Source organism: Pinus tabuliformis, chromosome 1_1, assembly GCF_031772625.1.
Source record: "Pinus tabuliformis cultivar Carrire ecotype Pingquan chromosome 1_1, CPIR1, whole genome shotgun sequence".
NCBI classification, from domain to species: Eukaryota; Viridiplantae; Streptophyta; class Pinopsida; order Pinales; family Pinaceae; genus Pinus; species Pinus tabuliformis.
The window spans coordinates 554,431,597-554,575,775 of record NC_142297.1 but is presented as its reverse complement, the minus strand read 5'-3'; positions in this window follow the sequence as shown (position 1 = coordinate 554,575,775).

Here is a 144,179-nt window from a genome sequence, read left to right as displayed (position 1 = left end):
GTCATGCAAAGGGAGGTTTGTTTTTCTTCAAGGCACAATCTTTATGAGAATGGGTTTTCCTCACCACATAGACATGTTTCACACTCATTTCACACACTCTTACACAAGTGTCACCTTTATCGTCCCAAATTCTATCATCGGAGCCGCACTTGTCTTAAGCTGCCACAAAGGTTGTTGCATTAAGCAAAGTATGTGTTATATGATCTGGATGGTCTATGTTGTATCGCTAAGTTTTCAAGTGTGTGTTCATAGTTAATTTTTATCACTATTCACATCAGTTCCATTGATCCCACACTTAGCAAAATTTCGAAGTTTCCTTATCAACCTAGCCTCATCCAACTTTCCTAAACTGCACACTTAACATTTGTAACCCTCAAGATTTTCCCTTGCATGTTGGAACTGTGTAATGTGCAGAAATCCTAACCTCCCTTAGCACTCAAAACTGCACAGTGGTTCCCTCCAATGTCCTTCCCTCAGTTGGAACCCATTGTCTCCAAAAAATGTGCAGATTTGTCCCTTGACTACCTAGTTTGCCTTGCATCCAGAAATTGCATAGATGTGTCCTCCCATGGCCTAATCCCATAGTAGTGCCTTGCATCGAGATAAAACTGTGTAAATGAGTCCTCCCAAGGCCTTATCCCACAACAATCACTACCCTCTGAAACTACACAATTTTGTCCCTCAAGTGCCACAAAGAAAGATGACATGATAGATGACTCTAAAGGAGCTGAGGAGAAAAATAAGGAGATCAATAAATCCAAGGTATGATAGAATATTGGGACCTCATGAAGACTTGATGTGATGCATAAGCCTTTGGAGGCTAGGTATGGAAAACGAAGCACATCTTTTGAAATACACCTCTTACTATAGCTTACAAGTTTTCTTATCATTTTCGTATCATTCTGTCCTCAATGACATGCATCGTTGCAAGAACTGAAATTCATTTCATGTGTTTCCTCTACGTTTCTTTCTCCATTTCACTTTTTTATTACATAGCTTATAAGATTTCTAGCATTACCACTTGTTTATTTACATTATGGAGGTTTTGACCAACATGATCTTATGACTAACCAGGCATGATCCGAAGCATCCTAAGTGGGATGAAAGATGTTTGATGAGATGTATATAGTCAATACACTCCTCTGCATTAATCCTTGCTTTGTATCTTGCATGTACCCTCACTGCTTGTCAGATTTGGCTACCTGTTGCCAGTAGTCTCTTAGATCTTTCCTGACAAAGCAGGGGAAAGAATTTCCTTCAACATGATTTCTTTAAAGCTCTTCATAGAAAGTATAGAGTGAAGAGAAGGAGATGTGGAATCTCACTATCAAACTCTCGAAAATACTTTTCATATTCGAATCTATCTAAACGATTAAGCTACCACTCAACAACATTGTCAATCATGGAAGACTGAAGAAAGATCACATCTCTAGATATTATAAACTTCTTATTCACATCATCATAGAGATGGTATTCTTTGGAGGTATGAGTACCCAAAGAAGATACATTTGTGAATCCTTGCACTGAGTTGTTTTTACATATTACTTAGGTATGAAGGCATAACATGAGGAACCAAAAACCCTGAGATGCCTCACCGAAGGAATGTGGCCATACCACATTTCATCGGGAGTATTGTTTCTAATAGAAAGAGATCGACACCTATTATGTATATACACAACACATAGAACCACAACAGCCCAAAACCTTCTGAACTTAACATGTGAACTATGCCAAGTTCATAGTGAAAGTAATACATTCCAATGAACTATGTGTTGAAAAATGCAGCAAGAAATTCTCAATTTGATTTTTCCTTGATTAAATTGAAAAAAATCGACTTTCCACATCAACAAACAACTTGGATGGTGTTAACTTGCATGACATGCCTTGTGTCACCTAGTTTACTCAGTAAATTCGAGTTGGAGGAGTTAGAGTTTAGTTCTGCATATGTGATTGCCAATTTGTAGCAATAAAGTCAATTATCTTAGGTTGTTGTCAGTTAAACTAGTTCTAACTTTTGGAGGAACTAGTGGAAGGTCATTTAAGCAGTGGGACTTTAGTCAAACTCAGTGATCATCCAGTTAACTAATCAATCAACCCAAAATAGTTGGGGCATTCAGAGAAGTTGAGTTCCCTAAGATCAGTGGAGATTCCAAGGAAATTTTAATTTCTTGTAGCTCACACAGTTGCAAGAACTTACTATAACCCTAGTGGAGGAGGTATCTTGCGTAGGAGCTTCTTGTGAAATTCGAGAGGGAATGATTGTTGGTAGCATTAATAGCCTACCAGAAATTTGTTTTGCACCACACTTGAATGTTTTGGGCAGGGTTTGTGAGGGTGGATAATTTTTTTTTAATATTTTTTTGTCATGCACATCCTCACTAAGTATCTTGGGAGGTCTGTAATAGCTCCTTGCATGCATGTCCTCAATAAGTATGCTTTACGATGTCTGTACTAGTTCCTTGCAATTTTTTTTTTGTCAAGTCTTAACTATTTATGATCTTAGGTGCTCACAATAGTCTGGCAGTTTATGGCACTCTCCAAATCACCATTCCTAAAAGGATCCAACAAAACGACTTGAGAGGAAGTTGAGAAGGGCACACTCTTATTGGAACTAGCCTATAGAACTAGTGGAATTGGTTGGTCCCAATGGTTTTAGAGTTGTACTAGTCTAGTTTGGTGGTTCAGATTAGCTAAGGTTGGTCTTGTATTGAATTGAACTTAAAACACCAAAGTGACTAGTTCTCTACTAAACTGACCAATTTTGAAGAATGTAGTGCAACATAGTTAATGACCACCAAATATTAAGTTTTCAATAAAAAATACTTAAAAGGAAAAAAAATATCTTAACCCCAGGTCCCTACTAAAGCTAACCCTAGTAATTCATGGTAATATTTAATTTTTAAAGTTAACGTAAAAGTTGACATTCTCCTTATCTTTCATTTTTGAGAAGGAAAGATAAGGATAATGTCAACTTACTTAATTTTTAATATTAAAATTAACTATTTAGGGTTGTTTCTGAGTGGTTCCAACTTCATTCAATTTTGAGAAAGTTAAATTTTAGATCCCATTCAAAACTTAGTGGTGACTGTTTGAACAACTTCTTTGTAATGAGTCCTACACATTAACTTCAAATTTTTCATGTGCATTTATTGCATAATCATATTCCTCGTGAGATGTTGCAGCTGTTGATCTTTAATCCATTGCAATCACTTGACCTAGCTTAGGGAACCATCATCTACCCCTCCCAAGTTGCTCCTCAACAATGAAATTTTCTTTGGAAGTAGGCATTCATTTTATCGATTGGATCATTTTTTCCACTGTGACAGTCCAACAACACCCCTACCAGCATATGATTTACAATCCATCTCATCTTTACTACTACCTTATAAAAACTCATAAATCTTGCATCTCCAATCTAAAAGAGGAAGAACCAGAAAGGGCCTTCTTGGCACTCTTCTCAACCCACAATATGTTTAGCTTCTCTCTTGTGCTTACGCTCTATTCTTCTTGCAACTTCAAAATGGTGAATCATAAACATAGTTTTCATGATGTGAATTTAGGGAGGCATAAGTCACTCTTGATTTGAATCAAATTACCCCCGTAGCGTTCCCTTTACCTTTACATGCAAGAACATATTTTCCTTGTGGATGATTGTTAAGATTCCCATCCCTGTTTTGCCTCACTCTCCTACCCTCATGAGCCTGATAAGTAGAATTTAACCAATCTCACTATATCTCAGGTAAAAAACCCATCCAACTGGGTAGATTGAGTTGAGACCCTTTTAGAAACTAAATCTATCCCTCCACAATGATATGTCCCTCTCCAACAACATCATCATGTTGTCTTCGAGATCTATCATTACCATGATAACCATAAATTTCCTAGTCCTGCACTTACATCTTTGGTAACATCATCATTCATATCACTTATACTTTGTTGTATTGTTGCTGGTGTTATTATTTCCTTTAATGGAAATATCTCCCTAGTAGGCACAAGTAACCAAATGCAAGTTCTTATTGAACTCTTGTGTTAACATACTTAATTTTCATTTTGACCTATTCAGTTTCAAATTCTAGTGTGGTTGGTTTAGTGGTTGACTACTAGCATTCACCAAGTGGTTATTGATGATCATAGTTAGTTTAGAGTGAACATTGGACTTTGCTTTGAAAACCAAGCCCCAAGAATATGCAATTATCATGGAACATTTCAGAGCTCATACTTTTCTACAAAGGAATACAATATTTTCATTCATCAAGAAAAGTTATACGAGAAAGAACCAAGTGGTTATGCTTTTCAACATTTTCCCCTACATTTCATATCTATCATTTTCTTATTGAATGGGAAAGTTGGGTTTCTGGGATTTTCATATTAAATTTCTACGTTGGTGGTGTTCATCTCGCATTTTGGTCTCCTTCTAAAATCTTGTTTGGTATGTGCAAAAAGAGCATTGGTGCAACTTTTAGTGCTATAATTTTTAAAGATATGCAAATTTTGTATTGATTTAACACATGCAATGTTCAATATCTACATGATACCTTCTCTTGACATTCCATTCATAAATTTGAAATTTGTAACATGTATAAATTTTACTAATTGATTATTATATTGATTATTACAAAATTGAAGACAGTGGAAGAATAATATATAATGTAGGTTTATGTGAATGCAAAATGTTAAGACAAAGGAATAATTATATAATGATAGGTGGACCATAGGGGTTGGGTTCCTTACCATTGATGTATTCTATATAAGGAGGGAGAAGAAGGAGAAGATGTCATCACTTTTTCTTGTGTAATTGAGGAAAAGGCTAAGAAGAGACAACATAGTAATGGATTGATGGCTCATGCATGACCTGTTTTTGAAATATCTAGAGCAATAAGGTCTATGGCCAGGTGAAGAGTAGAACTCCAAATATTTTTTGCAATAATCCATCTTGAGTGAATAGAATGTCATATCTACATAGACCTTTGAGAGAGTACTCTATTATAGGTGACGATAGAGTACAACATTTCCTTATTGGAAGTAATTAAACTTTTATCATGGTATAGTTTAATTATAAATTTTTAAAATACTAGATGTTTACAACAATTTTATAAAGGGTTATGGGCTTCTTAATATTTTTGCTGGAATTTTAAATATTGAGATAGAAATTTGTAACGAGAATATAATGAACTCAATTCCTTGTGAATGCTATAAGCATCTACTATGTGTATTTTTTTCAAATTGAATAAGAATATGATCAACTTTGTTTTTGCTAATGAAAAAACACACAAACATATTCTATTATATAAGATTTATTGTTATTGTTAACAAAATTATTATCAACCATGGTTTGTTTAGAAAATAACATGTATTAAACTATATAATGAATTATTAAATTGATAAATATTTAATATGGGTTGACTTTTAGTGATGTTTATATGGATCATCTTATGATGTTGTGGATTATTTAGAAGTAACGTCACCAGTAAGTCAAGTTTTCATGTCTCCTTCTCATTTTTATATAAAATAAAGTAGAGAATGGATGGGAATATTTAATTCATCATACTAAAAATGGTATCACAAATTATCTTAAGTTTACACATAATATATTGACAATGTATCCATGTGAGAAGTACTAGAGTAGAGGGATTGGATCAACCAAGCCTTTTCAATATATGAAAATATTAGGCTTCAAGAGTTCATGTGTTGTAGTGATGGATGCATTAAAGAGGGACAATCAAATTAACTGAAACTACTAGAATGGGATATTGATGGGTGGAGGTTAAGTTGTACCTATTATGGGAGCCTCATCTTTAGTATCTCCTTCATCTATATGTTCTCCTTAGGTGATGGAATTTTTTCACAAAACTATTTTGAGCGTTAACATTTGTTGATTACATAGTCATCTTGTTTCATTAATATAATTATATTTCTTGATAAAACAAGTAGCAAAAATCCTATTGGTGTGTCAGGATTCAAAGTAATTTTTCCTTCCCCTAATATTATTTTTTAGCTTTAGGAGGTTGAGGATTTTGAGGATGGCATATTATGCTTTTCTAAGCAATGTGAGCAGGCCTCAATGAAATTTACGGTCTCAATCAAGAAACCCAGTGAAAGAGATCGTTGTTTGGTAAAATTTATTGATATTGCTGTCAGGATCTCGGATGGCGCCTCATATCTAACCTAGTCACAGTAAAACAAATTAATCTTTGAAGTTCCAGTTTAATTCTTCACGCTAAGTTTTTACCACAGTCTTAAGGGACCTTGGTAAAACAAGTTTGTTGATGATTAGTCATGACGTTCTGGTGTAATAATACTTATACATACCATAGAGTACATAACTCCATATCAATAATTAACCTTTTGTATCTATGTGGATGATATTTTGGTTATGGATGACACAGTCTCTCTGTGGAAATATGTTTGGATCCATATGACCATGGTGATAATATTTAACAAAATCCTCATGTCTATTCGTCAATTTTATGTGTGACTAGTCGGGACTGAACATGCACACTTATACCTAGGATATAAGATTATGTAATTCTTTCTTGGATGACTTCATTGTCAGCATTGAAGGCAACATTTATACTTGATAGTTGGATTTTTGGATGCATTGCTTGGATGACTTCGTTCTTAGTGTGGAGTCTAGTACTTGTACATGGGACCATGGTTTATGGATGATCCCTTTATCAACACATTTCATGGACTATTTCACTCTTAGGGTTGGGGGCAATTCCCATACACAGGAAGTTGTCTTATGGCGATACATCATAGATATAAAATTTGAGAGAAATATGTTTCAAAGGGGATGAAATGGTGGGATCCCCCCTAGTGATGTAATGGGGTCCATAATGGTTAATAATATTATAAGTATGGTGGTCATTTAATGTAATGTATACAAAGTCTATTATGCTAGTTATTGTTAAATAATTCGTATCGGGTATTTTTCATGCAATAAATGTAATATGGCCTATTCACTAGCACAGGTACCAATAGTGGTTAAAATGTAGGTTTTATAAATGAATAATATTTGAGTCCTCCTTATTGGATTTGTTAACTATAATGATTGTATTTGATCATTAGTTCATTGGGAGGTTTCCCTTGAAGAGGAAAATGAGCAAGAGTTTATCTTTCCATAAAATTATTACCATATTGTTTTAACTTACTTTGATGGTTTTGGATTCAATGAAGTAAAATGAATTTTCATCATATTGTTTGTTATATTCCTTGTTATTCATCTTCAACACTAAGAAACATAATAAAACCACTAGTGTAACTAAAGGAGGTAAAACATGTCCAATGACAATATTTTGATGCATTGCATGTGGTAGTCATGTACCATAGGTGGAACTAACCTAAAACAAGTTTGTTCAAAAGGTTTACATCTAATGCATGTGGGAGAGAGTGAGGGAGGTAAGATGAGTTTGGTGAGAACATATGGTTATGGTGTGTGATGAAGGAAACCTTAATATGGATTTTGTAAGAAGGTCTAGATGTAATGTCTATGGGAGTGGATAAAATACTAGTGGAACTAATGATGGAGATAATATAGGTTTGGAAATATGACGTCTCGGAGAATATGAATAACTCCTAGAACTAATGAAAGAGGTAATATGGGTTTGAGGAGAACATGATCTAGACCAATACTGGAACTAATTATTTGGTGAGAAGTTTTATGAATAACTCTTGGAAATAATGAAAGAGGTAATATGGGTTTGAGGGGATCGTGATCTAGACCAATAGTGGAACTAATGATCTGGTGAGAAGGTTTATGAATAACTCTTGGAATTAATGAAAGAAGTAATATGGGTTTGAGGAGAACTTGATCTAGACCAATAGTGGAACTAATTATTTGGTGAGAATGTTTAGATATAGTGGAGTGAATGAAATTTGAACTAATGAAAGAGGTAATAAGGCTTTGGTGAGAAGGATTTAGTTTTTGATGAAGGAAGTAATACAATTTTGGTAAGAATGTTTAGATCTAGCACTTGTTGAAGCAATTACCATATTTCATGTATGGTTGACTCCAAAGGTATTGATTAACCTCATAGTAATGGTAATGGTGAATGTTATAAAATAGGTAAGATGAATTTAGAGAAGAAGTTGGATCTAATAAATGTGGTAATACTAATGATTGACTTATAAAGATATTGATTAGCTAATAATAATAAGTAAATAAAGGTTTAAAAAATTAATTTTCTCCTCCAAAAAAGAAACCAACACCTCTAAACAAAATTTAAAGATGCTTTTTAAACATAAAATAATGAGAAAAGTCTATTCTCTAGGAAATAAACATTTCTAGCTAGAGCTTAACCATAGTCAAACTAGATACTCGATGGGATATCACTTGCTAGATTAAGGTTTAAAGAAAGAAGCAATATATGACCAAATGATGTATTCGTACCCTTCAAGAAATTGACTGATATTCCAATAGGTTCAATCTTAGGCAAGTCTTTAAGAAATGATAAGACCTCACCTTACTAAACATGAAAAGCAAAGGTTGGAAAAATTAAAGGCAAAGCAGAATGGGGGTATAGAAATTTGGTGCTTTTGTAAAAGAAAGGACCCATGGGCTGACAGACCAAACTCGTGTGATAAAGCATTTTTATGTTATCTAAGTCATTTAGATGCCAAACATTAACCATGTTGTTTAGATAATATTCGGCAAAATCACATAACCAATCTTTTGTCGACGCGTTTCGAACCAACCAGAAGTCTTAATTCCTTAATTAACCATGTTGTTTACAACTCTTATCGATTTCATAATTTTTGCCACAGAAGTGAGGTATTAAACTATTATTGATTTCATAATTTTCGCCATGGAAGTGAGGTATTAAGAAACTTGCACAGTAGAAGATGAATTGGGAATTGCAAAGGATTGATGTTACTTCTATGTCTATTCAAATTAGTTTCTGAAATTGACTACACAAATCGAGATCAAGGTAGTTATAAGACAAGTAAATTTAGTAGAGAGTGTATAACTTATGAATGGTTGTAAGATTCAAACTCATTTGAGATTTTTGTTTGCAGATGTGGGCAATATAGACCTCAAATATGCAAGAGACTAGTTTTTTGAAATTACAAGGCATAAAGTTTTCAAAAAATGATGTTATAATGATCAATAAAAAAATAGGGTTTGATACAAATTCGTTTCCTCTTAGGGTTTGAGAGCCTTTTTAAGCCTGTTCGACATACCCATATGGGGGTTTGATATAGATTCATTTCCACTTAGGGATTGAGAGCCATTAGACAGCTATTGAACCAAATTCGAAGTGGTTCTTTATAGGGTTTCTTTGATGAGAATTCAAGGCAGTAGGCTCAATGGTTATACCCCTTATGAGGATATGAAAGGGCTCTCCAGCCACGATGCGGTTCCCCCTTCCCTGTTGCATCTTGTAGGGAGTTGACTCTTAGTCATAAAATGTACGCTCAGACATATCTTAGCATTTTATTTTATGGTTAATTTAATAAACAGAGCACATAATCATTTATTGGTGGGTGGCGTGAGATATATATTAAGAGACCCTAACTCATAGTAAAAGTGGGACACATGGGCATGGGCTGAGCGAAAAATAGTAGGAAATAGTGGGCTAGGCTCGCTAGAAATGGAAACAGGCTCGCTGAAAATTGAAACAAGCCAGCTGAAACCACTGAATTGTTTTTGGTGTAGAGGCCAAAAATCATTTTGGTGCTAATTTTTTTTAGTTTTTATATGTTGGGGCTTTCATTTTGATTTTCCAAGGGCACTAGAAGATGAGCTAGATGTTTCAAGGAACACAACAAAGGATATATTTTCCAATAGTATTTTCCTGGCAATTTGATGTATTTTCCTTGTATTTTCTAGAGGTATTTTCCTTGCATAGCTAAAGGCATTGGTATTGAGGTTTCCTTTCATTTACTGAGCGTTTTTGTCTTATCGTCCTTTAGATGAATTTTGGTATAACATTTTCTCGGACATGAATATATCCTGATTGCATTTGGAATTAATTTAGTTATTACATGCCAGTAAATATCTATGTTGTTTGCCCACTTTTTTATAAATTTAATTTCATGTGTGTTTCAAGGAATGAAACAGTTAGCTCTGAAGAATGGTATCCCAGAGGCACCAAAGCTGGCATATGTAGTAGCTATTGTGTGTGAATCAATATTAGATGCCTTAATGGCATGTAATGCATAGATTCTTGCCAATTTAATGACATTGAAATTCATTAGTAGATAAATTTCCTTTCTCCTCTACCTGCAAGATCAAGAAATATTAAGAAATTATATGCAAACTCCGAGAGCATAAAGGAAACCACTTAAATTGGTTTCTAGCTAAGGCAGTGAAAGAAAATATGAGTAGCATCCATATAGTTAGGGGATTTATACACTAGTTTTATACCCATTAAATAATTAAAAAATCAATAATTGATTTATACACTAGTTTTATATATTTTATATTATATTTAATACACCTTTTAATATTTCATTGGTCGAGGGGTCAGGTTCTCTTTTCACTATTATACAGGCTGCAGTTGTGATCCATTCATACAGTTATCCCTCTGTAATTTTGCACAAAGCTTTTCCTTTTAATGATTCTTTTTAATATTTTCCTTTTCATGATTCACATATATCTATTCCTTTTTAGGATTCTTTTAACGTATTGAAAAGTGTAATGAATTTAAAAAGAATCCAAATACAAGTTGTTATGTTTCCATTACCATAACATTTTTAGTTAGAAACCTATTCCATTACAATAATTTACTAGGATTGAGTTGAAGTTTAGAGAACTACACTACTGACATGTTACGGATTCCTAATTTTATTCCCCATCAAACTTGGATTAATAATATTAAAATTTCACATGTTTTAAAGTTTAGCTATAGTTTAACCAGTTAAACAAGTTTCCAAAGTGGCCTCCTCCTTCTAAGGGAAAATATTTTAATTATATTCACCGACATGCATGTGAGTCATTCTCATCTCATATTCATGCGACGTTAGTGTGGGAATACCCTTCATAGTTGATGAGCATCTGGGTGGGAAAGTGTTCGATGAGGACCTAAACCTAGAACAATGAAAACATGCAGTCACTCATAGCTTATGCTATAATGGATTGATAAAGCAATCTATTGTTTAGGGTTATGATTGTACAAACTTCATAGTGGAGCATGGAAGAGCATTGTGTCCTGTTGCAGATTTGGTATGTTGAAATGGGTGTATTCAAGGAAAGTAGGCAGACAAATCAATTTCTTCTGGTGAACTTTTTTGGATGTCTCAATATTGCCTTTGTAGTGCTTGAAGAGATTGAAGCAGTAACAGATTTCGATAGTATTATGCTTGCAGCGATCATCTACCTACCCAATCTATTATTGATTATTCACAATCATGAGTGTGGACTGGATGCGTGGAACACTAAAACAAAGATATCATCGTCATGATTTTTCATGAACTACAAGGTTGAGGCCCAAATAAGAAGACAACATGAAATAGATATTTGTAGCTCTCTTGTAACAACAAGGGAAATAAGAGATTACCTGTTGGACAGTAGAGGAGCTAGGTTTGCTGTAGCGCTTTAGTAGTGAAAAGAGAAATAATCATGAGTTGTGGACAATAGAGGAAGAAACTAGTTTACTGCAAATGTGGGTATAACCAGAGATCTAGTCAATATCAGAGAACTTGTTAGATCTTGTTTTCCATGTGGTGACCTTGAGAGGTTGTCTCCACTTGTATGTTTTTACCCATGTATAACTTGCATTTGTATGTGAAAATGATATTGAGGGTTTAGGACCTTAGGTTAATTGGGGATTGTGGAGCCTTCAAAAGTGAGTTCTTTGACCAAACTTGCTTGGCAGTGTGCTTTAAGGGAATAAAAAAAAATCTCCTTACCCATGTAAAAAATGCTCCATGAAGCACACTCCCTAACCAATTGAACTCTAGGACCAAACATTGATTAGGATTGGGATATTGGTCACCCTATGGACACATTCTGGCACATACTGAGATACTGAGATTCCCATTCATGGTGCTCGCTATTTGATTTAATGAATTTGTGAGTTCTCTAAGATGTCAATATGTGGCATTGATCCTATAATCAAACTTTCTAAAATTATGAGAGATTTTGAAAAAGAAATGATTATGGAAGTGAGAGCTTGTCACATAAATTGCAGCTTATATGAACAAAATGTGTAAAGTTTATTCTCAAACGCATGATATACTAGGAGCTGCATACATATGCATGTTAACATGGAATCCAGACATTCATAAAGCTACCAAAGTTAAGATATAATTTAATCTCCATGTTTGGGTGGTGAGTTGATTTGGTTTCTAAATATTAAAAAAAAAGGTTAGTAAATAGAACCCTTACCATTGACAAATTAGAAAGTTGGCCACAGAGGAACCAAACCAAAGGCCTTAATTCATGCTACCATATCAAATTCTGTTTCACTTAAGAGAATTGTTGTCATTCGAACAAAACCCTCATGGTGCGTTGAAAGAGATAGCTTCCATAAGTCTCCAAAACAAGCGCCATAATTAAGTCAAGGGTTTCAAAGGAGAAAACCCTAGCCCCTACTAGGGAAAGCTTGAGTGGCCAAAGGAATAAGGAGAGCCACTCGTAGGAAATCAGTAACGTTTTCTTTTAACAAGAAGTGCAGTTTGATCTATGTTTTTAACAATAATGTAATATGAATATAAATAGGAAGATTAAAACATTTGTTACATACTATAGATTTCTACATAAAAAATATTTTATTTAGACACTTGAAAAGAACAATTATTCAAATATGTGAGACACAGTCGATTTAACTCATTCACCTGCTACAGTTCTTCCACACAATAATGTACTTAACTCTACCAATATTGCAACAGTTTTATCTTATTCAAAATCATAAAATATGCCCATCAAATGGATAACTCATTACATCAAACTCACTACAATTGATCCTCTTTTCCTATAGTAGTGGTAGGTTCCTATTCAACTTTACTTCTAGATTTTGCTTAGAATCTTCCTGTTCTTCAAAGACTTGTTCCTTAATTCTATGTTTCTACTGCTATTTCTACTGCCTTTTCCACCCTTGGAGTTTCCTCTCAGTTCCTCTCCATTCTATCTTTGTTGTAACCTATGTCACATGGTTCGAGTTCAAGTCTGAGTTCGACAATGATTAGCTTCGGTTTGAGTTCAGATTTTTTAATAAGGTTCAGATGAGGTTCGCCATTAGGTTTGTCTATATAGATTATATATATATATATATATATATATATATATATATAATGAATTATAGGATAAAATAGTGAGAAATAGACATCCATAAACATAAAAATGCTATCATTGACATGGAAACTGCAAGGATAATTTAAAATCTTGAGTTGTGACATGAGGTTATGAGTTTTGATCTATGGACTTGGTCAATGGCTATGAGGTTCGATGAGGTTTCGCAAACCTCAAATGTTTTAAGGTTCACCAAAATTCGAAGCATAAGGTTAAAGTTCGACGAACCTTATGTCATAGGTTAGAACAACTACAGGCTGTTATACCCAACAGTTCACCTCAAACTTCAAATTATTTTGTTATAGCAGGCTCCTCTTTGGTCTACCTAGCAATTGTTTTCAGAGCTCCTCTAGCTCTCTTTTCCTTTTTATTTGTATCCTTCTCTTTTCTATTTTCTTCTCTTTTTATTTTCTCTTTCTCACTTTCTCTTTTCATGAGAGCCTTCTCAGAATGAATGAAAGCCTACGAATTCCTCATATCCATGGCCTTTTCTTTTACTTCCTAACCAAATAATGTTCAACAGTGCCCACCTAACATCATAATAAAGTTGATTCCTTCCTTGAGAACCAACCCAACCATCACCATGTAGAGGTTTCAATGGTTGGAATGTAGGCCCTCTCTTATCGAACCACCTATTTAACACTCTAACTCACAAGTACTAAATCAATGGTTGAGCTCGAGAGAGATTTGATAGTTGGGAATTCTGTGGATACTCTTTAAACTATACCTCCTAAAAGCCCACAGTAATACCAACCACTGATATGGGTAGAGATATTTGATAGTTGAGGAAAACAGTGTCCTCCACATTCCCCTCTCCCCCTCCACCATCTCTTCATGTTGTAAAAATGGTGATTGATTAGTCCACTTGTTCACCTCTTTGGAGATGTGCGTAGAAGGGAGATGATCTTCTATCATACTACCTAGGTAATTTTAAAAGCATGACCTTGTGCCAAAACTGCATGCCATCACCAAACCTCATTGTTTCTCCCTCTATGCTCATGCCATCCTAGCATGTACACAACAATAACTAGTGCTCCTTTTTCTTGTCCTTCTGCTCTACACCTTGAACAACTTTGTGTCTTTCACTATACTTATCTTTGTCTTCTTCTGTTGGCTAATCATAGAGCTCTTATTTGTTGAAACATGTCTCATGGAAAAAGGTAGCTACATCTCCAACTCAACTACCATTAGTAATATCATAGAGCAACATAGCTTCACATCCAACTTTACTCAGTATTTTGCTCTTCTCCATCACCTTCACACTTGTTTGTGCCTTCTCTACATCTATCTTCACTTCCCCAAGCAACATCACCAAACCTTGGTACTACAAGAACATCATCATGTCCTCTCCTATTTCCTTTTCTTCTAGGGTTCCAACCTCCAAGGCTGTAAATTTCATCAATGCTGCGGTTTCCTTAACTACTCTTGGCTCTACTTTGTGCATTTTCTCCTATGTTACACTGGGTTCAGGGACTAGACATTTATCCCTTGGTACCTTGGAAAGTGTAGGAACAAGTTCATTATCATACTACACTAGAAGGAACAAAAGGGTAGTGTAGGCCTGCATATAGATTACTAGTAGTCCCAACAAATTTGTACCCAATTGTTTTCTAAGCAACACAATGATATGTAGATGAGTACAAAGCAATAGAATATACAAGAGGATGAATCAACATTTTGTAAGTTTCCAGCATTAAGGACGCATGCATTCATGCACCATGAACATATAGGAAGGGATAATGTTACCCTTAGTAGTTTACATGTTGCTCACATGCATTTTGCATCATGCTTGCATGCAGTTTACATGCATTACACAGACAAATAAAAGAGGGCACATGCAGTTGCACATGTTATCTTCAATCATCTTAAGTACTTTTCTAACTTTTTAGCTTCAGTCTAAGTTCAATTAGGTGCATGCAATCTATTAAATAGGGTGCACGCTTGCATGCCTCATATCATCTTCAGTTGAGGAATTTTTGTGCATGTGTCTAGGTTTATTGTACCTAATCTTATCCTCAAGCTATAAAGGAGAATTTAAAGGTATAGATTTATTCATTGAGTGTTTAGTTCAAAAACTAGTAGTGAATTGCTTTTCTATAGTAGATATTCATTTTCAGAAGTAATGAAAACCTATCATAGGTTTTTCCAATCAGTTTACTATGTTTCCATTAGATATTTATGTGTTTATAGATTCTAGCAATAATTAAAAGGTGTATTTTTAGTACCTTTGAGATTTTAGCTATTTAGTTTCATGTAGGAATTCTCTTAGAGTGCAGAATTTGTTTCCCATGGTTTGGAATAGGTGGCCATGTTTATAATCATATTACACTTTTGAATAGGTGGCTATGTTTATAATCATATTACCTTTTTAGAATTAGAGATGATGCTCGATATTTGATGGTTGTTTCATGGGACGTTGGTGTGGGCATACCTCTCATAGTTCGTGAGCATCTCAGTGGGAAAGTGTTTTATGAGGACCTAATCCTAGAAAAATGAAAACATGTGGTCACTCATAGCTCAGGATATAATGGATTAATAGAGAAATCTATTGTTTACGGTTAGGATTGTGCAAACTTCACAGTGGAGCATGAAAGAGCACTATGTCCTGTTGCAGATTTTGTATGTTGAAATGGGTGCATTCGAGGAAATTTGGCAGACAAGTCAGTTTCTTCTTGTGAACTTGTTTGGATGTCTCAATATTTCATTTGCAGTGCTTGAAGAGACAAAAGCAGTAATAGATTCCAATAGTATTCTACATTCACAATCATGAGAGTGGACTGGATTCCTGGAACAATAAAACGAAGAGATCACAGTCATGATTTCTCATGAACTACAAGGTTGAGGCCCAAATAAGAAGACATCATGAAATAGATCTATGTAGCTCTCTTGTAGCAACAAGGGAAATAAGAGATTACCTGGTGGACAATAGAGAAACTGGGTCTACTACAATTCTTTAGTAGTGAAAAGTGAAATAATCATGAGTTGTGGAAAATAGAGGAAGAAATTGGTTTGCTACAAATGTGGGTATAACCAGAGATCTAATCAATATAAAAGAACTTGTTAGATCTTGTTTTCCATGTCGTGACCTTGAGAGGTTGTCTCCAATGGTATTTTTTTTACCGATGGATAACTTGCATTTGTATCTGAACATGATATTTATGCTTTTGGACCTCAGGTGAATTGGGGATTTGGGAGCCTTAAAAAGTGAGTTCTCTGACCAAACTTGCTTGGCAGTGTGTTGTTGGAATTATGATACAGGTGTTGTCTTTGATGGAAACTCACACAGATGACAGTTCACAATGCAACAGGTTAACAACAAAGGATTACAGATCAGACTCTAGAGATTGAAGAAAGAGAGTGGTTTAAAAAGTACACGCTACTACACTTTATCCAAGCAGCGTATACATGGGGGTTAATAGAAAAAAAGGAGAGTATATGTATACATGCACTTTCACAGAAGGAAAAGTGTGTATGGTATGGAAAATCAAGGTTTTGGTCCATGATATTTGGTCTAAGATATTTGGTCCAAGGTATTTGGTTTGAGGTATTTGGTCTGAGGTATTTGGTTCGAGGTATTGGTCCGAGGTATTTGGTCGAAGGTATTGGTCCTAAGTGGTTTTGGTCTGAGGTATTGAGAAAGGCCTAAAACTATATAAGGAGGAGAAGATCATTAGGCTAGGTAGTGAAAGTAATGAATATATTATGAATAGTGAGATCAAAAGAAAATATGCATGTTATGGGTTTCTAGTGCTTTGCCTGATCTGAACTAAGGATGAACCTTAGTGGTTGATGAGGTATGAGACATTATGATGGATTATGATCATAAGACCTGAAATGAATTATTATTATGTGGTCTGATCATGGATAGTCTAGATCTAGATACTGATGCATGTGTTATTTTGTAAATGTTATGATCTGGGTATGACTGAAGTCTGGAATAGCTGTGAAGTATTTAAGTTAGTATTTGCGGATTTGTATGCTAGTTCACTTTGATAAAAGTGCATATACACGCTAGTTCCGAACATCAAAGTAGCATATACGTTATGAAATATGATGTTTGAAGTTGCAGTCGGTTCTGGTTGTTGATGCAGAGCTCTGGGTTTTGCTTTGTGTTCTGGTGACCATGTTCTAAATGTTCAGATTGATTGATTGTGATTTGCTTCAGTGATGATGGGTTTTCAGTGATTGATTCAGTTGTTGTTGATTTATAGATTGATGATTGAGTTTCAGTGATTGGTTGATGCATATGTATTTGATGGTTGTATTGTAGTGTTGATTGATTCTGAGCTTCAATGTTACTGATGGGTCTAGTATGAAAGTTGGACGAAAGGTGGCCTTCAAAGTGTGGTGTTGTGTTCCAGGAGTATCCAGTCTGAAAATTTATGAAACGTGGTCCCTAGAGTAAGAGAGAAGGTCATAGCCTTTTGTTCGCCAACACCTACGTATTGGTAAACATATCGGCCAATACAAGATCCATGGGCTTGGAGCTCCCTTCCAGTAGTAGTTGGAAAACGAGTGAAGGTAGGAGCCTTCTATAGGTCGGCACCTACATACTAGTAAATTGATTAGCTAGTATAAGATCCAGGGGGTTGGAGATCCTTTCCAGTAGTAGCTAGAAAACGAGTGAAGGTTGGAGCCTTCTCTAGGTCGGCGCCTACGTACTAGTAAATAGATCGGCTAGTATAAAAGCTAGTGGGTTGTAGCTCCCTTTCAGTAGAATCTAGAGAACGAGAGAAGGTTGTAGCATTCTGTAGGTGGGTTCATATGTACTGGTATTAGTATGCACCAATACAAGATTGTAAATAGGTTTTTCTGATATTAAAAGAAGAAAGCAGCAGGTGGTTTTTGTCCTGCATTGGGTTTCCACCTTAAATCTCGGTGTTCATCTATGTGATGCTTTTTCCTATTATTACTACACATGGTTACTATTTATATGGTTAATGAAGTACTGATGCACTGATTAAAGATCAACATATGATGAATTAACTGAATCACAAGTTTGTTGGATATACACTGGTTCCCTTAAATACAGTTGTGTGTACACGCGAGTTACGTTCATTGAAGTAGCGTATTTAAATTTGAGTATGAAATGAAAAAGTCATTCATTTGATAAACAGTGATTCACCCCCCCTCTCAGTATTATTTCCAACAATTGGTATCAGAGCAAGTCCTTTGGCAAAAGCTTGATCGCTTGAAGGAGATCCATAGAAACAATGGGAAAGAAGCTAAAGAAGAAAGTGCCTCAGAAAAAGAAGACATCTCAAAGGAACAATGACAGCAAGAGAGACAATTGGCCATTAGGTGGAAGCAAGTATTCAGATTCAAAATCACGTCAGATTGAAGATGAACAATCAAATGAAGTATGAGGTACAAATTTTTGGTCTTCTAGTGATACTTTTCTTTGTTCATGCAATATTGAAGATATTGGAAGTGATCGTGAAAGAAACATAGAGGCAGAAGTTAAAAGACTTGTAGATAAAATCAGAGATCAACAAGATCTATTTAACAAAAGGGAGTGTGCCATCAAAGAAGAAGTTACCAGTTTAAAATCTCAACTGGAGGAAGGAAACAAAGTAAGGAGGCAGTACAAGGAAAACGAAGATCAATGTCAAAAGTTGCAAGATGAAGTGACATCATTAGGAAATGAAGTAAATGAAAAGAGTACAAAAATCAAGAGACTTAAAGATAGATCCAGTTAGTATGAAATTCTTGAAGCTAAGATTCTCTCTCTAAACGAAGATATTGAAAATAAGCAGAATAAAGGACTACCTCAAGAAGATGAAGAACAATAAAATGAGATTCTCAAATTAAGGCAACAAGTGGAAGAAGAAAGAAAGGCTGAAGAAATATAGAAGAAGAAATATCTAGAAAAGGAAGAGCAATATCAGGTTGAGGTAAATATCTTAAAAGGTAAATTAGAAGAAAAGGATAAACTGTTATGAATTCAAGACAATACTAAGATTTTGGATAATATTCTTAGTAGTCAAAGGTCTCCTATCATCAAAACTCGTGTTGGTTTTCATGAATCTATTGAAGGTGAATCTATCTCACAAGATGAGGCAAGGAACTCTAATGCAAAATCTGAAATGCTCAACAAGGAGATGAGAGGTCAATCCCATCAACAACCAAGGAAAGAAATTCTTCAAAGAAAATGTCTTACTCCTAACTATGGAAGTGATAGTCAGTTATTTCCTTTGATGAATAATGTTTAATGTTTTATATGTCATAATTTTGGACATGTAGCAGTGAGATGTAGAAGTAGAATGGTTCAAGAACGTGACACAGAAAGATCATTAGCTTTCAGGTACTTTAAGGGATATTGTTTTTTTTGCAATATGTTTGGTCACAAAGTCATTGACTGCTATGGAAGGAATATGAAACATGTAAGATGCTATGCATGTAACAAGTTTGGACATATAGAAAAGGAATGTAGGAGAAAATTTTGGGCACCATACCAAAAGGACAAAACATCATCACACTCGAAGATATGGGAGAAGAAGGAAGTACAGTCAGAAAGATGTGGCATAGCACAATGTACAGACATAACAAACTCATGGGAGGCTAAAAGTGTGAAACTTTAGTGTTTTAACTCTCATACGCAATTTTCATGAAGACAAGTTGCATATATACGTAAGTTTGAAGCTACACAATCATGTATATGTTGGTTTGAGGAAAAAGCAGTGGGACAGACTCAGGAAAAGGGGTCTGATATGGTTCAGTCAATTATCTGCTTTGTTTGATGATGGTTACAATTTGCTGATGATATGTGGAAATGTGTTGGTCCTCATAAGCTATTAAAAACTTGATGTATATCTGATTGATGATGATGCCTTGATGATTCTTATTGATATTTGCAATGATCAAATCTGACAATGAACAGTTGGCACAAGTTCAGGGGGAGCACATGCTTCTAATAATGCATTGTTAGCATTATGTTAGAAGATCATGGTACATGAATATGCTTATATTGCTTGATCCACATAGTTGTTTTGATTTAGGTGACTCTTTTGATGATGGACATATACAAGCTTTTCATATTGATGCTGTTGGAAGATGTTGATGGTGTAGTTCATATAAGATCATGACTATCATGGTATTGTTTAGATTGTTGGTCCTTGTTATAAATTTCATGTATATGATTTGATGTAAAGGTCATCAAAATACCTAATTTGTAACCCCACTATTCATGGGAAGGATGATGTAATAATTTCTATTTCAATCATGTATAAAGATTTGGTATATCCCCACTTAGTTGGGTGGATGAGTCAAATTTGGTGTATCCCCACTTGGTTGGGTGACTGATGTATGTATGAGTCATTGGTGATAGGAAGGTCATATTCACATAGTTGAGTTATAGAGTCATGATATTCTACATGTGCTCACGGGGAGCATGGATGGCTTAGTGCATCCTAGCATGTACTCAGTGGGAGGTTAATCAAGGAATTCAGCTTTTACTCAGGGGGAGCATGGACATCAAAATGTATATCAAAGGGCGAGAATATATTGGTTTTCCCTTTTCCCTTGATGTCAAAGGGGGAGAGTATCTTGGTGTTGTGGTTTCCATCAAGTCTAAAGGGGGAGATTGTTGGCATTATGATACAGGTGTTTTCCTTGATGGCAACTCAAACAGATGACATTTGACAGTGCAACATGTTAACAACAAAGGATTATAGATAAGACTTTAGAGATTGAAGAAAGAGAGTGGTTTAATAAGTATACAATGGTTCACCTTGTCCAAGAAACGTATACATGCAGATTAACAAAACAAAAGGAGCACATACCTATACATGCACTTTCACAGAATGAAAAGCACGTATGTATGGAAAATCAAGGTTTTGGTCCAAGGTATCTGGTCTGAGGTATTTGGTCTAAGGTATATGGTCCGAGGTATTGGCCTGAGGTATTTGGTCCAAGATATTGGTCTAAGTGGTTTTGGTCTAAGGTATTGAGAAAGGCCTAAAACTATATAAGGAGGAGAAGATCATTAGGCTAGATAGTGCAAGTAATGAATATCTTATGAAGAGTGAGATTAGAAGAAAATATGCATGTTGTGGGTTTCAGGTGCTTTGCTTGATGTGAACTAAGGATGAGCCTTAGTGGTTGATGAGGGATGAGACCTTATGATGGATTAGGATCATAAGATGTGAAATTAATTATTATTATGTGGTCTGATCATGGATAGTCTAGATATGAATACTGACGTGTGCGTTATTCTGTAAATGTTATGATATGGGTATGACTGAAGTCTATAATAGCTATGAAGTGTTTAAGTTAGTATTTGCAGATCTGTACGTTGGTTCACTTTGATAAAAGTGCATATACACACTGGTTCAACACATCGAAGTAGTGTATACATTATGAAATATGATGTTTGAAGTTCCAGTCAGTTCTGGTTGTTGATGCAGAGTTTTGGGTTCTGCTTTATGTACCGGCGATAGTGTTCTGAATGTTTAGATTGATTGATTTTGATTTGTTTTAGTGATGATGGATTTTCAGTGATTGATTCAAAGATTGATGATTGAGTTTCAGTGATTAGTTAATGCAGATGTATTTGATGGTTGTAGTTCAATGGTGATTGATTCTGAGCTTTAATGTTACTGATGGGTCTAGTATGAAAATTGGATAAAACGTGGCCTTTAGATTGTGGTGTTGTGTTTCAGGATTGTCCAATCTAAAAATTTATGAAATGTGGTCCTTGGAGGAAGAGAGAAGGTCATAGCCTTCTATTGGCCAACGCCTACATATTGGTAAACATATCGCCCAGTAGAAGAGCCAAGGGTTTGGAGCTTCCTTCCAGTAGATCCTAGAAAATGAGTGACGGTAGGAGGCTTCTGTCGGTTGACACCTACGTACTAGTAAGTGGACTAGCTAGTACAAGAGCCAGGGGGTTGGAGCTCCTTTCCAGTAGCAGCTGGAAAATGAGTGAAGGTTAGAGCCTTATGTAGGTCAGCGCCTACATACTAGTAAACAGATCGGCTAGTACAAGAGCTAGGGGGTTATAGCTCCCTTCTAGTAGAAGTTGGAGAATGACAGAAGGTTGTAGCCTTCTGCAGGTGGGTTCCTCCATACTGGTATGATTCTGCACCAGTATAAGATTGTGAACAGGTTTTTCATATATTAAAAGAAGATAGCAGCAAGTGGATTTTTTCCTGCATTAGGTTTCCACCTTAAATCTTGGTCTTCATGTTTGTGATGGTTTGTTCTGTTACTACTGCACATGGTTACTATTTATATGGTTATTGAAGTATTTATGCACTGATTAAAGATCAGTATATGATAAATTCACTGAATTATAAGTTTGTTGGATATACGTTGGTTGCCTTAAATACAGTTGTGTGTACACGTGAGTTATCTTCGTTGAAGTAGCGTATATAAATTTGAATATGAAATGAAAAATTTATTGATTTGATAAATACTAATTCATCCCCCCTCTCAGTATTATTTCCAACATGTGCTTCAAGGTAATAAAATAAAAGCTACTTGCTCATGTCAAAAATGCTCCATGAAGTACACTCCTTAACCAATTGAACTCTAGGACCAAAAAATGATTAGGATTGGATTATTGGTCACCCTATGGACATATTTTACAATATACTAACATACCTAGATTCCCATTCATAGTGATTTCTATTTGATTCAATGCATTTGTGGGTTCTCTAAGTTGTCAATATGTGGTTGTAATCCAATAATAAAACTTGCTAAAGTTGTGAGAGATTTTGAAAAATAAATGATTATGGAAGTGAGAGCTTGTCACATAAATTGCAACTTATATTAACAAAACTTCTCAAGTCTATTCTTGAATGTATGATAAACTGGGAGTTGCATACGTATCCATGTTAACATGGAATCCATACATTCATAAAGCTTCCGATGTTAAAATATAATTTAATCTTCAAGTTTGGCTGGCGAGTTGATTTGGTTTCTAAATATTAAAAAAAAAGGTTAGTAAATAGAACCCTTTCCATTGACCAATTGGAAAGCTAGACACAAAGGAACCAACACCAAAGAGTTTAATTCATTTTGCAATATCAAATTCTGTTGCACTTAAGAGAATTGTTGTAAATTCTATTCATATCTTTTCAATAAACAACGCTAAATTACTTGACTTTTTAGATGTTATGCTTTTTCATGTATTTTTTTTATTGGAGTGGGGTTTAGGGAAACCCAAGTACTATTGAAAGGGACACTTTAGCTACCCCCTTCAAGCCTTTATTGTAGTAGTGAATCAATCCTTGTGAGTGGGTTTAAAAGGTTAAGATCAATCAAAGACTAGTTCACTTTTCTATAAATCCAATCACTGGGTAAATCTTATTTGAACTAGAAAGGTAGTTATTTTTATCTAATTTTAAGGTCATGGCCAAGCTCCACAAGCGATTGGTGTATGATACCCCCTTTTTTTTTGGGACAAGGGACTCACCCCCCTAGTGATTTGAATGTTAAGTCTACTAAGGCATTCATACACTACCCCCTATGGTTTTGAACTTGTGACCTCTTAGGAGCAAACACATACTCTTAACGCCCACTCAAAGTTTATATATTTATGGATTCTTCACGAGAGTCCAAACAAACTAACATCCCTACAATTACATATTTTTGGTATAACTTAAGAAAAAACACATATTAATATAAAGTAGAATAATTTACTTTAGCTATTTGTTTTAATATTAGCCCAAAAATTGAGGCATAGGGGGTTAATCACTTTGGAATAAAGATTAAGGTTAGGTATTTAGCTCAATACAAAGTTATAAAACCCATTAAAAAAACACAAGATTGGGAGAGGATTTTGATTGTCCAAGTGCACGTGGTTCCTCTCTCCTAGTGAGCTTGGTTCGTCTATGCGTGCAAGTGCCCTTGGTTAGTGGGAGTGCAAAGACAGTGGTGCTTTTGGTTCTAGGGAGTGAGAAGCTCTTGCTTTTGGCTCCACCAGGTGTAGATATGCTACATTTGCAAGGAGACTATAAATTCCAAGTAAGTTTGAGTGCATTGTGTCATTGTGACTTTTATTGCGATTTTTTGTGTGCCTAATCTGTATTTTTTTCAGTATTTAATCTGTAAATAATATGTACTTTTTTTTGTCTCCATTAACCTATCGAAAACATACTTTCATCTAGATCTAGCACATGCAGAAACGCTAATTTTAGTGGCAACCATCACAAAAGACTTATTTTCAATGGCATCCATCCCATGTGTCCATCACATAGAGGGGGTCCATGTAGATTACATCATTGTAGCCTAGAAAGGTGCTGCAATATTTAGGCTTCCCAGCTAGACTAAGTAGTAGGTGACAAGCATTTTTATGAGATAGTGGTTTTTTTGTGACTAGCTATGGATATCCTTACGTCTAGCCCTATTGGTTTTTCTCATTATGCGTACCAAGAAAATCGTGTCTCTGCCGTAATTTTTGTGAATCTAGTGAAGGATTTTTCTAGAGGATTCAATTATTTTCGCTGTTCGTTTCAGTATGCATCATAAGGTTGGCTCATCATATTAAATTGGGGATTGTTGTGAGGATTTTCATTTAGTAAAATTTTCAATGATAATAACTCACCATTTCAATCTTTTTTTGTGGAATTATGGTTTTTTAGGGTTGTGGAATGAGTTTTCAGCCATTTTATCAGTAACAAAAGGTAGCCTTTGGGTAAATTTTCACTAAGATATATTAATATTAAGATATAAGCGTGTGGTCATTAAATATATTTAAATTTAATTAAAGGAATAGACTAATGTCTAGTATTAGTCATATATTAGTTTGTATTATTATAAATATCAGTCTATAAAGTATGGAAATATGATAAAGAAAATTATGCATTAAAATAAAATAAAGAATGTATTTATATATATAAGTTTTTGAGAAATATTATAGAGACATGTAAAATATATAATAGTTTATGGAATTATGTGTGGTCATCTCTTTTATGTTTTAAGAAAAAATTCATTAATTTTATTAGGTTATGTTAGAAGTGTTGCTCAAAGGCTAATTGGTATATCCATTTAGCTTGAGTTGGAAATAAGGCCTTACTACCAACTCAATAATTGATAGCATGTTTTTTTCAAAAAATTAGTCTAAACATTAAGAAGACTATTTTAATTCAAAGGTAGTAAAAAATCTAAGATGGTATTTAATGAATGAGAGATAACACCATGTGAATTTAGTAGCTTGTAAAGTTTGAATTGGTCTACATTCATTGCATGCATTTTCCACATACAAAATAGTACAAGGCCCATATTTCAACATATGATGTCCTTGATACTTGAAACTTTGTTCATCTAGGTAAAGAGAGAATTTCTCACTCATCTAAAAAGTTGAATGCCTACAATGAAAATCATGAATCCATTTATATTTAGCTTGAGCCTTGAATAACATAGATTTAAAGTAGACATTGAAAATAGATTTTCATGGGTGTCATAAAATGGGTTGAATGATGGAAAGGTTTCATTTTCTCTTTCCTTGTGATTCTACTCACCTAGTTATCATTTTAGCTACAACTCTTTGATTTGGCATGGGAGGAGCTACTATTTCCTAGCAGTTCATTTTTTGTAGTTGTTAGTTGATTTATTTAACTTGGAAAGAGATTTAATCACCCAAGGGTACATTATATTTCATTTTAGGCCTTCAATCCTTTATTTTCCTCTTACAAAACCATTGAAGAGTTTTCCCCGCTCTTTGTTTCAAGTTTTCTTACTACAAAGGGAGAAAAAAAACTACACCCTCTTTTAGAGACACCATGCTCAAATTTAGTGGCTATGGTGTTGTATCTATATTACCTGAAGCCCCTTCCACTATTTCATTATATGTGAACTATTCATCCACTTTCATGGGAATTATTTTCAAGTTAGTTTAAGTGGATAAGAAGTTGATTATATGAAAAATTCAATGTTATATGGTCTCTATTGAATAAGTACAAGCTCAATTTACTATGTGTAAGCAGTATTTTCTCACTTAGGAGGTAGGATTCTTCATGGATTAGTAAGAAATGGTGATAGAAGGCATATGGTTTATGGAAATTTCAACATATTCATGATGCATTGGTATATTTTAAAAGTATTCAAATTATGAGAATGGAATTCAATATGAAGGGAATTATTAGTTTCATTCGTGTGGATAATTGTTTTGTAAGTATAGGAATTGGAAACATGGTCAATTACATATTTGTGATATAGGATCCTTACCACTATAACCTGTAGGTTCCTACATAAATCTCCTTGATAGACATGGATTAATAAGTGGACTTGAACCTTAAATGTAACAATTTACATAATACTTCTGATCACAAATTGATTTTCCTTTGAAGAATTCTTATGATTGGAAATTAAATGTTTATTATATGATGATTTATTTAACATTGATCTACTTATTGTTTTGATAAATAACTCTAGTGTAATATCCACCAATGTTTCATGTAATTTTCTATATTTTTGGAGGAGAGGTATGCTCCAAAAGCTTTGATTATCTAAAAAAAGGGATTACAAATTAAATTTAATTAGGGTATAACCAATAGGGATAACAGTTGAGCACTTAGACAAGCATATCTTCTCATAGCTTCCTCTAGGATAGGTAATCTTCAGAACTCCCTCAATGGGAAAGCTACTCAATAGTACATCTACATAGAAATTTTACATGCAAATGAATAAACATGCCCTTGTCTATATTAATGATTGTATTTAGATCTAGATGGGTAAATGTGACTGTGCTTTCATTTTGATTGTTTTGATAATTTAAAGTTGGTAATTTTCAAATGGCAATCACTTTCATTTATGTTGTAATTCAAGTGATTTCCAAGTCCTATTTACAGACTTAGTGTAAGGAACTATGACAGATTGGAAAATATTCATAGAATTTGAGAGAAAATAAATGTGTAGGACTTTAGTGATCTAGGGTAATTTTTCTGGTAGAAAATAAATTTCTTCCTCCAATCTACAATTTAATTCAACATAATTGTTGTATTTTTCAGTGAGGAGTACTATTCTTTAGTACTTTTTGCAGAACATGTATCATTAAATAATTTCAATATTTTTATTGACAATATGATAAATCCCAGAAGTATAGTAATCTTAATGGGGTAATGTATCATTTAGTAGTTTCAATTTTTTCATCAATACATCAAACCAGGTACATCGTAATAGCTCAAGTACCATTTCAAAAACTTCTTCTGGCCTGTTTGGAGATCTATGTTGGGCTTGCAACCCAAATCCATGCTTGCAAGGGTGACATTAGCATTTGCGAAGGGCACATCTCCATTACGAGAAATTCTAAAAACATTCTTCTTGGCCTTCACTTTCAGCAATTCTAGGCACATTCTTCTTGGCCTTCAGTTTCTTCATTAACAAATATTCTTTCTATGTTTGACTTATCATAAATCTTCTTTCTATTTTTGAATTATCATATTTGTTTCTTTTATATCTTTTCTGATAATTTCCAAGATATGGCCACAATAACTGAGTTGTCAAACCTTGATTCTATGTCTTATACAGTCCTATTTAGAGAAAAAATCATAATAAAAAACAGAATGGTGTAAGTTTATCAAACTCTGTCAAACCTTGATTGTAAGGTTTATACAGTCTTATGACAACAGTAAATGTTTGTATCCTACTATATGGGGAAAAGCAAGGAGGTAAGGCACCTAGGTCAAGTATGGCATTCAGACAAATGGAAAAATTACTTCAATCACAGAACTGCCTCAATGAAATTACACGCATAAAAGTTTAAACAAACATATTTTAGAATAATTTTATGGTTTTACACGTTGTCATATATTTCAAAATTTATTTATGTAATGATCCTAACTAGTGTTGACAAAATTTTCTTTGCAGATTTCTATTACGTTGTTCTATAAAAAATGGCAGACAAGGTATTTATGTTGCTTTTGGTATTTGTAGTATTTATGTTGTTGATTTAGTTAGAAGTTGGATTTATTTTTAGAAATAAGTCTAAAATGATACTTCAAAAGTTTGGTTGTGACCATTCCAGGCTTGTTGGAACACACTAATAGGCTGGCCTCAAAGTGTTGGACCGATCTTCAATGCTCACTCAACAAATTGGTAAAATTTTGTTCAGGGTTTTCAACATAGATTTCCATTTTTTTCATATCTAATTCCTACAAAAGCACTGAACACTACTTTGAAACAACAAAAAAACAAAATTACGAACAACCAAGTGATCAAAGAGCCAGAAAATACATTGAAAAACTACATATTCATAGATTCACTCCTTAGGTTTATTCATTGGTCATGATCTCTTGAAAAAGAAGTAATATTCAAGTTAAAATTGCAGTCTTATTGCTGAAAAAACATGGTGCATTCAGGGAAATAGAACATCAGCATTTGAATATTCATATGAATGGGAAACAAGACATACTCTAGATACAAATGAATACTTTAATGAAATGATATATTGCAGTTGCAAAATGTACCAAAATAGGAAACTAAATAAGTGAATGCTTTTTGGTATCCATAGATTGGACCATGGAGTTTATATAGAATAGATGCACTATAATCAACAAATTGTTATTCTTATAATAAATAAATATGCACATTATTTAATACATTATTATTTATCATTTCATTTGATTTTTTATTTATGAAAAGTCGTTTCCAGTTCCCAATATTCATGAAGAACCAACAGATGATATTGATAATAATGACTCTCAAGATGAAGGACAAGACACATTTATGGATGAAGCCACTTCGTAGATAAATGAGGCTAGTGTCAATGAATTTATCCAAGACTTCTACACATCTTTTGAAAAAGTTCTTGATTCACCCCTAGCTCAGTTGGCTAGGAAATCTCTTTATGCAAATGTTGAATCTTCTATATTGGTGACACTTATGTTGTTGTTTAACTTGAAGGTTACACATGGATTGACAAAGACATGCTTTACTGATATATTAACGGTGGATTGATATTTCTATAAATTAATGCTCTAGATGTCTTAAAAGTTTTGAATATTGTGTATACTTATAAAAATCATTTGTTGCACTATGCAGACTTTTGGAAAACAAAATACTTCCAAAGGACAATAAGTTACCTCATTCTCATAGAGAAGTATCTTCAATAATGAAAGATATTGGAATGGAGTAAAAAAGATATGATGCATGTCCAAATGACCATATGTTGTACTATGGAGATAATGCAAATTTAAAACAGTGCCCAATGTGTCACACCAATAGGTATCGTCAAGATCAATTATCCAATAAGGTTCCTTATAAAGTACTATGACACATTCCACTAAAGCCAAGGTTTGAGAGAATGTTCAAATGAAAGAAGTTGGAAAAAAATATGTATTATGAAGCATAAGGGAGGAGACAAGATGGTTTCATGCGTATGGTTACGGATAGTAAATATTGGAAAGAGATTGTGGTAAAATGGCCACATTTAAGAAATGAGCGAAGGAATGCAAGAATTTCTTTAGCAATATATGGCGTCAATCCTTTTGGAGACCTTAGAACAACATATTTTTTTTGGCCAGTATTAATTATAAACAACAATCTGTTAGGCCCCTATACTACTAGTGTAACCCCTTATTGTTATTAGTACAACCCACTTATTATATTGATGTACCCATGTAGTGCCCATATTGTTACTCTTGTGCCCCATAAAAGGCCACTATTATTATTATTGTGCCCCTACATTATTATTGTTATGTCAGCTCTAATTGTGTTATGACCGCTTAGACTCCTATATATAGAAAGGAGGTATTTTCATTTGTATCATCAAAGAATTGTTCATTTATGTAATGTAAAGGAGGTTGCCCCCTCAAAGAGGCTAAATTTTAAGGCATTGATCTATCTTTTCTATCTTCTTCTTGAGCTGGTTTCATAACATTTGGTATCAGAGCTTTGGATTCTAGGGTTTCGCTACTCCAAATAGGTCATCGTGGCATTTTCGCTATAAATTCTTTTCTGCGACGTCTCAGAAGCTAAGAAAAAACCCATTTGAGAAGAATTCCCGCCGAATCTTGGGTCCAAATTTCAGATCTTTTTGTGCTAAATTTGCAGAGATATGATCTGAGGAACTTGGTCTTTTTGCAGACTCCTGAATTACATTCCAAACAGGTGACCTGGGGAAAATCGTCATAACTTTCTCTCTGAGCATCAGATTGAAATTTCATAAGAAGGTACAGAAAGATGACGGACTATAGTTTCTTGTATATATTTTTTAGAGCCAAAGGTCGAAACAGTGACATGTGGCACATCATACAAGTTCGCTCTTCTGGAAAGGTCTATAATCAGGTCATCTTGGGAGATTGTGCATAACTCTTTCTTGGAGAATCCAATTTGGATCAAACTAGTGGCATTCGAAAGAGGACACAGAGGGCTACTACAGGTCACAATTTCAGAAATTAAAGATTCAAAAGTACAGAGTTACAGTCGTTTCAAGATCGGGCTCCTAAAATCAAGAAAAATCAAGATGAGAAAGTTTGATGGCAGGGATCTAGTAAATTGGATACTTCAGATGGAGCAATATTTTGATCTACATGGTGTAACACTGTTACAAAAGGTATGTATTGCATCTTCATATTTAGAACCAGATCAATTTTTATGGTATGAAGGGCTTTGTTCTCGTAAACAACTTGTTACGTGGTCAATTTTCACGGAGGAAATGATAGCACATTACGAGGATACAAAGAGCAACACCAAAACAATTGGAAAGAGTAAAAGGGATTTGTGATATAGTGGAAAGCAAAATTATGGAAACCAGGAAGCATACCCCTCACAACTATAAAGATGGAAGTCTTGTTTCTCCTAGCCTTCCACAACCTACAAGGGTTACACCACAACAATTGGAAGAAAAAATATAAAAAGGGCTTTGTTACAATTGTGATAGCAAATGCACTAAAGGTCATAAGTGTGCTGAGAAGAAATTATTTTACATAGAATATGAAGAGGAGGAAGAAAAGGATCAAGAAACATCAAAAGAAGAAGATATACACAAGGACCCCACCCCGAATAAAGAAGAAATTAATCAGATGATATCTTGTAAAGAATTGGCAAGAATTACCACTCCCCAAACTCTCAAGATAGAAGGACATCTCAAGAATAAAAAGGTGCAAGAAGTGAAAGATCACATCGAGAAAGAAGAAATGAATCCAACCATATCTTGTAATTCATTGGTCGAAATTATCACTCCTCAAACTCTAGAGATAGAAGGACATATCAAGAAGAAAAAGGTTCAAGCAGTGAAAGATCACATCGAGCATCAACAACAAGTTCTCCAACTTTTAAAGGATAACGCCACTTTGGTGCAAAATCAAACAAAACAATAGGTAGATCAACATTGTAGTGAAAAATGTTTTGATGTAGGTGATTGGGTATTTTTACTGCTACATCTCAAGCAAGCTATTTATGAGAAGGAAATGTTGGCAATACTACATGCACATAAAAAATGGCGACCTTACCGAATGGGAAGACTCTTCAACGATGAGGATGTGGAAGCATTGTTTTGTGCTATTTCTATTATCCAACCAGATTGGATAAACGAAGCAAGGGATGAATGGAAGAAGGACAAAGAAGTATAGCCACTTATTCAAAAGTTGCAAAAGATCCCAATTCAAACAATATTGCCAGAAATTGAAGAGAAAGGAAAATCATATTGGAACCTAGAGCAGTCACAGAAACAGGAACTTGATAGCTACGAAATCGATCAATTTCAGAGTATCTCATCAAGTGGAAGAACTTACCTGCTGAAGATTCCACATGGGAGGACAAGAATTTTATACAGAAGCATCAAGAACTACTCAAGCGTTGAGGACAATGCTTTTTGAAGGAGAGGGGCTTGTTAGGCCCCTTTACTACTAGTGTAACCCCTTATTGTTATTAGTACAACCCACTTATTATATTGATGTACCCATGTAGTGCCCATATTGTTACTCTTGTGCCCCATAGAAGCCCACTATTGTTATTATTGTGCCCCTACATTATTATTGTTATGTCGGCTCTAATTATGTTATGACCCCTTAGACTCCTATATATAGAAAGGAGATATTTTCATTTGTATCATCGAAGAATTGTTCATTTATGTAATGTAAAGGAGGTTTCCCCCTCGAAGAGGCTGAATTTTAAGGCATTGATCTATCTTTTCTATCTTTTTCTTGAGCTGGTTTCATAACACAATCTTCCCCCTTGGATGGAAATGAAAAAGGAACATGCAATGTTAACTCTTACCATACCAGGTACTAGAAAATATGATTGCAATTCTCTCTTGAAGATTATATAAAAATATTTCAATTCAATTAATCCTAATAAAGAAATATTTGTTTACTTAGGGAAATATCAGGTAAAGGGTATGGATGTATACATGGAGCCCCTCATTGATGAGCTTCGTGAATTATAGGATGGTGTAAATATCTTTGATTTATCAAGAGATATCAATGATAGAAACTTCATATTTCATGTGATTTTTATGTGGACAATTCATGATGCCTCAGGGCTCTCTATTTGTTGTGGTAATATAATATAAATTACATTGATAATGATTGTGTTCATTTTAGCATTTACTGAATATGAATTCCAATCTTATTTTAGGACTACAAACAAAGGGGAAACATGGTTTTCCATCATGTGGGCCAAAATTGTTACATAGGAAGTCAAGGGATCTCAATAAAATTTCTATGATGAGTATCGACAATTCTTACCACAAAATCATTGACTTCAAGTGCGTGATAAACATAAGTTCAATGGAAAGAAGTGAAAATGAGGAAGCCAATAAAGATAAACCCTTCTAGGTGGAAAGTGATGTATGACAAAAAAGAAGTGACAGGTTTTCCCCTAGGAATGAAAAGATTCTCTATTTTCTGCAAATTAGAATATTATGGGAGCTTTCTAATAGCCAACCTATTTGATACTATGCACATCAAGAAAAATGCGGAAGAGTTCTTGTGGAAACATCTAAATGGAAATAACCGTTAAGCACAAATAAAGTTAAGAAAGGACCTTCGAGTTGCCAATATCATGTCGAACATGTGGTTGTACGAAGAGAACTCATATGTTCATTCTCCATGGAAATTTACATCCAATGAGAAAGAAAACATCATTTCCACTATGAAAAGCATAAGATTTCCTTCTGGCTTTGGTGGGACATTAAAAAACTTATTCACAAGAGATGTTTCAGAGTTCTCAGGCCTAAAAACACATGATTGGAACAATTGGATAAAGGTAACGTTGTCACATGTTATATTTGTTGGAAACTTAATTAGAAAATTGTATATCCTAGTGATAATATCAGTTCATGGATATTTGAACATGGTTATTTGTTAATAGTCATGCTAGTATAGTGATAAAATCATTTCATGCATATTTGAACATGGTTACTTGTTAATGACCATGCAATATGTGTTGTATATAGAAATACCAAGTACTTTTGACCACAATGTCACTTTGACTATCTACAAATTATGTAAATATCTGAGGTATTTTTCAATCCATCATGCATACTCTTCCATTACTCTTATCATTTGAAGTGCATCATTGGTTATGCCTTTACAAGAGTTTCTACTTTTCGTTTACAAGAAATAACAATTATTTATTGTAATACATGGTAATACTTGTAGGTGGTTCTCATCTAAAGAGATATATCAAGATGACTTGAAGTATTGGAAGAGGAATGTTTCATTTTTAATGTGTGATATTCAAATTTTCTTCCCTCCAATCTTCTTTAATTCTCAAGAGCACTACCTTGTACACCTAGTAGAAGAGATTGAACAGTGTGGTCCTATTCATATTCGAACAATGTGGCTCATGGAGAGATATATGAAGGTCTTAAAATAATTTGTGAGGCAAAAGGCTTGACCAGAAGGGTCCATAGTTGAGGAGTACATGGTTTTCTAGGAAATGGTTCATTTGAGTGAGTACTTACCTCAATTACATCTTGAAGCTACACAATTATGGAATTATACCCAATCTCAATCATTTGAAGGAGAAAAAATAGAGGGTGAAGGGACTTAAAGTAGGATAAAAGATATAAAAAAATGTTAGGAGTTATTTTTATCTTAAATTATATATTACATGGCTTTAAATAATTATTAATTCATTGAATAAATAATTTTTTCATTGTAGATGCTAAGGAGTGGGAGGCATTACATTTGTATGTTGCATACTATTCTGACTTTATGTTGGAATGGATGGAGGTACCCTAGAAAAAAGAAATTAGAATATGAAAATGCATGGGATGATATATATAATAGACATGGTGAAAACTCTACTCAAGGATTGTCTGCAAGCCATAAAAGAATGTGGCCAGAGATATGCTCGTGGAATTGGCTAAAGACTAATATTGAACACGAGGAAACAAAAGGGAATGATAGAGTAACATGACAACAATTGAATTTCATTAAAGGGTCTATAAATGGGGAGGTCATATGTATTAATATATTGCATATATTTAATAAATTTTTTGTTAGATCTCATATCGTTGAATCTAATTAGTTGATATTTATATGAATTTAGCTAAGATATTACAAATGAATGTCGAATTTTGGTCATCATTTTCACATCATAAAAGTTGATGAACAGGGAAAAACTTATGATTATGGAGTTTTAGCATCATTTGAGGTGGAATGTCGTTCACATGCAAATGATAGACAACCAATCACATGAACACTTCACTACTATGGAGTGTTGGAGGAAATTATAGAGCTTGATTTTATGTCTTTCAAGAAAGTTATTTATAGTGTTGAATGGTACAATATTATCGAAGTGGGAGAAGAAAAAAATAGCTTGCTCCATAATAATGGATTCCATATGATCAAAACATCTAGGTTTGAAGCCACTTCTGAACCTTATGTGTTTCCAAGTGAATGTGACCAAAATTTTCTCATTCCAAATTTAGAACAAGATGGTTGGTCATTTGTGATTGATTATGATCCAAGAGGATGAAGAGTAACATCTCTTCAATATGTAGAGGACCATGATTTACTTGAAGATTCAGAAGTTCCCCCTGAAGACATAGATGGCCAAGATGGAGATGATGAAGAATTGATTGTCAATGATGCATACGACCAAGGCAAAGACCAAGACTAGGTTACTGAAGTGTCTAAAGGACGTGAGCAACCACATGGGCATCAAAGCCACGAAGATGATGAATTCGTTGGTTTTAATTTACCTATAGTTGAAGGTGATGAAGACTATGAAAATCATGGTGTTAATTTAATTGTGGATTTAGGCTCTATTAATGATGGGGTATATATGCCATCAGATGAGGATATTTGATGCGAGGATGACATTTTTTACCACTACGTTTACTTTAAGATAGTTTTAAGGATTCACTACAATATAATTTTTCTTTACAAGTTAATCATTGAGTTTTTAATTGTAATGAACATTAAATAATTTGAATGTTTAATTTTTTACTTGTGAGGATGACATTTTTGATCACTATGTTTACTTTAAGATAGTTGTAAGTATTCACTACAATACAATTTTCTTTACAAGTTAAGTATTGAGTTTTTAATTGTAATGAATGTAAATTAATTTGAATGTTTAAGGTTTTAATTGAAATACATATATATTTGGTGTTACGATTCTATTTTCTTATCAATTTTTTTATCAAGGTTTTCTTATTTTTATGTTATTATGTGTTTTTTTGAGAATGTGCCCATGGGTGTTCCTGATTCTACTATGCGGGATTCAATGATATTAACCACTTTTATGGAAATGTTAACAAATTCAAAAGGGCAAGACGTTCCTATCATGATGCATGAGATAAGATTAAATATTGTCTTTTATAGGTTCAATTATCTTATGTTCCTTATTATATTATGCTAATTTATGTTTGTGGAAATCAGACAATCTCTAAAGTTGTTCCAACCCCTATAACACCTTTTAACACATCTAAGGTAATTCAGATCAATATTTTTGTGCATTCAATTAACTTATTTAACTATATCTATTTATTAATATTTGTGCTTTTTCTAAGTGTGCATTTTTTTGGCATGCAGGATTCATTTATGCCCCTTGATACACCAAATGTTGGCATGCAGGGATCATTAATGCCCCCATATATATCCAATGTTATGCAAAATGTAAGATTCAACCATCTATTTGTGTGAGTTTGATTATGTTATTTGTTGAGAAATCTAGGGCATATATTTAATAAAGTTTCCGCACAACAACTACATGATTTATGAGGTTACCAAGAGCTACATTGTCCTATGATGACTGCTACCATTATCTAGACTTTTACTTCAGCTATGAGCTCCTTCTCCAATTTGTATGCTTTCCATGACACCTTCTTACCAAGATGCATTCAACCATGCAAAAGGTCTTTCATATTTTACTTTTTCCTTACTATTAATATATATTATGAATAGTGTCTAAGGGTTTGTATAGTTCCCTTCTTTCATCATGCCTTTCAATGGATCACCCCATACATTTTTTACTTCTTGTACCTGCAATACTATTTTAGCAAGTAACCCAAGCAATATATTATACCAAAACATGACGTAAAGTTACTTTTCTATGGTTTTATGTAATCAAGAGGTCATTTTAGGGTTTCTTAAATTCAAATCTTAGATCATACTCTTTTCCCTTTATGTCATTCTAGATTTTATCACATGCCCTAGAAATGAAATCATAGGGAACAAATAACTTAATATTCAGTTTCTAAATACTAGGGTTTTCTTAAAATATAAACCCATAAATTCAACCCTACTACATCTTATGATCGACATTTAGAAAGGAAATTATTATACATACATCATGGACACCTATCTGTAGTGCTTATTATTTTGGTTGCCATGATTCTTTGCAACGATACTGTACATGTCATTGATCATTTGCCATCCTCATGACCTTATTTTAATGAGTCTTCAGAGATATTGTCGTTCTATAATGGGACTTGATTCTTCATGCGTTCCATTAAGTTATAGTATTGTTGCTTATGGAAAATTTCGACTTGGTCCTGGAGGGTCATTTGACTCTATTTGACTCAAACAAAAATCTTTTGTGCAATATGTAACATGCCCAAATGGGTCTTTATGAAAATGACTCAATGACCAATCCTAAGAACTCACAATGGGAGCTTTATCTAAAATACAATTCCTTGAGCATGAAATCCATGCCTCAAGCATAACAAAAATAATCTTATTCTTCCTTTTTTTACATAAATTACAGAAAATTGTGATTACATATGTCATTATGAAGACCAAACCTAGTTACATATTTCAACATTATTCATCTATTATTCCATCTTATTATTTATATTTGTGCCTTACTGGATGTTTCTAGGGTGACTCCAACAAGTATACAATATATTGGTATAGAGGGTCATATTATGCCCTCTACACCTAGACCAAAACGCCATAACATGCCCTTTACATCAAATTGGGTTCAGTGAGAATTCTCCCACTAGTACCAGAAATAGTTTCTTTGAGGAGTCTTATAGACTCACAAACGAGAATGTTAAATCTCCTACCATCTATTCATAAAAATGTTCAAATCATACAAGAAATAATTGAAAAAATTAGTTTATTGGAAATGCCATTGTTGGAGAGTGTAGATCCTAACTCAGATCAACAAGTAAAATTATTTTATTTGTTTATAATTTCATTTGTTATGTTTAGGATAATTATTTTAGAAATGAAAAATAGTTTCATATTTTGGTTGGGTTCTTAGCAGTTGCAGAAATTCATTGTAAATGCAGGAAGTGAGTGACAAAGTGACTAATGTACCTATAAGCGCATCTACCTCAACCCCCAAGACTACAACAATATAATCGATGAAAACAAAAGGAATGCAAGAAGTTACAATATTGCTCACTTCCGAAGGAAATGTCTTGAAGGATGAAATGGGGTTGAAATTTTATCACTTTATTTTTCGCCGTGCAAAATAATTATTTGGCAGTACCATCCAAATGGATTGGAGGAAGAAAACCAATGCCAAATAATAAGAACTATTTAAAGATGTTCTAATAACATTTGGTAATCCTAGATTTGATAAGGAACTTAATTTAGAGATTGCAAGTAAATACGTTCACTCAAGAAGGTCCAATTTAAGGTCAAAGTTGACAAAAAACTTGATGTATCCACGTCCATCTTGGATCACTAACCAAGTAACCTGGAATGAACTTATGAAAGATGCCATGTTTAAGAGGAAAGTCCACAAAAATCCAAACTATAGACCATTGGCACAAGGAGGAGCTAAGAGATTCCTCCGAGATACAACAAAAGCAACCCAAGCTAGGGTGTCAAAAATTGGATCTCACAAATTAGGCTCTGGTAGATATAATAGTATTCGCGGTGGCATGGTAAGTGATATTTCCATCTATTATTTTTTCTACTTTAGGAAAAATAACCATGGTCACATTGAGTTAATTGTATCTTATTAGTTATTTTTACCTTATAAATATGATTATCTTTATTAATGTAGGTTCACGAGTTTCAAAATCAAGATTTAGAGGAAGACTTAAAATATGCTTTATTACATGGTTCCCAAAGTCTTCGACAACACATGATAGATCGAGGAGAAAAATTAATTACTGGTTATGAACCTGAGGTTAGTTATTTATAATATTTTTTGAATAATGCAATAAATCAATTGGAGGTATAATGTTATTCTAATAAGTTAAAGTGTGTTGTGTATAGGAATCAGGTGAAACATCTGGAAGTGAGCATGGGGAGGAGATACAAGCACATGATGATTCGTTTGTTGCACACAATCATTCAATTTTCATTCCTGAACCTTGGCAGGAAACCATTGTTGAATTTCAACAAATGGGAGACATAAATAATGAGGTGTGTGTTGAATGTGATGAGGTTTTCACACCCACAATAAATGTAGCGCCTCACAAAAAGAGGAAAAAAACGATTGATATCTGTTAAATTTTAATAACTTGAATGTGCATCGCTCTAGCTTCTCAGGAGTGCACTAGGTTGTGAGGGTCCAAACATAAACTAATTCTATGTGCAACAAAACAAATTTTCAAGATACTTTGTATTTGAACTTTGTGGAACAAAACAAATTTTGAAGGTACTTTGTTTTTTGAAGGTACTTTGTTTTCCTACAACACTATTTTTATGTGAGTGTCACAAAAAAACAATGCCTTGACTTTACATGATGAATTGAATATATTGTGACTTTGGGTTAGCAATAGTTTCCTTCAATGGCACTCCTACAACAATCTTCTGGACTATATGACTTTGTACACTTATGGTAGTTCATAATTGAAGATTTTTTTTGTCGAGAATTATGTTTTAGATCATACCTATTTTGAATTTAGTTCTTGTTGTTGTGTTTTTGTTTCCAAGAGCAATCACAACCATCATGTTAGGTAGCGATTCTAATTAAATTCTTTATGTTTCTGTTTCCAAGGGATAGCCCAACTATCATGTTAGGGAGGGATTCATTTTTTTTATTATTTCCTTTTTTTACTACTTCTACAACCTTCATTAGCAATATTACTTATTAAAGTGATTTTTGAGTTTCACTGCTACAAGAAAAAAAGCCACAAGCATGCCCTTTTTTCTGAAACCTTTGCATAAGTGGCATTCATGGGGTCAATCGGTACAACTCATCGAGACCTTATATTTTCAGGTAATGCACTATTTGTTATTGTTTTTCTTTCTTCATTGTAATTATTTCTTGGTTGTTTTCAGTAGCATTCATTCACTTACATGCTTTATATATCCTTGGCTATAATTTGTATCTCCTTCTCTGGCTACTAGGGTTTTCTCTGGTTTTTTTTTTTCATTTTAGAGTTCAATGGATCCACTGAGCTTCTATCCCTTTGGGAAATTTTTTTCATTCTTGATATCCTTTGGTTCATACAGAGAATGTTACCATCATGGGATCCTCTAAGAAATCACCTCGATTTATGGAGGGTAAAATATGAAGCACTTCAGGTAATTTTGATGTATTCTCTATTTTTTTAGGCTCTAGCAATTTATAGGATATCCATCTCATAAACAACTATGTAGAAACATGTCCATATGGTTCTCTATCCCTTCACATTCAAATTTCTCAACTTCCATTAGGCTTCAATTAGAACCCAACACCCAATCTAACAATTATGCCACAATTATTATACTAAGCCTTTAAAATTAATTTATGACAATAACATTCTAAGTGGTCATGACAATGCCTTAATCATAATTCTAGTAACAATTTAGCTTCAAAATGATGCATGTCAACTTTTATTTTGTCCAAATATCTAAACACTTAAATTTATATGATTAGAAGATGAAGAGATCAAGATGGGAGGCCTCGAAACACAGAGCGTAGGAAATTGGAGTGTACATGGTAAACATTTGTGGTGAACATTGGTAAGGAAGAAAGTTGTTTAAGGTGTGTTCTTCCATGTCCAGGTACTTTTCAGTAGCATCACACGTAAGTCATTTCTCCCACGTTACATTGTGTTGTTCCACATCATACATTACAAAATAAAAATGTTCCGCATTATATTTACTGTGAGTTATCATTTCTTAAAAACTATATGAGAAGAAACATTATAGCTCATTATCAAAATTTTAGTGGGTTTAAGTAGTTGCAAGGTGTCTTCATTGTGGGTTATATATTTGTTTAACTTAAAAATTTTTGTACACTCACCAATGGCAATCATTCCACACAGAGGGTTTTATCATTATACAGAATGGAGCATTGTTAGTATTAGTTGTCACGTTTAGCCGAATTAATCTTGTTCAAGCCAGTTGCGTATGTGGTTACTCTGTTTCTTTGTTTCTTATTTTGTTACAACATATTTTGTCATGTACGCTAGATTTAATTTTAGAGTAGAAAACAAGCCCTCTCTTCATTGCAAAAGCATCAAAATCATTTTGATAACAAATCCAAGTGTTAAAAGAGAAACAAGCCCCAAGGAGGTATTTTGTTGTCTTTCAATTTTATTTATCTTATTTCTTTTGTAATTTTTGTTTTCAGTCAACAAGGCATGGTTAGACTCTGGAGTATTGTAAACATTTCCCTTGTTGTTGGCTCTAATCGTATGTTGCCAAATCACACATCATTTTTGGGTAGCGCATAGATCCATCTCATAGACAACTATGTAGAAACAAGTCCATATATTTCTCTATCCCTTAACACTCAAATTTCTCAACTTCCATTAGGCTTCAATTAGAACCCAAAACCCAATGCTATAATTATGTCAAAATTATTATACTAAGCCTTTAAAATTAATTTATGACAATAACATTCCAAGTGGTCATGACAATGCCTTAATCATCATTCTAGTAACAATTTAGCTTCAAAATGGTGTCTGTCAACTTTTCTTTTTTCCAAATATGTGAACACTTAAATTTATATGATTGGTAGATGAGGAGATGAGAGGCCTCCATACGCCGAAGCATAGGAAATTGGAGGAGTGGACATGCTGAACATTTGTTGTGAAGATTGGTAAGGAAGAAAGTTTTTTAAGGTGTGTTCTTCCACTTCGAAGTACTCTTCAACAACATCGTAGGTAAGTCATTTCTCCCATGTTACATTGTGTTGTTCCACGTCATACGTTACAAAAGAAAAATGTTCTGGATTATATTTATTGTGAGTTATCATTTCTTAAAAACTATATGAGAACAAAAGTCATATCTCATTATCAAAATTTTGGTGGGTTTAAGTAGTTGCAAGGTGTATACATTGTGGCTTATAGATTTTCTTTACTTAAAAATTTTCGTACACTTACCAATGGTAATTGTTCTACACACAGCGTTTTATCACTATACAAAAGGGAAGCATCATCAGAATTAGTTTTCATGCTCGGCCAATTTAATCCTATTAATGTCAGTTGTGTCTGTGGTTACTCTGTTTCTTTGTTTCTTATTCTGTAGCAATATATTATGTCATGTACAATAGATATATTTTTAGAGTAGAAAATAAGCCCTCTCTTCTTTGAAAAAGTGTCAAAATCATTTGGATAAAACATCCAAGTGTTAAAAGAGTCTTCTTAAAAGAGAAACAAGCCCCAAAGAGGTATTTTATTGTCTTTTAATTTTATTTATCTTCTTTCTTTTGGGCTTTTCATTTTTAGACAACAAGGCATGGTTAGTCTCTGGAGTATCGTAAAAATTTCCCTTGTTGTTGGGTCTAATCCATCTTTTTCTATATCACACATCATGTTTTAGTAATACATAGATCCATCACATAGACAACTATGTAGAAACAAGTCCATATATTTCTTTGTCACTTAACATTCAAATTTCTCAACTTCCATTAGGATTCAATTAGAACCCAACACCCAATCCTATAATTATGTCACAATTATTATACTAAGCCTTTAAAATTAATTTATGAAAATAACATTCAAAGTGGTCATGGAAATGCCTTAATTATCATTCTAGTAACAACTTAGCTTCAAAATGAAGCCTGTCAACTTTTATTTTGTCCAAATCTATGAACACTTAAATTTATATGATTGTCAGATGAAGAGATGGGAGGCCTCCAAACACTAGAGCATAGGAAATTGGAGGAGTGGACATGGTGAAAATTTGTGGTGAAGATTGGTAAGGAAGAAATTTGTTTAGTGTGTGTTCTGCCATGTCCAAGTACTCTTCATCAACATCGCAGGTAAGTCGTTTCTCCCATGTTACATTGTGATGTTCCACATCCTACGTTACAAAAGAAAAATGTTTTGGATTATATTTATTGTGAGTTATCATTTCTTAAAAACTACATGAGAAGACACATTATAGCTCATCATCAAAATTTTAGTGGTTTTATGTAGTTGCAAGATGTCTACATTGTGGCTTATAGATTTTCTTAACTTATAATATTTTGTACACTCACGAGTGGTAATCGTTATGCACATAGGGTTTTATAATTATAAAAAATGGGAGCATCTTTAGCATTAGTTGTCATGTTCAGCCGATTTAATCCTGTTCAGGTTAGTTGTGTCTGTGGTTACTCTGTTTGTTTGTTTCTTATTTGTTGCAACATATTCTATCATGTACGATAGATTTAATTTTAGAGTAGAAAACAAGCCCTCTCTTCTTTGAAAAAGCGTAAATTTCTCTTGGATAACAAATCCATGTGTTAAAGGAGTCTTCTTAAGAGAGAAACAAGCCCCAAGGAGGTATTTTATTGTCTTTTAATTTTATTTATCTTCTTTCTTTTGGACTTTCCATTTTTAGTCAATAAGGCATGGTTAGTCTCTGGATTATTGTAAAAATTTCACTTTTTGTTGGCTCTAATTTGTTTGTTGCCAAATCACACATCATTTTTTGGTAGTGCATAGATCCATCTCATAGACAACTATGTAGAAACAAGTCCATATATTTATTTTTCCCTTAACATTCAAATTTCTCAACTTCCATTAGGCTTCAATTAGAACAAAACACCCAATCCTATAATTATGTCACAGTTATTATACTAAGCCTTTAAAATTAATTTATGACAATAACATTATAAGTGGTCATGACAATGCATTAATCATCATTCTAGTAACAATTTAGCTTCAAAATGATGCCTGTCAACTTTTCTTTTGTCTAAATCTATGAACACTTAAATTTAATTAATGATCATAACATCCTAAGAAGTAATGAAAAATGTCTCATTCATCATTCTAGTAAGAATCTAGCTTCGAAATGGTGGATGTCAACTTTTTCTGGTCCATTTTTTTGGAAACCTTTCTATGTGATTTTCATGACCATGTAAATGAAATAATTTATGGCTTATATATCCATTTTATCCTCCAAAATCAGATATCCCATGGTTTGCAATTCTGCACACCAATGAGAACTTGTAATCAAGTACATTAATAGGTGTGAACATATATGAGGGTCTTATCGACTTTATTCTAGTTTCTTTTTCTTCATATTTTCTTTCATTTCTTGGAACAATGTTATAAATATAGCGGTACAATCAGACACAGTTGAGTTTTCATATCATGCATATTTGATATGTTTGAATAGGAAAACCTATTGTTATAAAATACCAGAAGATGATAATGTTGAAACTGGTGCACCTGTAGTCGGTAGATGGATTATCCTTCTGCCTCCTGTATTGACATATTAGCAGAAATATTACAATTATACAATGTTAAGTGACGTGGTTTACGCCCTACATGCTATGTTATGGAGAAGGAGGTGAGGCATGTGGCACTCATGGGAGGGCCCACATGGTCCATGGATTTCTTTTTATTTTTATTTTTCTGAAGCACTTTATTGAATTTTTGGACCTTAACTTTCAGCTAATTCTTATTGTTGTAGAGTTGGTTGGGTATCGCTCACGATCTGGAACATCTTTACATCAATCACCAAGGGCTTCATGAAAGGAATGAAATAAATCCTGGTGTAGGTACAAAGCCAACAAGTGCTCATGAAAGGAGAAAGGAAATATTTTTATGGTACTGGTTATGCTTTTTTATCTTTCCTTTGCAACTATTACTTATATACCTAAAGATGTGCTTGCTTTAACTGCTTATAGCTGGTGATTACTTAGAGAAAGTACCATAAGTATAATTGATGTATGATGTTATAACTAGTAGATAAGGGTTACATCATCTATGAACAAGTAAGAATCATTGATCATACTCGATGTATGCAGTGTGTTTTTATTAATCTGGCCCTGGTGGAACCCTTTGGTTTGACCCTCATTGAGGTAGCTTGACCAACATTTGTTTTTTATTATGATCTCTAAGATAAAACATTTTCAAGACAACAATGCTATTTAGAAGCAAATATAAGAGTCATAGAAGCAACCTTTCATATATCACGTGCTTAAATGAAAAATAAATGATATTCTTTTAAATCTAGAAGATACATATGTATCAAGTTTTAATATTATGACCATTTTGTTTAGTTCTGGAGTTTTTTGAGTAGAAGCATTCAATATATATATTAGCTCTCAGGATACATTACATAGTTGACATGCATAGGTGCCACCATTAACCAACACTTTATATTATAATGTAACATTCAATTGTAAGTAACAGTAATGGGAAAGTAAATCAACGACTGATCTAAAACTAAATTTGATTTTGTAGTAGGATACGGGTCTTGTATGGTGTATAGGCTAGTAGAGGAGTGGACAACAAGTAATGGATAGCTCAAAAATGTCAATATTGGGAGGTTAATTGGCATGCCCCTTTCTCCCTTTCCTCTAATTTGTTTCCTCATCCCACTAGAAGGATTCCATTTTGAATTTCTATTTTATGCCAATGCTATTTATTTCGTAAATTTGATTGTGTCATAGCTAGTGGATGAAATGTTATAACTTATAAGCTAACCCCATCTTTAATTTTTTTGTTTTTTGAACATGTGTTGTAATGGACAACCTTCCTTGATTTTGTAAATTGACTCATTGGTTGTTTTTATAGAATCCTTATTATGCTCCAATCATCTACTTTGAAATATATGTGATAATTTTACTTTGGAAGAAATTTTAGCAGAGTGCTAACTGATTTTCATGCTTTCTTGAAACATATATATAATGACCTTTTCCCAATTTTTCTATTCGTTGCAAGTTCACTTAATGTGAACTTCATAGTCTCTCTTGCATAATGGTATTTAGGATGTCACATCAAACAATTGAATGTTTTAATTTGATAAACAACAATTAAACATTCAACATATGTTTCTCTAGTAAAAAGTCTAAGACTATGTTTATTTTTTGGTTATTATTTTATTTTTAATATTTTTGTTGTTTGTATAAAATAATTATATTACCGTGACCTATATGGCTAAAAATATTTACATTACACACAGCTTTTGAGGTTCTGGAGGGTCGCCTCATTCTTAAATTTCAACATCCTTCTTTCTGAAGGTTTGACTTTGAAGCCCATAATATCTAGAGTACTTCTGATATGCCAAATATTTGAATGTTCAAAACAAAAAGTTGCTTCTGTAGGGCTACAACTTTGAAAACCGTGCTTGAGCTCAGAACTAATTTAACATTAAGCCCAAATGAAACTAAATCATTTGACTTGTAATGTTGAATTTTAGGTTGAAATGAGTTACTCTGACTTTGACATGGTTAATCCGCAAAATTAACACTCCTCTCAAGTCCCTGGGCTAGGCCCAATGGAAAATACACACACTAACGCACTCTGTTTGTAGTCTTAACTTTACATTTTCCGCGCCATGTGTTCCATGGCTAACCAAACACCCAAGAATAATATGGAATCAAGCACTCATGGGGTTAGAAGGAGAAGCATTTGGATCCTTTTTTAGATGATGGATTGGGACCCTTTCATTAAGGATAATTCAGTTGTGGTTGCAAGCACTATTGAATCCCCAGGAATAAGCTCCAACTCAATCTTTGTATGTGATCTCCAGCCAAGCTAGGCTAGCCAAACCACCTCCTAGTTAACTTTGTTGGCTTCAGTTTATTTTTCCCTTAACTTGTTAGTAATGTCGTTTCTAAAGTATAGGGATGCTTTGCAAAAGTTCTTAGGTTATAGCAGATACACTTGGACTTTCCTAGATAGCATAGTGTTGGGCTTTAAAAATTTTCTGAGGCATGGTTTCCTCTATGACATGCCCCTGATAACCATGAATGTAACCATTTTTCTAAGATATTAATACAAGAGTATACTAGATTCCAAAATAAACCCCATAAAACTGGAACCCTAATCTCAGCTCCATTAGATACATTTGTGAGATTTGGGTTTAGGAAGAATCCCTAGTAGACACTTGATCCATTAATAGTGCAGCCAAAAGTGGGACATTTGTTGTGCAGTAATGATAAGGAATGATTCCAAACAAGGCTTCATCAAAACACTTCAGAACTTGAACATTTAGTCTTGAAGCATGCAAAGATCAAAGATTATATAGTTTTATTAATGATATGGTGATGATAGAGTCTATTTTTATGTGATAGATTTGTTCATCCTACATAGGTTAGGTTCTTCAGGGAAACTACTTCTCAGGAGAAGAAAGCATCTATTTGTGATTGCATTAGATGCCCTTGTTAGTAGACAAGCTATTATCATGCAAGGGATTATGAATGCAATTTGTTCTACTGGACACTTTTCATCTCCTAGATTCATTTTATCTACTTCGTTCAAATATATTTTCATATCTTACTAGGGTTCCCACATTGCATAATTACAGAGAACAAGAATGCATTCGTTACTCTTGTATTCAAAACATTTTCTTAAAGCACAACTCATTTTAAAATATCCATGTTCAGAACTTATTTTTAGGACATTCAGGAGCTAGTGTTAAGAATCTATTTTTCTTTTATAACAATGGGTATTTGGTTAGCTGGTGAAGTCAATGGAGTGTCAATTTTCCCACCACACTCCCATTCTTGGCACATGGCATGAGTTTCAAAGGGATGAGAACTGTTGCAAGTCCAAGGCTATGTTGTCAGAACATATATCCCTCAGACCTGACACCTAGGAAGAAGGAATTCTGCTCTTTGGGGGGTAGCCCCTTAGGATATGACTCTAAAAGCAACTCCAATGAAAGGAAACAAATTTTCCATACACAAGGATTTCTTAATAAGCCACAACACAGAGCAGTCTACTAGTGCTCAAAGCATTATTCAATACCAATTTTTAATTGAATTTTATTTGAAGGCACTAATGGGGCCCAATAAACCCTTACTCTTATCTTACATATTTCTCCAATGCACAATGAAAGAACAAGCATCTAACGAATCGATCTCATATAACTTATTTCTCAAGATGTTTTAAGCATTACAATCATATTGAAAATATTTATAATAAATTCCAAAATAATTGACTACTGGAGCAAAGAAAACCAACCTATCTCATCCCGAAGAGAAGAAAAATACTTTTCTTTATCCTTTTGCATTTGTTTTCTCTTCCTTCCATTGAAGGCATTTATAGCTACTTCACATGTAATCTTATCAGAGCTAGAAGATTCTTCATGAGTAGTACTAACTTCTGCATCATGAGACTCATTGCCTAATGTTCCAAGTCCCGGTGTAGAAGACCTTGACAATCCCCCAAAAGAATTCCCATCCCGTGCTTATTGTACATTCAGTGGATCATAAGCAGCTACAGTCCATGAAACTTTCAAGGATACTAGAGCATATATATCATCATTGAGTTCTTTATTGATACCAATCAAATATACATGTGAGTTTTGTCAATTATGATATCATCACTTAGGATGTTTTATTACAGCAAGTGGGGTAGTGGTTGGAGTTTTGGATAATAAGTTGGGTAAATGCATTCTAAGTTTAAAGGTTGCATTGCAAGTTTAAAGGCTACACTAGATAAGTGTTTAGACTAATCCTAGGTGATACATGAATTTATTTAATCTAACACCAGTGAAAAGGCATGAATTTCTTTAATCTCACACCATTGAAATCCTTGTGAGGAAATTATTAGCCTCTGCCTTGATGGATTGTGTCCATTTTTATTGATCACTTCAAAACACATTTTGGCTTGCATAATAATTGCCTCAATATATTGATATACACACAATTATGAAATTATAACTACAATGGCAGAACCCTTGTGTTTAATGCTTACCAACTATGGACTATGCTTCATCTCTTTAGGAACACAAAAGTATGAATTTATACCATTGGATGTAGCCTTTCCGGTTGACAGAAACATAAACTAATTGCATTGAAAATTTAAGAAACTAACTATAATTGTCTCTTTAGGAACACAAAAGTATGAATTTCTAGAATTTTTGCCATTGGATGTAGCCTCTCTGACTGACAAAAACAGAAACTAACTGCATTGAAACTGTAAGAAACTAAATGCATTAAAACTGTAAAAAACTAAGTATAACTATAACTTACCAACCCACTCAACCACCCGCTCCCTGCCTAAGGGAAGCACTAGCTGCTATGCATCCCATCTTGTTATATTATTTTTTAGCATAGAATTATTATGTATTAAAAAATAGTAGAAAATTTCTCTTCCTTTGGTTCTCTTATTAATCTTCACATAAATACACAACTCATTGTTTATTTATCAGATTCAGATCAACCTAGAATTTGCTATGCTCATATCCTAATTTCAATTTTTTCGCATGTACTATATATAAGGTTAAATAGGATTCATTATGAACAGATATGACACTTACCCAACATATATCTCAAAAATATTATTTCCATGATAGCCTAGAAATGGCTCTACTCTTGCATTTGCGGGTGCTTCAAGGAATCCGGCAAGGCAAGGCAAGTGAAAATGAAGAAATGCTAAGAGTGTACACATTTCTATTTCAGGTACGCATTACATTTATTTTATTTTATTTCAGTAAGCAGCTCTCTTCGAAATGGTATAAAACTTGCCTTACAGGAACTTATTATTTTATTCTTAACGGGAAGAAGGATGGGTGGTTTGGTGTGCCTCCAGGAAACGATTAAATGCCCTCAATTAGATTCATGGGATATGGAGCTTCCTCAGGAACTAGATCACAACCAATTTGGGTACCAATTGTAGCAATTCTCGGGCTGCAAACAGGAGATGGAGCCAACTCGAATTGTGAAAGCCAATATTGAAGAAGATAACTTTGTAGGTCACTAATAGATTGAGAATTGGCCTATATCATGTTACCAATACCTGTGTCAATTTTCCATATCTTATAAACCCTTCATGAATACAAGATTTCCAATCAATTGTAGATTCAAATGCATATACCTTATTACAATTGTTTGTTACCAAGAAAGACAATTCCAATTTATTAGGTCCCTATACTACTGGTGCAACCCCTATTGTTAGTAGTGCAACCCCCTTATTATATTGTTGTGCCCATGTAGTCCCCATATTGTTATTACTGTCCCCATAGAAGCCCACTATTGTTATTGTTGTGCCCTTTTATTATTGTTATGTCGGCTTTCATTATATTATGACCCCTTAGACTCCTATATACAAAAAGGAGGTCTTGTCATTTGTAACATCAAAGAATTGTTCATTTGTGTAACGTAAAGGAGGTTTCCCCCTCGAAGAGGTTAAATTCTAAGGTGTTTATATTTCTTTTCTATCGTTTTGTGAGATGGTTTCATAACATTTAGTATCAGAGGTTTGTATTCTAGGGTTTCGTTGCTCCAAACAGGTCATCCTTGAATTTTCGCTATAATGTTTTCGCTACGAAGTTTTAGAAGCTAAAAAAGAAAAAATCATTTGAGAAGAAATTGGTTTGAACCTCGGGTCCAAATTTCATATCTTGTCTCGCTATATTTTCGGAGATATGATCCAAGGAAGTTAGTATTTTTGCAAGCTCAATAATTTCATCTCAAATAGGTCATCATAAAATTTTCGCTATAATTTTGTTTCTACGAAGGGTCAAAATCTGAAATTAAAACCCATTTGAGCCGAAGTCTTGGTGAAGCTCAAGTCTGAATTCCAGATCTTGTGTCACTATATTTTCGGAGATATAATCTAAAGAATTTAGGGTTTTTGCAGAATCCTGAATTAAATTCTAAATAGGTGACCTTGGGAAAATTGTCATAACTTTCTCTCTCAGCATCAGATTGAAATTTCGTCAGAAATTACAGAAATAGGATAAATGGTATATTTCTGTGTATATTGTTTTGATATGAAGGTCGAAAAAGTGACACGTGGCATGTCATACAAGTTCTCTCTACCAAAAAATTATATAATTAGGTCATCTTAGGATATTGGGAATAACTCTTCCTTGGAGAATCCAATTTTGATCAGAGTCTTGGCATTGAAAACAGGCAGCAGAGGACTACCATAGGAAGTAATTTTAGATCATAAAGAGCCGTAATTATAGAGATATGGCAGATTCAATATCAAGTTCTTACAAAGTGAAAAAGAGAGGAAGAAATGAAGCATGATATATCAAAATTACGAGACCAAGTGTGACAAACTTCACTCTCACAAAAAGTAACAGAAGCTAAGATGGATGGTTTAAAGAAAGATGTGGAAGATAAACTAGATGGTTTAAAGAAGTACATGGAAGATAAGATGAATGTCATGGAAGCTAAGATGAATGGTTTGGAAGCTAAGATGGAAGGCAAAATGGACGAGTTGAAGACAGATTTGACAAAGTTGCTACAAGAAATGTTTACAAATGGAGAAAAGGTAGTAAAGGAAACTCATGATGAGAAAAAAATAAATCTTAATCATGATTTCATAGACTCTAATGTTGGATTGAAGACCCACCATGTTCCAAAGATCGATATGAGGAAGTTTAATGGCAATATTCCCAGAATATGGATACTACAGATGCATCAATTTTTCGATCTCCATAATGTGCAAAACACACAAAAGGTACGTATTGCAACTTTATATTTGGAAGCAAATCAGTTTGTATGGTATCGATTGCTTTGCTCTCATAAAAAAATTGTTACTTGGGAAATTTTTATGGAAGAAATGATAGCACATTATGACGATATAAAAAGCAACACCTTTTTTAGCTAATTGATAAATCTCAAACAAAAGCGTTCAATGATGGAGCACATTGAGGACTTCCAAAAATTGAACATAAGGGTAAAAGATATTCCAGAGGAACACAAGATTGATGTGTTCATAGGGACTTTAAGGGATAGCATCCAACATGAGGTTCACCTTTGGGAACCTAATTCATTGCAGAAGGCATTCAGGTTGGCAAGAAAAATGGAAAGAAAAATTATGGCAACAAGGAAGCCTACCACTCACAACTATGGAATTGTTGTTGTCCCTAGCCTTCCACAACCTACAAGGTTGACACCATGACAATTGGAAGAAAAAAGAGAAAAAGGGATTTGTTACAGTTGTGATAGAAAATACACTAAATATCATAAGTCTGCTGAGAAGAAATTAATTTACATAGATTGTGAAGAGGAGGATGAAAAGCAACAAGAAAGATCAAAAGAAGAGGATATACACCAGGAACAAACCCTAGATAAAGAACAAATGAATCCAACCATATCTTGTAACACATTGGCCAGAATTACCACTCATTAAACTATCAATAAAGAAGGACATATCAAGAAGAAAAAGGTAATAGTGTTGATTGATTCAGGCAGCAACTATAATTTTATTCATTGTAAGATAGTCGAGGAATTGAATTGCTTCCTATACCCAGCACCAGAGTGTCAAGTGATGGTTGCAAGTAGAGGAACCATAAATTGCTCTGGAAAGTGCCATAATATCAAGCTATCCATGGGAGAATATGTATTGAATAGCCTAATGCTTTCCATTCCATTCGATGGTGTTGATGTTGTATTAGGAGTCCAATGGATAAAATCCTTGGGTACAATAGCTTTTCATTTTCAAGAAAGTTTCATGAAATTTTCTTCTGAAGGAAAGGAAGTTGAATTAAGGGGTATCACAGGGAAACCAAGAAAGATAATCAGCTCTAATGGAATGAAAAAGCTTCTAAAAAAAGAACAAAGAGGCATAATTGCAAAATTATGTTCGCCAAAGGTTCCCACATCGAAATCATCTATTTCTCTAGATATCCAAAAAGTCTTGGAAAATCATTCCAAGGTATTTGAGACTCCAAATGGCCTCCCACCTATTCGTGATCATGATCATGCTATTCATTTGATTCGAGGAAGTGTTCCTCCAAAAATAAGGCCTTACAGATATCTATATGCCCAAAGGAGTCAAATTGAACGTATGGTTGCAAAAATGCTAGAGGTTGTTATAATTATCCAACCAAATTTGATAAATGAAGCTAGGGATGAATGGAAGAATGACGAAGTAGGGTGGGAACTCATTCAAAAGTTGCGGAAGATCCTAGTTTAAACAATATTTCTAGAACATGACAAGGAAGGAAAAATCATATTGGAACCTGAAGCAATCACAAAACTAAGAAATCAACAACTACAAAATCGATCAATTTCAGAGTATATTATCAAGCGGAAGAACTTACCCACTAAAGACTCCACATGGATGGATGGTAACTTTATACAGAATAATCCAGAGCTACTCAAGCATTGAGGACAACACTTTTTGAAGGAGAGGGGCATGTTAGGTCTCTATACTACTAGTGTAACCCCAACTGTTATTAGTGCAATCCCCTTATTATATTGTTGTGCCCATGTAGTCCCCATATTGTTATTATTGTGCTCCATAGAAGCCCACTATTGTTATTGTTGTTCCCCTATATTATTATTGTTATGTCGGCTCTGATTGTATTATAACCCCTTAGACTCCTATATATAGAACGAAGGTCTTGTCATTTGTATCATCCAAGAATTATTCATTTGTGTAATGTAAAGGAGGTTTCCCCCTCAAAGAGGCTGAATTCTAAGGCTTTTATATTTCTTTCCTATCTTTTTGTGAGCTAGTTTCATAACACAATTATACAAGGGCCTTGAAATTGTGGATTTAACAACTAGATATGAATTTAATTTCCACCATTTAATGCAATTCAAGCTTTGAATTTATACGTTAGATAATAAACCCTATTGTGGGATGGAGAAATCTAGAACATTTTTCTTTTGCCTCATAATATGTCTTAAAATGAAGTTCCAACTGAGGATCCTGCATGTTCAAATGACACGAATGTTTTTTCAGCAAATATAAGTGTGTTGCCCTATTATTTTCACTGTTGCTTTGGAGAATTATTTTTTCATTTAGATTTAAAATGACTTTGTTGTTATCTTTAAAAATAATGGATTTATTTATTTATTATTCTGTTCATATCGATAAACAACAGAGATTTAAGGTAATTAAAATCACTATTCAGGAACTTTGAATGTTGAAACTACATTAAAAGAACATTTAAAATGATTTAGTTTATTTATTTTTATATATATTTTTATATTGTCTCTAGAGAGACAATAGTTTGAATTATTGACATATAGTCTCTATAGAGACAATATGTATTTAATCTCTGCTATTGTCTCTCAAAGACAAAAATGTAATTGTCTCTAAAGAGACAAAAATGAAGCTATCTCTACAAAGAAAAATGAAATTGTCTCTAGAGAGACAAATGAAACTGTCTCTTAAGAGACAATAATTCCCGTGTTTATAGAGACAATAATAATATGTGTTCTATATTGTCTTTATAGAGACAATTTTTTAAGAAAATAATTTTGAGACACCCGCTTAACGAGAATATTTAAGACAATACACAAGTTTCTTTTTGTCTTAAGTTAAGGAAATTTACTCAAGTATTGTCTTAAATATTGCCTTAAAACCCCCCTACATGTAGTAGTGGATGTGGCTAATCACAATGGTCCTGTAGTTAGAGGGAATGCTTTTGTCCCCAGTTTGAAGATAGCCATAATAAGGCTTTGCATCCCTGTAGTTAGAGGGAATGCTTTTGTCCCCATTTTGAAGATAGCCATAGTAAGGCTTTGCGTCCAAAGCTTAGGTATGTCATGCTTTATAGCCAAATTCAGAAGCTTGTGGAGATGAGGAATGAGGACAGATTTTCCCATTTTAAAGATCTCATCTTTGTAACCTTCAATATCTCTGGCATTCTCATTAGCAAGCTTATTAATCCCAAACTCAACACCTTCTAGAGAAAAATATCATCCTTAATAGGAGTATTTAAGATGGTGCCCATCGTGTCTGGAGAGTAATACAACTGCTTAAGATAGTTATCCTAATTTTATAGGGGGATAGAATGATTATCTTTACTTTTACAAACAAGCACATTTCGCCAAAACCTTATGGGCGCGACTTTAGAAAGGTGGATAAGATTCTCTTGTCTCTTACTAATATATGACCCCTTCTTCCTCTTAATGAGAGCTTTGTATATACTAATATTCTAGAGCTTAATGCACCCATTAGGGGTGTCTTTGATTGCTTTCTTGGAAATTTTACAGTCTTTGTCATACCAAGGATTGGATGTTCTATTATTATTATTATTATACGAAATATTATTAGACAATTTACTAATGGTGGTGAAAAGGGTAGTAGTAAAATGGTAGTAGATTTTATCAATGTTTCTATTATAAGTTAGAGAGTCTAAATTCCTTTCCAAATATTTTAAGAAAAGGTCGACATTACTTCTATAGAAGTGAATGTGACTTTTTATTTCATTGTTCTCCTACATGTGGGTGGTATGAATAACAAGATTGAGGGATAAAGACAAAAGTCTATGGTCAAACTCAGGCTTGTACCTATTAAGAAGATCAAAGTTTGTAATATGGTTGAGGACATGGATGTTAGAGATCACATAATCCACAACACTACTACCCAACCCATGGAAATAGGTAATCTAACTGGAGAGGCACCATTTATTAATACCATTACAAATGATTGGGTCTTAGGAACTACAATGTTTAAAGACATCGGTGCCGAATAAGTTCTCGATTATGTCTCCAGATTTTCTCTTGAATGTATTAGCTAAGTGACCATCCTCATCAAGCCATAAGTGGTCACGGTTAGAGTTGTTACTTAACATACTAGCTTGGTTAGTAGTAGTATGAGCATTAAATTCCCCATGAAAAAGGATATTTTCATCATTTCTTAGGTTGTATATGTCATTTTATAAGGTATTGAAATGATAATTTTATCCAAGTTGTTTTTCTTATAGGATGTAGAGATGATAAGGGCAAAATAATAGATTGCAAGGAAGATCCTATTAGCTGCAGAGTCAGAGATCTCAAGCCAAATGTATTGACTGAAGGGGTTTGTTTAATGAAGTTGGATGTGAGAGGAAACAATTTTCCTAATATAACAAGCTATATTTCCAAAACCTCTCCTAGAGGATATCTTATTCTAGGCAGACTAAAGAGTGAACCCATCAAGGTGAGGTATCCTAGAATCATCATGCTCCCAAGTTTCAACTAAAAGAATAAGATCAATATCACTCACGATCCAACTTAACATGGGACCCTTACACCATAGATAGCCACGGCAATTCCAGAAGAGGATCCAAGTGATCCCATTCCCTATTTATCATTCATGTTTGGGACTCTATCTCTAATAATGGATTTTCTATTCCTAATGATTGCCCATTTCCCCTCTTTTCTTTCCTCTTTGACCTTTTTTACTTCTTTCCTAAGTTCAACTTGGTCTTCTCGAATGAGGTCTTCATTTATAAAGACTCTCATTCCTTTTAGGCTTGGGGATTTCATAAGTATATTTAATTTATGGTCATTAGTAAAAGATAATAATCTTAATAACCATACTTATTCTAAAAAGATTATAATAATATTTAATTGATTATAATAATCATTATAATAATATTTAAACTAATAATTTATTAATTATTATGGATTATAATGATCTTCAAATTATTAATTTATTATTTATAATTAATAATATAATAATTGATGATTTAATAAAAATTATTCATTTTTATATTATTAATTATAAACATTGAATTTATTATTGGATTATGGTTGGCCATGATTTATTTTCATATTGAGACAACATTTGTCACAATGCGACATTGGAAAATGGTTGACCATGGTTGATTTTCATATTGGAACATGGTTGACCATGATTTATTTTAATGTCGAGACAATATTTGTCAAAATGTGATCTTGGACCATGTTTGACCATGGTTAGTATTCATATTGAGACAATCTTTATCACAATGTGACATTGGGCCATGGTTAACGAGGATTAATATATTCCACAACCACAACCACATTAGTAAATGTAGATTACTTATAAACCCAAGCGATTAATTCTAAACCTCCAAGGTATTATAAACCCAAGAGAATAATATTAAACCCAACAGATTAATATTATAAACCCAAGCTATATAAACCCTCACATAAATATTATTAAGTCATGGGAATAATAAACCCAAGGGACAGATATTATAAACCTAAGGTGTATAAACCCTAAAATAAGCATGGTTGACCATGGTTGACCATGATTGATTTTCTTATTGACACAATCTTTGTCACAACCTAACACTAGAATATGGTTAGCCATGATTGGTTTTTATATTGAGACACAGTTTGTCACAATGCAACATTAGACGCTGGTTCAACATGGATGACCATGGTTGTCACAATGTGATGTTGGACCAAGAGACAATCTTTGTCACAATGTGACCATGGTTATTGACTATGGTTGACCAGGGTTGATTTCCATATTGAGAAAATCTTTGTCACAATGCGACGTTCGAACATGGTTGACCATGGTTGATTTTCATATACAACATTGGACCATGGTTGACCATAGATGAGCATGGTTGTCACAATGTGACGTTGGACCAAGAGACAATATTTTTCACAATGTGACCATGGTTATTGAGCATGGTTGATTTTCATATTGAGACAATCTTTGTCACGATGCGGAGTTGGAACATGATTGACCATGGTTGAGCATGATTAATTATAAACCCAATGTATATAAACCCTAAAATAAACATGGTTCATTGTGGTTGACCATAGTTGACTTTCATATTGACACAAACTTTGACACAATGTGACATTGGACTATAGTTGGTCATGATTTATTTTCATATTGAGACAACATTTGTCATGATCCATCGTTGGAAAATGGTTGACCATGGTTGATTTTCATATTGGAACATGGTTGACCATGATTGATATACACCACAACCACAACCACATATACCTCACAACCACATTAATAAATGTAGATTAATTATAAACCTAAGGGATTAATTCTAAAACGCCAAGGTATTATAAACCTAAGAAAATAATATTAGACCCAAGGGATTAATATTATAAACCCATGGGAATAATAAACCCAAGGGATTAAAACACAAAATGCAAGTGACTATAAACAAAATGGAATCATATTAACCCAAGGGATGAATATTATAAACCATAGGCATGTAAACCCTAAAATAAACATGGTTGACCATTGTTGACCACAGGTGATTTTCATATTGACAAAATCTTTGTCTCAATATGGCATTGAAATATGGTTGGGCATGATTGATTTTCATATTAATACAACATTTTTCACAATGCAATGTTGGACCATGGTTGAACATGGATGAGCATGGTTCTCACAATGTGGCATTGGACTAAGAGATAGTCTTTGTCACAATGTGACCATGGTTATTGACTATGGTTGACCATGGTTGATTAGGGTTGAATTCCACATTGAGACAATATTTTTCACATTGTGGCATTCAAACAAGGTTGACCATTGTTGATTTTCATATTGAGATAATAATTGTCACAATACAACATTGGTTGATTTTCATATTGAGACAATCATTGTCACAATGTGACTTTGGTTGATTTTCATATTAATCCAAGGGGTAAATATTATAAACCCATGGCATATAAACCCTAAAATAAACATGGTTGACCATGACTGACCACTGTTTATTTTCATATTGAGACAAGATTTGTCACAATGCGACATTGGACTATGGTTGGCCATAATTGATTTTCATATTGAGACAACATTTTTCACAATGCGAAGTTGGATAATGATTGATTTTTATATCGGAATAGGGTTGACCATGGTTGAGCATGATTTATTTTAATGTGGAGATAATCTTTGTCAAAATGTGATGTTGGACCATGGTTGACCATGGTTAATATTCATGTTCAGACAATCTTTGTCACAATGAGACATTGGACCACGGTTGACCATGATTGATATATGCCACAACCACAACCACATATACCTCACAACCACATTAGTAAATGTAGATTAATTATAAACCTAAGGGATGAATTTTAAAACCCTATGGTATTATAAACAAAAGAAAATAACCCAAGGGAAGAATATTAAGCCAAGGGATAAATATTATAAACCAAGGTTATATAAACCCTCAAATAAACATGGTTGACCATTGTTGATTTTCATATTGAAACAATAATTTTCACAATGTGACATTGGAATATGGTTGGCCATGATTGATATTCATATTGAGACAACATTTATCACAATGAGACATTGGACCATGGTTGACCATGGATGAGCATGGTTGTCACAGTGTGACATTCGAGCAAGAGAAAATATTTGTCACAATGTGACCACAGTTATTGACTATGGTTGACCATGATTGACCATGGTTGATTTCCATATTGAAACACTCTTTGTCACAATGCGATGTTCAAACATGTTTGACCATGGTTGATTTTCATATTGAGACAATCATTGTCACAATGCGACATTGGTTGATTTTTATATTGAGAAAATCATTGTCACAATGTGATGTTAGACCATGGTGGACTATGATTATAAAACCAATGGATACATATTAACCATAAATATTAATATTATAAACCCTATGAATAATATTATACCCTAGAAATGTCTCGGTGATGCAGCTCAATTGGTAATTTGAGATATGTGAAATCATCGAAACTCAAGAGACCTAGGTTAAAATCCCCCCTTTTGTGACTCGAGCTATGGGGAGGAGTACATATCATAACCCCCATATGTATACTGGTAGTTACGTGTCAGGCGGGCTTTTCGGTTACTCTGGGTAAAAAAATAATATTATTATGCCCTAGAAATATTAATCCTTAGATAAATAAACCCAAGTGATTAATATTATAAACCCAAGGCATTAATACTAAAAACCCAAGGGATTATAAACTCAATGGAATAATATTAAACCCAAGGGATAAATATTATAAACCCAAGGTATCCCTAATATAAATATTATAAACAATAAAATAAACATGGTTTACATTGCTTTACGATCATTGATTTTCATATTGAGCCAATCTTTGTCACAATGCAATGTTGGAATATGATTGACCATAGTTTATTTTCATATTGAGACAGTATTTGGCACAATGTGACATTGGACCATTGTTGACCATGGTTGACCATGATTTTAAATCCAAATGATTTATATTAAACCCTATGAATATTATTATACCCTATAAATATGAACTCTTATATTAATAAACCCAATGGATTGATATTATAAACCCAAGGGATTGATATTATAAACCTAAGTGAATAATAAACCTGAGGGATCAATTCTAAAACCCTAAGGTATTATAAACCCAAGGGAATAATATTAAATACAAGAGATTAATATTATAAACGCAAGTTATATAAACCCAAAATTAAATATTATTTATATTTGATAACATAACTAACCCAACAACATTTACTAATGTAGTTGATAAGCTTTACTTTCCATTTTTATATATACCAAAATATATATATATATATATATATATATATAAATCTAGTGAATTTATATGAATCATATTAGAAAATATGATTGTGTTAATAAGTACATATTATCCACCTAATTATAATAGAAGTAAGATATGGTCCAACTGTACGGATGGTCATAATAAAAGTACATGTCGTTTTTAAAATGCTCTTTAAAATGCATAAAATTATTTTGTAGCAATTTTCTTTTAAATAATCTTTGAACCTTATTTGTTATATTTTGTTGAACAAATTTTCGAAAGTATAACTCGAATTACCCCAATTTATAAGAAATAAAATATTTATGTGGAACAAATAATAAAAATCAAAATATCTATGACTTCATAGCAAGGGCTTCCTAGTCCATACACTAAAAAGTCAAAGATATTACCCAATAAAGAATTGCATCTTTGACCAGAAATACTGATAAATCCTAAAACGTTTTGCAGCTACGTGCATTATTCAAAAGATTGAATTGTCATCCATCTTCACTTCTGTAATTAAATTCTATTGGAATTATATTGCATTAGGTTTAATTATTAACACTTCCATTATGTATCACAGAATATAATCTCTCAACACAAATACTCAAATTTCCTTTTAATATTATATACATTTATGTTTGCCGTTACACATATTGGAATTCCATAAATATGTACGTATATAACGGTAAAATTAATATTCTACTTACCACATGGCTTCACGATATTGATACAATGTAGAGTTTAGTAGTGTTGGGAGATTTGTTGAAGAACTTGGGTTTGACTTTTAGTTATATACTTTCAAGAGATGCGATCTTTGATGGACCATGGCTAAATGCCAGAAAATGTAAATTTATAGTAAAATAATGAGTCAAACAAAATCAATTTGCCATCTTCGTTAAAAGAAGTTTGGAAATGGAATGTAGGGTAACCGTTTTTTTTTAAATCAAACCTTCTGGTAATCAATTTTGGTCTAAACAACAATGGCACATTATCTATTGAGTGTTCGTTTGTTCAGACCAAGCAAGAAGGAAAGGGAGGGAAGGAGGTCCAGAGATCTAACAACGCGTCCAATGCCGTGTTCGTTAGGTTGTCAAATCTGCACGGTTGCAGCGAATAGATCCCTTACCTTTAGTCAGTCTGCGCCAAAATGATGAAGAAAGACGAGGTCCTTTCCAAATCGAGGTAGGCAGGTGCTATGGATCCTCTGACTGCCAATCGGGTTGCCTTTTTCTATATGTTATTTGAAGCTCAAACGAGTTACAAATTTTGACCTGCCACTATAATCACAACCGAGGTCTCATGGAACATTCTCGACATCAACATGTCATATGAGGGGAGATACGTGTGTAGAAGTTACTTGGAAAGTGGCTTGATTGCCACCCTCGATCCTTAGGATTTTGGATCGGATGACAGATCGAATTGTAATTAAATTAAGTCTAGCGTTGATAATTCATCCATATAGAAAGTTTTTGATTATTGATTGCTTTGGGACATTAATGAGGATTGAATATTTGCGATCCTTTGAAATGGAGCAAAATTCGTATCTAAACATCTTTCCACTGAAACATGAAAATTATATTCTAATGTCACTGTAATAATATTCAAAAATTCTAACTGATTCTGGTTATATATGTGTTTGCGACCTGAAAGAAACATCAATTATTTCTGGCAGGTTGGAGGAACAATGCAAGAAATATTAAAACCTGCAGAATTGCATATGACGAAGAAAATACTGTGGTTTCTCTCCACACCTCTGGGAATGTTCTTACTTTCACGCAAGCTGGCACTGGGGAGAGAGTTTCCGTTTGTGAAGATATTTGGAGATTTGTGTTTACGCGCATGCGAGCAGGTCCTTCAAAGCTGGTCTACAAATTCCCTTTCCTTCTTCCGGGAGATTTCAAAAGCCTTCAAGCTCAGCGTTGCGTGGAACCATTTCACCAGGGTAACATCCCAGATTCTTTATATATGGCATATCTGGACAAATTATCCAAGGCCTTCTAGGATTTTTCATTTCTTTGTTCACGGGAGCAACCCTTATCCCGATTGCAGATTCTCATCACTTACTTACGGGGTTGTTTGGGCCCAGTTCTCAGTCTCCGTTTATAGAAACGGACGTTAACCTTACTCACCGAATTATGGTCGGAAAATTTTCACAAGACTGCAAAAGTTTTCTGACCATAAACAACCCATGTTAACGTCCGTTGCTGTTGTGACGATGTCGAGGAACCAAAATCACCATGTCGTGAATGATCTAGCCAACCTGATGAAGCCTTCTGACGACACGTAGCGATCAAGTGTCTAGTCACATGACAATCCCAACATCTAAAATGCAGCTCTTAATAATCTATGTTATGTGTGAAAGAAAAAGGGCCAACTCTGCCACCAAACCTCCAATGAAATCAACCTCCACCAACATCCATCCAGACCATCCATTTATCCATTTCTCTTAAATTTTCTTCCAAAAATAAAAATTATCAATATAATTGCAATGGCGATAATCACAGGCATGGTCTAAAGTTCCAATAGCAGATTTAATAATTTTTTCAAGACAATTTTCTGATGAAATGTTAGAAATGTAACTAGTTTTAGTTCTCATAATTGTTGTTGTACTCATTTCAGTATATATCTTATGTAATAAACAAAATAAGAAAAGAAAAACTTATTATTGTAAAATCATAAGTTTTATGTTCTTTGTTGATTGTCTTCTACTTAAAAGCATATTGTTCAAGCTTCTAAGGTTTGTTAGATCATAGGATTTATTGTCATGAGTCAAGAGGGTCAACATCATGTTTAAAAGACCCTTCCTCACAAAATATATCTTGTAAAAGTATTTATTTTGAGTTCAAAATGTCTTGGAAACTTCCAAAGTACAAGCTGGCTCTTGAAGCTTCAAGTCGATCTAAAGGAGGGAATTCAACCCCTTGGAAAAGCTATATAAAGGAGCATATTCGATCTCATTTGGCATATTCCAAGAAAAAGTTCGATCTAAGGAAAGAAGAAGCAAGGAAGGAGCAACAAAGATTTAGAAGGCAAGAGGAATCCAAGAAGTCAAAGAAAAATTTGGTTTTGGGCTCTACCTCTCTCACATGTGCAAAGTTCTAGGGTTTGTGCAGCTACAAAGAAGGATGAAACTCCAAACCCAAAATGCAAGAGAGCGAAGTGAAAAATCAAGGTGCTTGAAGAGAGAATTATATATCTTCAGCTCGTTGACCATGAGGCGATCTATCCTCCTCAAAGGACTCTTAAAGAAGCTCGATTAGGGTTTCTATCACAAGCTATAAGGCTGAAATTGCACGACGATATTGCAAGACAAAATTGCATGGCAGAAGTTGTGGTCAAAGTTGCAGTTAGAAGTTAGTTCTCTTGGAAGAGATGACTTGATACTTGGAGGAGGACATGGCCTAAGGTTTGGGTCTTTTTTGTCTCATTTGAAGCAAATTCTATAAAAAGATAAGAGTTTTTAAGTTTTCCCCTCAGATACGGTTTGCCATGGCTTGGAGCTTAACTTTTGTGTCCACTATCTTTATTATTTTTCCCTTAGTATTTATTGGATAAAAAATATATAATAAAGAAACACAACAAAAATAATATAATTCAGAAGAAATTATTAAAATTAAGGAAAACTGAAATTAATAAATGCCACTTTGCATTTTCCAACAGGGAGAACCTCCTTCAACAAGTTAAAACCTACATGTTAGCTTTGGAGGCCCAAAAAACTCTGACCCCTAACCCAAGGTGTGGTCAAGGTCAACTCTGCATCCTCGAAGCTAAGGAAGTGGAAGCATATCCATCTGTTGAAGAAAAAGGTTAATTTCCAATCGATATTTCGAAATGGATGTCCAACATTTATCGAGCGAGATCTTTGAACGCTCCCTTGAAACCTTCAGGTATTACCAATGCTCAACTAGTGCTTTAATCTCTCCACACTATCCCAATATATATCTACACCAGGGGTCAAAGATTGTACCTTATCACTTGCACTAATAGATTTCTTCTTCTCAACTCCCACAGCGTAATTGGTGACCAACAATTCCGCTAGCACCACACGAGTCATTTCCCTTGAAACTCGCCCCTCCTCTCCCCTCTTTGAGCCTTCTAAATCCCAAACATCCTTGAAAATTTGGTGACGTGATGATCTCTTTTTTTATTCCTCTGCCTCCACAATAATCTCAATTGAAAGCCTCTAAACCAACAAAAAATACATTACGCATAGCCATCCATTGTGGAATTTCGACAATAATCATTGGTCCAAATGACCCATGAAAGCTTACCACCAAAGCACACCAGAAAGTCGAAAGTCGAGTGAGTAGACACCCCCAAAGGCCATATCCAAGAAACCCGTAAATCATTGGTCCAAATGACCCACCAAAACTTACCACCAAAGCATGTTGACAATTTGGAGCAATTATCTCCAAGTTGGTTCTCTGTAATTCAAGTTCCTAATTTGTCTCTACCACTAGCTATACGGACAGATGAGAATCATTAGAATCCCTGAAAATATGTGATTATATCTCAGTAGTTATAGCTTTCCTTATACTAGTCAATTATGGTCCTAAACTATAGGATCTAAATTTTATACAACGGCTATTTATTCCAAATGAGTATCAGTGAAAAAATATCGAAGGCTTTCACAAAGAATTCTTGTTTTTGACTTGGTATGAGAGCGAGGTTCTTCACCTCATAGCCTGAATTCTCATATACCCCTTGCATCATGACTAACGATCAACTCGAATCATCTTCTATACCAGTTATTCATGTTCAATCAGAAAACCCCAGTTTCACCACCAATATCATCCTTACCGAAGTTAATTATGATGTCTGGTCCCAAATCATGGAAATGCATATCGCAGGGCTTGAGAAGCTTGATACCTCATGGGTAAAACACCTATTCCACAGGTTACTGATGCTTTCTATGCAAAGTTGTATGCTAAAAATCAAAAGGTCAAAGGATGGTTGTTGACTTCTATGTCACCAGAGATGATGAAGCACTATCATAGACTGTCTGCTGCACGTGAAATCTGGACTACTCTTGCTAAAGCTTTCTATGATGGGTCAGATGAATCGCAACTCTTTGAACTAAGACAACGGGCATTCTCCACCAAATAGGTTGGTCATTCTCTTTCCACCTATTATGGTGATCTAGTAGAAATCTTCCAAGAACTAGATCATCGTGATAGGATTGTCATGAAGGATCCTGAAGATGTTGTCGCCTATAAAAAATCAGTTGAGAGACTGTGGGTGCATATCTTCTTGAATGGACTCGATGCAAACTTTGAACAAATTCAAGGTGAGATTCTCAGAAAGGATCCTGCACTCGATCTTGAAGCAACTTATGCATATGTTTGCCGTGATGCCGTTCGCCGAGCTGCACTTCATGGTGAACCTGAACACTCTGAATCCGCTGCTATGGTGGCTCATCAAGGCAAGCCTTACCAATCGCAAACACATTCGAAACCAGATTGCACTTTTGGTCTGCCAAATCACACAACTGACCAAAATCGGTCATCTAGATCACAAAATTTTAGCTATGAAATCGGGGCTGCAAAATAAGAATGTGTATGTACTCACTGTGGAGAAATCGGGCATACAAAGTCACGTTACTATGAATTAATTGGATATCCAGAATGGTGGGATCCTGCCAAGGCACCTCGCAAGCGAAATTCAAAGTCAAATCATCATGCTTCTGTTGCTGTGGCTGAGCCCTCCACCAACACTAGTACTACTGAGGAAGCCTCTTCTTTCATTGCTACTTCTGGGAATGTTGGTAAGTCTCTTCATACCTCAGTCCCTGTTAGTCATAGTGAAAGGATAATTGATTCAGGTGCCACAACTCACATGACCTTTGATACTAAACATATTCAATCCATGAAATCCTCAGACCACCATATAGTGTGCACATCCAATGGTACTCCCTCTCCCGTGGTTGGAGAAGTTTCAATTTCTCCTACACAAAATTTGAATTCGAAGTCTGTTCTAGTTGTTCCTTCTCTTAATCATAACTTATTGTCTGTTTCTCAAATAACCCTCACTTTGAACTGTATCATGATATTTTGGCCTAACCTTTATGTTTTTAAGGACATTCGGACCCGAAAGACAATTGGTTATCGTACTAGGAGAGGAAAGCTCTACCATCTTGATCTACTACCAGCAAGTTGCAACCAATTGGCTCAAGTTTTCTTAGCTAATAAGAATGACACACATCAGAATGCAGAAGTTTGCTTGTGGCACAGGCGTTTAGGTCATGTATCTTTTGGATATTTACAGAAATTATTTCCAAAGCTCTTTTCTCAATTAAATGTTTCAAATTTTAAGTGTGACATTTGTGAACTGACTAAAAGTCATTGTGTCCCATTTCCCATTAGTATGCATAAAAGTCCTGCAACTTTTATGGTTATTCACTCTGATGTCTGGGGACCTGCAAATACTTCTTATTTGAGTGGGGCACGTTGGTTTGTTTCTTTTATTGATGATCATACTCGCATGACTTGGGTTTGTTTAATGAAATCAAAGAATGAGGTTAGTTCCCTGTTTCAGCAATTTCACAAAATAATAGCCACCCAATATCAATCAAATATTCAGTTTCTTCATACTAATAATGGTGGAGAGTTTGTTAATCAAGACTTGAAACAATACCTGAATTTACATGGCATTGTTCATCAGACGACTTTCCCTTACCCCCCTCAACAAAACGGGGTAGCACAGCGAAAAAATCGTCACAGTCTTGAAGTTGTTCGTGCTTCCTTGTTTGGGTCTCATATGCCTATTAGTTATTGCGGATAAGCCATTACGGCTACAGCTTATCTCATTAATCGTGTACCCTCTAGTTCACTACAATTTTAGAATCCCTTTGATGTTCTCCATAACACTGTGAGTGCCCCTACCATACCGAATTTGTCCCCTAAAGTTTTTGGCTGTGTAGCCTTTGTGCACCTTCACAAACCCTTGAGAAAAAATCTGGATCCCATGCCCTTCAGTGTATCTTTGTTGGCTATGCCTTACATCAAAAAGGTTATGGGTGTTATCACCCCCCTTATTGTAAAATTTATGTTACACTTGATGTGGTCTTTCTTGAGGATGATATGTATTATTCTGCCTCTGTGTATCCACTTCAGGGGGAGAATAGAGATGAAATGGAGACTTTGCATCATTATTTGGACTTTGATCTTATAAGTCGAGATAATTTTGACACTAGGGGTGAATGTGACCATTTGGAAACTAGTTATGAATGTCCAAGTGATGCTGACACTGTAACTCACAGAGATGACTGTCCAGATGGGCAGCAAGTTTTGGAGAATGAGGTTCCGGATCAAATGGAAGTGGAAGTGTCGTCTGTGTCTTCCTCCCCTCACGATGTACCACCAAACCAATTGTCTTCTCCAGCCAATTCCATGCCTGAGCCTCAGGTAAACTCTGAATCTGAATCTCACTTAAAAATGTTAACAGATCGAGTCATAAGAGGGAAACCAAAAGTTAGCTATGAACCTGTTCTCAACACCAAATCTAAGTATTCCATAAGCAATTATGTATCCTGCCATAGACTGTCAAATGAGAGTAAGGCATTTGTGAATCAATTATCTATTGTAGCTATTCCTAACAGTGTGCAGGAAGCTTTGAAAGATCCTAGATGGAGGGAGGCGATGAATGAAGAAATGAAGTCTCTTCAAAAGAATTCAACGTGGGAAGTTGTTGACTTGCCTGAACGGAAGATACTTGTTGGATGTAGGTGGGTATTCCCCATTAAATACAAATCTGATGGAACCATAGAACGGTTCAAAGCAAGACTTGTCACCAAGGCATATACTCAAACATATGGAGTTGATTATATGGAAACATTCGCACCAGTAGCCAAAATTAATACACTCCATGTTTTACTATCTCTTGCAGTGAATTTTGACTGGGCTTTGCATCAATTCGATGTAAAGAATGCATTTCTGCATGGAGATCTCCAAGAAGAAGTATATATGGAGTTTCCCCCTAGTTGTAAGCTGCAGACTAAAGGCAATAAATAGGTTTGTAGATTAAAAAAATCTCTATATGGCTTGAAGAAGTCTCCTAGAGTGTGGTCTGGAAGGTTCACTAGCTTTATGAGGTCTATTGGTTACAAGCAAAGTAACTCAGATCACACTCTCTTCTTGAAACATAATGGAGATTGAATCATAACCCTCATTGTGTACGTTGATGATATGATACTAAATAGAGATGATCCTAAAGAAAGGAAATCACTGTAAGAAGATCTTGCCTATGTGTTTGAAATGAAGGATCTTGGGGAATTGAAGTGTCAAGATCAAAGAAAGGTATTTTTCTGTCACAATGGAAATATGCCTTAGAATTATTGAAGGAAACTAGCATGATAGGATGTAGTCCAGCTAGCACCCCTATGGAAGAAAATCTGAAACTAGGTGTGCACCCAAACCAAGTTCCTGCTAACAAGGAGTGCTACAAGAGATTGGTTGGAAGAGTAATGTATCTTGCATATACTAGGCCGGATTTACCTTATGCACTAAGTGTTGTTAGTCAATTCATGCACTCCCCAAGCGTAGAACATTTGAATGTTGTCATCCGGATCTTACGCTATTTGAAGTCATCTCCAGGAAAGGGAATTTTATTCGAAAAAGTTAATAGCTTGGATGTTAAAGGTTATACAGATGGTGATTGGGCTGGGTCAATTGACGATAAACGTTCTACATCGGGCTACTTGACTTTTGTAGGAGGAAATTTGGTTACTTGGCGAAGTAAAGAAACAATAGGTAGTGGCTAGATCGAGTGCTGAGGCGGAATATAGAGGAATGGCTAAGGTAATATGTGAATTGTTGTGGATCAGAAATCTGTTGTAGGATTTACATATGAAGCAAGTTGGTCCTATGAAGCTATACTGTGATAACAATGCAGCATGTGATATTGCTCATAATCCAATTCAACATGATCAAACTAAGCATGTTGAGGTTGATAGGCATTTTATCAAGGAGAAACTAGAAGCAAAGTTGATTTAAGTTCCTCATGTTCGATCTCAAGACCAACTCGCTGATGTGCTGACCCAAGTAGTGTCAAACCAAGCATTTAATGGTTCTCTCAACAAAATTGGCATGAGTGACATCTACTTACCAACTTGAGGGGGAGTGTTGACAATTGGGAGAAATTATCTCCAAGTTGGTTCTCCATAATTCAAGTTCCTAATTTGTCTCTACCACTAGGTGTATAAACATATGATTATCACTAGAATCCTTGAAAATATGTGATTGTATCTCAATAGTTATAGATTTCCTTATACTAGTCAATTATTGTCCTAAACTATAGGATCTAAATTGTATACAACATCTATTTATGCCAAACAAGTATCAGTGAAAAAATATCGAAGCCTTTCACACAAACTTGTTGTTTTTTACTAAGCACACCAGAAAGTCAAAAGTTGAGTGAGTAGAAACCCCAAAGGCCATATCCAAGAAACCCATAAAGATAGAAAATGAAAGTCTTCAAAAAAATGAGATCCGACATGTCAATCAAATCATCACGGCTCATCCACTGATATGATCCAAGAAAAGCCGAAACCGTAAGTGACCCAACCAATATATGGAGACCCAATGAACAGAGAAGACACTTCAACCAAACAATAAGAAACCACTAAATGTGAAATGTGAAGGTGGAAGTCCACCATATGAGATAATCCCCACTGGCGTATAGGAGATCAGTGACCCCAAAGACTAATGAAGCAGAAATAACCTCGCGAGACAAAATCTTAATTATGTGTACGGAGGGAATTCAATGCAGAAACCACAAACCAGAAATCGTAGTCTAAAAAAATCCACAAATCAACTCTGAAAATAATAGAAATCTTGGTAAGATTATGATAAAATTTGGTAGAAATGTTTCGAAATCTTGGTTATAGCTATCAAATGTCAAGATTTTGGATGCCTCGATAGTTTTGATGGTGCTAAATCCATTTCCACCATAAAAAAGATTCAAACACTCTAACATTCTGATTTTTTTGAATTTTTCTTATCAAATTCAAACACTCCAACATTCTGATTTGGGTACAACCCCCTACGTAATAGCCCCTCCAACATGTTTGTATGGGTAAAATTGTCAAGTCTTCCTGGTGGAATTATGGACAAAACAGGCTCTGATTGACATCAGAAATGCAATTGGAAAATTTGTATACATTGACCCACGTTGTCTAGGTGCGCAGGAAAAAAGGGTTGCCTGGATCCTCATTGAAAAGGGTGTTGAAAATAATACCGAGAGGGGGGGCGTGAATCAGTGTTATTAAGTCAAATTATTTTTCAATTTATAGAAATATTTGTATACGCTACTTCAGTGAATTAAAACAGTGTGTATAGCAACTCTAACTAACGAAACTTGCGTATAACTTCCAGACTTATTATTTAATTTATTCTCCAGATGTTAATCATTAATTTGTGTGTTAGAACCATATAACAATAAGCAGGAACATAAAAGTAGAGTAGACAGTCACACAAAAGAACACAAGATATAAGGTGGAAACCCAATGTGGGTGAAAACCACCTACTATAATATGTCTCTATCCTCTTTCAATTAGAAACTTCTTTTTACAATGATTCTATACTGGTGGAGTCTTATACCAGCACGCAGGCTTCAACCTGCAGAAAGCTACAACCTCCTCTCGTTCTCCAGCTTCTCCTGGAAGGGAGCTACAACCCCCTTAGCTCTTGTACTAGCTGAGGTACTAGTACATAGGTGCTGACCTACAGAAGGCTTCAAACTTCTCTTTTCTTTCGAGGACCTCGTTTCATAAATTTTCAGACTAGATCCATGTATATCAATCAAACATCAAGTATATCTGCATTAACCAAACTCCTTTGTGCAAACAAATACTGAATCAACCAATAAATTCTTAGAATGTTGTAACCAGAAAACAGTACTAGTAACCAAACACCAATTCTGAACCGAGAACACTGCAGCAATAAACAGAATGAGCTAAAACATATTTCAAGAGATATATGCTAGTTCACCAATATAAACTTGCGTACATACGCAGATATGCCAAAACCGACCAGCGTATACGCAGTCTTCACTTGCTTAACCTGCATGTATACGTGCCTCTGATGTGTCGAACCTGCATACAGATCTATAAAAGATAATTTATCCTTTTACTTAATCAGACATCAGTTATACCCAGATTATCAGATTTACAGATATAATCATGCGCCAAATATAATAGATCAAACTCACACAATGATACTACTATTCAAGCCTTGAGATCTTGACCCATCAATAGATCTTAACCATCATGTAATGCTCAGGTTCCTCCTTGATTCAGATCTAGCTATAACTCACCAACCAATCACCAATATTCTAGATCTTGCCTCTCTCAAGATATTCAACATAGAAGTCGATACCTTTGCCAAATGATCTCCTTCCCTTTTTATAGTTTTAGGCCTTACTCAAACCATGGTCCAAAACCATTGAGAACTAATACTAGGGACCCAATACTTGGGTTCAACACTTTAAATGCAATACCAAGGACCAAAACCATAGGTTCAAATATGTCAGACTAAATACCATGGACATCCCATAAGTTTTGCCACATGTACATGCTTTTCCTTGCATGAAATTGCGTGCATATGTATACACTCCTTTTGATCGGTAAAACCGCGTGTATACGCAATTTTGTTAAGATGAACTTGCGTATACCTCATTTTATTTCATTCCAAGAGACTGAACTGTGATCTGCCCTTTCAGAGTTGCCATCAGGGACAACACCTGTGCCATAGTGCCAAACCTAAGCCATAATGCCAACAATATCCCCCTTTGGACTTGATGGCAACCCCAAGTCACTCAAAAACATTCTCCCCCTTTGACATCAAGGGCAAAGGGTTATGCTCCCCCTGAGTACATGCTGAATCCTCTGCTCTGTTGTGTTGTCCAAGCTCCCCCTGACTGTAGGCAAGGTTTGCAAGAAGATGATCTATACAAGAAACATGACTTTAAAAGACCTTCATATCACCCAAGACTCATACATACATCCATCTCCCAACCAAGTAGGAATTGACTCATCCACCCAACCAAGTGGGGATACACCATAAGTTTACACATAAATATGTACATTACATCATTCATACCAGGCATAGTGGGGAAACCAAAATAGGTCGTTACATGACCTTCATAAAAGAAATATAAGACATAGAGACAACATATCTACAGCAAACTCTGACAATTATCAACAACTAACATCAGCAACATTTTTCAATCATTATTCAGACCAGCACCCAAATCAAACCAACTGTGAATTTGAACCAAGATTTTCTAAGATCATGCCAACAATGCATTATTAGAAGAATATATGCTCCCCCTGAACCTGTACCTGATGGTCTCTGTCAAACCCATATCAAACTCTTGTCATCCTGAGCCTGGCCCCACTACTTTTCTTCAAACCAACATATACGCAATTGTACCTTCATAAACCGACGTATGTACGTGGATCCTCCTCATTCAACTCGCGTACAACCACTTTTCTCAGAAACAGACAAGATTCAACAGCAAGATGATGCATCAACTACTCCCAGCTTCTGTCTGAGGTATTCAAATGTCTCCCTGGGCAGTGGTTTGGTGAGGATATTAACAACTTGTTCCTTAGAGGGAACATACTCCAACTTGACCTTTTGTTCAAGCACTTGTTCTCGGAGAAAATGATATTTGATAGGTATGTGCTTGGTCTTTGAATGCATGACTAGATTTTTTGAAATGTTGATTGCACTTGTATTATCACATAGAATGGGGATAGGTGGAGTACAAGTGATTTTCATGTCTTGTAATGTCTACATCATCCAGAGGAGTTGTGTGCAGCAAGATGCGGCAGCTACATATTCTGCGTCAGCTCTAGATAATGCAATTGAACTCTGTTTCTTGCTGAACCAAGATACTAACCTAGGACCCATGAAGAATGCACCACCACTAGTGCTTTTTATGTCATCCACACTTCCTGCCCAATCTGCATCTGTATATGCATGAAGTGTGAGATCTGTACTTCTAGGATACCATAAGCCATAGTTTTGAGTTCCTTGAAGATACTTAAAAATTCTCTTAACTGCCTGAAGATGAGTTTCCTTTGGATTTGCCTAAAACCTTCCAACTATTCCCACTGCATGCATAATATCTGGTCGAGTACTTGTTAGATAGAGCAGACTACCAATCATGGATCTATAGGTTGGTTGATGCACTACTACTGATTCATCATTTGTGCAGAGGTTGCATCCTGTTACCATAGGGGTACATACTGGTTTCGAATCTTCCATCCCATATTTCTTCAAGATCTGCTTGAGATACTTGGTTTGTGATAGAAAAATGTCGTCTTTGTTTTTTGGACTTGTAAGCCAAGAAAATATGTGAGCTCCCCAAGCATAGACATTTCAAACTCTTTTTGCATCACCAAGGCAAAATTTTAACTCATGTCTTCTTCATTGCTACCAAAAATGATATCATCAACATACACAACAAGTATTAGCAACTTATCATTGTCAACTTTTATATACAGATTGCTATCTGTGGAACCTTTTGTGAAACCTTGTTGATGGAGGTACTTATCCAAGCGATAATACCGAGCCCTGGGAGCCTATTTAAGGCCATAAAGAGCCTTTTTGAGTCTGCATACAAGCTTTGGATCATTTCCAAGGATAAATCCATCTGGTTTCTCAATATACACTTCTTCATCCAAGTCTCCATTTAGAAAAGCAGACTTCACATCCATTTGAAATACTTTGAACTTCTGAAAGCTAGAATGAGCAAGGAACATCCTTATGGCCTCAAGTCTAGCAACTGGTGCAAAAGCTTCTTCAAAGTCTATACCTTCCTGTTGAGCATACCCTTTACAAACAAGTCTGACCTTGTTCCTAATCACATCTCCATTTTCATTTAGCTTATTTTTGAATATCCATTTTGTTCCTATGACATTCTTATCTTTTGGTCTAGGAACCAACTCCCAAGTGTTATTCTTTTCAATCTGCTCAAGTTCTTCCTCCATGGTCTTTACCCAGTATTCATCTTTGCATGCCTCTCTTACATTTTGTGGTTCAGTGGAGGAGAGTAATGCTAGATAACTTGAAGCTTCTGAAATGGTTCTTCATGTTTGTACACCTGCCTCCTTTTGCCCCAAAATTTGAGTTTCTGGATGATTCTTCTGAACGTACCTGGATGGAGTCTTTTCTTCTATCCTTATCAGTTCTTCTGGTGCCTCATGGGTTTCTTCTTCATCATGAGTCTGGTTTGTTGTAGAAGGATAGTCCTCATCATCTTCGAACTCTTCAGATTTTACTTGCCTTGGAATTTTTCCTTCTTCATCAACCACTACATCAATACTTTCAACAATTTTTTCGTCTTTTATTGTAACACTTGTATGCTTTACTGTGGGGAGAGTAACCAAGGAGAATGCCTTCATCTGCTCTAGGTTCAAACTTGCCAAGGTTTTCATCAGTCTTTTTGATGTAGCATTTACTCCCAAAAATTTTGAAGTATTTTGCTGTGGGAGTCTTACCATACCATAGTTCGTGAGGAGTCTGAGTGTTGTTTACCCAGACGTTTGTCTTGTTTAGAATAGTAACTACAGCAAATGCAGCTCCACGCTAGAAGGTTGCGGGAGTTCTAGACTCATCAAGCATAGCACAAGCCATTTGTTGAACCGTTCTGTTCATCCTTTCCACTACTCCATTTTGTTGAGGAGTCCTTGCAGTAGAGAATTCCTTTCTTATTCCATGTTCTTTAGAAAAATTGAAAAACTCATTCGAGGTAAATTCCCCTCCTCGATCAGACCTGAGGCATTTGATTCTGCGATCTGATTTGTTTTCCACCGAGGCTTTGAATGATTTGAACTTTTTGAAAGCTTCATCTTTATGCTTCATAAGTCCTATCCAACACATCCTGGAAAAGTCGTCAATGAAAAATATAAAGTATTCTTCTGCTCGAGGTGACCTTTTCCTATATGGACCACATACATCAGTATGGACAAGTTCAAGTGGCCTGCTAGCTGAACCTTCCTTCTCAAGGAAATTAGTTCTGGTTTTCTTACCAAATTGACATGATTTGCATATTGTATTGTCTAGAATTCTGATGTCAGGTAGATCACGAACCACCTAATATTTGCATGCTTTCCTTATCTATGAGAAGCTTAGATGCCCCAATCTTCTGTGCCATAGCCAGTGTTCATCATTCTTGCTTAGATAGCATTGTTGTTGTCCTCCCTTGAGTATATATAAATTATTCGGAGTTCTTATGCCTTTGATCACTGTTTCTCCTGTATCTAGCTCACGAACAATGCATCAATTTGATCGAAATATTACTTCATTTCCTTGATCACACATTTGACTGACACTTAATAAATTATGCTTTAAGCCATCAACATACATAACATTTCCAGCCTTGAACTTTTCTTTCAAAAGAACAGAACCTTTACCTTTTATGAGTGCAGGGGTGTCATTTCCAAATGAGACCTTCTTTTCCTTTTCTAAGGAACTATATGACTGAGGTTTATCTTTATCACCTGTCATATGTTTTGAGCATCCACTGTCGATGTACCATTGATTTTCATGTCCTTCTGCATATAAGGCTATCCCACATCTTTCTGTTAGTGGTTCTTTCCTTTTCCATGTTTTGGGACTTAATGAAGATTTCTCCTTTTGAGTTATTTATTGAAACCTACTCCTGCATTCAGACTCTTCATGACCAAAGTTGTTACAAATAGAACATTCTATTTCATTTTCAAGAGAAGAAAAGTTATTGTAGGTCCTTTTCTTGATCCCAGTAAGACTCCTTTGTTTTTGAGCTTCTCTAGTCATGATTGTCTCGTAGGCAACACATTGAGCTGCTTTGTGACCAAAGTTATGACAAGAGAAACATTGGCCATTGAAGAAACTCCTGTGATTATCAAATCTACCAACCAATGATTGTAGTTTCTATTGACATCCATTCTTGAGGTAAATTGAGAATGATTTACTTGTGGTTGGTTGTAGCTTCTATTCATCCTTGAAGCAGATTGCCCCCGATTTACTTGGTAGTCTTTGTTCATTCTTGAGGTAAATTGTCCCTGATTTACCTGGTGATCTCCAATGGACCTTTGCTGTCGATTATCAACCTGCTTACTTCTCCTTGCAGCTTCAAGATAACTTTTGGAGGTAGATGGCTTCTGTGTTTCAAATGTTTCTTTGGTATACCCAAGACCTGTCTTGATTAGAGGAGAACATTGTACTTTGATAATTTCATCTAAATTTTCAGATCATTTAGCAAATCTAAGATTAAGAGCTTTCGTTTTCTCAATGTCCTTTCTAAGTCGCACAATTTCACATTCTAACTTTTCATTGTGTTTCTCCATTTCAGCAAGTTGGGATGTCAGAGTATCTATAATCATGTTTTTCTCCTCTAAGCAAATTTTGAGTTTAGAAATTTCTTCATAAATACTTTCTTCATCTATAGCATCCAAGAAATCATCATCTTCAAAAGCCATCAAAAGTCTATAATCATTACCGTGTTCATATTCATCGCTATTTGAAAGTCCATCATTGTCTTCATGTGTGTAATAGCTCTTCTTACTTACATTTTGTTTTATGTTCCATCTAACTGGTTCCTTACCTTTGTCAAGCTTATCTTTATTATGAGCACACTTGTTAGCATAGTGACCGACTCTTCCACAAGAAAAATATTTGAAAGGGAGCTTACCTCTGAATCTTCCAAAACCCCGTTGAAGGTTTTTGACAAAATTTGACTCTTCCTCTTCTTCCGACATATGTCCTGAGTCATTGTAATCTCCTTTTCCTAAGGCTGTGAATGTGGCTTCTCTCCTATCTGATGGTCCCCCTTTTCTCATTTCGTAAGTGGTTAGGATTCCGTGTAGCTGTGACATGGAAAGGCTCTATAGATTCTGTTTTTCTTCTGTGGCAAAAACTTTTGATTCAAACTTAGAAGACAAAGATCTTCGAACCTTTTCAACCAAAACAACTTCTTTTATTTCTTCACCCAAATTTTTCATACAATTAACAATCTCATCTATATGTAAGAAATAGTTAGCCACACTTTCATCATTGTACATTCTGATATTTTCATATTGAATTCTGAGAGTTTGTAGTTTTGCTTGTTTCACCTGTTCATCTCCTTCATAGCTCAGAACGATCTTATCCCATATTTCTTTTGTCGTTTTGAGCTACATAACCTTCATGAATTCTGATTGAGATAGGATCCCTAATAAAGTATTGACCACCTTTGCATTTGTTTCATACTGCTTCTTACCAGCCTTATCTGTAGGAGTTGCATATGGAAAAGTGTATCCTGTTTCCACAATATCCCAAACTTCTGTACGAAGAGATTGAAGATAGGCAGTGATTCTTACCTTCCAATAGACGAAGTTTCTTCCATCGAAAATTGGTGGCCTAATTGATGCTTCCTTTTCGTAGTTGCTCGTGATGATAGATCTTCCTTCAAGCGATCAAGCTTCCTCTAAAGGACCTGCTCTGATTCCAATTGTTGAAAATAATACTAAGAGGGGGGGGTGAATCAGTACTATTAAGTCAAATTCTTTTTCACTTTATACAAAGATTTGTATACGCTACTTCATTGAATTAAAACAACATGTATACGCAACTCTGACTAATGAAACTCGCGTATAACTTCCAGACTTATAATTTAATCTATTCTCTAGATGTTAATCATTAATCTGTGTCTCAAAACCATATAACAATAAGCAGGAACAGAAAAGTAGAGTAGACAGTCACACAAAAGAACACAAGATATAAGGTGGAAACCCAATGTGGGTGAAAACCACCTGGTGCAATATGTCTCTATCTTCTTTCAATTAGAAACTTCTTTTTACAATGATTCTGTACTGGCACAATCTTATACCAGCATGCAGGCTTCAACCTGTAGAAGGCTACAACCTTCTCTCATTCTCCATCTTCTCCTGGAGGGGAGCTACAACCCCCTTAGCTCTTGTACTAAGTGAGGTACTAGTACGTAGGTGCTGACCTACAGAAGGCTTCAACCTTCTTTTTTCTTCGAGGGGCCACGTTTCATAAATTTTCAAACTGGATCCACGTATATCAATCAAACATCAAGTATATCTACATTAACCAAAATCCTTTGTGCAAACAAATACTAAATCAACCAATAAATTCTTAGAATGTTGTAACCAGAAAACAATACCAGTAACCAGACACCAATTCTAAACCCAGAAAACTAAATCACTAAACAAAATCAGCTAAAACATATTTCAAGAGACGTAAGCTACTTCACTAATATAAACCTACGTACATACGCAGATATGCCAAAACCAACCAACGTATACGTAGTCTTCACTTGCTTAACCTGCGTGTGTACGCGCCTCTGATGTGTCGAACCTGCGTACAGATCTATAAAAGATAATTTATCCTTTTACTTAATCAGACATCAATTATAGACAGATTATCAGATTTATAGATCTAATCATGCGCCAAATATAATAGATCAAAATCACACATTGATACTACTATTCAAACCTTGAGATCTTGACCCATCAAAAGATCTTAACCATCGTGTAATGCTCAGGTTACTCCTTGATTCAAATCCAGCTGTAACTCACCAGCCAATCACCAGCATTCCAGATCTTGCTTCTCTCAAGATATTCAACATATAAGTCGATACCTTTGCTAAATGATCTCCTTCCCTTTTTATAGTTTTAGGCCTTGCTCAAACCATGGCCCAAAACCATTGAGAACTAATACGAGGGACCCAATACTTGGGTTCAACACTTTAAATGCAATACCAAGGACCAAAACCATAGGTTCAAATATGTTGGACTAAATACCATGGACCAACCATAGGTTTTCCCACATGTATGCGCTTTTCCTTGCATGAAATTGCATGCATACGTATACGCGCCTTTTGATCGGTACAACTGCGTGTATACGCGATTTTGTTAAGATGAACCTGCCTATACCTCATTTCCTTTCATTCCGAGAGCCTGAACTGTGATTTGCCCTTTGAGTGAGTTGCCATCAAGGACAACACCTGTGCCATAGTGCCAAACCTGAGCCATAATGCCAACAAAGAGTTACAGAGGGGGTTTTCCTAACCACATTGAGTTGCATTGGGGCGACATATTCCTTAATCAAAGACTAGATTATTGGGGAGTTCCCTTCAGGTGCTCATTTTGCCACTGAATAGGTCACATGCGACAATAGTGCCCTTTTCGGCCGAGCAGTCATTTCCATGGCAAAAAAATGTTATAATGGTTCCACGAGTCCAATATCAGAAATGGGTTGAAAAGGTCGACATAATCAAAAAGGGAAAGAGACCTTGACACAAAAGTATCCCTTGTAACAAATAGGTACACATTGTCAACAGAATACTCACCTTCCACATGCATTTGGATCAGTTGTCTCCTCGCCAATTATTATCCCCTCATCTCAGTTAAATTCAGATTTTCCGTCATCTGACAGCCCACTAACATTTATGGCTCACCTGCCTCCATAACTGATAAATTACCAGGATATTCCTATTCCATTGACAGCCACCCATCCACCGCCAGATATTCCATCCACCTCACAAATAGCTTATATTTCCCCTCTAGCTCTGCCACAACATCAATAAAAAGATAAAGGACCGTGTCTTAGTGTTACTCTGCCAAATTCCCCAACTGCTTCTTCGACAAATTCTGTGGGGAGTGACCTCGACCTACTACTACAAAGAAATACCATTGACCTTCGTACTCTTACCATCCATAAACCTATGGATATCTCATCTCCCTATATCAATCCAAACTCAGCGGGGAATATCACGGTTCGAAAGAAGCAAAACTGTGGTAGTGGCCACTTTCGAGGTCATCCCAATAAAAATCCTTTCTCGTCCCCTTTAGAGAGATTTCTCGTTGATATTCCCATAGCTGACATCTCCCCCTCACAGACCCTTAGAGCACGGATGTCTAAGAAATAATTACGATGATGTGCGTCATCTCCCTCAATATTCAGGGTCTGGGGACTACCCCAAAATATCTAGCCCTCAAAAACCTACTATTATCTCTTCACCCGTTCATTATCCTCATACAAGAAACAATTCACAATGTTCCCAATACTATTAATACTTCCAAAAAATGTTTCCAACCTGGCATATAACTGCAAGAGCTCCTATGGGTCTCTTGGGAGGTCTGGTTGCTTTATGGGATCCAAGAAGGATTAACATGAAAGCTTATAAATGTTTTGCAGGTATTCTCTTGAAGGGAAATATCCGTGGCATGCCGAGTTATATTCATATTTTAAATATATATTCCCCATACAGAGAAAGAGGGGAATTCTAGGACAAATTCATATCATCTGGCATAATGGATCTTTAGATACTCATTATTGCAGGGGATCTAAACTGCACAATCAGTTTCGATAAAACTTGGGGTTGTCATAGGAAATCTGATCCTTTGGCAGGGAAAATACAAAATGACATTATCAGGAATAATTTTGTAGATATCTACCTTGACAAAATCTCTCCGACATGTGACAATGGCCAATCCGGTTCTTCATATGTGGCAAAAAGGCTGGATCGTTTCCTGGTGCGTGAGCAACTAATGGATCGTCCGGGAGATGTCCAATTAAATGCCATCAGTAATTTCATATTTGATCATATACCCATCACTCTACAATGGAGAGAAAGAGTTCCTCGTTCAAGACTCCCTTTTAAATTCAATAGAACTTTACTGCAAGATCTCGACTTCAATAAGATGGTACAGGCCACTTGGGAAAATTTTAACAAAACAGGTTCTTCCCCTATGAATAGTATACTGGAAAAACTCGATTCCCTCTGGGAATCAGTCAAACTATGGCAGAAAAAGAAAATAAGAGACAACAGAAAAGAAATAGTAAAAATCCAAGACCAACTTTAGCAATCCATGTCTACACATTTCCTTCCAGAGCACATTCAAGTCAACATCCAAGAAATGAAGCATAGAAAGAAGGAAATTTTAATGGCAGAACAAGCAACATGGAGATTAAAGAGCAGAGCTCTCTGGTTAAAAGAGGGAGACCGAAACACTAAATTCTTCCACAGATTCGCAAATTTCCGGCGGAATATAAATTCCATATGGAAAATGACTGACATGGAAGGGCGAACAATATATTCACAAGAAGAAATACTCGATGCTATTGTAAATCACTTTCAAAATGCTTATAGAAGGAATGAAGATGTCTTTATGGAAGATATGATCTTGGGTATAGAACCATACTCCAACATGTTTGATCAGGAGAAAAATGAGGAATTTACAAAGGAAATTTCTGAGGAAGAACTGCTGGGGTTCTCAAATCTTTTAAAAGTGATAAAAGGCCCAGCCCTGATGGATGGACAATTGAACTATTTATGCACTTCTTTGATATATCAGGATGGACCTACTTGGTATGATCGAAGAATCAAGAAATACAGGTTATATTAAACAAAAAATCTCCTCAACATGTATAGCCTTGATTCTGAAAAATAAATCGTTTGAGAACTTCTCAGACATCAGACCCATCTCATTGTGCAAAGTCATACATAAAATTATATTAAAGACTATTGTGGGGAGACTGTGTAACACCCTTTCACTATAAATTTCTCCTGAACAGCATGGATTCCTTCCGGGGAGAATCATACATGATGCGGTGGCAAATGCTCAAGAAAGTGTGCACTCTATTCACACAAAGAACATGGATGCAGCCATTCTGCGGGTTGACCTCTGTAAAGCTTATGACTGTTTGGATTGGGGCTTTCTTAGACTAATTTTTAGCAAGATTGGGATACAGTCAAGGGGTATAAATTGGATCATGGCATGTGTGGAAAATGTAAATTATGTAATCATCATCAACGGTATTCCAACAAGATTCTTCCGATCCGAAAGGGGCCTTCGTCAGGGATGTTCATTATCTCCATTATTATTTATACTGGTACTGGATTGCCTAATACATATCAAAAGAGCGGCGATAGAGGGGTATTACAAACCACTGAAGCTGGGCAATAATATACATATCACGCACAACCTCTTTGTCGATGACATCCTCATAATGGGTATGTTATGCCGCTTCGCTTGGTATTATTTCTTAATATTTTCAGTAGATTTGAAAATGATTTGGGAATGTGCATGAACAAAAATAAATTTGTCCTTTATTATAGTCAATCTGACATGAGAACTATAACATATATAAAAGAATTATTTGGAATAGCAGCTAAACGTATGAAAAATGGTCTGAAGTATCTAGGGTATAGACTTAAACCATCATGTTATAGAATATCTGATTGGAAATGGCTCATATAAAAATTCTACAAAAGAATTGCTAGATGGGAATACAGATGTCTATCCATAGGGGGAAGGGCTATTCTGACACAAACTGTTCTAGCACAGCTAGGGGTATATTGGGCACATCTCTTTCCTCTCCCCTCCTCCACCTTAAATGACATAAACCATCTCATGGCAAACTTCATCTAGGCGGGTGCAAATAATAGGAAAAAAAACCATCTTACCAAGCTTTCAAATATAACCCTCCCTAAAAACATAGGTGCATGGGGAATATTAGACGTTCGTCTCTTTGGTGAGGCTTTACTCATAAAATCACTCTGGAGGGGATTATTTGGAGCAAGAAATTGGAGTAAAATTATTCAGCATAAATACAAAAAAAACAAAGAATTCATTCACTGGTACAGTTTGGGTTCTATTGGGAAAAAAACAAGGTTCGGAAATATGATCAATTTTCCTGAAAATTGAGAAATGTTTCATCCAACTACTGACATGGAAATTCCAGTCTGGTAATAATATCTTGATTGGTTTTGACCCGATTCTGGGTGTTGATCCGAAACGATCCATCTCAAGCTATTTCTTACAGTTCCTAAATGACTGTGGTTTTCTTTTCTGGGGACAAGTCATAAAAGACTGGCAAGGAAATCTTCCTGTCTAGAAAAATGCAAATGAACAGGGTTTATCTGATCACTAGAAAGAAGAATGGATTCAGATCACAACATCTATGAAACAAGTGGGCATTTGTAGATCTAGGAGCCAGGATAAAATAATATGTTCGGGGAAAATGCATACTGACAACATAGTTGTAGAAGACACCTACCAAACATTAACAAAAAGAATCGTAAGGAGAGAGAAGAATCATACCCTTTATGCCTTCTGGAAAACAAAAATACCAATCAAAGTTATTATCTTTAGTTGGCTTGTTTACCACAACAAGAATCTTGTTTGGGAAAACTTGCAAAAGAGGAATTGGTATGGGTCGGGCATCTGCTCCATATGCAAAAACCACTCAGAAGAAAATGATCATATTTTTCTACACTACCCCCACTACTTTGGTTTGGAAAAAAAATTCTTCCCTTATGGGCTTCCCCTATATTCAACATTCTTGCATTAGAGAGTCCTTGGAATGGTGGAGTACTCAGAAACTTGCATGGCAAATTATATCTCTCTTTCTTTTCTGGGAAATATGGAAATGGAGGAATAGAAACATATTTCAAAACAGTAGGGATGGTTTCTTTGTAATCATTGGCAAAATAATAACAAATATTTCTTTTAATTCTGCACAGTCATTATGCTCTAAAGAGAAATCCAAAATAAAAATGACTTACATTTCTCTTTTCCTATGGGTTTTTTTGATGGGGTCACAGAAGGAATCAAATGTGCATGTGGATTTTGGATTGCAATAAATGCTGACTTGATATACAGGGTGCATTGGAAATGTGGTGATGGTACCAGTACCAAAGCTGATGCATTGGAAATGTGGTGATGGTACCAATACCAAAGTTGAAGTTGTAGCTCTCTGGGGTCTCCTATCGTTCAACAGCTTCCTTGGAAACCCCGAGCTACACATATACGGTAAATCAAAAATCATGATTAACCAAGTCATGGGGGGAGCATCAAAAAACAATCATAGACTACAAGGATGGTTGGAAAGAATTGATTTTCTATGGAAAGCTCAAGAGAGATACACAATCTACAGGTCATAGAGTGCCTACAAATTTTTCTCTAGGGAAGAGACCACTACCCTTCTAAATGGATGGTTGTTTCAAAATATAGCGACAAATGATGTTTTTTGTATATTCATTACAATATTTGCCACTGTATATACTACTTTCTGTCTACTTTCTGTCATAACAATACAGAATAGTATCATGCTTTAGATAATCTATGTTGCTCAAATATGTTTCTCGCTCTCGATTTCCCCTGAATCACAAGTAACACTTTGATATCATGGGAACTGTAATTAATTATCTTTTCTTGCAAATACTAACATCTCAAAAAAATGATATATATATATATATATATAAAGAGCTTTTTTTCTTACTTTGGAAAAAACTATAATCCAACTACCTAGAAACGATCAGAATATAAATGATAAACTCAAATCACAGTCGCCAAAAAGTATAAAAGTGACCAAAAAAATAATCCACTTGTCAAATCTCTTAATTAAATATACCGCAAGTGTACGACTCCCAAGGCATCACAGTCTTCCACGGAAGGTATGGGGATGACAGAAAGACTGTAGAACGAAGCAACAACGACTCCGCATTAAAAAAACTACGCATCCCACAATCAACACCAACCCCAAGACAAAAGAGAATTAATACCGCCAAACAGATGCCCAAAGAAAATTAATGCGCCTGACTGTGTCAATAACCCTCACACAGAATTGGGCAGATTCAAAAATCTTAGCCTTCACCCCGCAGCTAACGAACAATGGTCAACGAACAAAGAAAGTCGAAACCCATGGCATGCAGAATGCAGATCACATAGAGACAAACATACCAACTGAGAGGAAAACCGCAGATAAATCGCATGGATCAAAACCATCGCTCCGTCATCCAAACTGATGCTACGAACAGAAGAAAATACTGAAGCCAAGGCCCACTCGAACACAAAGGGAACGCCTTCCCATATATCTCTGCTCTTCCCATCCAAATGATTGCACAAACGATCTTGAATCTGCAGCCGTTCCGACAGGGAAACCTCTGATGAGCAGAGGTTTGTGTTGCATGAGCTGATGTTGTATCCATTCTTTGTTAGTACATATGATCTGACTTAGATGTGCAACCACTGCTGTGTGATGGGGGAAACAAATCCTTGGCAATAATCTATTTTATTTGGATATTCTTGCAACCATTGTCTTCTTGTCTGGTATTCGACCTTCTAAGAAACCATGGATGACCGCACATGATTCTTATGCACTCTCCATGTATGAAAACAGTCCAACAAACTATGTGAAAACAAAAGCCCGCGGAACAATACCAAAAAGAAATAACTCTTCTCCTTAAAAAGAACTAACTCTTGTCCTTATGAATATGTCACATGTTTCAAGTTGATAAAAACTGTGCCTTCTACGTTTCAAGTATGGGGTATTTATAATAAACATCAAAAGGCTTCATTCCAATAAAAATTAATTAATTAAATTATACTTTTGATTTAAATTATTATTATTAATATTAAAAAAATAATATAAGTTAATCATATATATATTAAAAAATATGTAACAAGTTTTATAGTTATAGTGATTTAACTATCTTTTTATTATGGAGTTTTTTAATTTGTCAATAAGCTTCATCACAATATTATGGAACAATACCATGGCTTGTTAATACAACATGGACATGTATGGACGATTCCTGAACAAGTGCATGGATGTGCATCGACGAGTCCCACTGTATGGACTGTTTGCGGAGACAGAAATCTACACCCTCCTACATTCTCTATGGACTACTGCGTCGTTTAGGCTATCTCCATTTATGTGGTCTACTCATCATAGAAATGAGCTTGGCTACCAGAAACTGGACAATACATACCTGAAGGAGTTCACAGATAACCCATTGCAAGGCGCCGCATCTGACCCGACACAGCCTAGGGACCTCCAATCGGAAGCAGAACCCCTCGTAAACTCTCAGCGATATCAAATTTTTATTAAAACCCCTTGGGGATATCTATCTTGGTTTGGGTTCTTGCAACAATCTCTGTTTTACATTTGAAGAGTCGCATTTTCACCACATCGGATATCCTGTTGGATCTCAACATCTGATATATGGGGGCAGAGCTCTTCAGGATTCCAAACCTCTCATGAACTACAATATTATATATGTGTCTATAATAACACCCAATATGAGGCTAAGAGGTGGCGCAACAACAACCTACAGTAAAACAAAACAAACAGGAGGTAGCATAGAGAGCAGTTCAACAAAAAATACGGAAACACAACAGAAGCATAAAAATGTGGGGCTTTATTTTAAGAACATCCTCCGAGCGAAAAATACTCCTACGACAATACCAAAGCATGTTGGAACTGAACCCAGCCCATATATTGTGGAGCAATTGAATTATACCCAAGAATTAAACATAGATATACTAGAGACACATGATCATTGTAATATTTTTGAAAAACAAGATATTATTTATAGATTCAATAGTTTTTGGCCAAAACATGTTGAGCTCTTCCAATGGATTTTCACAAACTGGACTACTCACTGTGAAATTCATCTCTGTTCCAAGGGTTTCTTCATTGTAAATTTCCCTTCAACAGAGGCTAGAGACATTATTCTACACGAGGGACCATGGTTCTGGGGCTCCACGGGCCTCTTTGTCACACAATGGTTTCCAGAATTTGAAGCAAATACTATGGTTGTATTGAGGATGCCTTTATGGGTCCGTTTACACAATCTCCCATTACATCTTTGGAACCAACAAGTCCTTACAGATATTGGAAATACCATTGGGAGATACATTAAAACAGACTCACAAAGACTGGAGGAAATTTTTTTCACTTTTGCACGAATTTGTGTGGAAGTAGATCTCAATAAAGGCATGCCAGACCACATACAATTGAAACACAAACAGAGGTGTTGAACTTAGATACTAGATTATGAAAATACAACATTTAGATGTAAAATTTGCCGACAAATAGGACACCTACAAAATACATGCCCTGAAGCAAAAAAAGATACCCAAAGAAAGAAAAAAACAAGGAAGCAATTCAAGGGATGGAAATTCCTCCCACCACTGTTAGATGAGGAGGAGGAAGCTGATGTGGAACATCCTATATCCAATGAGAACAACCAGATGGACAAAGAACCAGAAGTACAAGTAACAAATCCACAAGATTTGATGGAATCACAACCAACAAAGATACAAGATACAATGGATACCAGTGGATCTAAGAGACTACATACATCAGACAATTTTGATTCTGATAAGGGCAACCCTCAACCCGAGGCTGACACTTCACTTGCACTTGTACCTTCAATGCCGACTCAAGGGGAGTGGGGCAAGATTGAGAAGAAAAATGGGAGAAAACCATGACCTTTCTCCCCATTTGTACAATAGTGTTTTTCTTTCTATGAACATTTGATCAACATTCTTTTACTCGTTGATGAATGCGTCTCGCATCTACAACATGCAATTTTGTTTTCATTAATAAAATTACGATTTTTATTCCAGGAAAAAGCATGCCAAAAAACTACAATTCATTTCATATGTCACTTGTTCATATCACATTTTTTTAATTAATAAATACATCTAGGAGGGAAAACATTGCATAACTAGTCTGGAAATAAATCATAGTGTTTTATTTGTGTATACTATAAAAAATATTCTATTTTTTCAATGGAGTAATTTGTGTCTAATATAGTAAGTGTCGTCCATCATGAGGATTCAACCCTAATCACTCAATGTGATTAATTAGAAAGACTTACATCAAAGCATTTTGAATCAAAAACTCTTAACTCAAAAATTTTCTATGGATGTTAGATCCCTACCATCCATTTGATAATTATTAATAGTTAAATTAAAATACTAAAAACTCTATTTCAAAATATAAATGAATAATAATAAATAATACAATTATTTAGAGATGACAATTATGTAAATTAAATAAACTAAAATTATGTTTTTCTTAATATCCAATTAAATTTTGAATAAATCTATGAATTTTTTTTTCCAAAAAGATATTATTTCCATATTAAACCTAATAAAAATCAGACTTTTAATATATATATATATATATATATATATATATATATATATATATATATATATATATATATATATAAATATAATGTTAAGCTTTTCATTACTTGTAAATTTCAAAATACATCATCTTTAATCACATAGTAAAAATTATTATCGGCCTCAATGTGCCTTAAGGGAAACCAAATTCGTTGGCCAATAATTTAAGAGTAAGAGTATCAAAATAAAGCAACTATATTTGACGGCTATAGTATCTAGCCAAAACTAAGCTACATAAAGAAACAAAATAACTACATAGAACCATATTCAATAGTCAAGAGTCGGAAAAGGTCATTGGAGTAGGATCTTATGCACTTGTATTAGCTATAGCAGAGGACTTTAGCTAGTATTGAAGATGGCTTTGCATGTGAACCTGACGAGTATCCAAGTTATCGAAAGAAGACACTAATATAATTGCACATCTGAATCTCATTCAAGGAAGAAATAATGTCATTATGATTCATGATTATCTTTCAAAACTCTACCCAAAAGATTTTTCATCTATTGATGGAGGGTAATGGAATGTAGGTACTAGTTTTATCTTCCCCTGGAGTGGCTAGGCTCAAGGACCCAATTAGCTTCCTCCTATATAGTATGCTTGGTGATCATTAATGGTATAACTTTCCGGCTTACAAATCCCCTCATGAATGTTAGCAGGAGTAACTAAGTGAAAGATACTAGTAGCTTCCTAAGCTTGTGCCTAGGCATGTGGCCGACCTTGTGAACTGCAACCGTTGGTTGTATTGTGGTTGCACATTTGTTTTCCTTGCATGGTGAACTAATGAGGTGGAAACCAAATGAGAAAACAGGGACACAATTAACCCAACCAAAGAGAATTGTTTCTAACTAGCCCAAGAGAGACTAAGAAAAAGTCACCACAAGTAAAGTGAGGCAACACAGGCTAACATGGATAACTAGACCAATGTACCCCTAACACAAAATACCATCATCATGCATAAACCTTGGGAAGCTAGAAAACAGTAATGCACAACTTTTAGCAACTTTTCATGACAATGATTAGGAATCCGTCAAACTTGATCCATGCATACTCAGAGTGAATGTAACAAATAATGGGAAGTAAGAGGAGAGCATCAACCCGCAAGAGGCAGAAATATTTGGTTCATGTAACAACGTAAATCTCGAATCCACCAATATTGAACCCAAAAAACACATTGAAAAGATAACAAAAATTAGAGAACAAGAGGGGATCCTGTAGCATGTAGATATTGACCTAATTAACTAGAGATGACAAGATTTTAGACGATGAATGCATGGATTTGTTGTTAACAATATCCTCTTCTACCTCCAGTAGCCTCCATAGGGTTCCATTGCCCGAGGTCATAGTAGGTCCTCATTCTGGCACTGAACTACCAACCATTATCCCAATCAAGTAGTTGAATTGACGAGGTTCATAAGGCAAATTCCCTTCTGTGTATTCTCGGGCCACTACCACTTCATTGCTAGAGGAAAGAAACCCATTCTGAGATAATGGATTATAATCACTCCATGTCTCTACCAACTTACCACTAGATACAAATCCTCTAGTATTATGCTGGTAGAAGAATAATCCCACTACGAGTTGAGGAGAAGATCAAGTCGAAAATAAAGTCCACCGAACATCAAAAAACTTAACAAGACAAGGAACCTACGAGAGGTGGACCATCAATATAGTAAATGAGATTAAATCTCACATACTTCGTACATAAAGAGAGTTGGCCATACTAACCCCCTCTTAATTGTAATGGGAAGCAAGAGAATCGTGGGTACCCAACCTCCATTATCATGATCCCATTCACCCCGATTAAGGATACAATCATTTATACATAAAATAAATTAATAATTTATTAAATAATAATAATATTTTAATATATATATATATATATATATATATATATATATATATATATATTAAAATTAACTATTAAATTTTAATATTTATATTTATAATCAACGGAGTATAAATTTTCTATCCTTTTCAACCATTTTAAAAGATCGGTTTTGATCGTTTTGAATAATATTATGTAAGAATCTAAAATCATAAAATTTCAAATTTAATTATTAAAATTATAAAACTTAAGTATTTAAAAATATTAAATAAATTTTTATATTCAAATATGTAATTTGAACAATGTAAATTGACATGTTTTGTGAACCATTACAGGACCAACTTTTCATGTGATAGGACAAAAATTCAAAAATATTAAACACGATATAGATATTTATCATATTCCTACTATTATTTTTTACACTTAAATTTATATTCATATTAAAACAGGTTTATATTTTAATTTTATAGGGTTTAAAATATACTTTTAAAGTATACAAATTAATTTAAATATATAAATTAAAGTAAAATATTGATAGATAATAATTTATAATAAACATTAATTTATTTTTATATTTCATTTTCTTAAATCTTAAAAAATCATGAAAATGATCTAAAATATATTTTTTTCGTTGTTGTAAAGATTTAATGTACAATTTAAATTTATAGACATTTAAAAAATATGTCACAAAAGATTTATTGACACTTTATTATGGAGATTCTTAATGTGTAAGTAGACTTTCTTATAATATTATGGAACAATATATAGCTTATCAATTCCACATGTCCAAAAATCCAAAACTCATTTCATATGAAAGTTGGGCATAAAATATTTGTTTTAATAATCAATTTAATTAAAATGTCAAAAATATCATAATTACTTTACAGATAAATCTCAATCTCTAACTTATAAAAACTGTCAAAAATATTGTAAAATATTTTATAAAAGTTAATTTTGTATCATGTAACAAAAAAGGGCTACGGAGTAGCTAGTACATGTTTGGTAACTAAAATATAGCCTAATTAAACAAGAAAAAATAACAAAGACAAAGATTTCATCATAAAAATAAAACAACTAATAAAAAATATTGTATTGTTAAATGGCATCATCAAAAATTAAGAAATATGATTAACTAATATTCTTTATATTAACATACATATATCTACGTGTGAGTGTTTTATTTTCATTAATATACATAATTGTTTATAATTAAATTTATTAAAATATGTATTTAATATGATAATAAGTCATTTTAAATTTAAAATATTGTGAAAAAGTTATAGTTTATGAAAATAAAAATAATAGAAAAAAAATCAAAAAATTAAATAAAAAATAAATAAATCTAAAACCAAAATATTAGCAACTAATAGAAATGGAAATGACTAAACAACTCATAATAAGACCTCAACCAATCACGTTACAAATAAATAAATTTAAATAATAATAAAAATAACAAAAAATAAATTGTTATTGTTAAATTATGAATAAACTCTATAAATTTTTAGTCAAAAATAAACTAATACCAAATAAAAAAAAAACTAAACACATGTATGGCAAATATAATAATTATTAATAATTATTTCAAAATTCTAAAACTTCTAACACTTTCTTAAACTAAATTACACATTAAAATATTAATAATTTAGACAATCGTTGATGGAGGTTTTCTGATCCCTAAACCTATGGTCTCTGTGATTTACCTATGAAAAAGGACAATCGTTGATCCAAAAGTAATAGAATTAGGAGTAGCATACCTTCCATCTAGAGATCTAGTTCCAATTTCAGTTGTTCGTTAAGTAGTTGACTAAACTTATCCATCAACATATTGCCCAACATATACCTTCTAGAGGCAGTTGAGCAGGTTGGATGACCACTAGGGCTAAAAACTTGAATCAATCACTTTATCTTGTTTATTCTCAATCTAAGCTCTGATGTCCTAGTTCCATGTTTTGGGCACACAAGTGGGCCTGAACCGTGTTATCAGTGAAAGAAGAGATTGGATCCAATGATGTTTGAGGCTAATCACTCAGTTGATTTTGAGGAGCTCGATTATGTTATTAGGATTCTTCCCACTGGAAGTCTACTTCCAACTGGGAGTCTTCAACCAAGGACCAAGTGAAAGTAGTGGAGACATTAGAGCAAGCACCACCACCTTTGCCAGATCAAGCGTAGCAACTACTAATAGCAAAGTGACCCATGGGAACAGTAGATTAGACAGATGCATAAAAATATTTTTCACCCACTGGTTAGCTTGTTCCTTCTTTTGGTAAATTCTACCTTGTTTGGAAAACACAACATTACATATATGCATTATCTATTACTACCCCTACCTATACAACAACATTAGTCACAACATTTTGGATATCTAATAAGCAGTTGTTCCAAGTCTTTGATTAGTAGCACAAACAAAGGAAGGGAAAGAAGCCGCTAACACAACCCTTGATGCAGTAGGCATTGATCTAGCTAGTCAGAAACAATTGTTCCTTCTTCCTGTAGCACCCAGAGTAGGATTGGTTCTAGCAGTGTCTAGTCCAATGATAGGGGTAGGCGAGGGTAGGCATAGAGCTGCTCAGTTCATTTCAATCAACCCAAAGGAAATCAAGTATGCACCAGATGGGAGGTCCCAATCAAATGTTGTCAAAGTGGAAACCAAACCAAACTACTGAAGCATATCCAAGCTCGAAAAGAAGGGTTCATTGTAACCCGGGGATAAGAGCATAGGTATGCATACTGAGAACAGGTGCTTTAAGAGAAAAAGTAGGGATGGGTTTGGCTTCAGTGTATGCACTCTCAGGTCCAAAAGTGATATCATGCACAGGATGCAATGATCAACCTAGGTTAGATTTTCTTGGCTAAGGGGGGCATGTGGGCTACATGCAGGCCTCATGTGTCTAGCTTACAAGTTTTATGTTTCTTTTACAATGTTTATTATTTATTTTATTACTTTTTATAAAAAAATTAATTCAAAATTCCAATTATTATTCATGGTTTCCATCTTATTGACATATTGTCCCTCTGTGTGTCGCTCTAACTTGTTTTTTTGTCATTCTCTTAGAGTTCAAGTTTCTCATATCTCAAAAACCTATATCCCTTTGTCTTATTCCATTTTTTTTTGTTTCCCATTATAGTAACATAGCAACTCTTATCCCTATATGTTCAATTTGAATGACATAGTTAAGAGATCAATTGTTACTTGGATTTGATCATAATAATTTTAGTGTTCCTTTTCTTAACATGTATTATGTACAGATGAAACCAGAAACACATCATCTCATAATAAAATTGTTTGATGAGCATAACAATGACTTCTTATACATGCCATCAAGTTCTTGCTTTCCGAGGTAGTACTTAAGTTTGGTGCTCTTCCTATGCTATTGTGATATTGTGATTTTAATGTTTTACTTAGTAATACTCAATTTAATTTATGGTCTTGTACAACATGTGATGCATATTTTCATTAGTATAACGCATATTGTCCTTTTGAACATAAAAAGAAACTCATTATTCGTTCGATTAAATTCATTAAGTTGCATGCATATTAGAATGTTTGCACTAGTTTCAGTTAATTATATCTATTTTATAGTCCAACACCTATATGGGCTCACCCAAAAAGGGACATTGTCAACGGTCACACAACCATCAAAAGTTTAGAGCTTGCGTATAGGAGGCTTCGAAACCACTTATGTTCTCCATTGTTCTTGGATTTTTGCTCACAACCAACAAAGCTAATGTTTAAGTGGAATTGATCAATCTCTTGGTATGATTTTCTACTGCCAGAGACATCTTATCGTTGCCTTGGCTAGCCTTGAAAAAAACTCATATTGCAATTCAAAGTATATATTCAAAATATTGTTTAATTGAATTATGTACTTGAATCTCCCTATGAATGAGAGGTCTGCATCCACAACTATGAGTTATTAATTTTCTTGTTTATATTTCATATATTCCATGGGTTTAATGTAATTTGCTGGGCGATAACTCAAATTTTGTTACGATAGTTCCCAGACTGTTTCGATAGCTTTAGTATTATTGGAAACCATTAAGACATATGTTCTCATAAAGTATAACTGCTGCACTTTCTATTATAAACTGTGAATTATTGTTCTGGTTATTATAACTACATGTGGTTTATTTGACAGTGACTTTAGGAATTTTTTTCATTAGAAGTTCATATTCTTTTACTGTATTCTTAATGTAACAAATAGCCATGTAACAAAAATATAGACATAGTTTCATGCATATAGAGATTTCATTTTTTAACTAATAACTAGTTCCATCTGGAACCTATTTCCAACAGTTTTGTTAAGTAACTGGTTTTTATTTGATTATAATTTTTACCAATTTCGATTTTACCTTTACATTTCCATATCTACATGAGCACATACTCTCACTTGAGGAAATATGCATGATTATTAACCTTAATCTAGTCCTTAGATAAAAAAATTCACATTGATAAGATAGTTAGGTCATTTTGTTGGGCGTTACATTAATCTTTGAATTGTCCTGAAGGCATTTTACCGAAAACGCTTAATCTATGAATTTAGTTTTCCAAATCCTTAATCCGTCTCCACTTATAGTTTCGGTTTTGTACTGGAACTACAAGAATAAATTGATATAACTCAATTGATACATTACAATTCTTATCTCATTAAGATTGCCAATCCATTTGCTAACACCGAAGGAGATATAAATTCGTCTATTCGATACTAGAAAGATTTCACTTCTCTTGAATATTTCATCTATGTCACTTGAATACATGAGTACCTCTAATCCCTGTGTAAATACAACACTTATTTTTTTGTCTGGTTTACTCGATAATATATAGTTAGATTATATACATGCAACATCGGAGAGGGGTTAATTGTAACATGCATATATACCTACATCCTATTCATTACCACTTATTAGCATAAACCCATATTAATCTTTCATTAAATTCTTTAAACAATCTCAACCAAATTTGAACATATACTTTCCAATTCTTACTTCGATATACGATGTATGCACTATTTCTATAACCTAGTACCCACCAGAACTCATTTAATTAGAACTTCCAAAATATTTTGAAACCTTATCTATGCTTGAGTTAGAATTCAGAATTCTAAAAAATTGCATGTATTTATCAATACGAGCAAAAACTCATGTATACAAAATTAAAGTTGAGTAGGAATTAACTTCATAGTGATAAGAGTACATTTATAACCTTCATATCAAATAACTTCCATAACATAATGAAATATTAAATGCTCATAGCGCAAAATAATCTTCAGATCCATAACTGTAATATTAAAACTGAAATATTAAATGCTCATCTAGCAGAATTCTGACCTTGGTCAACTGGATCCACTTGGAAAGAACAACTTACCAAGCAACCATGAATTGCATCCTCCTCTAGTTCTCCCCCAAGATGAGATCTATATTTTTCTCCACAATCCACAACCTCTTATGATTCTTGGTCAAGGTATTTTATGCCTTTCTTCCCTAGCATACTTTCCTTAATGATGTTCCATTTTATGGGGTTTACCAGCCCCCATAGCCTACGATTTTTCTTTATTTTTCAAATAAGTATCCTCTTTTTTCATTAAAGCTCGCCTTTTTCACCCACGATGCTTTATTCACCTATTCTTTGAGTGATTTAATATATTTTTCTCTTCCAATGTTATCAAATATTAACCAACAAACCCTAGGGTTTTTTACGAGTAGGTTAAGGGAAGTTTGTTCAATCCTATCCATATTACATTTCGGATTGGAACAATGATCTCATTAACTCAAGTGTTCTTTTCCAAGTAAATCTTCCAGTTTATTTTTATTATAAAAATATGTTTATTACATCATCATATTTACTCCAAATTGAGTCTTCTATGACCTTCTTTCGATTACTGAAAATAGTTCAGTATAGTTAAATAATATTTACATAAGTACAGAGGGTTATTACACTATACTATAGTTTACAAAAACATGTTTTTTCTGGTCATGGAAGGTTTCGGTGCTCTTCCAACCCATTTCTTACAGATCTGTTATGGTGCATTTTCTTTCATGTTCCTAATGAATGAGTTTGATACTGAGTTCCCAAGATTTTCCTTAGTACATTCCTATGCCAATGGACGTGGCTATTCAATTCCTTGAGGGAGCTTGCTTTTCATCGAGGTATGTGTGTGGGGAATGTCATTGTGTTTGAGTGGCAATAGCTCAACCGTAAAAGGGAAGATATGTTCATTCCTATTGTGGCCTCTGGATTCGTGTGTGGTGATGTCATTTGGATCCTTCTAGTTTCTCTCCTTACTTCCACCAAAATGAAGCCTCCAATGTGCATGAAATGTTTGTCAAGCACATCACCTATAAATATCTTGAATTCCCTGAAAATGGATGTAAGCCGCCAAGAAATTTTTCTGTAACATGACTAGAAGGAAAAATCACTATTATAGATGGATGGTCATTTTAACCAAACGATGAAATGATAGCTACATACTATAATTAGAATCAAATCTTTCAACTTCAATCAAACATCTATGTTGATTGATGTTAGTGCTATTTCAGAAAGTTGTAATCACTTCCATTATAAATATTCGGGTTAATATTCGGCATGGTACTTCTCAACTGGTTTTTTCGTCCTCAAAAATGTTGAGGAGGTAGAGGAATCCTTCATTTCCCACTATGATTTCTGTCAGGACTTCGTGGTAAGATTGGGGATGAAATTCTTGTTCCAGGTGTTATGTATTTGCTCCTTTTTTTCTCTACCACTCTGTATTAAATTGATATTCGAAACTGACCAAGTTTACTTCGCATTTTTATACAGGAAATAATAATTGAGTACAATTCTATGGTTTTTATGACCTTAATTTCAGGGATTATCCCAAGTGCATTTCTAGTGTGGATGTTTGCGTCAAGAGTCCCTCCTCATTCAATTGTTGACGAGAGGAATCCTTCATTTCCCACTATGATTTCTGTCAGGACTTCGTGGTAAGATTGGGGATGAAATTCTTGTTCCAGGTGTTATGTATTTGCTCCTTTTTTTTTCTACCACTCTGTATTAAATTGATATTGGAAACTGACCAAGTTTACTTCGCATTTTTATACAGGAAATAATTGAGTACAATTCTATGGTTTTTATGACCTTAATTTCAGGGATTATCCCAAGTGCATTTCTAGTGTGGATGTTTGCGTCAAGAGTCCCTCCTCATTCAATTGTTGACGAGAGGAATCCTTCATTTCCCACTATGATTTCTGTCAGGACTTCGTGGTAAGATTGGGGATGAAATTCTTGTTCCAGGTGTTATGTATTTGCTCCTTTTTTTTTCTACCACTCTGTATTAAATTGATATTGTAAACTGACCACGTTTACTTCGCATTTTTATACAGGAAATAATTGAGTACAATTCTATGGTTTTTATGACCTTAATTTCAGGGATTATCCCAAGTGCATTTCTAGTGTGGATGTTTGCGTCAAGAGTCCCTCCTCATTCAATTGTTGACGAGGGTATTAATTTTTGTTTTGTGCTGACTTCTTCGGATTATGGCATACTTTGAATGGAGGTCCCTTCATTTGGTTGGTTATCCACTCATGTGGCAAGTTTTCCCATCATACCTGTTATATCATCTCCTTCATTTTATTGTTTTTGTTTGCGAATGTACCAGAGTTACTAACTTCTATATTTATTTCTCTTCAATTCTTCTCACATTGGCAAGAGTGGAAATGAGTTCCACCAATTGGGTGACTCCATAGTTTAGAAGGCAGAAATGTAACCACAACCTGGTGCGTAATTTACCCCTAATTTCCTTCGATGAAACATAACCCTCAATTTCTTGGAGGTTTAACATCCTTATTTGCATGTCAAATAAGAATTATTCATTCGGTTTTTGGATGTCAGGGTTGAAACGAGCGTGTTGTTTGGTCTCCTTTTAGAATTATTTCGGTTGTACACAGTCCCTTGCTCACTTTGAAGGGTATGAACATGGTTTTTAGGTTTTCCAAAATGATCATTGCAATTTATTTTACAATTTCAAATGTATTCATTTAGTATTTTCAATAAATCCTTTAGTAGTATTATCATACCCCTAACATGTTCTTCTTTCACTGGTCACAGATTTAGGTAACTTGGTGTTTATTCAGATACCAGTTAAGGAAAAACAAACCCCTTCCTCTCATTGTGACTCCTTTGGTTACTTATTCCTGTAAGGTGCTATTCTTACACAATTCCTTACTTGATTATGTAGGAATGCTAGTGCCCTAAAAGTTTCTAGCTAATTTGTAAAGCCACGGAAAGGAGCCCGCCCTTAACTTTTCTATTGATTCCCTCCAAGTAGGTTTCCCACAAATCTCTGGAGTTGAGTGCATTGGTTCTATACGAGATTTCAGTATGTACTTGTGATGTTGGGCATTCCAAAAGTGAAATGTAATGTTGATAGGCTAGTTTAATACTTCCGTTTGTACTTAAATAAAATTGTTGACTATGGTGTAGCCACCAATATATATCTATATCTATATATATATTCCCTCACTGGAACTTACGTTTATCAAATTTCTATTTTTGTTTCTAATGAACGCAATATAAAAAATCATGTCTGTATAGTTGTTCTATGTTATCCTTCAGTAACCTAGGTGAAGGATTCGTTGAGTTTTTCTCATTTGGTTTCCTTTTGGTGTAGGATCTAAACGAACCTGTGGGTCCTGTAGAGAGATTTTGAATCATAAAATTGACTCTTATCAAGCGACTTTTCTCTTTCTGTGTTTAATAAAAATTTGGAATATCTTTCAAAAATTCCTTCTTATTCCTCTACATCAATAGATTTTCCAAGTTGTTCCTTTGTTTTATGTCTAGTCCATACAACCTTGTCCATAGATTTTGAGTTTATTTATCAGAATGAAATGAACGTCTCGAATAGATTATTTCCTCTTTCGATATTACGCTCTATTCTTAGCAGAAAAAGGAATACATTCCATTCGTTCCTATGTAAAAGGATTATCGAAGAAGCCAATTAGACCGCTATCTTACCAAGTCTAAGCCGACATGTTTAACTATATTTCCTTTCTCTCACTCAACATAATGCATTAACTACTTACAACTTATGTGTACAAAAATTTACAGTTTACACATTCCAACATTTCCAGTTAGTTTTGTACACATCGGTGTAAATGTGAGGTCATGTTTCTATAAGGAAAAATCACCCCTACAGTCCACATATACTCATGTATGGCTTCCTATAGTATAACGAACAATAATTTTTTTGTTCTATAGTATACCATCCACTGTTTCTTTTCATTGTAATGCTTCTATAATTATCACATATTATTTCACACATAATTTAGTATAATAAAAAATAATTATTTTTGTATCATTTGTACATATATACTAGCACATAAAATAATTTAACCGATTACCATGGAATTGCTAGAACGTCATTTGGGAATCCTGCACCCTTTTCCACCCAACCTTCAAATGAGTTCTAGTTCACCCCCTAGCTTAGATGTTCTTTAGTGGATCAAAATCACCTCTAGTGATCCCCTCCATAGGTATTTAATACCTTTCTTTCATGATCAATTTCCTTCATTGACATCCTGCTTTTGTAGTTATTTTTAACCACTAGCCTAGGCTTTTCCATAAAAGTATGTCTTTCCCTCTCACGGTGCTTTATGATTATCCAATTTTAGGATCTTTCCCAAACTAAGCAATTTAATGGATTTTTCTCTCGTATACATTAAAGCTTATCTAGAATCTTATCTAGAATTCTTATCCTGAAAGAATTATTCTAATCTCATTTACCAATGAAATTTTTGTTTTCTTTGGCAAGTATCTCATATTTGAGAATTTCATTCCCAAGTGCTTCAATTCCCTTTATTTATTTATTAATAGAATTATTTGTTTATTTACATAAACTTTTCAATATTTTTATGAATTTACCACCCTTCCTACTAACATCATTCCTTTTGAACAAGGAAAACACATTTTAGTAATGGATGGATATTACCGATGATTTAGTTATTAATAATTGATAATTATAATTATTATTTTATTTTATTTCTATGTAATTTGACATAGCCAAAATGTTTTAATTATTATATTTTTATGTTTAACGCAACATAACCTTACAACATCTCTTCCATGCTGGGATGGAGAGCGCCTCTTTGCACAATTAGGTGAATGGTAGGGATTTAATCTCCATGGAATATGTTGGAGTATTCATATTAGTATTCAGAGATCAATGATTACGATTTATCTCCAAGTTAGTTATTCTCTTCTAATTATTTTATCACAAATTAATTAATTGAAAAAGATTTCACATCAACACGTCATATTAAGCACTAGTATTCATAGATAAATGATTATGATTTATCTCCATGTTAGTTACGTTCTTCTAATTATTTTATCACAAATTAATTAATTGAATAAAATTTCACATCAACACATGTCATATTCAACAAATGGTATTGATAAGCCATTGTATTGTAAGAAGAACTATTTACATGTTAATCTCCATGATGAATCTCTATAATATATTGTTACAATTTTTTAAAACATATATATGTTTAAATCACGTATTAATTCTTTTTATAAATAATAATAATGATAAAAAACACATAAATTTAAAAAATATAGTAACAATATTATTGACCATGGAAATTCACCCCATTTTACCATGGATATTCTTAGCTTATAAGTAGGCGTTGTTACAATACCATGTCATACTAATAACACATGCCAAAAAATGTAACTCATGATCATATGACACATTCACATCAGACTTTTTTAATAAATGGGAAAAAAGAGCATAATTAATTTTGAGATAAATCTTTAAATTTTGTTTATGATTCTGTTGTTTATGATTCGCTTTGGAGCCTCCCTACCAACCATTCTTCATAGCATGTCTTGAACTTTCAAGTACATCAGCTTCATTTGTTTTTCAACAGCCTACTAGCCTGTGCATGATAATTTACTTCACTCCCCCCACAGGCTGCCACTCTGGACTTGGGCCAGTCGCTCACTGAGCAACTCCCTCAAAAAATTGTGCAATTCTGGAAGGGAACCAGCCTTCCCTCCAGAAATCGCACAAATCTACTAGCCAACATGTTGGGCTCAGAAATTGCGCAAGACATTTGGACAATCTTCCTTGGGAAAATTGCATAATTTCACCCAGCATTACAACTCAGCCCATAAATTATGCAATTCTGGGCAACAGTCACCTCTTCCTCCCAGAAATTGTGGAATCCCTCTAGGACAGTCAACCCAACTCCTCCTAGAAATTGCGCAATTCTTAGTAGTAGTCACCTGCTCCTCCCAAAAATTGCACAATCACTTTGGGACATCCAACCCAGTTCCTCTCAGAAATTGCACAAATCCCTCTCTCAATCAAGCAGGATATTGCATGTGCCTTCAGGTTGATCAGTTTCCTCTAGGACAGAGAAAAATTGATTTCCATGCATGGTCTACTCTTCCCTAAAGAGAAAAGGGCATTATGCAAAAGCAATCCCTAGATATAGGGATCTATTCTTAGCAGCTAGATGTTACATGAAAATATCATTTTAGAAACCTCTCACCAAGTGTCTCTTTTCCTATATTTGTGGCATGCGCGTCATAACCTTGTGTTGTAGTGGCTACAACCACCCTCCCAAATTTTGCCTTAGCCTATTTTGGAGCCTCCCTACCAATCTTGATAGTAGCTTGCCTTGCTTCATCATGTCCTCAAGCTTCAGTGTCTTTCTTACTCAAAGGAACCATGTCGATCAAAGTTTGATCTTTTCCCTTCACATGCTGCTCACCTGGACTTGGTCCAGCTACAGGTTGAGCAACTCCCCCTTGAAAATTGTGCATTTCTGGAAGGCAACCAGCCTTCCCTCTAGAAATTGAGCAATCCTCTCTGATAGCTTGCTGGGCTCCAGGTTTGCACAATCCTGTCAGCCAACTCTCCTAGCAGGATTCAGACAAATTTTCCTAGCAGCAAGCTGTTCAGCCCAGGATTTGTGCAAATTTGGGTAGCGGTCAGCTGCTCAGCCCAAAAATTGTGCAAATCTCCTATGTAGCCAACCCAACTCTGAGCCAACAATGTGCATTTTTCTCCAGCAGTCAATCAGTCTCTTGCATGTGCAACTGAGTTGACCAGTTCCCTCTGGTACTGAGAAAAATAGACTTGCATGCATGGGTTGTTTCTCCCAAGGCAACATCAAAAGGCATCCCTAGTTTCACGAATCTATATTTAGCAATTGGAGGTTACATGCAAGGAACAATTCAGAAACCTCCCTCCAAGTGTCACTTTCCCTAGATTTGTGGCATGCGCGTCACAACCTTGATGTTATCAAAACTCATAAACCGGCCGATGCATAGATAATTCCTCACATCAACCTTCTATCTCTGACATCCCACATCACATCTAAGAGCAGTCGGCACATTCAGCTCAGCTGTTTTGGGGTAAGCACGTTTCCCATGTTTTGTGCTACATTTCTATTTCTTTTTCTATATTCACTTGTGTGAGTGTTGTTTGCTTGATTTTTTTGAACGCTTGCTATCGTTTACATGTATTCTATCTTCTCCTAGCTCTGTTTCAATTTTCGTTGCCATCTCACTACTGTCGCATGCATGAAACTATTTTTCACAGACGTTGGCCCAACCAGCAAACTGCCTCACCCACATGCATGTTGATCTATTTTATTTTCATTCATGTTTTTCATGCACTATATATCACTTTTGTTATCACATAGTGTCTCCATGCATTCACTGTCTTAGTTTCTTTCAGTTGCCCGTCGGGGAGTCAGGCCAACGTTGGCCTAGACTCTGCCTTCATTAAGGCTGCATTGCACAATCTGGGGTAGGAAGGCTCACATTTCTCTCCAAATTTTCACATTCCTTCCAAACACTGGCCTCGAACACTATTTTGCACATTTCTGGAGGACAGTGACTGCTTGGCTCAAGAAATTGTGAAATTTGTCCCTGGGCCAGTAATCCTTCCCAGTTGGAATTGTGCAATGCTCAATCCCAATAGTGAGTAGCCAGACTGGACTGTGCATTGTGCAGTTCCCATAGTCAGTTAGTCTCTTAGCAGCGCAGACTATGCTTTGGGCAGTCTTTGTAGTTGGTCTCCCAACCTCCAGTTGAAATTGCACAACCTGCATGATCATTCAACCAGGTATGTTGCAAGTCAGTTCTCATGTTCATTCTAGTTTTTTATTGAAAGATTCAGCACCCTGCCATACCCTTTATTTATTACACATCATTCTCTTACTTCTTCACATATCTAATCTTGAAGATGAACCATAGAGAATGCTTCGAAACATCGATACAAAAAATAGTAAAATGCAATGGATCCGGAAGACATAACCACACAAGATTCCTTGCTATGAGTGTTTCCATGTCTCCAAGTATCGCAGGTGTTGATCTGCCTCTTAGTAGTACACCTACAATGGCTTCCACAAGATCAGAGATGAAGACACCATTCAGAGTACTCTTGGGGATTCAGTCGATCAAATGTCTATGATCTTTCCTACTCATGAAGACATCAAGTTGTTCGTGGACAAGGACATCAAGCAACAACATCACAATGAGTAGAATCATGAACAACAACTGAAGGGAGCATATCGAACGCATTGAATGCAGCGAATGCAAGAGGAAGGTTGTTGACAACATAGAGGCAGAGTAAAGTTGCAAGATCAAGTAGATCCACTTATAATGAAAGCAACTTTGGAGACCCAGGCTATGAAGTGACGGAACGACATGAAGATCACGCGAAGGAAGAATATGGAACAAAGAAGGAGTTGCATGTGCCGAAGCAGCAACTCAGGAAGAGCATGAAGCTGCACAGACAATCTAATGAGTTGCAGTAGGAATAGGAACAACATTGAGCGCAACATGCACTCACAGATGAAACTGCGCCCAAACAAGTTAAAGATCTATCCTAGTAGCTAACACGGAGTAGACATGGTGAGTAATGTGGTTGATCGCATGTAAGGAATTCAGTAACATGCATGTCATTATGCACATGCATGCAATCCAACCCATTCAGCACACTCACCAAGGCGAAGACAAGAATCAAGTCCAATTGGAGCCGAACGGGTCCTTCAGCAAGTTGATGTGCATGACCACCAACACACACTCGAAGATCAACACAGACACTATGCATCAGTGTGTTGTTGGTTCAACCATACCCAAGAAGACCATGCACATGTTAGCAGATGAGTTGGATGAAGGGATTGAACTAATGCACCCACTAAAATGGAGGCAAGAGTTAGATTCAACAAGATGTCACCATGAGGTGCATGCACACCATCACGGACCACTAAGCTTGGCATCATCTCACCACCTTCATCATCACAAGAATGTCAAAGAATTTGTATCACAACAGAAGACTGAGTGTCAGTGATGTCTTGCAAGGCTTGCTCAAGCCATGTTGTCTCACATGAATACATGTGCATTGTAATGTTGAGTCATGTCAAGTGTAAGTCAAGTGTCAACAGTTGGATGTAACAATCATAGAGTAGGTGAAGAGTCATGAGGGTAGTTGAACTATCGCAAAGGGGAATGTCAAGGGTCAACCCACCCTTTACTATAAATAGTCCCTCATAACTCATTGTATATGCTTTTGGTTAGCCAAGCTTCTACTAAGACTACCTTGAAGAAGGCTTGGACAATATTGTAACGTGCCTTGGCTTCTCCAGTACACAGAGCTAGTACATCTCTTTGGAGGAGAAAGAGGATGTGGCTGTAACGTTCCACTGTTAGGGCTATCTGGTTTACATGGTGTATTATATGATTGTGACTTACACTTCCTTAATAATAAGGGCCAACACATTTTCATGCATATTTTGTTATTGTAGTTGGACTATTTCAGTTGCCTTAATGTTATATGTTGTTTAACTAAAGTACTTGTATATGAACTGCTTTGTATGTAATTATATTAATCTTGTTGTTAATGTGTTGCATATGTTGTTAATGTTATCACTGTCTGTGTCGAATCCTCTCTCGGACAACAAACACACCTTTCTCATGAACCTTGCTATATCAACCGTCACACTCATCTTAGACTGATTCATGAGTGTTGTTCATGTTATCTTACCTTGTTGTTGTGACTTCCACATCTGAGTGCACTTCTCTGCTGGAAGTTGTGAATGTCCTTTGTGTGCTGTGTTCCTAGCCAAGTTGGGACTAATCCCTTTCAACCTGGAACTCACCTTCACCTTCCTCTCTGTTCGAAGTGTTGGAACCTCTCGTACACATTCCTTGACTCTCTACATCAGTCACACCCTTGCTATTGATAGAGCTATCTTACTTTCCTTTGTGGGACATCGAAGTCAAGGCATTACCTTACGACCCATTGCTAGGACTCCTACACCAAATGGTCTAAGTTCTAATTGGGACTTCTTACCAGGGAGATGCCCTTGACATGCTGGCAGGTCCAACACCGTTAACATTTTTGGGAATAGAAGGAGGGCCTGATGACAAGCAATGTCCTCTCTTCCAATTTTGAACCTTTGCATATCTTTCATGGAATCTTACATTCTTCTTCCCCCGAGGTGTTTTTCGAATCCTGAAGATGTCTCCATCTCGGGGAAGATTTTCAATCTGTTGTCCACTCACATGTATGATGGTGAAGGAGAGGTGGCCTAAACTGAGCACTTACATAACTTTCTGTCCATGATTTATGAGGAAGATGAGTTTACTGATGAATGGGCCGATTTGCTGCTTACATAGACACTTCACGAATCTCAATTTTGTTGGTTGCTCAGCCTATCGACTGACACCGTGCACTCATGTGAGATCTTCTGTGATCTTATTAAAGACATGTTCTATCATTTTGATCCATAACATCTCGATCGGAAACTGTTATAGCAATAGAGGGCTCCACATGAATCCATTATTGATTTTTGGAAGCGCTTCAGTGAAGTATAGTTTCAAGCTCTGAGGATCCATATGAAGTTCGCTTATCTCTGGGACCAGTTTGAGTATTGTCTTAAGAAATCTACTCATCCCAAGAGAAAGCTTGATGTCAAGCCTTGCTCAACCTTGTTCATTGATGGAACTACGCAATCCCATGTGGGAGTAGGCCCAGTGATGCTATGGATTATGTTTGCACCTCTGTTCATCCTCTGCACCCTCCCAACATCACTTCACTCAATTTTAGCACAAATTTAGTTGTGATTCCTTCGAGTTCCCATATGCATCCTTTTCTTCGACCTTCATCTTTGCACTAAGGTGTTCCTATGGACGATGTTGTCTTGTGTTTGTCCATTCCAAACTCTTCACTTGTTGTGAACGAGGAACAACCCACTGACAAAGTTAGTGTTGTACAACCAACATGTGCTGTCATTCATGAAGAGTATCAGTGGGAGCTTGAACATCAACACTCAGCGAAGGATGACTCCCTTCCATTCGAGCCCCCTCCATTCTTTCCTAGCTTCTTTGGTGAACCCGCCATCCATTATTTTTCATGTGTGTCTTCATCCATGGATGCACCCATTGCTGATCACTTGCAAGACTCACTAGATGTTAGTCCAGCATTCAACAATGGAGAGGATAAGTTATTCATTAAAGATCCACTCGATCCCTCATCTGTATTTTCCAGAAACACAGAGGATGAGTTCATTTTCTTTTCATCTACCCCTTTGTTTGATTCATCTGATCATGAGGATGCCAAACAATTCATTCACTTTTCTGATCATGGCGTCATGATCCATTTGTTTCCAATTTTGATCACGATCACGAATATATCACAGTCGATTTTTCGAAGCCACCGGTGTATGATGATCTACCTAATGATGAAGTTGAGACACCCAAGACTATTGAGGCACTTTAGTCCGAGTGTTGATGGCTATGTAAAGCCCTCGCTCTCTTGGTGTTAGTCTCACTTTTGATCATGAAACTGTTCAATCACCCAAGGCTCCTCATCACTCATATGTATGCATTGAAGATCCATCTCATTCATAGATCACACTGCCTCCACTCAAACTGCACGATCCTATTTCTCATGCATTAGAGGAGTCTTACATTGCAAGCACTCATTTGCAACATAAGTTATCATTGTTTCTTTTCTTTTCTTACATGTGTAAGTCAAGAGTGTGCTTTTGCTTCAAAGTTGCATGTAGTGTCACACAAGACCATGACAAGTCCACGAAGTATTTGTCATGCACATACACTTGCTTATGTCCTGTGGGCACTTTGAAACATGAAGTGTGCCTACCTTCACTATTATATCTTTCTTGTCTACTGGTCCACATGACTGGGTTACTCACAGACCAAGCCTTCACCCACCTAGGTCTACCAATGCATCAGTGGCTGCATTGGAAGTATCACTTCACTTGATCAGGCCCATGCACTGTCAGTGTAGGAGTAGCAGTAGTGTTTGCTTTCAATTTTTTCCTTGCATGATTTTTCGCTTTCATGCTTTGATTGCTTTATTTTTTGCTTTCTTTGATCTCATTTTTTGCTTATGCTTTTTCTTGGCCTTGTTGTTAGATCGTTCGTAGCTTAGTTCGCATGAAACCATGTGTGAGTCAAGAAAGAAGCTGGGTAGAGTACAAGAGGGTTTGTACAACTATCACTATTTGGTTATCTATCATCTTGCCTCTGTATGATGAACTAGTTACTCTTAGTCCATGATACATCGAAGGAAAATATGTACTCTTCGAAGTGCAACATGGTGTAAACACAATGCTCAGCCTCTAACTAGTGTCACCTTCTCTAGTCGATTGCTTTTGGGTTAACCCTTATTAGCTCAGTCAAGTAGAGTAACGAGAGGGGGAAAAACTTAATAGGCACGTCAGATATATAATAAAATACTTCGCTGCTGGAACAACCTCCTATGCTCTTAATAAGTTGGGATCCCTCTTCTGTCTCAAAAATGAATGTGTTATGCACAAAGAAAAATGAAAAAAATGAAAAGTCGAAAAAATTCAAATGAAATATAAATAAGGTGAAGGAAGAAAAAGGCTTCCTACGTAGGGAGGTGATGCAAGTAACTCCACTAGGGTACTGACCAGGCTTGCTGGCATCGGAGCCATGCTTGTGTTCTTATGTGACTCGACTGTGATATTGTCCAAGCCTGCTGGCAGTGGAGCAACACTAGAGATGAAACTTAGACTCTAATGACTATACTTCTTGTGCACTTATATACCCCTCAACCCCAATCGAAACAACTGTGTTACCTTGGCTTGGAATGGGTGTCAATCAACCAAGCATCTGGAAGATGCTTCATCTTACAATCAAGCTAGTGTGAAGCCAAGACGAGCTAAGATCTCAACAATAATTCCAGAGGTGTTAGACTTGTTTTTCATGAACAAGCTCCATTTAGAGAGTTGGAGTTCTACCAGTGTGTCGCCAAGTGTTGTAGCGGCTACAACCACCCTCCCAAATTTTTCCTTAGCCTATTTTTGATCCTTGCTACCAACCTTCACAACATCTTGCCTTGATTCCTTAGGTCCTCAAGCTTCACTGTCTTTCTTGCTAAAAGGTAGGTTGTCAATCACAATTTGATCATTTCCCTTCATAGGCTACTCACCCGGACTTGGTTCAGCTGCATGCTGAGCAACTTCCCCTTGAAAATTATGCATTTCTAGAGGGCAAACAACCTTCCCTCCAAAAATTGCACAATCTTCTCTAACAGCTTGCTGGACTCCAGGATTGCATAATCCTACTAGCCAAACCTCCCAGTAGGATTTGCACAAATTTTCCTAGCAGCAGGTTGTTCAACCCATGATTTGCACAAATACCAGTAGCACTAAGCTGCTTAGCCCAGAAATCGTTTAAATCTCTTGGGAAGCTAGCCCAGCACCGAGCCAGAAATGTGCATTTTTCTCTAGCAGTCAAGCAGTCTCTTGCATGTGAAACTGAGTTGATCGTTCTCTCCGGGACTGAGCAAAACATAATTGCATGCATGGGTTGTTTCTCCCAAGGAAACATGCACAGGCATCCCTTGTTTCAAGGATCTATGTTTAGAAATTGGAGGTTACATGCAAGGAACAATTTAGAAACCTCCCTCCAAGTGTTGCTTCCCTTATATTTGTGGCATGCGCGTCACAACCTCAATGTTATCAAAACTCATCAACCAGATGCTACAGAGCTCATTCCTCACATCAACCTTGTAGCACCAACATACCACATCACATCTAGGAGCAGTTGACACATTCAGCTCAATTTTTTTGGGGTAAGCTCGCCTCCCATGTCTTGTGCCCCATTTCTATCGCTTTTTGTGTATTCACTTGTGTGAGTGTTGTTTGCTTGATTTATTTGAATGCATGTTATCCTTTACATGTATTCTAGCTTGTCTTAGCTCTGTTTCAACTTTCATTTATATCTCACTGTTGCCGCATGCATGAAATTGTTTTGCACAGACATTCGCCCATCTGGCGAACTACCTCACCCACACGCATGTTGATCTGTTTGATGAATATTTAATTCATGTTTTGCATGCACTATTAACCATTTCTACTATCACTTAGTGTTGCCATGCATTTACTGTCTTAGTTGCTTTTAGTCACTCATCTTTGAGTCAGGCCAACCTTGGCCCAGACTCTGCCTTCACCAAGGCTACATTGCGCAATCTAGGGAAGGAAGGCTCAAGTTCATCTCCATATTTGCACATTCCTTCCAACACTAGTCTCTAGGACTATTTTGCACATTTCTGGAGGATAGTGACTGCTTGGCTCAAGAAATTGCGCAAATCTATCCCTAGGCTAGTAGTCCTTCCCAACTGGAATTATGCAATGTGCAATCCTTGTAGTCATTAGCCAGACTGGACTATGCATTGCATAGTTCCAGTAGTTAGTCAGTCTCTCAACAACTCGGACTGTGCCTTGTGCAGTCTTGGGAGTGGGTCTCCCGACCTCCCAGCCGGAATTTGCACAACCTTCATGATCATTCACCCAAGTATGTTGCAAGTCAATTCTCATGTTCATTCTAGTTTTTGACTGACTTATTGCTTGCTATGAGTATTACCATGTCTCCAAGTATCGCAGTTGTCCATCTGCCTCTCAACAGTACAAGTACAATGGCTTCCAGGAGATTAGAGACGAAGACACCATTCAAAGCACGCTTGGGGATGTAGTCAATCAAGTTTCTATGAGCTTGCCTACTCATGAAGACATCAAGTTCTTCGTGGACAAGGAAATCAAGCAGAAGCATCATAGCAAGCAACATCATGAAAAATAGTTGAAGGCAACATACCGAATGAAATGAATGAATCAAATGTAAGAGGAAGGTTGTTGACAACATAGAGGTGGAGCAAAGTTGCCAGATAAAGTATATCCACTGATAATGAAATTAACTTTGGAGACTTAGGCTCTGAAGTGACAATGTGACATGACGATCACACGAATGCAGAAGATGGAACAAAGAAGGAGTTGCATGTGCTGAAGCAACAACTTAGGAAGAGCATGATGCCGCACAGACAGTCCAATGAGTTGCAGCAGGAAGAGGAACAATGGTGGGTGCAACATGCACTCACAGATGAAATTGTGCCCTAAGAAGTTAAAGATCTGTCCAGCAGCTAACACGAAGAAGACATGGTGAGCAGTGTGGTTGATCGCATGCAAGGGATTCATCAACATGCATGTCATTTTTCACACGCATGTAATCTAACCCATTCAACACACTCACCAAGGTGAAGACAAGAAGGAAATCGAACTGGAGCCGAACAGGTACTTCGGCAATTTGATGCACATGACCACCAGCACACACTTGAAGATCAACATAGACACTATGCATTAGTGTGTTTCTGGTTCAACCATACCAAAGAAGACCATGCGCATGTTAGCAGACAAGTTGGATGAAGGGGCCGAACTAATGCACCGGTTGGAATGGAGGCAAGAGTTCGATTCAACAAGATGTCAGCATGAGGTGTATGCACACCATCACGGACGACCAAGCTTGGCATCTGCTCACCACCTTCACCATCACAAGCATGTCAAAGAGTTTGTCTCACTACAGCAGACCGAGTGCCAGTGATGTCTTGCAAGGCTTGCTTAAGCCATGTTATCTCACATGAGTACATGTGCATTGTAATGTTGAGTCATGTCAAGTGTAAGTCAAGAGTCAATAGTTGGATGTAACAGTCATAGAGTAGGTGAAGAGTCATGAGGGTAGTTGAACTGTCACAAAGGGGAATGTCAAGGGTCACCCCACCCTTTGCTATAAATAGTCCCTCATAACTCATTGTACATGCATTTGGTCAGCCAAGCTTCTACTAACACTATCTTGAAGAAGGCTTGGACAATATTGTAATAGGCCTTGGCTTCTCCACTCCACGGAGCTAGTACATCTATTTGGAGGAGCAGGCGGATGTGGTTGTAACGTTCCACTATTGGGCCTAGCAGGTTTACATGGTGTATTGTATGATTGTGACCTACACTTCTTTAATAAGAAGAGCCAGCACATTTTGATGCATATGTTGTTACTGTAGTTGGATTGTTCTAGTTGCCTTAATGGTATATGTTGTTTCACATACATAATTGTATATGAACTAATTTGTAAGAAATTATATGAACATTGTTGTTAATGTGTTGCATATGTTGTTAATGATGTCACCGTCTGTGTCGACTACTCTGCCAGACATTAGACAAACCTTTGTCATGAACCTTGCTATATCAAATTTCACACTTGTCTTAGACTAATCTGGGAGTTTTATTCATGTTATATTACCTTGTTGTTGTGAGTGCCGGATCCGAGTGGACTGATTTGCTAGAAGCTATGCATTTCCTTTGTGTGGTGTGTTCCTAGCCGAGTTGTGACTGATCCCTTTCAACCTGGAACTCACCTTCACCTTCCTCTCCCTTCAAAGTGTTGGAACCTCTCGTAGACATTCCTTGAATCTTTGCATCAATCACACCCTTACTACTGATAGAGTTATCTTACTTGCCTCTCTATGATATCGCGGTCAAGGAATTATTTTACAACCCACTACTGGGACTCCTACACCAAACAGTTTAAGCTCTAATTGGGAATTATTACCATTGGAGATCCCCTTAACATGTTGGCGGGTCCAACACCATTAACACCTTGATCATATCAAAACTTATGAACTGGAGACTGCAGGGCTCATTCCTCACATCGATCTTACAACTCTAACATCCCACATTGCATCCAGGAGTCTTCGGTGATTTCAGCTTAACTGTTTCAGGGTAGGTCTTTTTTTCATGTCTTGCACTGCGTTTCTATCTCTTTTTGTGTTTTATTTGTGTGAGTGATATCTTCTTGATTTCAATAAGCACTTTTTGTCCTTTCAATGTATGTTAGCTTGTAGAAGCACTGTTTCATTTTTCATTTGCATCTCACTGATGTCGCATGCATGAAAATGTTTTTTCACCAACGGTTGTCGTCGTAGCGACTCTCTTAATACACATGCATGATTTCCCATTTATGAATTATACACTTACTATTTTCATGCATAATCATTTACTCTTGTTTACACTCAGCTTTACCATGCGTTTAAACTTCTCATGCTTTAAGTCGCATGTCGGGGGGTTTGGGCTGCATTGGTGCGGACCTTGCCTTGCCTGACTAGCATTATGCATTTCTGGAAGTGAAGGCTCTATCTACCCTCTAGAAATTATACAATTATGACCCAACACTGACCTCCAGGCTTGCATTACACAATTCTAGAAGGCAGTGCCTTGTTTGCCCCAGAAACTACGTAATGCAGTTTGTTGGTTTCCATGTCACTGCTGACTAAAATTGGGCATTGCACAATTTAAGTCGTCAGTAATCTAAAATGGGCCAAGAATTACATAGTTACAATAGTCAGTCGACCACTTGATAGTCTAGGCTATGCCTTGTACAGTTTTAACAGTCCGTCTCCTAGCCACTCGGTGAAAATTGTCTAATACTCAAAGGCAGCCACATAGGTATGTTGCATGTTAGTCCTTCAGCTTGTTTTGGTTTTCGACTGACAGATTGCTTGTCATGAGTGTTGTTATCTCTCCATGTATCACAGGTGTTCTTCTGCCTCTCAACAACATAGGTATAATGGCTTCCATTAGAGCAGTGTCGAAGACACTATTTAGAGAACAACCATGGATGCAGTCAATCAAGTGTCTATAAACTTGCCTATCTATGAAGATATCAAGTTGTTCATGATAAAGAATATCAAGATGAAATGGCAATGGCATCGCATGGAGAAGCACCATCAACAGCTACAGAAGGTAGCATGCCTGTGTGCGACAAATGCAAGGGGAAGGTTGTTGATAGCGTAGATGTAGAGAAAAGTTGCAAGTTCAAGCAGATCCACTTGTGAGAAAAGGAACTTTGGAGATCAAGGCTATGAGGAGGTAGTGTGACAAGACGATCACGGGAACTTAGAGAGAGAAATAGAGAAGGGGTTGGAGGTGTTGAAGTGGAAACTCAAGGAAGAACAGGAGCTGCACAGACAAGAGAAGGAGTTGCAGTGGGAACATGTACAACAGGAGGCACAACATGCACAGACTAATGGAACTATGTGCATACAGTTTATGGACCCATCTAGCATCTAGCATGGAGTGGACAAGGTGACCAATGCCATCGATCACATGAAAGGGTGTTCAGGATCATGGATGTCATTGCGTTCACACATGTGATCCCAACCATTTGGCATACTCACCAAGGCAAAGACAAGAAGCAAGTTCGACTCGAGATGAACATGTATTTTGACAAGTTGATGCACATGGTCACCAACACACACTTGCAGATAATGACAAACACTATTCAGCAGTATGTTTCTCATCCAGATGCACTTAAGACGATGATGCACATGTTATTAGATGAGTTATAGAGAGAATCCATATCAGTGTACCCAGATGCAACGAAGGTAAGAGTTCACTTACATGAGGATGTCACCATTGACCACACAGACACCATCATGGACGACCAAGCTTGGCATTAGTTCGCCACCGTTGATCATCGCAAGGATGTTGAAGAGTTGGTATTACCACAACTATTCGAGTGTTAGTGATAGTTTGGATGGCTTGCTCAAGCCTATTTTGTCTCACATGGGTACATGTGCATATTGTATGTAACATCTTGTCAAGTGGAAGTTCAAGTGTCAATAGTTGAATGTAATAGTCATAGAGTAGTTCAAGAGTCATGAGGGTAGTTGAAAAATCTCAAAGCGGAATGTCAAGGGTCACCCCACCCTTTTCTATATATAGTACCTCATAACTCATTGTAGAGGCTTTTGGTCAGTCAAGCTTCCGATAGGAGTATCTTAGAGAAATCTTGGAGAGTACTATAATGAGCCTTCACTTCTCTACGGTGCAGAGCTAGTACATCTATTTGGAGGAGCAGGTGGAAGTGACTGTAACATTCCTCTATCGGGACTAGTGGTTGGTCATGGTTGTACTATATGATTGGAACTTTCACTTATTAATATAGCAGAGACGACACGTTTCATGCATATGTTGTTATTATATTTCAGCTATCTTATTTACTCTAATGATATATGTATATGTTTTCTTACGCATGCATGTATGGACTCTTTCTGTATAAGTATGCATGAATCTTACTGAGATGTGTTGTTGGTTTAACCATCACTTTGGATTTCTAGCTTACTTCCTTTCCAGTTTGTGATGCATCTTCACTTGTGTGTTCCCTTCCAAGCCACGTGCTTCCATAGGTTTCCTAACAGCGCACTCCCCTCAATTTCCATGTGTTAGAACTGTTCATGCACCTTCCTTGGCTTTCTACGCTTGTCACACCCTTGCTACCAACATGTACATCTTACTTTCCTATATGCACAACCATGGTCAAGGCGATACCGTATGACCCATTACTGGGACTCTGATCTAAAATGGACCTAGCATAAACCTCTAAGTCAAAAAGACTTCATATAAGAGGTAAAAGGTGCTAAATGCCACAAATCCTTCATAAATCCAAGTCGGATGAAGAAAAGGGTCAAAGGCGGAGTTCTATGTAAATGTCACATCTGAAAGGGTTCAAAGGGATGACTTAACCATAGGCCTTACGAATCCCCAATTGCGATCTCTGACATATCGCATCAGAGGTAGGCTGCCATGTGATATCAGAACCCTGGGCCATTTACATGTGCGATTAGTGATTTTGATATCAGCGATCAATGATCGGGTCGTGCAAATACCATGGGGGCTGTTACATGCAACATACGCCGATGTGATGGGCCGATAGCGATAGTGCCAATAGAGCGATCGGTGATCGGCGATTGGAAAATCCATGATACAAGGGCCATTGTGACTTGCGACATGCGATTGCAATATGCGATCGGTGATTGGCGATCGACAATCGGCACAAAGGAGCCATGCTAATGCAACGTACGATTGCAACATATGATAAAAGCTGGACTCGATAAGTTTATAAGTGTTATTTCATATAATTTTAAATGCGAATTTACAAGATTTCCTTGTATTTCTGTGTAATTGGGTTTTTTGGCTATACAAAATACGATTGTGATATGCGATAGAATGATGGACCTGAGAGGATTATAGGGACAATTCTATACTATTTGAGTTCTGGAAAAACGCTCCATGATGGGTTTTTTCGTCACATTTCCTATGTATTCTGTTATGTGGCTATTACTGGAGTGAATGCCAGAGGAAGGAAAAACGACCAGGTTCCCCATGCCCATTGGTTCATTTCCATTTGGAAACAGCCAGCACACCTATGCCATGCTATTAGTGGGCGTTTCTGTAACAGGGATGTGTTATGAAGTATGTAGAGCTGAAAATCTGGGAAGGAATGATTGCTCATGATTGGGGACAGAGGAACAAATGGAAGCCGAAAAGTCGAAGGATTCCTAAAAGGCTAGAGAGCCAAGCAAAGAAGCTAGTTTTCCCTTCAGGGGAGGTTTCGCTTAAGGGAGCTTACAACTGAGCAAAGAGCCAATAGCTAAGAGCTAAGAGCTAAAGCCAAGAGCCATAGCTGAGAGCTAGTGCTGAGAGCTAGAGCCGAGAACCAGAGCTAAGAACCAGAGCCAAGAGCTAGAGCTGAGAGCCAGAGCCAAGAGCCAGAGCTGAGAGCCAGAGTCGAGAGCTAGAGCCAGGAGCAGAGGTCACAAGCCACTAGAGGTTAGAGGCTTGGTGGAGGCTGAAGCCACCAGAGGTTGGGAGGCTGGAGCCACAGTTCCTCAGAAGCTTGAGCACAACAGAGTTGCAGAGCATAGAAGGCTAGAGAGCCATAGAGATGAAGATTCACAGAGTGCCACTAGAGGTTGGGAGGATAGCAGAAGAGCCACCAACGGTTGGAGGCTTGACAGAGGCATAGCCAACAGAGGTTGGAGGCAAATCCGTAGAGCCAAAGAGCTCAAATGAGACTTCTAAGAGCCATGGGCTATAATGAAGTTCAGAATAATAAAGAGATAAAATGATCAAGCTATTTCCGATGTCTGAAGTGTGTTGAAGACAAAAGAAGGAACTCCAGAGACAGTAAAAGAATTATGAGTGAGCTGGTGCAAGCTAGAGCTCAAGATGGCTCAGAGCACTGATTGAAGGAGTCTAGTATAGAGAAGCCTAGATCTGTCTGTAGAGTATGGACAGTGAAAGAGCCACCAGAGGTTGGAGGCTTGACAGAGGCAGAGTCACCAGAGGTTGGAGGAAGAGGCGCAAAGCCAGAGACCTCAAAATAGACTTCTAAGAGCCATGGGCTGTAATGAAGTTACAAAAAAACAATGAGATCAAATGATCAAGCTATTGCTGATGTCCAAAATGCGCTAAAGATAGAATAAGGTATTCCAAAGACAACTGAAAGGATTCTGAAGGAGTTGGGGCAAGCTAGAGCTCAAGATAGCTTAGAGTGCTGATTGAAGGAGTCTAGTTCAGAGAAGTCTAGATCTGTCTGCAGAGTATGGACAGCCACAGATAAGATGGTATTCTAAACCCATAAGTTTAGTTGTAAACCAATGGAGTTGAGTGTTGAACTTATAAAAGAAAGATTACCATAATCCCAAAGAGCCTAGTTGAGTTGACTAGAGCTCATAGAGATGTAGCCCAAGAGGTTTGGGTGAACTCCTAATTATATTGTTGTCTTATGTGTTTGCTAATTTTCTGCTTTATTTACTATTATGTGTGTTTTACATCAGCATAAGTAAATGTACATAACCACTTGAACATTCTAAAAACAAACACAAGAATACATTGATTTCAAGTCCTTTAATTCTACAAATTGTCAATCATAAGCATAGATCTTGGGAATATATAAACTTTGGAGTGGGAGAGGTTCTTCTAATCTGACAAGAAGCCTTAAGTGCCCCATTTTAGATCAGGTGGTATCAGAGCATCAAGTTGATTAACCCCACCTTCAAAGAAGGTGGTATTAGAGATGGTTATATCGGCACCAAGTTAATTAACCCCACCTTCAAAGGAGGTGATAGCAGAGCTTAAGTTATACCAGAGTAGGAGGTAGCATGGAGAAGGTGGTATCATGAAGTAGGTTGTATCATGATGAAATTGGTATCAGATCAGAATGCTTGACTGAGAGAGAAATCTATATGCTTGTTTGATTTAAAGGAGTTCAAATAGTCAAATTCAGACAGTTTGATTATTTGTAAACTAATTGTTGTTTGAGTTTGCAAAGGTGAAGGGAATGTTATTGATAACTAAGTCCAGGAGACGATAAGAAGGAAGAAGAGCTGAAGGCATTCTCGTTATCCTAAAGGACCTTAAGACAATCCTTGAAGCACAAGAAGTTTGTTGCAAAAGGTTGCTTGTCTTTTGATTTAGTGCATTTCATTGCTAATGAGATGAAATTTGCAGGATGAAAAAGTTGAGTAGATAGACTCACTTTATTGCTGCAAAAATTATGTTCATTTTAGCTTCAAAAGTACAGTGTACTTAAGTGAAAGTTGAAGGATGAAACATTATATTTCATTTCAGCTTCGAAATTATAGTGTACTTAAGCAAAAGTTGACAGATGAAACATTATATTTCATTTCAGCTTCGAAAGTATAGTGTACTTAAGCGGAAGTTGAAGGATGAAACATTATATTTCATTTCAGCTTTGAAAGTACAGTGTGCTTAAGTGAAAGTTGAAGGATGAACTGCATGCGTGAGAATGATGTGCATGAACATAGGGATAATGATGATTTCCTTGTATTTGAACATTTTTGTGTGATTAACTTGAAGGGTTGATTGCTTTGTTTTTAAACATGCATGTGATATCGGGCTGGTTATCTAGTCCATCATTTGTAAATGTAGATGTAAAGATATGGAGGTGTTCACAAGATGTGAAATATGTTTCTTTTGTTGAAGCAGGAGTTTAAGCCACCCAGTTGTTGTCTGTAATCCTAATGTTGTTAACAGTGGTTGTTGACAATATGTCAAAAAGGTACAAATGAAAATTTTGTGAAGCAGATGTAGATTCAAATTGGTTTGAGCCACCTTGGATCAATGATCAAGGTAGAGAAGTTCAAAATACCTTATATGACCTTCTTAGCAGGAGTTTTGCAGGAAGTCAAGGAGGAAGGCAGTTCTTCCCAGTAAGACAAGCACATCTAGGAAGGGAGTGTTCAAAGGCTTTAGTTCAGAGGCACTATCCAAGGCAAGTGTATGGAGGCTGAAAGAAGAGGGTGAGGTACTCTCATTTACTGTTCAGATTAGTATATCAGTCTTTTGGAGTCCAAAATCTTTTTAGTGGGAAGGCATGATCCAAAATGGATCTAGCATAAACATCTAAGTAAAAAAGACTTCATATAAGAGGTAAAAGGTGATAAATGGCACAAACCCTTTGTAAATCTGAGTCAAATGAAGAAAAGGGTCAAAGGCAGAGTTCTATGTAAATGTTGCATCAGAAAGGGTTCAAAGGGAGGACTTAACCATAGGCCTTACGAATCCCCGATTGCGATCTCAGACATATCACATCAGAGGTAGGCTGCCATGTGATATTGGAAACTCAGGCCGTTTACATGTGCGATTAGCGATTGCGATATCGGCAATCGACGATCGGGTCATGCAAATACCAAGGGGGATGTTACATGCAACATACGTCGATGCAATGGGCCGATAGCGATAGCACCGATAGAGAAATCGGCCATTGGTGGTCGGCGAATCCCCGATACAAGGGCCATTGTGACTTGCGACATGTGATTGCAATATGCGATCAGTGATCGGCGATCAACAAAAAGGAGCCATGCTAATGTAACGTACGATTGTGACATGCAATAAAGGCTGGACCTGATAAGTTTATAAGTGCGATTTCATATAATTTGAAATCCAGATTTACAGGATTTCTTTGTATTTCTATGTAATTGGGTTTTTTGACCATACGCAATGCGTTTGCAATATGTGATAGAATTATGGACTTGAGAGGATTATAGGGGTGATTCTATATTATTTGAGTTCCAACAAAATGCTCCATGATGGTTTTTTTTGTCAATTTTCCTATGTATTCCGTTATGTGGCTATTTCGGGAGTGAATGTGAGAGGAAGGAAAAATGACTAGGTTCCCCATGCTCGTTGGTTCATTTCCATTTGGGAACAGCCATCACACTTGTGCCACGCTATGAGCGGGCATTTCTGTAATAGCGATGCATTATGAAGCATGTAGAGCTGAAGAGACGGGAGGGAATGATTCCTCATGATTAGGGACAGACGAACAAACGGATGTCGCAGAGTCGGAGGATTCATGAAAGGCCAGAGAGGCAAGCGAAGAAGCTAGCTTTCCCTTCAGGGGAGCTTTCCCTTGAGGGAGCTCACAACTGAGCAAAGAGCTGAGAGCTAAGAGTCAAGAGCCACAGCCAAGAGCTAGAGCTGAGAGCCAGAGCCAAGAGCGAGATTCAAGAGCCAGAGCCAAGAGCCAGAGTCAGGAGCAAAGGCATTGAGCCACTAGAGGTTGGAGGCTTGGTAGAGGCCAAAGCCACCAGAGGTTGGGAGGCCAGAGCCATAATTCCTCAGAAGCTTGAGCACAGCAGAGTTACAGAGTGTAGAAGGCCAGAGAACCAAAGAGCTGAAGATTCACAGAGTGCCACCAGAAGTTGGGAGGACAACGAAAGAGCCACTATAGGTTGGAGGCTCGACAGAGGCATAACCACCAGAGGTTTGAGGCATAGCTGCAGAGCCGAAGAGCTCAAATCAAACTTCTAAGATCCATGGGCTGTAATAAATTTCAGAACAACAAAGAGATCAAATGATCAAGCTATTGCTGATGTCCGAAGTGTGCTCAAGACAGAAGAAGGAATTCCAGAGACAGTAAAAGAATTCTAAGGGAGTTAGTGCAAGCTAGAGCTCAAGATAGCTCAAAGCGCATATTGAATGAGTCTAGTCTAGAGAATCCTAGATCTATTTGCAGAGTATGGACATCGGAAGAGCCACCAGAGGTTGGAGGCTTGACAGAGGCAGAGTCACCAGAGGTTGGAGGCAGAGGTGCAGAGCCAGAGAGCTCAAAACAAACTTCTAAGAACAATGGGCTGTAATGAAGTTGCAAAATAGCAAAGAGATCAAATGGTCAAGCTATTTCTGATGTCCAAAATGTGTTGAAGATAGAAGAAGGTATTCTAGAGACAGCTAAAGGAATTTTTAGGGAGTTGGTGCAAGCTAGAGCTTAAGATAGCTTAGAGCAGTGATTGAAGGAGTCTAGTCCAGAGAAGCCTAGATCTGTCTGTAGAGTATGGAAAACCAGGGATAAGATGGTATTCTAAACCCATAGGTTCAGTTGTGAACCAATGGAGTTGAGTGTGGAACTTGTAAAGGAAAGATTACCATAATCCTAGAGAGCCTAGTTGAGTTGACTAGAGCTCACGGAGACGTAGCCCAAGAGGTTTGGGTGAACTCCTAATTATATTGTTGTCTTATGTGTTTGTCGATTTGCTGCCTTATTTACTGTTATGTGTGTTTTACATCAGCATAAGAAAATTTACATAAGCTCTTGAACAGTCTAAAAACAAACACAACCATACACGTATTTCAAGTCCTTTAATTTCACAAATTGTCAATCATAAGCATAGATCTTGGGAATATATAAGCTTTGGATTGGGAGAGGTTCTTGTAATCTGAGAAGAAGCCTTTAGTGCCCCATTTCAGATCAGACTCCCACACCAAATGTTTTGAGGTCTAGTTGGGACTTCTTATCGGGGAGATACCCTAACATGTTGGCGGGACTAACACCATCAACATTTCTGGCACTAGAAGGAGGGCCAAATGATAAGTTGTATCCTCTCATCCTATTTTGAATCTTCACACATTTATCATGGATTCTGTCACACTCATCCCTCTATGATGTTTTCAGCATGCCGAACCTCTCAACATCACGCGGGATTTTTCTGATCTCTTTTTTGAATTCACGTATGATGGTGGAGACGAAGTAGCCTGGCTTGATTACTTAGAAGAAGTCCATGCATTCCTTGATGATGCATACAAGTTATATGAAGAAGAGGTCAGTGTGTTGCTTTCATACACAGTTTGCGAATCCCCACTACTATGGTGTTGGAGTCCGCCTCCCAGCAACATGTAGTAACTTGAGCAGTTCTGTGATCTCATTGAATCTACTTTCCATTATTTTGATCCATAACCTCTTGACCAAAAACTGTTACAATAGCAGAAGGCTACGCATGAATCACCTATGAAATTTAGGGACCGCTTCCGTGTGTTGCAATTTCAAGCTCTCAAAATTTAAATGAAATTCCAGTATCTCATGGACAAATGTGAGTATTTTCTTACCAAATCTGTTAATCCTAAAAGAAAGTTTAATTACAAGCCCCGCTTAGCATACTTCGATGATGGAGCTACGCAATCACAACCTAACACAATCATTTTCATAAGTGACTGTCCACCATCCCCTGATCAAACAACTCCACCACCGTAGAGTGATGTGGGAGAATAGACACACACATCAGTTCAACTGTCACATCCTCCCAACATCACTTCACTCCATTTTCATGCAGACTTGGTTGCGAATCCCATGGGTTGTCACATGTATTTTGTACCTCAACCTCTATCTTTGTATTCTAATGATCCTCCTGATTACACTGTCTTATGTTCTTCAATTCTAAAATCTACACTTGTTGTGAACAAGGATCAATATATCGATGGAGTTTGTGTTGCGTAGCCAACCTGCATTGTTATCCATGAAGAGTATGACTAGGAGCTTGAGCATCAACCCTCAACGAAGGATGACTCCGTTGTGTCTGAGCCTCCTCCATTTTTTCCTGACATATTTGGTGATTCTTCCATCCATGATTTTGAATGTGTATCTCCAACTATGGATGCACCCATTGTTGATCATTCATTAAACACACTAGATGTCACTCCATCATCCGATAATGGAGAGGAGAAATCATTCATTGGAAATCCACTTGATTTTTCATTTGCTTTTTCCAAAAACACAGATGGTGAATTTTTCCACTTCTCATATACCCCTCTATTTGATTCATCAGATCATGAGGATGCCTATGAAATCATTAATTTTGTTGATCGTAGTTGTCGTGATCTATTTACTCCTGTATTCGATCACGATGATGGTTCTATGATAGTTGATTTTTCCAAGCCACCTATTTATAATGAACTATCTGTCAATGAAATCGAAACCCCACAAACTATCGAGGCACCTTAGCCTAAGCTGATGGTTAAGTCAGGCCCTCGCTATCCTGAGGTTGGTTTCACTTTTGATCAAGAAATTGTTGAAACACCCAACGATCCTCATCACTCATCTGTATGCACTGAAGATCAATCTCAAGCCCATATTATGCTTCCTCCACTTGAGCTACACGATCCCATCTCTCATGTATTAGAGGCATCTTACATAGCAAGCACATGTGCACAATGAAATTTGTCTTTGTTTCTTTCATTTGCTTGCATGTCATAGTCAGTAGTATGTGTATGCTTAACAACTACACACAATGTCGCACAACATCATGATAAGTCCACGGATTACATCTCATGCACTTTCGCTCACTTAAGTTCTGTGGACATATTTGAACTTAGAGTTTGTTTGTCTTCATTTTTATATCTTTCATGATTGCTGGTTCGCATAGTTGTCTTGTTCACAAACCATGCCTTCACCAACATGGGTCAACCAATGCATCGGTGGATGCATTGGAAGTATCACTTCACGTAAGCATTAGCTGCATTGTGCCTACTATTTTGTTTTATGGTTTTTATTCTTATCGATGTTAAATTTTGTCAATTATGGTCAAACTTGATCCAACGTCGCATTGTGGTAGAGATGGTCTCAATATGAGAATCAACCATTGTCAACCATGGTACAATGTCACATATTCAGATAGATTCTCTTAATTTTAAGATAAACCATGATCAAGCATGCTCAACCATATAATTTGTTGGGCTTAATACTAAAAGGCCATGTAATTATAAACCCTACAGAATAATATTGAACCCTAAGGATTAATATTAATTATAAAACATGTGAATAATATTATAGGCTAGGAATATGAATCCGTATATTAATATGCCCAAGGGATTTATATTATAAACCCATGGGAATAATAAACCCAAGGGGTTAATAATAAAACCCCAAAGGATCATAAATCAAAGGGATAATAAATACAAGGGACTAATACTATTAAACCTAAGGTATGTATTCCCTTGGGTTAATTTTATCAATCCACTGGGTCTATTACTATAAGGGTTCCTATTCCTAAGGTATAATATTAAATCCCAAAGGGATTATAAACCCAATGGAATAAATTTAACCGAAGGGATTAGAAACCCAACAAACTAATACTAAAAGCCCAAGTAATTATAAACCCAATGAATGATAAACCAAATGGATTAATACTAAAACCACAAGGGAATATAGACCCTAGGGTTTTTAGTATTATCCCCTTTGGTTTATTATCCATTAGAATAATATTATTCGACTGGGTTTATAATCCCTTAGGGTTTTAGTATTCAACCGTTTGGTTATTATTCTCTTGGGTTTATAATATCAATTCCTGAGGTTATTAATTTAAGGGTTCATATAGACAGGATAAAACATTGTTGAAAGGGTTTGGTATTGTTGCATATCTTTGAGAAAAATATGAATAGTTCTATATACCTATTGTTGTTTATTGTAATTATTTGCATACGTATTGATAATTTTCTTATTGTACTTATTGATCAATTGAATAGATTTGTTGATTCATAAAGAAAATATATCGACAATTTGGAAGAAATTGCATGGGTCATAAATTTTTGGGTGGTGTTGTTGTTGTTTGATTGGTTAAATTTAACCTATTTGTGATTTCTTTTCTGCTTGTTTTGAATGTTATTAGATTTATGTCTAATAATTGTTTTTTTGGCTTTAAATAAAAAAACAAAAAAATGAAAAAACTCTAACAAAACATGTGTATTTTTCTGTCATTCAAATGAAGATATGGAGAACAATGATGGCCTCTATAACATTAGAGAAATAAAATCTATTTTAGAAACCATACGTTTTGTTATCTATATTCACAAAAATCTAGATAGAAAACATGACTTCCATCCTTGTTTTATTGATGAGCATATTCATGTCTTGCATGTAATGAAATCATATGTCGAAACCTTGTATCATTTGCACCAAAGAGAATCTAGAAGGAAAACAAGAAGGGATTGGTTGGAAAGCATGAAGTATCGTGAGCATTATCCTGTTGATTTGAATTGGTGTTAATTTTGACACCAGCATGGGTGTGCTTTAGAAGAGGTTCAGATTAAATAATTGTGTTCCGGTTGAGTATGTAAAGTTGATTTTCCTTGTAGAATTTGTTGATGTTACGAGACCCAAAATAGATCTCTAAATAATATATCTCGATAAAACATTTATTTTTTAGGTTTAAATGTCAACAAATTCGATATTCTTGTCGTTGTTGTCATGTGCAAAATTATTTGTCAACTTTCTTTGAATTTTAATTTTTGATAGTGTTTAATATTGTTCCCTTGTATTCAATACTTTTCTCGTGTGTTTGTGACACATTCGGGTTTGTTGTTTATATGATTTAATGAATTTTAGTTTATAATCTGCGAGGGTTCTTTATATTTGTGATGGGGTGTGTATATGTGGCTTTATAATATCTATCCCTTGGGTTTAATATTTTTCCCTTTTGTTTATAGTTCATTGGAGTTATTGTGCTAATTGCTTCACTTTATTTTTACTTGGGTTTATCAAGGTAATTGTTCATATTTGTAGGTTCAAAAATTGTTGACTACATTTATACTATTATTTGTAGGGTGTAATGTTAAATAACTTGGTTTGAAAACATGGTTGACCATAATTGATATTATAAACCCAAGGGAATAATAAATTGGAGGGATAAATTATTACCTTATACAAACCATATATTATTCCCTATATTTATAAGTTATATATTTATATATGGTTTGTATAAGGGAATAATTGATCCCTACTGTTTATTATTCCCTTGGGTTTATTATATCAATTATGGTCAGCCATATTTTAGGAATTCAATCATGGTTGAACATTAAGATTGTCTCAATATGAAAATAAACCATGGACAATCATGGTAAATCATGGCCAACCATGGTTAATAACTGTGATCACATTATGACAAAGATTGTCTCTTGGTCCAACGTCACATTGTGACAACCATGGTCATCCATGGTCCAACTTCGCATTACGACAAAGATTGTCTCACTAGGAAAATCAATAATTGTCAATTATTGTTCCATGTCGCATTGTGACAAAGTTTCCCTCAATATGAAAATCAAACATGGTCAACCATAGTCCAACTTCACATTGTCAAAAAGCTTGTGTCAATATGAGAATCAACCATGGTCAACTTTGGTCAACCATGTTTATTTTAGGTTTTATAATATTATTCTTAGAGTTTATATACCTTTGGTTTATAATCTTTATCCCTTGGGTTTAATATTATTCCCTTGGGTTTATATTCCCTTCGGTTTATTTTATCAATCCCTTTGGTCTATTAATCTAAGGGTTGATATTTGTAGGGTATAATACTAAATCCCGAAGGGATTATAAAACCATGGGATTATAATATACATTTTTGTGCATAAGAATAATGTACATACAATAAATTACATTAATTAATAACATGCACAATAATGTACATTTCATATATATAAATGGACAATATTGTATATGGAAGTTCATATAAATGTATATAAATATTTTTGTATATTGATGTGTATTTATAAATGTGCTTGATATAAGACACATTTATGAATGTGGTCGTACTAGTTAAAATAAGACTAAAGTAATAACTAATTAACATTTAAAACTAAGCTAAAACAACACAAAGTCTAAATTATAATCATATTAACTAAAACTAAATGCAATTGATAATACAACCAAACTAAAAGATAAGGTTAAAAACTCAATCATTCAAACTAAAATACAAACTAACATGTAATAATATAAGACTATATTAATTAAAAATTAAAATATAGTTATGAAGTTAAACTATACTAAATTATTTTGAAAATTGAAGTAACAAAAAATTAAATTAAATTAAAAGTAATTAAATGAAGACTAAAGCTATAAGTAAACCACATTTAAAATTAAATGAAAAATATATTTAACTAAATTATAATCATATTATTTAAAGTTGAATGAAATTAATAATACAATTCCATTACCAGAGTACGATGCTACGTTAATGTAATTGTAGTGTTGGATTTTGTCACATACCTTTAATCGGCTTCTTGTAGGATTAACATTTAGAAATATTCTAAGTTTGATCATTGTAAAAACTTTGGTTATGGGGTTGTTATTCCTGAAACTCTATTGGAGTCATTAGAGGAATATTGAGGTCTAAAATGAGCCTCGTAAGAAAAATATACAACCAAAATAAACTTTACAAGAACCAATAAGGTTCAAGATGATGATGTCAACATGGGGGATGATTCACCATTTTTGGAGTAAAAAAGTAGAAAAATTAAAAAATAATAAAACAATAAAACTACTTTCTCAGCTCATATTTTCTACTTAGCTCCCTAATGTTTCACTCAAGTTTGAAGTGGGAGTATTTGTTGGATGCAAAATTTATTTGGTCATTGAAAGTGTAACCATGTTGCATACTTTCAATGGGCCTTGCTACACAAAAAATGAGAAATATATGGAAAAACATGATTACAATCATGTTTTTCCTGTATTTCTAATTGTTCATGTAACAGGGTCGAATATGAGACATGGGTAATCCTTGGATGAGGAATCAAATTATGCATCCAAAAAGTGGCCCCGCTCAAAATTTGAGTAAATCCATAGGGAGATAAGTTTAAAATACGAGTTAAAAAAATAGTTTTTTTCCTCTCTAAAATTTTATGATGTGATCTAATCTTATTTTATTATTTCCACTATTATTTTATAATTTCTTTAGGATGCCCATTTTAGACCTTAAAATTCCAGTAATGCTTATCTGTGTTACTCTTATAGGTAATATTCTTTTTAGATAACTATCTCTTTCTTTTATTTTGAATACAATATAGAAAATCTCGTTCATGGCACATTTCAAGCTGGAAGACATTCGGTTGAATACTTTGAATCAATATGTTGTCAAACCAGTCTTGTCACGATCTCAAAAAAATATTATTTGTTTTAAATATAATTGTACATGTAATTTAATTTTTGTACTTACCAATCAATAATCCTAACATTGTTACATGATAAAGTTATGGATATTGGTGTCTTGCATTATTACTGGAACTAATGTTATGCAGTTATAAATTTTTAATTGGTGTTGAATTTTATGTATAAAAGGAATGAAATAATTAATGGGTAATATTAATTTTATTTATCTTTTATTACAAATTATTTTATATATAATAATTTTAAAATATTTTAGTTTTAGTGGTTTGGTATATAAATTGTTTTTTAGGACATAATTTGATTTTGTTAGAAACATATTGTAATTTCGTTTTTCTTACATTGATGAAATAATTGTATTTAATATAATAATTGTAATCAATATTTTGTTGTTGTTTATCTTTATGCAAACTACCATGAAAGGTGTCGATTTATTGGTTTCATGTAGGGGAGGTGGGTTTATTTTTTTATTACATTAAACACTAGTTCCCTATTTTTAAAGATATTTTGTGATTCTATAAAAAAAAAAAATTCCAATTCCAAATAAAAATTTCTAAAAATAAATTACTTTCGATGATATTGTGATTCAAAATGGGAAGTAATGGATTAAAATATGGTCATAAAAAATAGGAAATATACATTTATACCAGAAATCACTGCTAAATATGAACATCTGACACTAATAATTATGTTTAAATATGAACATCTGACACTAATAATTATGTTCAAAAAAGTTTAACATCGAAACTTTCATTCTTGCATGCATCACCACCGTGCCCCCTTTTATATAGCTTTAATTTAAACTAGGTTATCTACATATTTTATTTTTTCATTACATTTTATACTTATTAGAACTAATATTGCTTTAATTATTTCACGTGTTAACACCATATCTCGTTTTATATAGCTTCAATTTAAACAATCTTAAATATCAAATTTATTTATCATTACATTCTATGGTTAATAGAATTGATCTTGTATCGATCTTGTTCTTTTCCATCAAACTCGTATGGAAACAAATTATACATTGATTATCTTTTTTATTTGGAATAATATATGGGATAGTATATGAATGGGTTATTTTGTATAAATAATTGAATATTTACCACTAATAAAAGATTAGAGTTTTTAATATTTAAATATGTTGCCGTTCTAGTGTTTAAATTTATAAAATTATATATAGTTTAGGTATTTAAAAATTCCTTATTATGTTGTATATAAAAAATATATTTTTCTTTGATTATTATTAATTAATATTTTTTATATCAAATAGTATATTATTTGTTTTATTACAATTTTTAGAAATAGATTAACAATTTTAAAGCATGCTTTTGGAGAGTGTTTTCAGGATGTTTTTACAAAAGAAATTTACACCTACTTTTTACTACTAAAATTTTATAGTAATAAATATTTATTTGGTTGTTTATGATTATTTTTTCCTATTTTTGTTGTCCTTCTTTGACTTTATTTTTAAATATTGCAGTTCGGGAATGACAATGAAGTTAAATGCTTAGGATGTAAAAAACAATGTGAGAAGAATGACGATGGAGAAGAGAATTTGAATCAAAGTAATTTAGTTGCAACAACTCATAAACATTTCAATCCTTCTTTACTTTATGTGCAAAATGTATTATCGATATCTAATGAGTCTATACTCAAAGATAAGATTATAGAGTGGGAAAAACATTATATGTGATACCAATATATAGAATAAAGTTATATAGAATAAAGTTATGTGGAATTTATAACAAAATTTATTTATATCGGTATTAAGTATTCTCATTTTTTTCATGAATACTCAGTTTTCATATTTGTTTTTATAAAGTGCATATTTTTATGTATATAAATTTTCGATATATTATTAGTTGATATTTATTTATAGATTTCTAAACATTCTATGCCACAAATATAAACTTTGTTTAACTTTTATTTAAGTAAATAATATTAACATTAATATTAAGATATACACATAAATACATACATATACATATACATATATCTATTAATGTTTTTCTAACTAATTAATATTTCAATACATAATTGTTTTCCTAAACAAATTTTGTAATTATTTTCTACCTTTTTCTATGATGGTTCAACTAATTCTATAACTCATAAAAACCATATAAAATTATTGTTATTAAAAATAAAATTTCACTATTATAAAAATAATATATTTTTCTCACGAATATCTTTACAATTTATTAATAACACAACTTCATCCAAATATATTATAAAATTTCAATCAAATAAAAACTTCAACGTGCCATAAAATTTCAATCAAATAAAAACTCCACAGTCCAACGTGCAATAGTGTGTTTCAAATATGTAAAAGGAGATTTACTCTACTTGTCAGGCCAGGGTAACTCCACATTGAACGAGAGAAAACACTGATAGATTTTATTCATTAGCTACCACATTATTTATACATATACAAAACGGATCAGTTCATCTTCTAGATGATTGTCCAGCTTCACCTCATCCGTTTCGGATTAGGTGTCAACATTCCCCCCCTTAATCTGAAGGGATGTTGGTGAGTCCAAGCATCATTCTGAATCTTTCAAGCTTTTCTCTTCCAAGCGCTTTGGTGAAGATGTCTGCAATTTGCTCGTTTGTGGAACAATGACGGAGATGGATTTTTTTGGCCTCAACATGATGTCGGATCAGATGATATTTAGTATTGATGTGCTTAGTACGATCATGGAACTTTGGGTTCTTGGCCAACTTTATTGCAGATGTGTTATCAATCATGAGTGGAGTTGATTGTATTTGTTTTACCTGCAAATCTTCAAGAATTTTCCTAAGCCACACAATTTCTTTCGTTGCTTCAGCTGCTGCCACATATTCTGCTTCTGTTGTGGAATCTGCTAGTACTGATTGTTTGCGTGATCTCCAGGAGACAGCTCCTGATCCAAGACTCATAGCATATCCTGAAGTAGATACCCCTGTTTCTTTGTCTCCATCGAAGTCTGAATCAGAGTATCCAATCAAGTTGAAGTCGTCCACCTGTGTATACTTGATTCCAAGGTCTTGAGTTCCCTTCAAGTACCTTAGAACTCTTTTTGCAGCAGACCAATGTCCCTCACAAGGCTTTTGCATAAACCTGGAGAGGATTCCAACAGCAAATGAAATGTCTGGTCTGGTAGTAGTGAGGTAGATGAGACTTCCTACAAGCTGTCTATACTTTGTTGCATCCTCAAATTCTTTTCCTTCAATAGATGTGAGCTTCAAGTTTTGTTCCATTGGAGTAGAAAGGGGATTGCACTCTGTCATGCCAAATCTGTTTAACAAATCTCCAATGTATTTCTTTTGAGAAAGAAATATGGACTTTGGATGTTGGGTTACTTCAATGCCAAGATAGTAATGAACATAGCCCAAATCAGTCATTTCAAAAAAATTTCCTAATTCTTTCTTTATGGATGCAATATAGCTTTCATTGTTCCCTGTCATTAAAAGATCATCTACATATACCACAAGATATACAACTGTTTTGCCAACTTTCTTGACAAATAAAGTTGCATCATCAAGATCAAAATGTTTGAAGTTGAGTTTCAGAAGATGCTCAGTTAGTTTTTCATACCAGGCTCGTGGTGCTTGTTTGAGGCCATACAAGGACTTCACAAGTTTGCATACTTTGTGTTCATGTCCTTTCACAGCAAATCCTTCAGGCTGGGACATAAAAACATTCTCTTTTAGATCTCCATTCAAGAATGCAGTTTTTACATCCATTTGATGGACTTTCCAACCGTTCTGAGCAGCTAGTGCAAAGAGTGTCCGGATGGTGGCCCATTTTGCTGTGGGAGCAAAAGTTTCCTCATAATCGACCCCTTCCTTCTGTGCAAAACCTTTTGCCACAAGCCTAGCTTTGTGCTTGTCAAGTGAGCCATCAGCTTTGTACTTGTTCTTGTAGACCCACTTGCAGCCAATTGGTTTGGTTCCAAATGGAGGATCAACCAGCTTCCAAGTGCCATTCTTTATGAGGGAATCATACTCCTTCTGCATCGCTTCTTTCCATTCATCATGAGAAGCAGCTTCTTTAAAGGAAGTTGGTTCAAAATCTGTAGACAAATTCAATTCACAATCATAAGTAACATCCATATCAACAGGTGAATTAGAGTTATCTACATCACCTCCATCTTGTCGGTTTGTATTTCTGGTTCCTGTTTTTCCAATTTCATCAGGATGAACACTTTCAAGTGTCTTTGTCAGCCACTTTGGGGGACCTTTCTGAGATGGTCCAGACTGTTCTGTTGATTGAGTTGGGTCTGAATCAAGATTGAGTCTCCCAATTCTATCAATTACATCACTTAAAGCATCATCCGTTGTTGGAGTGTTATGCAGGGGAGATTGTTCTTCAGAAGAAGATTCCACATGTTGATCTAGTATAGGAATCCCCCCTTCAAGATGTGGAATCTGATTATCAAACTCTTGGAATGATTTCGGTTTTGTGAATCTATCCAAGCGATCAAGTTGCCGCTCAACAACACTGTCTGATTTGGATGATTCAAGAAAAATGACATCTCTAGATAAAACAAACTTTTTATTTACTTCATCATAAAGGTGGTATGCTTTAGATGTGTTTGAATACCCCAAGAAGATACACTTACGACTTCTAGCACCAAGTTTGTTTCTATGTACCTTTGGTATTAAAGCATAACAGGTGGAACCAAATATCCTGAGATGTTTTACCGAAGGAACATGTCCATACCACAGTTCATAAGGAGTCTTGTTTCTTATAGCACTAGATGGACATCTATTCTTTATATATGCAGCACATAGAACAGCATCAGCCCAAAACATTGTCTTTACATTTTTGAAGAAAAGCATAGATCGTACCATATTCAAAATTGTTCTATTCATTCTTTCAGCTACACCATTCTGTTGAGGATGATAAGGCACAGTTGTTTGATGTTTAATCCCATGTTGGCGAAGATAGTGTTCAAATTCATTTGATGTATATTCTTTTCCATTATCAGTGTGAATAGACCCAATATGAGATTGTGCATCATTTTCAATCCACTTATGAAAATTCTTGAATGTTTGAAAAGCATCAGATTTGTTCTTCAATAAATAAACCCAACACATTCTGGTGTAATCATCAATAAATGTCATGATATACTTATTTCCATTTGCAGAAGGAACAGGCATTGGACCGCATAAATCTGAATGAATAAGTTCAAGCTTCCTATGTGCTCTTGAATATGAATCATGAAAAGACTGTTTGCTATGCTTTCCTAGAATGCAAGCATCACATTGTTTATGTTTTCTAGGAATTGTAGGCAAACCAGCAACACCATTTTTCTTCAACAAGCGGAGACTATCATAGTTTAAATGTCCAAATCTAGCATGCCATAATAAACTTGATGGAAGTGTACCTTCATCATGATGATAAATATATGAAAAATGCTGTGCATGAGCAGAGGTTCCTTGCAGTTTAAGAAGTCTTTCTTCTTCTATACCCCTCATGACAAGTGAATGGTCAGATGCCTTTCTTACCTCAAGCTTTCCATCAAACATATGAATGGAGTGACCTTGCTGGCGGATGTGGACCAGGGATAGCAAGTTTCTCTTGAGCTGTGGGAGATATAGAACATGATCCAGAAGAAAGTCTGGAAGACCAGGCAGTTTAAGCCTGACTGTACCAAGCCCTGATGGCTTGATTTTTGACTGATCTGCAAAGTATACTGCTCCATCAACATTATCAGTGAAATCTTCAAAAAATTCTTTCCTATGAGTCATATGACAGGTTGCTCCTGAATCAAGCAACCAGTCATTTTTCGAAGAAGTAAGTGAAGCATTAAACAGATCTTCATTTACTCCAATGTTACATTGTGCCTCAATATAGTGAGCGGATTCAGGTGCTTTACCTTTGTCTGAGTCATCAGTTTTACCTTTCTGCTGATTTCTTCTCTGCTCAATCTTTTCCCATGATAGCTTGCATGTAGAAGCATCATGAGATCCATTTCGTTTGCAGCGAATGCAATGTAAGTCTGCCTTTTCTGCTTGAGAATGTCTGCCCCCCCTGCCTCTGAAGTATCTTCCTCTTTCTCTTGAATGCATACTGTAATAAAAATTATTTCTGCTGATAGAAAAATAATTTTGCTGATAAAAATTTCTTCTGCTAAAAAAATTTGTGTTGATAGAAAAAAATTTCTGCTGAGAAAAAAATCCTTATGTGATAGCCTTATGCATTTTATTTTTCTTCTAACATTTCATCAGCATATATATATCAATGCTCAACATATATCAGTGCTCAACATATATCACTGTTCAACATATATCACTGTTAAAAAAACGAGGGCGCTCAAATATATATCACTGCTCACATATATATCACTGTTCAACAAAAAAAGGGCGCTCGAGGTATCTCTGCTACAATATTGTACAACTCCAAAAGTAGATGCTTGATTCAGCATGCGTGCAAAACGTCCATCCAATTCATCACATACAAAGCTAACAAAATAAAGTGTAGTGCAGATACCATTCCTCCACAGCAGCACCTGATAGAGGCTCCGATACCATTCTCTTTACAAAGAATACGCAGCCAATACCAATAGCATTCTTTTTACAAACAATATGCAGCCTCTATCCACTGCACTTCGATACCATTCTCTTTACAAACAAAACGCAGCCAACAAACGCAACTTTGATACCATGGAGCAGTCTTTACAAACAAACGCAGCCATACCACCGTATGTTGCCTTTTCTTATATCTGCATAAAGGTTATACCACGTATTTTTCTTGCAATACCACAGTCTTTACAAAATCAACGCGGTCATTCTGATACCTTTACAATAAAAATCAGTTTTGATATCTAATACATTTCTTCAAAACAATTCTTAGAACAGCATCAGCACTGACAGTCTCGGTACTACAGGTGGTAGAAATGAGAGCGGAGAATGGGAATGGACCCACAACATTCAGTCTTCAAATAAAAAATGCAGTTAACCATTTAAAAAAAAAACGCAGTATCTTTTCAGTCTTTAATGAAAACGCAGTCACCATCAATACGCAGTCTTCATGAAGTCATTGTGCATAAGGCTGTGGAGCTCAGTCTTCATACAATGCAGTAAAAAAAAACGCAGCAGTCTTCATATAATACAATGCAGTCATTTAAAAAACGATACCACAGTTTCATGAAAAACGCAGCGCAGACTTCAAAAGAGCAATATGACGCAGAAAAATGGGCCACATGCCTCCATGCGTTGGCTGTTCAACGAAGCTTGCAGAGTTTCTTTCCGGGAGGAGCAGCGACGCAAAAAGGGAAGCTGTAGAGACTGCTAAGGGGAAGAACCTTGAGGTGAAAACCTGGTCGATTCCTCTGGGTCACAGAGATGCATTGAAGGGAAGCCGTAATGGTAAGGAACTTAGCTACAAGGAACGCATGCAGCAAAGGCTGAAGCGAGATGCAGCACGGGTGGCCGCCATTAATTCAACGGTTATGGTGCAGTCAGGGCAGGCAGAGGCACTCAATATCAATTCGCATCAGGGAATCAAAAGATAATGCGCAGAGAGAAGCAGCGTGTCAGGCAAATGTATAAAAAAAATAATGCACAATCTCTGGCAGTCAGAGAGCGCAGTCTCATGAGAGGGCAGTGTCAGGCCAGAGGCGCTCAGGACAGAACAGACCAGGAGTTACAACCAATTTTGGGACTTGTGCTCTGATACGATGTCAGGCCAGGGTAACTCCACATTGAACGAGAGAAAACACTGATAGATTTTATTCATTAGCTAACACATTATTTATACATATACAAAACGAATCAGTTCATCTTCTAGATGACTGTCCAGCTTCACCTCATCCGTTTCGGATTAGGTGTCAACACTACTCAATCAACATTTCCACATTAATTTTCTTGACATTGTGTATTTAAAAACTAAAAACTGTAAATGAAGTCTGAAAATACATTGGAGTCGAACACATTAATTATCTTCACATTACTCCACACTAATTATCTTCACATTGTATGTTTATAAACAAAAAAGTGTAAATGAATTCTGAAAAGACATTAGAGTGGAACGTCACTAGCTATGGGCAATGTTTATAAACAAAAAAGTGTAAATGAATTTTGAAAACACATTAGAGTAGGACGTCACTAGTATGGGCAATTTCAAGAAATATATATTTCACTAAAATAAAATAAAAACTAACAAAACAATAATAATTTCACATAAAAATCAATTTTCACAATGTTACGATGAAGCTTATAATTTTCTACAAAATTAATGTTTAATAAAAGATATGTAAATTTGTTTAGGGTTTTTCAATTTTTATTCTTTAATAAAAATGATAATTATTTCTCACACTTTAAATAATAACAAGTGTGGTTGATGGTGAATACAAAATAAGAACTAGATTGAGATTAAATAAATAAATAAACTCTTACAACAACTATAAAAAAACTACTACTACAGAAATGATCAATTTTTTTTTTTCAAACTATTAAATAATCAAATCAAAAGAAGATAATAAATATTAATATTATTTATCTCAACATAAAAATAAAATAATTATGACTAAACTGAGAATTTAATCTTTTAATTAGAATATGTTTATAAAAAATAAATATAGATCTTAGATTATAAACTAACCTATTATATAAAAATATAACTAATTGAATATGTATAAAAATAAATTTAGATATTAGATTATAAACTAACTAATAATTTAAATAATTAAATATATAAGACTATAGGTTAAAAATTAACATAGGACTAGATTAAGGAGAAAGATATACATAAATATTAATAGTAAATAAAAATTAATTAATAAAATTAAATATATATGTATGGGAGGAAGAATCAAAAGAAATTACGAAGAAAAGAAAAAATAGAAATAACTAATATAAAAATAAAAAAAAGGGGTTATAAGTTAGTTAATATAAACAATTAAATATGTATAAAAGTAAATTTATATCTTTCATTACAAACTAATTAATAATTTAATTAATTACAAACTAATTAATAATCCAATTAATTAAACATAAGACTCAGCTACAAATTAACTTATCACTGGACTACGGAGAAAGAGAAACACAGTTATCAATAGAAATTAAAAATTAATTAATAAAATTAAACCTATATATAAGCGGGAGGAAAATCAAAACAGGCGCTTGAAAATGTAAGGGATAACTAATAAAAAATATAAAAATAAAAAAGGGAGATTTTATTAAAAACTACTAAAGAAGAAAACCAAGTCCAGAAAAATACTAAAGACAAAGTAAGAATATAAACTAAATTAAAATCTACAAGAAATTAAACGAAAAAAATAAAAACAAAAGGGAGAGTTTATTAAAAACTACTAAATAAGAAAACCGATTCAAGAAAAATGGTAAAGACAAAGTAAGAATATAAACTAAATTAAGATCCCTAAGAAATCAAAAGAAAATAAAAAGGGGAACAAAGAAGAATGAGAAAACCTAAGGCGAGAAAAGAGGGGAACCAAAATCCAGGGATCAAAAAACTAAAATGAGAAGGAGAAAACTAAGAGGAAACGATGGGAGCTACTAATATTCTATCTGTCATCTATATTTTTTTTATCTTATTTGATTCTTTCTCAATGATAAATCTTCCCAATAACTTTAGCCTCCTCAATTAATATATGATACTTAATCATCTCAACATGTTCAGAGCTTAAAAGCAAGCCCTCCTGGTCCTCCCATACCTAATATCCTCCCATGCTTAATATGAAATGTATGTTCCTTAATTACTAATGATAATTATGTTTCTCCTTCTCCTTAGTCTAGTCATATGTTAATTTGTAACCCACTTATTTAATTTCTTAAATTATTAATTTGTAACCCACTCTCTTATATATTTAATTACTTAAATTATTAGTTAGTTTATAATCTAAGATGTAAATTTATTTTTAAAGAATATTAGTTATATTTTTATATGTTTATATTATAAGTTACTTTATAATATAAGGTCTATATTTGTTTTTTATATACTTATTTTAATTAAAAATGAAATTTTGAGTTTAGTCAAAATTATTTTATTTTTATGTCTAAATAAATAATATTAATATTTATTATTTTCCTTTGACTTGATTATTCAATGGTTTGAAAATTTTACCTTTTTTTACTAATTTTATAGTAGTTGTTCCTTTATAGCTATTGGAAGGGTTTATTCATCTACTTAATTTTCTATCTAGATCTGGTTCTTCATCTTATGGTGACGATGAACCACGCTAATTGGTTCAAAACAAGTGAACACTATTTTTTATTTTTTTCAATATAGATTATAGAAACATAACATGTTATATATATATATATATATATATATATATATATATATATATATATATATATATATATATATTGAAATGATATAAGATTTTTTTTTTTTTTTTTGGTGAAGTAAGAGTGGAGCTTTCTATTAACCAAAACAAGTACATTACATATTTTACAGGGTAAACCAAACTTCCTTGCGTTTACCCAAAAAAGGTCCACATGACCTATCTGAAGCAAAATTCGTTTGAAACCTTTACAACTCGGAAACATCCCTAATATCGGGAGATATGTGTTACATAGGTACTACACAAAAATCCGACCCACAACCCATAAGGTCGGATTTCAAAATTATTACATTCGCGATCACAAAAATCGGCATGTCCTCATTCTGGTACAGCGCCCTCCCATTGCACTCACCAGACCCTCATCACCGATCGGTCTGACATCCTCTGTCCAACTCATTCAAAGATCAATGACTAACATCGAGTAGTATATTCGCATCCAACCCTCCACTTGCATGACCGACCCTCCACCATTGATCTACCCTTCGTGGTTCCAACGATCCATGCAGATTTTGGGTGGACAAGTAGCACGAAGATTACCTGCCTGAAGAGCGATATCCTCTTTTCTCCTACCTATTATGTGTCGCTTGAAAAGTGGGATCAGAGGCCTTCCTTGCAATACTAGTTACCACTAAGACCTTTTCTGAAATACTACTTGTGGTACAAGAAACCACTTCCTCACGAATTAACTTGCACGCTCTTTCGCTGAGCGATGACCATCGATCAAACCCATCAGACAGTTCCCATTCCTTCCTCCATATGCTATTGATCTTTTGCTTTTCGATGGATTTATGCTTAAACCCCAGTTTCTCTGCTTTTCGATTAATCAAAGTTTCACATCAATCCATATAGTGATCAATGTATGATCAAACCTATAGCACTTCTAGAATCAGTCCTCACACCACTGCATCCTTGGTCTTCCTCCACTGATCTCAACCTTTCATTCAAACCCAATGGAATACTAATGCCAATATAATCTTTATATTGCGGCCAAACCATAGGCAAATAGTTTAGGCTTCCCTATCTTCTCACCTGTCTCCTAATCCTCTTCGATCCATCATATTAATCCACTGCTCAATATCTTTGGCAACCTAATAGAGACAGTCCTCTAACTGTTTGCTTGGAGGTAACAACTCCCAGACGTGCCGGGTGTCCCTTTTCTTATTAATCACTCCTTCGTTCGCCAAATGATCTGCTAACATGTTAGCTTTTCTTTCCACATGGACAAAGCTTACAATTTTTAAGGTTTGCAGGTGGGAGTAGATACGGTGAAAGACCTGCGAGAGCCTCCAATGTTTTGACACTTTATCTGGTGATGTACCATTGCATATTTTCGTGGCCGCTCTAATAATCAATTCTAAATATGCTTCAATGATGACATTATGTGAATCTGAATCCGCCAATATTTCCAAGCATTACTCTAGGAACATGAGTTCCGCCATGTTATTAGTGGCCTTCCCCAACTGGCCATGAAAAATATTCTTTATTTGACCCTGCTAATCTCTTATAACACCCCCAAAACCAGCTAACCCTGGGTTGCCCTTAGAAGCTCCATCTATATTGACCTTTAAGAAACCATATGGAGGAGGCTTCCATATGTTTATATCTAAATTTATTTGGCTCACTCCTTTGATAATGCCCTATAGGCTTATGGACTGGAGACCCAAATGTAGTAGAATACTCACATCTAGGGGCAAAGGAGGGTCCTTAGGAAGTGTCCTCAACAAGCTACTGACTATGTCTTTGAGCTGCCCTAAAATTTGGTCAATTATGTGATGGGGCTTGCTTGCTTTGTTCTTGAAGATCCGACTATTGCGCTCTTTCCAAACATTCCAGATGACAAAGCCTAGAACCAGGGTCCAATATTTATTAATAATTTCATTCCCTCAGAAGTTTTTCCTCCAATTCTTCAAAGTGTTGGAAATGTTGAGTTTGTCCCTATCAGTGTCCCTAAAGATTGAGGCCATCGATTCCCACACTATGGAGGTGAAAGGGTAGAGGTTGAGAAGGTGATCTATCGTCTCCTCTTATGAGCCACAAAGGTAACATTTGGATGGTCCAATGAAGCCTTTTCTAAGGAGATTCTCCCAAGTTAAGATTTTCCTTTGATTAACTAATGAAATAAGTAATTTTATTTTCATCCAGTGGTGGCTCTGCCACATATTCTTCCAAACTTTATCAGGATTTAGATAGCTAAATCCTATGACTACATGTTTAGCTTGTTTGAGGTAAAAGTTTCCTTCAGTGTTATTTCCCCATCTTAGTTGGTTAGGCAAGGAGGATACCAGAATCCTCCTATGCTCTAGATCCTGGGTAAGAGAGTTTGCCTGTGCCCTTAGAGTACTCTCTTCACTGTTGCCTAGATCCTTCCAAGTTCTCCATTTTCCATTGTTCATTTCCTGGTCCCAGAAGTCTTTTACCATAAGTAGACCTTTGTTGTCTCTGTCATTCCTGACCGTTGCTAATTCATCCTTATACATGTTGGGTTCCTACTAACAGTTATCCTCCAAAAATCGTTATAGGTTCCCAGCTTGAATTTCCGAGAAACTATGTTGTTGAACAATACTTTTATTTTCCTAGGCAAGGTTCCAAATGTGGGAGCCCTTAATGTGCCATGACATTCTGATGTGATCTTTCTCCTACCAATTCTTGGCATATTTTTGTTTCCAAAGCTTAGCGCAGGGAGTTGTCGATTCATTGGTCCACCTCCACCAGAGTTTAGCTCCTGAAACTTTGCTGATTGTTTCAAGATCATGAAGCCCCAAGTCACCGTGGCTCTTTCGTTTGCAGATCTTGTCCTAGGCTACTAAATCCCATTTCTTTTTCTCTTCTTCTCTGCCCCATAGAAAGTCCCTTTGTATGCTCCTGATCTGTTGCTTAACTCCTTTAGGAGCAGGGAGAGTTGAGAACATGAAAATAGGAATGGCCAGCAGGACAGCTTGTGTGAGCACAAGGCGCCCCGCCATGTTTAAAGATCTGCATGTCCATTTTTGGATCTTGTCTTGCGGTTTATTTATAATTGGCTCCCTCCTTGCTGAGAGGTTTATCTGTGAGAGGTATGCCCAGGTACTTGGAAGGTAGCTGGTTCCTTTGAAACCTAAGAGTTCTAGTGATATTTCTTTGAATAGCAATATTAGTGTTAAAGAAAAAAACTTTTGATTTGTTGATGCTTACCTCTATGCGAGCAACCATAGCAAAGTCATTCAAAATATGTTTGATCATTCTAGCTTCACTGATTGTGGGTATGCCCAGCAGCATTGGTCATCCACAAATTGTTGATGCGTGTTTGCCACTCAATCCAAGGTGAGTTTGATGCCCTGGATTCTTCCTTCACCATTTGCCATTTTGATCGCTCTGCCTAGCCCTTCCATCATGATACCAAAGAGGAAGGGTGAGAGCGAATCCCCTTGTCTGAGACCTCTGGAGGGTGTGAAGAGTCTTGAAGGAGTGCGATTAAGCAAGATGGAGAAACTAGTTGTGGTAACTAGTGCCATCACCCATCTTATCCAATTTTGGTCGAAGCCATAGGCTCTTAGAACTGCCCTTGTGTAAGACCAACTTAGCTTGTCATAAACTTTTTCTAGGTCTAATTGAATGATCGTACCAGCTTGTTTGTTGCTTTTGAGAGTGTACCACCTCGTGCACTTGGATGATATTATTGAGGATCTGTCTTCCTTCCACATAGCCCGTTTGCTCCTCGATATAAGAAATATTTAAAATTCACGTAAAAATTAAATATAAAATGAAAAATTATATTGAAATTCAATATGAAACTTTGAATTTTCAATATTAAAAAGGTGAACTTTAAAAAAAATGTCGAATGCTGAAATATTAATTAAAAAGCGAATGTTAAAGAAATAATGCAGATATTTGAAAACAGATAGTGTAGCTATTTATGCATGATTAATAAAAAACAAAAAACAAAATTAATTAAAATAAAAAACCAAAAATATGAAAGAGAAGGTAATCTGAAGTATGGAAATATTTGAAACATAAAAAGAAAGGTAAATTATATAAGATTTGATTTGAAATATGCATTTGAGTTTACTTATATAAATGAAATGGATGAAGTAAAGGGAATTTGAAGAGTCAGTGAATTGATAAAAGAGGGTGGGAAACTTCAAAGGTAAAGACGAAAAAATGAAGAAATGGAAAATAAATGGGCGTTCATAACGAGGGAAAGCTAGCGGCCGCAATTAGTGAGCGATGGCTATAAGCTCTTTGTTGTCGGGTTGGCCTTTTGGCCGCATTGTGTCATGTTACAAAGATCCACTAGAAAAGTATTTTTTTGTGGCAAGATGAAGGGAATTGGAAAGGACGTTAACGACGCTGGTTAGAGCTATATGGGGGAGTTGTGGTTATGCGATAACATTTTTTTTTATGTTTTTTGAAAGGGAAAAATTGGAGCAATGTTGTGGCTGTTGTTTTCTGGATCGGTTGCTTCTAAATATCTGCGTGCTAACTTTTGGGAATTGTTTGTGAAACAATTTTGGGATTTGTTTCCTTTTGCGGGTTAAAGCGATTTGGCTTCGGGGTAGCTACATGTTGTGATGTTTACATTTGGGTGAGGTTTGGGCGTGTGTGTTGTGGGTCTTGGGTTTGTTTGTAACGTGTTGTTCCCAACTTGAATGATTTGAAAGTTGAAATTTCATTTGAAGCGAGCGAGGCTTGCTATAATTTAAATACTGTTTAAATATATTGTTTGGGTTTCGGGAACTCTTTCTGCCTGGGTACAATTCTCGGGCAGACAGTGCGGTGAGTGTCCCCTACTCGCCGCAACTCTGGGAGTTAGGAAAGCAGATATGCATGCTTTGAAAGAGAAAGGTAGAGAGTACTTTTGTAGGGGTAAAAGAATATAAAAATTAGACCAATATTATGTGCACATATTTTATTTGTACTACATTTATTATATAATAAAAATATTATTTTTATTTTCTTCTCAAGTTTTCCATAGTAAGAACTGGAAACTCATTAAATTATCTTGGAAAATATTTGTTCCAGTGAATAATTCATTTTAAGAAGAATGAAATCATACATTCATATTTATATTCAAGTAGAAAAATGATTTCAACATGGTATGAAACAATAATTTCAATAATCTATTCTAAAAGAAATTATTTCCACTAACAAAAATTTGGATAGAAAATCATAAAGAAATAAAATACAAAAAAAATTAACAAATTGATAAATAGAATGTTTCATATTTGAAAAAAGTGCAAATATGTAGAGATAGGAAAATAGACGGAAGAGTAGAAATCACCTCTAGAACAATTGAAGTAGGTGGAAAAAGCAGATCAATTCTTTAGCAAAAAAATACATATAGGAAGTCTGAAAGGAAGAGATGAAAAAAAAAAATCACAACGGGAGGGAATTAAAAAAAAAATTGAAAATATAACGAAAGAAACTAGATTTAAAAACAATCAGGGTAGAGAAGAATAACAAAACTCAAGAAAGGTGAAACGAAATTTTAATGTTCGATAGAAAACGGTGAAGAAAAAAATCAGGAACGAAAAAATGTGAAAGAATAAACAACCAATAGTTTATTTCATGTAGGAGTTGACTGCAGTTCTTGGCCATTAAAAATGTATTTTAGGTAGTAATATTGGATTGAAAGTAAAGCTAAGAAAACCTATTATGTGAGAACCTACTAATTCAATGTAACGGTAAATGTGAAAGAATAAAAACACAAGAAAATCAATAAACCACAATTTATTGATTCTCTTGAAAAACTATCCAGTCATCTTCAAAACTCAATACTTCCGAAAATATTAAATCTAGAAATTAAAAATGACACAGACAAAATTCGTTATAATATTTAACCAAATTCTAGTGTTAGCCAAGCTGAAATATTTTAAGGGTCTGATCGAGCAGTATGGCATCCTCTTGGCCTAATAACGAGTCTGCCCAACCAAGGCATTAGCTTGAAGCTTATGGCTGTCGAAGCCTGGCAGCGTGCTTATGTGTTAAGCATAATAGTAATAAAATAGAAACCGGTAGGTGCAAGAAGAGACAAACACTTGCTAGCCTATGCAGAACTAATTGCACAGTCTCCCATTAGTTTAAATTACATATACTTGATAAGTGTCCCAGAATAAAAGTCTAATTTTATCTAGGATCTCACGTCAAGAAGATGGTTTATATCTGGAGAAAGAAAAAAATTAGGCCACAAAGCTTACATTGCGGCTTAATTATCATCACATTCACAAATTGCAGTAGAAATGTTTACGGTTTGGATACCAAACATTTTTCAGTTCGGACTATAGAGACCGTGTGAGCATAGATGATGACCGAAGAGCTTGTGTGAGAATAGATGAAGTTGGTGTGCACTCTATAACCACTCATCGATAAGGAAGCTTGGTCGTAAGCCATGGATACCTCGTCGACTATGTCAAAGGTGCTGAACTAGTGCCTCTCTTTTGTGAAGGGATTTCGAATTTCAGCTGCATAGCAACCCCAAGGCCTTCTACGGAATCCCAAATATTTGCTTGGTGCATACTTCCTTTTCATTTCTTTCGACCATGATCTACGTGGCTTGGATTCATAATATTGCAGACCCTTTTGATCAGACAAATACAAAGGGTTGTCTACAATAATCTGAGTCTAAATGGGTGCAGAGTCCATCTCCTTGAGAAGAAAATGGGGATA